The following is a 121,896-nucleotide window of genomic DNA, read 5'->3' as shown; positions in this document are numbered from 1 at the left end:
CTATTTGAACTAACCGTGTCGCCATTCCTATCCCTGCCTCATTTTACCAGGAGCGCTAGGCGGCCCCTCCCTCCCCAGGCCCCAGGTCGCCCGGGGGTTGCGGCCGGCCCGTTTACCAACCAGAATCCGCCCAGCGTGGCGGGGAATTCAACATCCAGGGGCGGGAGCAAGGCTCGGCCAATCAGAAGCAAGGCTCAAGTCGCTCGCCCATCCGAGCACCGTGATTGGTGGTTCCTCGCCGGCGGAAGAGACCCTCGCGGGCACCGTGCAGAGCCCTTCAGTGCCAGCCAATCGTCGCTCGGCGCCAGGAGGGGCGGGCCCGCGCGAGCCACCAAACATGGCGGAAAGTGCTCCCTCCGCGGCTCCGAGCCCGCGGGGCTGTGCGGACGGGGAGGACGCGGCGCCCCCGGAAGAGGCGACGGCAGAAAAGCCGAGAGATGACCAGGAGCAGTTTGAGTGCCAGGAACTGCTCGAATACCAGGTGCAGGTGGGGGACCCTGAGGAAGAAGAGGACGCGGGCGCGGTGGCCGAGGCCGAGGCGGTAGCTGCCGGCTGGATGCTCGACTTCCTCTGCCTGTCGCTCTGCCGGGCCTTCCGCGACGGCCGCTCCGAGGACTTCCACCGGGCCCGCGACAGCGCCGAGGGTGAGTGCTGGGCGCGCCGGGCCTGGGGGCGACACACGCCGCGCGCGCGGGCACCTCGGCTGGCCGGGCTTGCGGCGCTGCGGCCCCGGCGGGGGCGGCGGCGGGGGCGGGGGCGAGGGCAGACCCCGGGGACCGAGGCTCCGAGCCGCCGAGGCTCCGAGTGAAATGAACGTTGTTGGTTCCAATCACGCATCCGCCTGTTTTCAGCCTCTCAGGTTTTCTCATTCTAATTGTTTTCTCTTCAGTAAAAAGAGTGAGACTCCCGTTTGGAATTGATAACAGGATTTGGTGACTGAAAATGTGTGAAATCGGGCAGCCCGGGTGGCTCAGCGGTTCAGCGCCGCCTTCGGCCCAGGGCGTGATCCTGGAGCCCCGGGATCGAGTCCCACGTCGGGCTCCCGGTCAATGGAGCCTGCTTCTCCCTCTGCCTGTGTCTCTGCCTCCCTCTCTGTGTCTCTCTGTCTCTCATGAATAAATAAAATCTTTTTTAAAAAATGTGTGAAATTGCCACGTCTTTTTTCTTCTCTGGCGCTTGTATTTTTTTCAACTCCGGTATTTCTGGGATGGCATGCATGCATGCATGTATTGTTTTTTTAAGATTTTATTCATTTATTCATGAGAGACACAGAGAGAGAGGCAGAGACACAGGCAGAGGGAGAGTCAGGCTCCATGCGGGGAGCCCGACGTGGGACTGGATCCAGGGACTCCAGGATCACACCCTGGGCTGAAGGCAGGCACCAAACCGCCGAGCCACCCAGGGATCCCCTGGGATGGCATTTATGAAGCACAGTGGCCTCCAAGGGACCCAAGAATCGGGGGTCCGATTGTGACGTTTTTACATCTCCTTTTGCATGCCTGCACAGTCTAGGCTGCGGGATAAAAATAACTGTCAGTGACATTTCCTACCTAAGACACCACAGTCTGTAACTGAGACAAAGATACAGACCCCTAGAGAAAGAGTGACTTGGCCTGGCTTTTTCAATGATGACAGAAAAATGCTCTATTTAATATAAAATTAAATACTTCAGAAAACTATATTGACACATTTCATCTTCATAGTAAGCCCATTCCTTAGGTAAGTGATCTTAGTTTATAGAGTGGACTAATCTAGCGGCCTCAAGTATTGGTAGATGAAAAGGATTGTGACCACGTCTGTGCCTTATCTTCCAGCTCAAGAACCGGCCCTCCACCTGTATCAGATATCACAGATGCCGTGGTTAATTAACATTTATGAAAACGTTAAATCCCGATAATGAGTTCATTATGTAGATTACCTCATCTTCCTTTGGGGGATGGAGAGGGGACATTTGGCTGGCTCTTTGGCTCCATTCACAAAATTCCTCACCAACAGGTTAAGACTGTATTTCTGGGGGAGGTTGAAAGGACAGTTAGATTTGGTGTTAGGCCCCGGATTGGGGACTCAGCCTGAATGACCATTTTGGGCCAGTGGTTTTTACAGTCGTTGCATATGTATTTCTGTACATATCTAGGCACAGGTTAGTATATGCTCATATATTTCTTTGTTCTGTTAGATGAAAGGGCACAGAAGCAATGGAACCCTACGTAGCAACCTAGCACTCCAGTCTTGGTCTCTAATACCATTCCTTAATAAAGGGAACAATAGCTCTTTGGAAAAATGGCTTGATTCTTGGACAGGAAATATGCAAGATGAACCTGGAGCATCTTGTGCCAGAAAGTAAGGGAGTACTTAAAAACCAGACCCCCAAACAGAAAAACCCACAATGGTGGCAACACAAAGGGACACAGAAGCAACTGCAGAGCTTGCAATGGCCAGAGCAACTCAAGCAAGAAAATAGTTTGGATTAGAATCCAAAGGTAAAATAATTATGAGTCCATACATATTGATGTAACTAAAGATGGAAAAAATAAATGGCAGGAAAAAACAATCTCATGCAGAAGAATCCCCAGTAATTTATGTAGCTGCTATATCCTCAAGGAGGTGAAGTATAACACTCCACTCCTTCACAAGGAGGTGAAGTATAACACCCCACTCCTTAAGTGTACTGTGCATGGTGACTATTCTGAAAACTACAGTATGGAATTGGAGGGAGGAAAACTTCACATTCAAGAAATCTAGCAAGCACTACTTCACGCCTACGTAATCAAGGTCAACAAGAAGAGTGACATTTGGTAGTATCTATACTTGATATGATGTGTTGAAATGGAACTCTGATATTCTCAAAACCCATTAACCCCAGTCAAATTGTAAGAAAAACAGCAGACAAATCCCAGTACAAACTGCCAAGGTCATCAAAACCAAGGAAAGTCAGAAACTTTCATAGCCAAGAGACACCTAAAGAAACACGATAAGTAAATGTAATGTGCCCTGCGTGGGATTTGCAAGCAGAAAAAGGAAGTTAAGTAAAAACTAAGGAAAACTAGGAACTTTAAACGTTATGAATGTTGGCTCATTAATGTAATATATACCAGACTAATAGGGGGAACTGGGTGGAGGGTATATAGGACTAATATCTTCATAGTAATTCTGTTAATTTACAGAATTACCTTTCTGAAAAATAAAGACTTCTTTTGAGGTTCTAGATCAAGCCCCAAAGAATAATCTAGGTTACCTCTATTATTTTAAGGTTAAGGGCAGAGAAACCCAGAGAAGAGGAAACTGTTGTTTTTGTTTTGTTTTGTTTTGTTTTTTAAGATTTTATTTATTAATTCATCAGAGACACAGGCAGAGGGAGAAGCAGGCTCCATGCAGGGAGCCCAACATGGGATGATCCCGGGTCTCCAGGATCTCACCCTGGGCTGAAGGCGGCACTAAACTGCTGAGCCACCCGGGCTGCCCTAGCTCTTTCATTCTGACTCAGAATTGTTCTCACGCATCTCCCTTACCTCAGATAATGCCTTTTCTAGACTGTATTCCTAACCTCTCTTTCTCCATGGGAAGCAGTGTAAAGATAGTGATTAAGAGTGTGGGCCCCAGAATAAATGGTCTGAGTCTGATTCCTGGCTTTGCAATTTTCTAGCTGTAAGGCCTGAAGCAAGTTACTAACCTCTTGGTACCTCGATTTCCTCATCTGTAAAATGGTGATAATAGTATCTATATCACAGAGCTGTTTCTCAGGTATAGAGCAAAGTTTCTCAGCCTCAGCACTACTGACATTTGAACCATGTAATTCTATGAATGCATGGTGGGGGCAGGGGTTGTGTAGGCATGAAGGTGGAGGTTCTCCTGTACATTGTAGAATGTTTGGCAGCCTCCCTGACCTCAATTACTAAATGCTAGGGGCACACCCCTTCTACTCATGATGATCAGAATTGTCTTCAGCACTGCCATATGTCCCTAGGGGACAAATTCATCCCTAGTTGAAAACCACTGGTGTAAAGTGCTTAGAATAGTGCCTGGTATTATCAGTGCTTAAATACAGTTGCTGTTAAAGCTAGTCATTTGATGTCCCTAATGTGTTTTTCTGTCAGCAGTGTTTTGTTACAGGTGAGGAAAAAGGGCAGTGCTATGTGGGATATTTGTAGTTATTGCATAGTGGACTAAATTGAACATAGAGTGAAGTGAAGATGGAGGTCTGACTTTCTTCTCTAGGATGGCGCAGGTCCTTTTGTTTTCCTTCTATACCATACTTAACCTTGGTGGCATTAAAATTTTAAATCATAACTGACATAAATTTTGAGTTATGTCTTCTCAAACTAAAACCTTCCTGAGGGGCAGGGGCTGGCTGTCTTATTAGTCCCTGACATTGGGTAGCAGTAGATGTTTAGTAAGTATTGAATGAATTGTTTAAATTTTATATAACTTTTCTGTTCTCTCTGAATCCTGTTTAAATTGTGGCTATATTTCGTCTGGATAATCTCTAGAATAACATAAGATTATGCTAGTTTAGAATTGAGGAAATACATACAAAAAATATTTATTTCTTTGGTAGCTGCAGGACGACTGCTTTTGGTCGCCCTGGGTGAAGTGTAACAGTCTTCAGGTCTTTAAACATGATTTCCTCAGAGAAGCTTTCCAACTTCTCCAGCTAGCTACTAAAACACACTCTAAAGGTTTGTTACATGCATCACAGCATTCTGTAGTTTTTCAGTTTTCTCCATGTTTTTTAATCATTTAATCATTTGTCTTTTGTTAACTACATAGTAATAATAAACACACTGAGGCCTACGATTATGGCTTATGCCCCATTATACTCATAATATCTGGGCGGGCATTCAAATATTTGGGAAATTAATATTAATAAATTTGTTTTTATACATCTACAGTTTTTCTTCTTTGAAGTTAGTGTTGAGGAGAAACAGGTTCTGAGAAATAAACTTTTTTGCTGAAATTGTATCCTGAAAGTTTTAAATCAGTAGCAGAAGGGGAAGATATAGGTAGTTGGTAAACTGGGGCCTAAGGTTGCCACCCCTTTTCCATGTCTGGTTCCGTGACTTCCTGTCCCAAATCAAGTTACAATAGGAAAGGGAACCATTCTCTTTTGTTTTGCTTGGTAATGATCTAGACAGGAGACAAAGAAGGGGATGACCACAAGTCCCAAGAATGAGGAACATGAGCCCATTCATTGTACTGTCTACTTCTGAGGTACTGTCCCTAAGACCTTTATCAAAGTGTAAAAGACCTCTACAGGGACTTGATTTGCTTCCAGGACTTTTCCAGAGCTTTTCTGTCCAACTGTCACAAATGAACAAAACCATGCTCTCAGTAGCCTCTTCAAATTTCCAGAACAAGTGTTGTTACATTAGAGCTGAGCAGCAGCTTTTGAACATTCCTCTTAGATGAACTGCACATGATTTTCTCCACATACTCTGAGGAACTCCACCTGAGGTGGTTTTAGCCTGGGAATTAGAACATGGAGCACCTTCTTCAGCCACCACAAACTCTTCCACCAGCCAGCATGGCAGATCTGACATGCCCACTGACAACTGCTCCCCCTGCACCAGAGCCTCTGCTTGGCAGAGCAACCAGCAGAGATGGCTGCCCTGAGGGAGGCCTTGCCTCCCTGGGCCCATAGGGTGCTCAGCGTCACACCTGTCAGGGACAGCAGGACCAGCTTGACTGGCCTCATACCTCCATCTGGTGCTTACACTGCAGCCCTCCGGGAGCTTCCAGGTCAGGCCTGTGGAATGCTGGAGTTGCCTGTTGGGGCAGAGGCTTTATTTCAGTGTGCCCACATTGAGAAAAGCCAACGTGTTTGTCAGATTGGGCTGTGAGCCCACTTGATCCGCAGAGCTCACAGGAAAGGCACGGGGCCTAGTATCTAGCCCCCCCTCCCCCCACACCACCGGGCCATCCCTGTTGCGGCCATCTTGCCCCAATAAATATATTTTTAAGATCTTTGTCAACTTAACAGACTCCCTTTTAACTGGAACCTTGACCAAAATATAAAATATTCCTATAGTATTAGAGGTTTTAAGACATAAGCTTCCAGCTAATGATTTGACACGTTTTGCAGTTTGAATCTCTATACTAACAAATCGCCCCTTTTGTTAGTATAGAGTGCTACCTGTGGAAGTACTATTAAATGTTATCTGCATATGAAAATCTGTTTTTATTTTGCAAGACGTGTCCATTGCTATTTTTCTCATTTAAAAAAAATTGCCCGTAAATAAAAGCATACAGCTCTCGGTTTGTGACAGTTTTTTCTTGTTTTGTAACCTATTAACCAACCACACAGGCACTGCTGGGTCAAGTTTGGCTTTTTAAAAAAAAAATGTTTTAATAAAATTCATGTTTTTCTTCTTCAGCTATTATTCATGGACTGTCCAGTCTAACAGCTTATCAACTGAGAACTATACACATATGTCAATTTTTGACAAGAATCGCAGCAGGAAAATCCCTCGGTAAATATGTTTTTATCTTACTTTGGAAATATTTCAATCTATGCCTAAAGGTAAAATGATGAGAAGAAACAGATGGGAGTTATTACTTGTTTTTGAGAGTTGGCACAATGTATTTGGCATGTACATCTACAGAAGCGTATCTAAAGCAAAGTAAAAGAAATATAGTTCTAATCCTTTTGGAGCACTGGTTGTCAAATTTAGTTTTTTTCAGAATTATTAGAGAACTTGTTCAAAACACCCACACACACAGAATTCCCCATCATGAATTCCTGATGTAATAGGTTGGATGAGAAGGGCTCTGGAATTTATATTTCTAGTAACTTCCCCAGTGATTCTAACACTGTTACTGAGGAGCCACACTTCATGAACAGTCTTGGAGAGTTCATTTCAAATTTGACTATATGGTAACTTTGTGGTGACTCTTTTACTATCATATATATATTTTTTTACTAGCAACTATGATACTTGACACCTCTTATTTGAACTGGATTTCAGCACTTCTTTAGATAGGCAAATATGATTTGTAGGTATAATATCCCTCCTTTATCGCCACAGGTTGTTTTAGATTGTAACAGGCAAGACTGCTTCAGTTTATTTATTTAGTTAGTTAGTTAGTTAGTTTTATTTATTTATGACAGACACAGAGAGAGAGAGAGGCAGAGACACAGGCAGAGGGAGAAGCAGGCTCCATGCAGGTAGCCCGACGTGGGACTCGATCCCAGGCCTCCAGGATCACACCCCAGGCTGCAGGTGGCACTAAACCGCTGCACCACCAGGGCTGCCCAAGACTGCTTCAGTTTATTAGAAATGGCTGATACTTACAACATGGTCATTTTTTTTTTAAGATTTTATTTATTTATTCATGAGAGAGAGAGACAGACAGACATAGGCAGAGGGAGAAGCAGGCTCCACGCAGGGAGCCTGACATGATGTGACGCTAAACCGCTGAACCACCCGGGCTGCCCCACAACATGGTTATTTCAAGCACCTTTTGTTGCAAATAATTACATATTTATGTTGGCTTTTACAATTTATGAAATGCTTTCCCAACAGTACCAGGTGGTAGGTGGTACTTAACATGAGCTGCTTACTTATAATCCTGTTGTGTTACATAAAATCCCAATATAAAATCCCAATACCACTCTCATGGCCCTCACTATCTAGTTCTGGCTTACATAGTATGCTCCATTTTGGTAGTGAAGCTGGCCTGTAAGTGAATAGGATTAGAAGCAGAGTAAATGTTAGGGAGACAGAATTATAGGTAGTCTGGGCCTGTAGCTAAAGAAGAAAACCGTCTGAATGTAGACATAATTGTAGAATTCTTGACCATGTAGACAATAAGCTAGTGTGGTTGTTAACAGTTGTTTTGTAAATTAAATATGACAGCATATTCTGAAATGCCAACTTTGTTTCGTATATTAGCAATTGTTCAGTGAATCTTACTTTTTTTCCCCTACAACTTGTCCCCCAACCTGTCCTTTCTTTCTGTAAAGAAATGCAGATTTTTGTGTGTGACCCCATTGATCTTGAAATTCACCAGGATCCCCTTTTAGGTATATCTTAGACATAATAGACCCATGTCAATTATCAAGAATCAATATATCTCAGCATAATGGACTCAAGTGAGGCAGCTAAATTTTATTTTAATTTGCATGTTGGATTTTCAGTTATGCGTAACTCTTGCTTTTTTTTTTTAATAAAGTGGTTGCTCAATAGTGGCACTGCCTAGTAGAAATATGTGAGCTATATATATAATTTAAAAGAAATAGGTAGAATTAATTTTAGCAGTATCTTATCCCAATATTTCTGAACTATATATCAACATAAAATCAGTATAAAACGTGTTAATGAGATATTTTACCCCTTTTTTTGCAGTCTTAGAAATCTCGGATATATTTTATACTTTTTTTTTTTTTTTTAAGATTTTCTTTATTTGCCAGAGAGAGAGAGAGTACAAGCAGGGGGAGTGGCAGGCAAAGGGAGAAGCAGACTCTGCTGAGCAAGGAGCCCGATGTAGGACTCGATCTGAGGACTCTGGGAGACTTCCTTCCTTTCCACTTCAGCTTTCTGCAGTGCTCCAGAATTCAGCAAGTGTCCTGAGGCAAAAACCAACCATGTGTTTTCAGTTCTCCTAATTTCTAGTCCACCAAGCTAGCCCCAAGGAAACCACTAAAAGCCTTCATTTACCTTACCCCAGTAAAATCTCCCTGCCTGGAATACACTGAATTCTCATCCTTATAAGCAAACAAAGCCAGGGAAGAAAAGCTATAAATCATCCACTCACCTCACCCCTGGAAATGTAGTTCATCTAGTTCTCTTGCTTCTACCACTATTCCATGTCTTTAGCAATATGATTTTGCAACTTACCCTACTTTGTTCTACATGTAATGAGAGTGTTGGCCTACTGCAGTGTCCTACATTCTACCTGAAAGTGAAAGTCTACTAAAAACATTCTAAAGATTTAACATAGACACATTTTTTTTCTATATCTCACATTTATAAGAGGCCAACAGATTCATGAGATGGGTTAGATAATGTCAGTCCAAAAAGAATAGGAAATACAAATATTGAAATGAGGTTTTAAAAGAAAAACCAATGTGAAATGAAGAAGGATTAGGCAATCTGCCTTTGCATTTTCATATTTCATGCTTTCCAGCATGTACTCTAGACTTAGCAGGCATCCTGTTATTCCTGAAACACAGGGAGAACTTGTTTCTGAGACACAGTACTGGTTTTTAAGGGTTCTGATGTCCACTTCTGCTACTTGCTAGCTGTGTCTCAGGTCCTACTTTATAAGACAAGGTTGATAATGTTATATATTATATACTCTTTTAAAGAAATTGTGTGGATAATGGAGCTACTGCACCTTAGGCACTTAGTATAGCGCCTAACATATAGTAGGACCTTAATATGTGTTGACTATGAGTGTGAATATCTTTTGTCCTCCTGTACTTTATGTTCTGTTGCTGCCTTCCTAAAATGTTCTCCTTCCCCTCCTTATCCTCTTCACTTAGTTATCTCCTATTTATCTTAAATGTCCCAATTTGGATGGTTTCTCTTTCATAAAGGATTCTTTTCTGGTATCCTTTCATAGAGCTAATCTTCTATTTCTCAGATACACTAAACCCTCCTAGAGAGTTTTTGGAATATACAGATACACGGGGCTCTACCTTGTACTAATTAAATCAATCTCTAAAGGACGGGTCTAGGCATCTGTATTTTTCTTAAAGCTCCTCAGATGATTTCGAGGCATAGGTAGGGTTGAGAACACCGGCATAATAAATAATTTTGGTAAAGTACCAATCACATTGGTTTGTCTTTTTTCATAGCTGGCATATAAATTTCATAAGGGCAGGAACTGTCTTTTTCTTCCTAGTCGTATCCTAAATATCTGACACAGGGCCTGAAATATAGAGAGACTTTGTATATGAATTAATATATTTTTATGTTTAAAATATTGGAGAAACAATTAGGAGAAGACAATAGGAAATAAAGTAGAAATTGTTGAAGCTGCTAACATTTAAATTGCATGCTCCTTCTAATTTTTCAAAGAAGGAAAAGGAAATTAACTTGAAAAATCACTTGGCTAACCTGTTGGATACAGTAATAGTGCCTGGTACATAGTATATACTCAGAAAATATTTAAAGAAATTAATTCATAAAAAACTGACAAAGTAAGGTTCTACTTAGCTTCCTAAGTTACTTATCTTTGTTCTGGTTTTAAAAGATGCACAATTTGAAACTGATGAACAAATTACACCCTTGGAATCAGCCCTAATGATTTGGGCTTCAATGGAAACAGAACATGACAAGCTTCATGAAGAAATACAGAATTTAATTAAAATTCAGGTATGTATGTGTATTGCATTATTATTATTTTGCTAGAAAATAAACACATCTAAAGAAACTAAGGGCCACTTAATAGAAGTTGGGTGGTAAACTCAAAGTAAAACTTAATATAATCATTCTCTTTAGTAAATTGACCTTTGGTTTATAGTCTTGATGCATGCTGTAATAACTCGGACTTAATGTTTGCTACTTAAGTATGTATTGCCCCCACGTAAGAAAATATACTGCATTGATTTAAAAATCACAAAGCAACTTTCAAAAACCAGTGCTTTGTGCTCTCCCAATTTCTATTCAAGATTACAAATATGAAAAAAAAAGTATTCAGTAAGGAATCAGTGGATTTTTATAAATAAGATAATGTAAAATTTTAACCTTGTAGAGGAAATTTAAGGAGTAACCTATTGAAGAGTGAGAAGCTAAAAAAGTCATCCAAAGATAAAATAGCAGGGAAAGTATATTTTGCTAATGGGCAGAGCAAATACTAAGGATTGTTCTAGTTAAATAAATTTGTCTTCATTTTTAGAAAATTATTTTATGGTTGGGTAGGAGAGAAAATCCAGGTGATGTCCCACCTTCCCAAAAATTAATTATTGTTAGTATGGTGACTGTCCAGTAGAATTAAACTGGAAGAGAATGGGCAGAAATATGACTGCTACTTTTAAGAATTTCAGCCTGGGACAGAGAGTTTTGTTATGTCTGTTTTGGGGCTTTCTAGAGAAGGAGACCATCATTAATATACTAAAATAAAGTTGAGTAGGTTACTGTAAATACATAGCAAACATGTAATACATTACTATTTGTCAGGTACTATTCTAAGCACTTTTCATGTAGAACTTCAATTCTTATAGCAGCCCTACAAGTAGGTGCTTATATCTCCACCATTTGACATACAAAAAACAGGCACAGAAGGTTAAATAGCTTGTCAAAGTTTACAGACCTACCCAGATGGTAATGATGGGTCCCTATTTTACTACAGTATCAGAAAGGCCAATTTATCAAATGATCATTCAGAATCATCTGGCTTCCTAGCTTTCTATTAGAGATTTTTCAGGGATCCTAACTAGCTAATTTTATATATCCTCCTGTCATGAACACCATCTACCTCCTCCCTCATTTTCCTTTTGCTAAAATTAATATTTAGGTGGGTCTTAAATGTACATAATGTAGTTCCTAATTTGTTTATTAATGTCTGCTTTTAATTGGCCTAAATTCAAAAGATCTAGAAAGCTGGGCATTAACTAGCAAATAAAATATGCAAGGGGCCAATGAAAAATTTTTACATCTTTTTCAAACCACAGTTTTCATCTTTGAAAAGATAGTGAAGTAGTTTAGACGTAACAAGACTTACTTCAATGTTAAACAGCAACTTTACATTTTTAAAAAATAATCTAAGATGTGTATTTGTCATCCTGTCCTTTAGGCTATAGCTGTTTGTATGGAAAACGGCAATTTTAAAGAAGCAGAAGAAGTCTTTGAAAGAATATTTGATGACCCGAATTCTTATGAGGTAGTTGTTTAAATTAGAATCAGAATTTTTAGAACTGCTTCTATGGAAGTAAATGAAAGAACACTAGAGGAAGAAAGGGATGCTTTATCTTTTAAACAGTATAGAGCAGTGCTGTCCAATAGAAATATAATTGCAAGTCATATGTGTTTTAGTAGGCATAGTAAGTCAAAAAACCTAGTGAAATGGATTTTAATATTTCATTTAGCCCAAAATATATCCAAAAACATTACTTTTAATGTTTAAGCAACATAAAAAAGTATTAGTGGAATATTTTACACTTTGTTTTTTGTGCTGAGTCTTTGAAATCTGGTGTGTATTTATACTTCTATCTAAATTCAGGTCTCGCATTTCAAGGGGTCAGTAACTACTTATGGCTAATGGCTACTATATTGGGCAGCACAAGTAGAGAAAAAAAGCATTTTTTAAAAGATTTTGTTCATATATTTATTTGAGATGGAGGGAGAAAGAGAGAGTGCCAGCATGTGCATGAGCAGGGGAGAGGGGCAGAAGCAGACTTCTCGGTGAGCAGGGAGTCTGATGGACCCTGGGATCATGGCCTTAGCTGAAGGCAGCTGCTTAACCTATTGAACTACCCAAGTACCGCCAGAAAAAAAGCATTATAATTAGCTTATTTCTAGAGGTTTCTTACGTGATCATTAGTAGTTTTTGTGTATATGTGTAATGTTAAGGTCAATTGAACTTAGTTTTTAAATATTAAAAACAAAGCATTGTTGGAATAAAACTTAAAGAAATGATAATTTTATACATTTTTTAAAAAGATTTTATTTATTTATTTATTCATGAGAGACACAGAGAGAGAGAGGAAAAAAAAAGAGAGAGGGGGCAGAGACACAGGCAGAAGGAGAAGCAGGCTCCATGCAGGGAGCCTGACGTGGGACTCAGTCCCGGGTCTCCAGGATCAGGCCCCCACCGAAGGCAGGCACCAAACCGCTGAGCCACCCAGGGATCCCCAGTTTTATACATTTTTTTGTGAACTTTTTATTGAACAGCAGCATACCTTTAGTAGCATACATGTAATATAGTGTATAAAGAGATGTGTTTTCACAAAAGAAACATGCTTTTGTGATGACCCCCTAGATCAAGAAAAAGAACATTGCCAGCACCCTCCGGTCACTATCCCTCCCACCTTCCTAAGGATAACCACTATCCTGACTTATAACATCCAAGATTAGTTTTACTTGTTTCCAAAGTTTATGTAATGCAATCATATAGCAAGTTTATGTAAGATTGATCCATGGAGTTGCTTGTAACAATAGTTCATTTATTCTCAATGTTCCATTGTTGGAATATGCAACTTCTCCATTCTACTGTTGAGCAACATTTATTTCCGGGTTTTGGCTATTAACATTCTTTTACATATCCTTTGTAGACTACATATGTGTTTCTATTGGTTATATACTTAGGAATAGAATTGATGGGTTATCAGATATGTACATAATCGGTTTCAGTAGATATTGCCAAACAGTGTTCTAAAGTGGTTCTGTCCATTCCTTCAGTAGTGTGGAAGAGTTGTACTTGCTTCACAGACCTTCTCTGTAGTTTTCCTTTTAGTGATTCTGGCAAATATGTAGTAGTATCACATTGGGTTTTAGTTTCTCTTTCTTTGACTAGTGAAATTGAGCACCTTTTTCTGTGCTTGTAGAGAGTTGGGGGGTGGTCACCTTAATCTGTTGAGGGACTGTGCTGAGTCTAGAGTTGGTTGAAGTTTTATTAAGGCTCGGTCTGTCTCTAATTTGCCCCTGTTCCTAGGGTATAACCCTCCAGAGATTTCAGCTGAGAGCCTGATCTGTTTATTGGGTTCCTTGCCTCTACTTTTTTGCCTTAGCACTGTTAGGCTACTGCAAACCCCACTCTGTACTTCACAGAAGAGGAAACCTTACAGCCAGTAAGCATAAGAGGAAATGTTTAACCTCACTAGCGTGAGTAATCAGGGCAATACCATGTGATATATTGAAATAGTATTCCTATACCTCAGACTGACAATGATTAAAATATCTTAGAATACTAACAGTTGACTCAAAGAGTGGGGAAATGTTAAGGCTGCCATACCTTCTTAGTGCTATAAATTAGTACTTAAACTTTGGAGAGCATTTTAGCAAAATCTGTAAGTATGCATTCCAGCAATTCTACTTCTAGGTAAATACCCTAAAGTAATTGTTTTTATTCTTGCTGCCCATTTTAAAAGCCATGAACGGGTTTTTCAGTTTGTTTTTTCAAGATTGATTTATTTATTTTAGAGCCCAAATGAGGGGAAAGACAGAGGGAGAGAATCTTAAGCAGACTCCCACTGAGTGTAGAGCCCAACTCAGGGCTTGATCCCAGAACCCTGAGATCATGACCTAAGCCAAAATCAGGAGTTAGCCATTCAACCATCCAGGCTCCCCTAAAAGCCATAAAGTTTTATTTATAAAAAACAAAGAGGGCAGCCTGGGTGGCTCAGTAGTTTAGTGCCACCTTTGGTCCAGGGCATGATCCTGGGGACCCAGGATCGAGTCCCACATCAGGCTCCCTGCATGGAGCCTGCTTCTCCCTCTGCCTGTGTCTCTGCTTCTGTCTCTCATGAATAAATAAATAAAATCTTAAAAAAAAAAAAAAGACAGTTTGCCCTGCTAAGACAATTTGATCTGAATAGAGCCTAAGTAGAATTTTTTTAAGGATCTGTAGCTTTTATTGTATAACCAGCCTTGAAAGAACTATGTCCAAGAGAAATTTGTACTGTCCACAAGAAGACCTGTAGAAAAATGTTCAACAGTATTGCAGTAATAGAAAATAGCTTTTAAAATCTTTCAAAAGGCTGGAAGAATGGATGAATAAATGGTATTTTTGATCAGTGGAATATTGTTTAATAGTGAGTAATTCTATAAAAATCAAATCAACATGGATAAATGTCACAGAGTTGAGCAAACATAGCAAGTTTCAGAAAATATGCATATGCTAAATAGTACCATATATTTAAAGGTACATTCATACTTAGTGCAAGTTACTAAATTCAAGATAATGGCCACCTTGTGGAGAGGAGAAGCTGGAGGTGCAATCATTATGGTAGTAAACAATGTCTTCAGTTGTACAGATGAGATTTTCTTTCTTTTTTTTTTTTTAAGATTTATTTATTCATTCAGAGAGAGCGAAGAGAGAGGCAGAGACACAGGCAGAGAGAGAAGCAGGCTCCATGCAGGAAGCCCGATGTGGGACTCGATCCTGGGTCTCCAGGATCACACCCCAGGCTGCAGGCGGCGCTAAACTGCTGCGCCACTGGGGCTGCCCCAGATGAGATTTTCTTAAACTTGGCAGTGGACTTTCAGGTTCATCATTTTTTAATCCTTTTGTGTGTGTGTGAAATGCAAAGTAGGTTTTTTTTTTTTTTAACTTTTTTTTAATTTTTTTTTAATTTATTTTTTTATTTTTTTTTTTATTTTTTATTTATGATAGTCATACAGAGAGAGAGAGGCAGAGACATAGGCAGAGGGAGAAGCAGGCTCCATGCACCAGGAGCCTGATGTGGGATTCGATCCCGGGTCTCCAGGATCGTGCCCTGGGCCAAAGGCAGGCGCCAAACCGCTGCGCCACCAAGGGATCCCAGGTTTTTTTTTTAAAGTAAGAAAAAATATATTGCTGAGCCGTTTAAAATAGAATTTATTTAAAAAAATCTTTTTGTGTCTCTGAGTTTGATTTTTTAATTAAATAAGATAAAATTTCTATCTTATTTGTGATTTATGTGTTAATACATTTTTCCTGTTGTCTTTAGCCTTTAAAAAGGAAATTGCATGTGATAATCTCTCAGAAAGACACGTTTCACTCCATTTTTCAACACTTCACCTACAACCACATGATGGAGAAAATTAAGAGTTATGTGGATTATGTGATAAACGAAAAATCATCAACCTTTCTTATGAAGGTATGCATGTTTCAGACTCAGAGTAAGGAGAAATTGTTATTATAAAGGGGAATACTTGAAATAGAAATCCTTAAAAAATAATCAGAATTTTATTTAGTGATTTTGTAGAAGAATGGCAAAATGTTACAATTAGTGAATCTAAAGGGTTTATTAGTGATATTTGCAGTGTTTTTAAACTTTATGAAATAAGAGTTGGGGAAATTTTTCAGAATTAAAGTTGAGGGGAGAACAGATTAAAGAAATTTTTAACATGTTTTTGGAAAAAGTAAAATTGGGCTGAAGAAGAACCTTTTAAAAAGATTTTTTTTTTTTTTAAGATTTATTTATTCATGAGAGACAGAGACACAGGCAGTGGGAGAAGCAGGCTCCCTGCGAGGAGCCCAATGTGGGACTCCATGAGTCCCGGATCCCGGGATCATGCCCTGAGCCAGAGGCAGACACTCAACAGCTGAGCCGCTCAGGTGTCCCTAAAAAGATTTAATTTTAACTTAATGTTATAATGGAGTACTGATTAAGGGAGTGTAGTAGATACCTAGAATTGTTTTTTAATTTTTATTTAATTTTTAAGATTTTGCTTGTTTATTTAAGGGGGTACAGGGGGAGTGACAGAATCCCAAGAAGACTCCACGCTCAGTGTGGGGCCCATTCTGGGGCTTGATCCCACAACCCTGAGATCATGACCTGAGCCGAAATCAAGAGGCAGATGCTTAACCAGCTGAGCCACAAAGGTGCCCCAATCTGGGATTTTTATTGATTTTTTTTTTTAAGTAACCTTTTATCTTAAAATTGCCTAGCAAGCACTGTATGTATCAAATACATATACAAGGAAAGATTTTCTCCATAAGGCTTATAGACCAAGCAGGTAACTAAAGCAGCTGCTGTTGATGTCATAGTTACTGGAGAGAACACAATGCAGTCTTTTTATTGACCTGTGAACAGATAAATTGGTTATGACTATCAAAATATTAGAAGGCTTTATTTTTAATACTATTTGTTCAAAATGACCTAATGGATTCCTTCCTCTTCCACAACCCCACTTTTTAAGGCAGCAACAAAAGTAGCGGAAAGTAAAAGGTCAAGAACAATTTCTCAAGATAAACCTAATGGTAACAATATTGAAATGGAAACTGAAGCTCATTTGGATGTAGGAAAAAGGTTTGTAAATTCATTATTTTTAATCTCATGGATGCATCTCTATGTGAACATGTTGCTGGTGAGACATTTTTAACAAACAATTATTATAGAGGGCATGTTTGATTATTACCATTTGGATATTTGGAATACTGTACAATTACTTCATGGTTTTTGTAAATTGTTGTATGTGCTAAGCAAAATAGTGGTTTAAATAGTGTACAGTCTCAGGCAGCATGTGCTCTGAAACTGTTAAGTTTGAAAACTTGAATCTCATCTGTGCCCCTTAGTTCTCAGATCTCACATCCCCCATCATGGGCCCCAGTATACTGAGAAATGTGTTTTAAACGTTGTTCTTACATCTTTTTTTTTTTTTTTAAGATTTTATTTATTTATTCATGAGAGACACAGAGAGATAGAGAAAGAGGAAGAGACACAGGCAGAGGGAGAAGCAGGCTCCATGCAGGGAACCTGACGTGGGACTCGATCCTGGGTCTCCATAGGCTGAAGGCGGCGCTAAACTGCTGAGCCACCCAGGCTGCCCTCTTCTTACATCTTTAACAGTAGCCTAACCACTTGGTCTGGTGCTCAGCTGAAGAAATTGTGATTGCGGATCCTTGGGTGGCGCAGCGGTTTGGTGCCTGCCTTTGGCCCAGGGCACGATCCTGGAGACCCGGGATCGATTCCCATGTCGGGCTCCCGGTGCATGGAGCCTGCTTCTCCCTCTGCCTGTGTCTCTGCCATTCTCTCTCTCTCCGTGACTATCATAAATAAATAAAAAAATTAATAAAAAAAAATAAAAAGAAAGAAAGAAATTGTGATTGCTTCAATGCTGAAGGGAAATGGGCTATGTCAGTCCTACACATAGACCCCTTATCCATGGGGGTATGTTCCAAGACCCCTAGTCTGGGCCCGAAACCTCTTAAAGTACCAGACCTTATATATTCTGTTTTTAACTATCTATACATACCTATGATAAAGTTTAATTTATAAATTAGATACACTAAGAGATTAACAACAACAGTAGAATTCTAACAGGATAATGTAATAAGAGCTATGTGAATGTGGTCTTTCAGAATATCTGAGTTCTGAGACAGTGTGACAATGTGAGCTGATAAAATACTTTGATAAGATGAAGTGAGAGTAATGATGTACGCATTATGACATAGTGTTAGGCTGATAAGATTCTTTGGAGGATGATCTTCCAGATGTAGTCAGCCATGGGTAACAGAAACTGTGGAAAGTAAAGCTGCAAATAAGTGGTGAACTACTGTAGTAAGAGACAAGTTCAGTCTCCAAAATTATTTCTTTAGGGATTTCCAAGGGTGATTTTTACCTTTCGTTTGGGCTTTAGAAGCTAACCTTATTGAAGAAGATAAACTCTACCATTTTAAAGTTCTTTTCTTGAACCTATGGTCCATTGCCTCTATTCTTCTACCCTTAACTCAAGGCCAGACCTCAGATCCTTATGATTTCTGGATGGATGGATTTGGCAGTGGATTTCTTGGTCCCATGACTTTATTGCTGCAGGTTGCTCATCTTAACTATTTACTTCGAGGTGGGGATTGGAGTTCAAATTGGATATATAGTCATTATATCTAAACAGAACTCTTGATGTTCTCATCTGTCTCTGTACCCTGACTCTCCTTACATGTCCAGTTAACTCCCTAAGTGTTATGAATCCCATCTCCATGCTTCTTTAATATATTCTTCTTATCACTTGTGTCCTAGGTTATTACTTAGCTTTGTACCATGCAAATCCATCTTTGACATGACTTCTAGAGTCAGCATCCCATAAGAATAAATCTGTTTAAGTCACTTTCCAGCTTAATAATCTCTTTTGGCTTTGTTTCCTGCTAGATGAGAGTTGGAAGTTTGTCGGCATGGCTTACAAAGCCATATTTAGCCCCCCCCCCCTTTTGTTTTTTCATATACAACCTAATCCCTAAGCATTAGCCTCTCTCTACATACCTAAATGGTACTTTCTAGCAACACAGAACTTCATCCCAATCCTCAGATACTATAAGCTCTTTCGTGCCTGTCTCGTGCTTCAATTTTGAATTCTCTTCTTTCTGTTGTCTCCAAAGCAGGCCCTTACTTGCCATTCAGGGTCAAGCTGAAAAAATTTGCAATGCACTAGACATAGGGAATAAAACTGAAACTAGAGACAAAATAAAGATCAAGAACCAAGCAGATATCAAGGCCATCCTGGAGGCAGATAGAATCAGGACAAGTTAAGCATCAAAATCACCAGTCTCAGGATAAAAATCAGGACAGAAATGAACAAGGATAAAATCAGAAGTGTGATTGCAAAATTAAATAATAGGAAAGATGAAACTGTCATGTTATCAGTGATAGATGAAATAAAAACTTTGCCCTGATAAAGTGTATAAGCTATTTTGTGACAAAATGAATTATAGACATGAAACAGGAACAGCAGAAGGCATTACATAACTTGTTAAAATATATAGACTTAAATGCTGAAGAAGTAGAGATGGATAGCTTCCAAGAGGAGTGAGCATTGGGCAGACACTTGAAAGATACTTTTGATTTTTACAGTTGGACGGAAGAGGCAATGTCTTTTTTTTTTTTTTTTTTTTATGATAGTCACACACACAGAGAGAGAGAGAGAGGCAGAGACACAGGCAGAGGGAGAAGCAGGCTCCACGCACCGGGAGCCCAACGTGGGATTCGATCCCGGGTCTCCAGGATCACGCCCTGGGCCAAAGGCAGGCGCCAAACTGCTGCACCACCCAGGGATCCCCGCAATGTCTTTTTAGGACAGTAGAATTGTTCCATTGAAGGCCCAAAGGTGTAAATGGTCATGCTGTGTTTGTGGAGGCGAAATTTAACTTCAGCAAAGGGGGAAGGGACTTGGTAAAAAAGTTCATTTGGAGCCTGGTGGGGAGGGCAAGAAATTAAACTTGAATCCATGGAAATAAAGTTCTATGGAAGAGTTTTTGAAAGAGCCATATGAATGCTTGATTATAACATTAACTCTGCTTAATTTATGCTTGTGAAGGCTTGATTTAATATATGGTAAGCACATCTGGGCAAAAATTATCCATGTTGTAATTCTCTGTATGTCCTAATATTATCAGTTTCTTTCCTTTTTTTTTTTTTTTAAGATTTTATTTTATTTAATCATGAGAGATACAGAGCAGGAGAGAGAGAGGCAGAGACACAGGCAGAGGGAGAAGCAGGCTCCATGCAGGGAGCCCGATATGTGGGATTCGATCCCGGATATCCAGGATCACGCCCTGGGCTGCAGGCGGCGCTAAACCGCTGCGCCACCCGGGCTGCCCTCAGAGTTTCTTTCCAAAGATATTTTCTATAAACTGAAATAGGACTTGATTATATAGTAGGTAATAACCTTGTGCAAAGTTTCTTTTGCTTACACTCTTACATATTTTTTTCTTCTTTTGAAATATTAGTGACAAACAGCCTGCAGGAACTGAATTCTCAGAGGATACACTATCCTTATTAAGGTGAAGTCAATTGACATATTTCTTATCTATCTTTTAAAATCTTTGAAACACTTCATACAGACTTAGATGTTATAATAACTGTCATATAAATACTATGATTTAGAGAATATCGTAGGTACCTGCTTATCTCAACAGGTATTCAAGACCTTGACATGTCTTGAAATTCCAAACCATAGAGACCTGCCTCTGGGATCCTGGGTTGTTACGCATTGTTTCCACAAGGCCATTACTAGCATACACATATAGGGAGTCCTTGAACTTAAAGCCAATATTTAATAAATTCTAATTCTGCCCTAGAAACAAGGATATGTTGCTGGGAGTGGGGGACAGTTACATTTCTGATGAATATCCCAATTTCCTTTTTTTTTTTTTTAAAGATTTTATTTATTTATTCATGAGAGACACAGAGAGAGAGAGGCAGAGACTCAGGCAGAGCGAGAAGCAGGCTCTGTGCAGGGAGCCTGATGTGGGACTCCATCCAGGGTCTCCAGGATCATGCCGTGGGCTAAAGGCAACACTAAATCGCTGAGCCACCGGATTTGCCCAATATCCCAAGTTCTATTTTATGAAACTAATTGAAAAACTATGTTTAATCTACATTTTAGTTACAGACATGTAACATGTTCAGAGAACAGAAAGTCTGCATGAATGATTTCAGAGATAGAGCAGCTGAGATGCTGAACAGGAACAGTGATGCGAGGTTTTGATTTGGTGTGGGGGAGGTCAGTGGAACTGAGGAATTGAGAGGTCAGGATTGTATATGGGTTATCCATGAGTGAAGTAACATGATAAAACCATCCTTAGGGGGTAGAGAAAGATCTGTGAATGATGGGAAGTGCTTGCAAGGTTAGTGAATGATTCTGAAGAGTGGTAGATGGAGATTCACATCAGTGGCATGAATCATCAAGGGCTAAAATTTCTGTGGAATCAGGACCCTAAAAGTGGTATTCATTAGGAAATGGGAAGTATAGACCCACCTCTGGGACTCGGTTCATAAGAAGGTAGAAGATTAAGCCTGTCTTTACTTGAGCAGGCCACAAAGAAAAGAAATATTCTCCCTAAGGGAGAGCTAGATTTTAGGGCAAAAGAAGTAGGGGAGCTGGTGAAGAGGTTGAGAATGACATTAGAGCACAGGGAGAAAGGGAACAGATTAGCAGGTTGCATGTGTACTTAGGTAAAAATAGAGATTTTAGGTGGTGGTAAAATCATTTCCTAAGCTTAGGTAAACTACTTTTTTCATCTAAACTAGCTCCTTTATAAAAATTGAAATAATACCAACTTTGCAGTGTTGTCAAAATTTTGCTATACCCTGTATTTCCAAACAGCCTTCATTTCAAAAAAGCTCTTTTTTGGAAGCTATAAAAATAATCATTATGTGTAAAGGAATTTTGGAATTCCTATTTTGGTAATTAAAAGCCACAAGAGAGATGAAAGTTAATAGCTGATAGTCTGAGGATTTTTTTTTTCCTTCACCTGTATAATTAGGAGGTCAAAAGAATCTTGATTTCTAAGTAGATGAGATAGAGAAATTAAGTGATGGGAGGAGAGGAAGTCGGACAACAAAAATCTTAAGAGGCCAGAGGTTAAGATGGGACACTCAGCAAGGAAACAACCTGAAGTGGGAGAAGGTCTATAACGGATTAAGACAAATCATCTTTTTTTCATAGCCATTCTACTTTTTATGGAACCAATACCATGCTTTTATGTTTAATTTAGGTCTCACAAGAATCTCTTTCTATATAAGTCAAAACATGGAAGCCAACGACAGGATTTTAATAGGAAAGAAGAAAGAGTGGAAACTCTTCAAAGTGAGTACTCTTACTTCAATTTTAGAAGTGGAGAATTAATGCGTCCTTGAAATTGATCCAGCCCCTTACCTCCCCATCATAACACACAGACACTTCAGAAAACTGATGCACAAAGGATTAAATGTCATACCTCCATAGAGTTAACTTAGAAAGTTAGTACTTAATTTAGAAAATTAGCTATTCTGATTGCCTAGCTTGGAGTACTTTTGCTATGTTGGCACACTGCTTCTAGAAGTAGAAAAGAAGTAGAAAAGCTAGAAGTAGAAAAGCTTCTACTTTAACTTTTATTCAGCAACTTGAAATAGTTACTTATCTGAAACATGGAAGTTGTTACTATGGTAGTTATGTTCTATAAAGTCACCGCAACTAGTAAATACTAAGGGGAATTACAGGGTTAGATTCCTTTGAGCCTCTTGTCACCAGCTTTGTCAACTGATAAATATAAATATATAGTCTTGCTCAGAATGTTTACATGTTTCGGTTTAAAGACACTTTTTAATATATAATGTTGATTTGACAGCCGGTAGCACTGTGACGTGTGCCTGGGTAAAGCTTAGCTAACACATTTTTTCTGTTAGGAACATCCTAGTCTTCTTGCACTTAGGAACACTAGACAACACTTCCACAATACATTTGGGGGCCATTCTAAACAGCAAAATTACGCCCAAACACAAAATGTAGCATTAAATAGACACTAAAAAAGACATTTATAATAGAGCTAAAACAGAAAGGCAGAGAATTATCTTATTTATTAACCTTTGCTGGGAACACACACATCAGGTGAGATGAATTTTTTGGTCTATGAATGTCCACCAGTGACCACAAAAACACTGTGTATTGACTTTTGAGTTACAAATTATTAGCAGGGATGTAAATTCACAAATACAGGATACATGAATAATGAGGATTGACTGTGGAATCTAGCTACTCTCTTCCTTGCATTTAGAATTTATTCTTATAAAAGGGATCACTGGATTTAAAAAACAACATTAACCCCCCCAAAAAATCTTAAAAGCAGTCCATAATTATTTTAAATTAAAATTTGATTATAAGTTTCTCATTTATATTTATTCATTCAGCAAATGTTTATTGAACCTCACTACATTCTAGGTAATGAATGAAAATGAATACAAGGATTTTTAAACTATTGATCCACACTTAGCAACTTATTGGTCAGTATGAAAATAATAGATGTACCAACTTAATGCCAGGGACATAGTAGAGCTACAGTAAGTATTAATTGACTAAATTAGTTCATAGCTGATGGCTGATGACAGAGCTAGTCTTAACTAATATTTGTAAATTATCGCTCTAAAACATTTACATCCATAGATCTTATCATCCTCCTCATTTTAAAGATGGTAAAGTTAAACTCAAATAATTCATGTTGTTACTCCAAAATTGTTCTGCATCTCTTGCTGCAAAATGGCTAAGAATCATAATTCTAAACTAAAATAATTTGGGGATTCAGGGCTTTTAATTTCATAATGCAAAATTCAAAGAAATGGAAACTTATACTACTTTTTTAGATTCTAAGTAGTTGATTAGTAGTTAAACTCAACTGTAACCCCAATACAGAGTGGTTTGACACTGGCTATGGATATTGAGCCTAGAAGATTTTGAGTTGTAGTACATTTCTTGACTTTTTGTTAGATGTTAGTAATATATACATACATATTTTTTTTAATTCCACTTTGCTTAAAAGGTATGCAGTACCCTTTCTTCATAATTAATGGATTTAGTTTTATTTATGCTAAACAGTTTTTTTCAAATTTTTTTAAAACACCCTTTACAAAAATTTTTTTTTCAGATTTGTAAAATTGTCATGTACTTTTAAAAAATTGAGTGAGTCGGGGATCCCTGGGTGGCGCAGGGGTTTGGCGCCTGCCTTTGGCCCAGGGCGCGATCCTGGAGACCCGGGATCGAATCCCACATCGGGCTCCCGGTGCATGGAGCCTGCTTCTCCCTCTGCCTGTGTCTCTGCCTCTCTCTCTCTCTCTCTCTCTCTCTCTGACTGTCATAAATAAATAAAAATTAAAAAAAAAAATTGAGTGAGTCAGAAAACTTGAAAGAAAATTACCTAAATTCTTTCTGTGCAGAAAAAACTTACCATGCAGCGAAACAGTATGTAAACTCATTTAATCCTCAAAAATCTTAAAAGTGCCCTTTTTTTTTTTTTTTTTTAAATGATCCCATTCTATACATGGGGAAGCCGCTACAAAAAGAGATTAAGTAAAATCTACTTGATCTCAGAAATAGTGAACAGAACTAGAATCACAGGCAGGGAGCTCCCATGCAGGGAGCCTGATGGTGGGACTCGATCCTAGAACTCCAGGATCATACCCTAAACCAAAGGCAGACACTCATGCTGAGCCACCCAGTTGTCCTTAGTGAGTTCTTTGCCCAACGTGGGGCTTGAACTCACAACCCCAAGATTGAGAGGTTCATGCTCTGCCGACTGAGTCTGCCAGGCAAAATTAGACCTTCTGCCTGCAGAGCCCATGCTTTTAATTGCTGGGCTAGACTACATCTGTAGAAATTTAAATTTTAGACTTGATTATCTAAAAAGGGTGATATTAGCAAAAAAAACAAAACCGCCCTCTCCTACCAATTCCCAATTTTTCTTAGTTTTATTTTATATGATAAAAATTTGTTGAATTCTCTTTACTAGTCATAATTCCCAAAATACTTTAATCTGTATTTAAATTGATTTCATGCTAATTACTAACCTTTGATCATCATGTCCCCATTCCTTACCTCTTGTTTGGCTAGATTTTGTTTTTAAAGATAGATAGATAGATAGATAGATAGATAGATAGATAGATAGATAGATATCTATTTATTTAATGATAGACATAGGCAGAGACACAGGAGGAGGGAGAAGCAGGCTCCATGCTGGGAGCCCAATGCAGGACTCGATCCCGGGACTCTAGGATCGCGCCCTGGGCCAAGGCAGGCGCTAAACCGCTGAGCCACCCAGGGATCCCCTGGCTAGGTTTTTTAAAAAGATGGGATTATTGGTTCTATAATTTCTAAATTCTTATATTGCTGAGAAGATCTATTATTTGGAGGGAGTCGAGAAAGAGAATTTATCGGCTCCTATTTATAAGTTCAGAGGTACATTACCTTCAAGTGTGGCTGGATCCAGCAATTCAGTCATTCACCTCAGACCAGCTTCCTCTATCTCTCTCAGTTCTACTTTCCTCTGTGATGGCTTCCCCTCTAAGCAGACTCTCTTCAGGTGGCAACCCCTGACAGATCCATGCTCTTATCATCACTAAGGTGGAAGATGCTCCTTTCTTTTTTTTATTGAAGTATAGTTGACATACAATGTTACATTAGTTTTGTGTGTACAGCATAGTGATTGGACAACTATATATTATGCTGTGTTTACCTAAGGGTAGCTAACCATCTGTCCCCATACAACATTATTACAGTGCCATTGACATATGGAACTATGCTGTACCTTAAGTGTATACTGTTTTTTGCTAAAGAAATTTGGCTAAATATAATATTCTTTGGAAATATTTTTCTTACAACTTTGCAGATACTAATCCATTATATTTTGACTTTGAGTGCTGCTGTGGACAAGTCTGATGTCAGCCTTTCTTCCCCTTTATATATGGGTTGCCTTTTATTCATAGATTCCCAGGTCTTTTTTAATATGTGCATTTAATGCTGTAAGCTCCCCTTTAATTACTGCTTTAGTTCCATCCCAAAGATTTTGAGATGTTTTTTTTTTTCATTTAGCTCAAAATATTTTTTCATTTCCCTTAAGAGTTTTTTTTCTTTGATTTACAGGGTACTTAGAAGCTGTTTGTTTAATTTTGAAATATTTAAGGGTATTCAGATATCTTTCTATTATTGCTTTCCAATTTAATTCTGTTTGGAAGGGAATAACTTTGTAGGATTTTTTTTTCTTTCTTTTTTTAAAGATTTTTATTTACTTGAGAGAGAGAAATAGAGACAGCACGAATGGGGGGCAAATGGAGGAGAGGGAGAAGCAAAGCCCTCTGCTGAGCCAGGAGCCCAACATGGGGCTCAATCCCAGGACCCTGGGATCATGACCTAGGTCGAAGGCAAACACTTAACTGACTGAGCCATCAGGTGCCCTGGATTTCTTTCTTTTTTTAAATTTAAGATTTGTTTTATAGTATATGATATGGTCTATCTTAGTGAGTGTTGATATGCACTTGAGAAAAATGTGAATTCTGTTGTAAATATGAGGTCAGGTTGATTCATAGTGCTGTTCAGATTTTGTGTATGCTTGCTTATTTTTGCCTACTTGTTTCAGCAATTACTGAGAGACAGTATTGAAGCCTCCAACTGTAATTATGAATTTCATTGGTAATTATTAATCTCTGCTAATTTATTAATTTCCTTTTTTGCTATTTTAGTCTTCTAGCACCTGCTTAAACAGTTTGCAGTATGAAAATCTCTGTCCATAATTAGTGTGATTTCCATTTTCCTGACTAGAGTCTGACTAGCATGTATGGTCTGTTCCTGCGACAATACCATATTGTCTTAATTACTGTAGTTTCATAATAACTCAGTATGCGATAGGGAAATTCCCTTCATCTTACTGTTCTTCAGGAATATCGTGAGTATTCTTGGTATTTTAATCTTCCGTGTCATCAGGAAAAAACCGAACTTCGTAGAAGATCGCAAGCAGAAAAACCGCTACCACTCTGTAGGTGCCAAAAGTAGGCAATAATACGACTTAATGAGTCAGAGCAAAACAGTAGCATGGCATCAGAATAGTTGTGCTGGTTTCTTTATCCTGAGTCCCATAGGCAATACAGTGGCCCCAGATAGATGCTGTGCAGGCAGATAGGTTGTACTATATCTGAGAAATTTGGTGTTACGGGCCTACCACTTTTTGAGTAAGCAGCAAAACAGGATAGCAAACCAGCCAGTCTGCTCCCTGAGAGAGTAGTTACATGGTGGTCAGGCTATGGTTCCTTTGACCTACTTAGGTGCCTATTTGACTATAAAACTGCTTAGTATCAGGAAACAAATAAGCCTTGTACATTCAGCAAAAACTGCAGGGATGCTCAGGGCCAGTGGTGGACTACTCATAACACATATAATTTTAGAATAATGTTAAGTTCTACCAAAAAACTCTGTTGAAATTTTGATTTGAAACTGTGTTGTAATAATATACTTTTCAGAAAGAATGGACACAGTTATTATATATTAGTGTTAATTATAGGCTTCAATTAAGTCTTCTATGCATGAACAGAAGTATATTACTCTATTTAGATTGTCTTATATGTATTTTCTTATAACATGTATAATGTGTCTTATATGTATTTTCTTATAACGTGTATACACATACACATAGTAAAGCTTTAAAATTTACTAGATATACACATCTTAACCACTTTTACATGATTTATCTCTAAGAATATATTTTTTGTTAGTATTGTAAATACTTTTATTGTCAATATTTAACTACTGCTAATGAACAGAAATATTATTGAGCTTTGTTTACTGATCTTATATCCATCTTGCTAAATTCTTTTTAATTCTGTTTGTAGATTAAGGTTTTTTATATAAACAATTTTTTTTTAAGTTTTATTTATTTATTCATGAGAGAGAAAGGCAGAGGGAGAAGTAGGCTCCATGCAGGGAACCCGATGCAGGATTTGATCCCTGGTCTCCAGGATCAGGCCCTGGGCTGAAGGCGGCGCTAAACTGCTGAGCCACCTGGGCTGCCCAACAATTTTTTTTCAATACTTAACAGTTTTCTTTTCAGTTACAAATACATTCTTATCTTACTAAACTGACTATGAATAAGAAAGAAGGAATGAAAGAAGGGCTGTTTTCTTATACTAGGTCAAATACTCCTTAAACATTATCTTAAGAAAATTTCAGCAATCCTATGTGATAAATATTATTCCTTTTTTTTTTTTTTTTTTTAAGATTTTATTTATTTGAGATCCCTGGGTGGCGCAGCGGTTTGGCGCCTGCCTTTGGCCCAGGGCGCGATCCTGGAGACCCAGGATCGAATCCCACATCGGGCTCCCGGTGCATGGAGCTTGCTTCTCCCTCTGCCTGTGTCTCTGCCTCTCTCTCTCTCTCTCTCTGTGTGTGTGTGTGTGTGTGTGTATAACTATCATAAATAAATAAAAATTTAAAAAAAGATTTTATTTATTTATTAATCAGAGAGAGAGGCAGAGACACAGGCAGGGGGAGAAGCAGGCTCCATGCAGGGAGCCTGACCTGAGACTCAATCCCAGGTCTCCAGGATCACACCCTGGGCTGAAGGCAGCGCTAAACCGCTGAGCCTCCCTGGGCTGTACTATTCCTTTTTTAACAGATGATGAAAAAAGGTAGGTTCTTCTGAAGGTGAGCTAACTTGTTTGAAGACCTATAAAAGAATCAACAACATTCAGTACCACCTGTGATTTTCAGAAACTGATCTTTGCATTGTACTATGCTGCTCCCAGACTCAAAGGGGAAAGAAATTAAGCAGATAGAGTTCTTTTTATTTATTATTTATTTATTTATTCATGAGAGACACAGATACAGAGGGAGAAGTAGGCTCCTCGCAGGGAGCCAATGTCGGACTCTATCCCCAGACCAGGATCACTCTCTGAGCCAAAGGCAGACGCTCAAATGCTGAGCCACCCAGGCATCCCAGTTGTTTTTTTTTGTTTTTTGTTTTTGTTTTTGTTTTTGTTTTTTTTAGATAGCTAAATACTAGATAGGAATTTCATGGTAACCTTTAAAAACATCCCCTTTTTATTATAATTTGAAACAGTTTTTGATAACTATTTCTACTTTTAGGGGGAAGAAAGAAAATATTCAGACAAACCACTGACAACAAGAGAAGACCTGTTTTGAACAGTCATCCAGTAACTTCTAAAAAATCTCAATCTAGGAAGAAACAGGTATTTATTATATTTAAATAATAGTGGACATTAACGATGATTATTTTATATTATTTCTGCTCAACTCTAAAAGATCTTAAATGTAAAATGTTTCCACTTCACCGTCTTTGATTTTGCCATGTTAGATTAATTGACCAATCTACCTGTTAAAATTTCCAAAAAGAATATTTTCACCTGTATTTTTAATTTTTTTTTATTTTTATTTATTTATGATAGTCACAGAGAGAGAGAGAGGCAGAGACACAGGCAGAGGGAGAAGCAGGCTCCATGCACCGGAAGCCCAACGTGGGATTCGATCCCAGGTCTCCAGGATCGCGCCCTGGGCCAAAGGCAGGCGCCAAACCTCTGTGCCACCCAGGGATCCCTCACCTGTATTTTTAAAATAGCCTTAAGTTGCATATTGATAATGACATTTATTTAGAATTACTACAGTACTATCATAGGTCTATTTATCAATGTAAAGTGGGACTTAAATCCACCTTTTTTTTTTTTTTTTTTTTATGATAGTCACAGAGAGAGAGAGAGAGGCAGAGACAGAAGCAGGCTCCATGCATCGGGAGTCCGACGTGGGATTCAATCCCGGGTCACCAGGATCACGCCCTGGGCCACAGGCAGGCGCTAAACCGCTGCGCCTTTTTAAGCTTTAATTTAAGCTTAAATCCACCTTATAAGCTTTTATATTCATATCTTCTGAATAAGAATCCAATTTAAATAAGGTCCTTCTGTGCCTTAAAAAAAGAAACCATTTGGTAGGGGATTTTTCTTTTCTTTTTTTTTTTTTTTTAAGATTTTATTTATCTATTCATGAGAGACACACACAGAGAGAGAGGCAGAGACACAGGCAGAGGGAAAAGCAGGCTCCATGCAGGGAGCCCAATGTGGGACTCGATCTAGGCATTCCGAGATCACGTCCTGAGCCGAAGGCAGATGCCCAACTGCTGAGCCACCCAGGCGTCCCAGGGAATTTTTCTGTTCAGAAAGTTCAGATGGGTTAATTTTAGGACTTAATTTCTGCACTCAGTGATTTTAGTCCTATGCCATTGGTCCCGTGTTTCAAACCATTGTTCCCTGTAGTTTATCTAGTTTTCTAGTTTATAGCAAGTGAACAAATCTAGTCCTTTTCTATCACAGCCAGAAGTTGAAGGTGACTCTACTTTTTTCTTATTCTCCTTTAAGGATTTTTATCCCCCTTAGATGGTTCATGTTCAGACACTGGGGCTAGGGTCAAATTTCAGGCTATTAGGAATAACTATTAATAACTATTGTGGCTCAAGTGAACATAGCAAGCAGTTCCTACTTCTGATTTGCTTCCTGTAAATATTGCTTATCCATATGATTCCTTATTTTGCACCACCACCTTTACTATTTAGAGCAACTGCATGATGAGGGAGTTTCCTGCTCTTGCACACCACGAATTCAGGGTGCGTACCTCAGGCTAGGTTTTCTTTACTCTGCAAAATTGCACATCCACAGGCTTTCTCAGATCTCTAGGCAGACTGGCTCTGTCCTGCTTCCTTGCATACCTTCTGTCAGTTCACCAATAGTGTACCCCTTCCACCTATATTATGAATCAGATCATAGGGGTCTTCTAATTTTTGTAAGAGTTTGGGATTTTATTTCTTTCCTTGTTGCTGTTGGGTGAATTCCCAAAGGAGAATGGAGAAATGCCGACCACATGCTACTATATATGCAGCCAAAAGTCTTACATATTTTTTTGTCTTTGAATTTTTACTTTGAATATGATGTGCCAAGGTGTAGATATTTTGGCATTTGTCCTACTTTGTTTCTTTGGAGTTTCTTGTGTCTGTTTTGGCATCTGTCATTAATTTTGGAAAATTCTCAGTTGTTATTACTTCAGTTCTTTCTTTTATTCTCTTTCTGATGTCCCATTATCTATAGGCCACATCTTTTGTAATTTTCTCAGAGTACTTGGCTGTTCTTTTTTCTCTCTTTTTCTTTTCATTCTTTTTATCTCATTGCTTTCCAATTTGGGAAGTTTCTATTTTTAGTTTCAAGCTCACTGATTCTTCATCCATGTTTACTCTGCTGATGCGCCCATCAAAGGCATTCTACATTTCTGTTACTGTGTGTTGATTTCTAGCATTTCCTTTTGATTCATAGGGTTTACATTTCTCTGCTTACATTTACCTATCTGTTTTTACATGTTGTCCATTTTTTCCATTACAGCCCTTAACATTAATCGTAGTTATTTAAATTCCCAGTCTGATAATTCCAAAATCTCTCTCATAGCTGAGCCTGATGATGCTTTTGTCCCTTCAGATTGTGTTGTTTTCCCTTTTAGTGTACCTTGCCATTTTTTTGTTGATAGCTGTACATGATGTATCAGGTAAAAGGAATGGCGGTAAGCTGATCTTGGGCATAAGGTTTTATGTTTGTGTAGCTCAGAGTTAGGCTTTATTTACTATTTGCTCTAGCCCATGTCAGAGGCTAAAATTTCCTTATTTTTGTCTCCCTTGCTGTCTTTGGTTTTCCCTGGTCTCCTTAGTAAGGACCTGAGATGGCTCTTTCAGCTAAGACAGTTGATTTACAGCAACTTAAATAATATGGTAAAATGAAGGAGGAAGAGAAGAAGTATTCTATAGTTTTGTGTGATTTTCTGATTCTTTTAGTGAGTTTGTGTCCTAGACTAAAGCCTTCATATATGCTTCTCAGCTTTTTCCCCCTTTTCAGTGAGAAAGGATGGCTAGAAGGGGCAAAAGTTGGGCATTTCCCTCCCATGATGGTAGGGTGGAGGGAGCTGGAGTTAAGTGGAGATGAGTTGGAGTTGTGGCCCTGCTAAGACTGGGCATCTGGAGTTTTTTTTTTTTTTTTTTTTAACTCAAGCTTGTCCACAGTGTGCCTCTATCAGTTCATCCATCATGGTTAAGTTTTCTGTCAGTACTGGTTCCAGCTGTGAGCTTCTGTTCCTGGTAAGCTGGGTTTCTCTGTATCCACCTTTATGTTTCTCTAGTTTTGTGGCAGCAGTTTACCTATTGATGTTAGTTCTCTGACAGATCTACAAAGAGTTGTTGACTTTCAGTTTGTTTAGTTTTTTTCTTGTCAGAACTGGAGTAATATTTGCAAGCTTTTTATATGTCAGTCCCCAAACTAGAAGTCTCTGCCTCATATTTTAATTGATCTTTCCCAGTGGTTATTCTGGCAACAATTCTCAGTGAGTTTGTAGGTGTTATTTAATAGACGTATATTAAAAAACAGTTTCTCTCTCTCTCTGTCTCTCTCTCTCTTTGCATTCAAAACAAAATGTGGGTAATCAACTATGTAATTTAGAATTAAAATATAGGTGATATTGTCTATCACTGCTTACTGTGCCAAAAAAGATTTCTGTGGCTATCACAAGTGCCTCATTTTATTTTCTACTTTACTCTGTTGGCTTTTTGAGTAGGACTTTTTTTTCAGACGAGTAACAGATTTTATCTTACTTTGTGTTATTAACATTTTGATTCTTTAAAAAATGTTTATTGCACTACTCTGTACCTGATTAGATAATTTCTCCTTGCTGTATTTGTCTGTTAAACAGATAGGTATTTCTACCAGCTTCATCACAGTTCACTGAGACTTCCTTTTGTAAGTTTATTCTATTAAAGAAGAAAAGTAAATGTTTTTCAAGAAGAAAGACTTTTTTTTCCCAGAGATAGTATATGATGGAAATTACTATATAACTTTTTTTTTTTTTTTTTACTATGGATAGTATCACTTTAGGCATTATATTGTTTTTTCCTCTGAACGGCATTAAAGATGATATATAATTTTCAAATATAAGTTATATAAAACCTTTTTAACCTTAGGAAAGAAAAAGATTGGTGTTTTAATTTGTTATATGTTCTTTGTATCTTTTTGGGTTGTGGGCTTGACCAGGGTTGTTATTTTTGTTGTTGTTGTTGATTCTATTTTTAATTTTTCAAGAAAAGGAAAAGACAGAATAGCACAAAAAGCACAGGTTTTTTTTTTAATATATCCTAAAATATATTATCTTAAATTCTTTAACTATGTGATATTATGGATGGAATCTAGAAGAGTCAGCAAGAGTAGACTCATGAAATTGTGCTACCCTGACATTTTCTTTCTGATCTGTCACTGATAAGCCAAATGTGTCATCCAACTCCTTTCTTGAAAGTAGGAGTTGGCCTTTTTAAACTTTAAATATTTTTATTTTTTTGTTTTTTATTGAGAAAGAATGCACCTGCAGGGGCAGGCAGGGAGGGGAGGGGTAGAGGGAGGAGAGAGAAAATCTTAAGCAGGCTTCATGCCCAGCACAGAACTCCATCTAGGGCTCGATCTCATGGCCCTGAGATTATGACATGAGCCCAAATCTAGAGTCAGGTGCTTAACCAGCTGAGCTACCCAGGCGCCCAGGCCTCTTTAAACTTTTAAAGATTATGTTATTATTTGGTTATATGATCTTGTTCCATATGATGTTTTTCAAGACACTTACCTTTAAAACATAGATGAAATTAAGATTCCAAACATTCATAACAAAAGAAGGCATAATCACAGAGTAACAATATATCAAATTAAAGTTGCTCTTTTTCAATAGAAGAAAACATTAAATACTTAAAAATGGTAGTTTTCAGTTAACCTTCACTTGACAAAATTATAACTAACTTCTAGGTCAGAGTTTGGCAAAGCTTTTTTATAAAGGGCCAGGTAGTGGGTATTTTAATAGGCTTCCTAGGCCGTAGATAGTTTCTATCACATTTTTTCTTTTTTTTTTTTTTTCTCCTTTAAAAGCAGCCTTTTAAAATGTAAAAACCATTGTTAGCTTCTGGACAGTACAAACAGCCTGAGGCTGGATTTTGGCAGTAGCTTGCTACCTTTGCTGTATGTGATCCACTGGAAAATACTGCTTAAACTTGTATCCAGGAACCTAAGTAAGATTCAGGTAGAGAATATTATCTATTTCTTGAGATAAATGAGTTTTTGTATTGTATCAGATATCATCTGTGCACTCTTTAATAGTAATTAGCTCATATTCAAACCAGAAAATTATGATGTATATATGAAATTTGCATAAACTAAGAACCAGTCTTTAAAACTGAACAAAACTGTAGCAACTTCCATAGTTGGAGACAGTAAAAGCAGTTATTTTTTTAAGGTTAGCCTAATCTGTAAGTCCATTTCTCTCTCTTAAACTGTTCACCCACACGTGGAAAAATTTACATCTCTTTTGCTTTAGCATCAGTGACAAGCAGTGGATTGAAGCTTGTAGGAGTGGTGACAGAGAATTGGGCAGGGTTGGTCAGTGTAGACCATCATAGGAGCATGTCTTCTTTCTTTTTGTCTAGAGATCAATTAGCCATGTACACTAGGCACTCAGGAGACAACACATTTGCCAAGACAAGCATCTCAAACAAGGTTTAATTATGGTCACTTCCAGTTTTATGGCATTGAGCCATTTACAAGTCTTCATCTCAGGTCTGTCTTCTGGAAGCCACCCTGAGTTCTTTTTTTTTAAATAGTGCATCAGATTAGCGGAGTAGGAATTTTTTTAATTGTACTAAATACGCGTAACAAAATTTATGATCTTAACCATATTAAAGTGTATATAGTTCAGTGGCATTAAACATTCATATTGTTGTGCTACCATTACCACTGTCCATCCACAGGACTCTTTTCAACTTGCAAAACAAAAGCTATATCCATTAAACAATAACTTCCCATTTTCCCCTCTCCCATGCTTCTGGCAAACACCGTTCTATCTCCCGAGTTTGACTGTTTTAGGTACCTCTCATACAAGTGGAATCCTATAGTATATGTCCTTTTGTGTTTGACTTCTTTTCACTTAGCATAATTGTCCTCCGGTTTCATCCATGTTATAGTTATGTGTCAGAATTTCCTTACTTTTTAAAGCTAAATGATATTTCACTGTATTTATATACCATATTTTGTTCATCCATTCATCCATCAGTGGATAACTTAGATGGCTTCCAAGTTTTGCCTACTAACACTGTTATCAACATGGGTGTTGATACCCATGGATTTCTCTTCAATTACCTGTTTTCAGTTCTTTTGGGTATATGCCATAAGTAGAATTACTGGATAGCATGGTAATTTTAATTTTTTTGAGGAACCACCATTCTGTTTTCCATTCTGGCCACGCAATTTTTATTCTTTCCTGCAATACATAAGAATTCCAATTTCCCTGCATCCTCACCAACGTTTAGTTTTTCTCTGGTGCTTATTTTGGTTTTTTGGGTTTGTTTGATGGTAGATGTGCTAATGAGTGAGGTAATATCTTGTAGTTTTGATTTGCATTTCCCTAATGATAGTGATGTTGAGTGTCTTATCATGCACTTACTGGCCATTTGTGTATGTTCTTTGAAGAAATGTCTTCTCAAGTCCCTTGATCATTTCTTAACTTTTTTATGTCTTTGTAGTAAAACATACATAACAAAATTTATCTTAATCATTTTTAACTGTATGGTTCAGTGGCATTAAGTGCATTCACGTTGTTGTGCAACCAATCTCTGTATAACTTTTTCATATTGCAAAACTAAAACTCTGTACCCATTAATTCCTCATTGTCCCTTCCCATCTCCTGGCAGCCACCATTTTACTTTGTTTCTGTGAGTTTGACTATTCTAGATACCTCATGTAAGTGAAATCATACAGTATTTATCTTTTTGTGACTTGATGATGAATGGGTTTTTAAAGAAAATAGGAAATTCAACTGGGGAAACTAATCACAGTTAGACACAATAAATAAACACATAATCATTTGCTCCTTCAGCATGTCAGCATAAGGAATAGGTTAGTTGGTCTCACCTGTAGCAAATGCCAACTATCAATAACTTTTTTCTGTGTATGGTACTAGCTTGATTTTTTAAAATCTTCAGCCATTTTTCTCCAAAATAAAATGTTTTGAATTCGTCTGATTAGTTATGTTTTAAAGAATCTGTTTTAAGGGGATGTCTCGGTGGCTCAGCGGTTGAGCGTCTGCCTTCAGCTCAGGGCATGATCCTCCATCCAGGATCGAGTCCCACATTGGGCTCCCTGCGTGGAGCCTGCTTCTCCCTCTACCTGTGTCTCTGTCTCTCTCTCTGTGTCTCTCATGAATAAATAAATAAAATCTTAAAAAAAAAAAAACTTTCAAAAAAAGAATCTGTTTTAAGGGAGAGTTGAGGTTTATGGCTATGTGTACTTTGCCTGACATAGAAGTGGGTTTTCTCTGGGTTCCTTAAAGAAGTATTAAATATTCATAAGTTCTGTTTAGAGATACATGGGATTAAGAAGTACCCATCTGGGGGCTTCTGTGTGGCTCATTCAGTTGATTTTCCAACTCTTGGTTTCAGCTCAGGTCATGATCTCAGGTTTGTGAGATTGAGATTGAGCCTCAAGTTGGGCTCCTCCCTCGCTTAGCAAGGAATCCGCTTTTCTCCCTCTACTCCTCCCCTCACATGTGTGCGAGCATTCTCTCTGTCTCTCTCTTTTTCTCTCTAAAATAAATAAATCTTTTTTTTAAAGGGGGAGGGACGTAGAATACCAGTCTCATGACAGTTGTAGAAAAGCATCTAAGAGACCATGTAGGCTTAAAGTTTGATGAATTGGGTTGGGTTAGCTCTACAGTTGTGTAGCTATCTGATCTTGGGCAGCTGAGCCATACTGTGCTTAGATAAAATGCACGGTAATAGTAAGGACCCTGAGAAATCTTATAAGCTCTTACAGAAATCTAATACATATATGCAAATTCTTCCATCCTCAAGAAACTAATATCACTTTGATTTTAAACAGTTGGATTTATAGTAAGTATGTTCTTTAAAGAATTGTTTCTGTGAATAACTGTTTTGCATTTTATCAAAAGGCATGGCTTTGGGAAGAAGACAAGAATCTGAGATCTGGTGTGAGGAAATACGGAGAGGGAAACTGGTCTAAAATACTGTTACATTATAAATTCAACAACCGAACAGGCGTCATGTTAAAAGACAGATGGAGGACTATGAAGAAGCTAAAACTGATTTCCTCAGACAGTGAAGACTGAATGTGTTTGTAAAAGCTTGATGAAAAGACAATTAAATATTTTGATCACTGCATTTTCTTTGAAACTTGGTGGTCATTGATGTATCTTAAAATTTTTGTCTAAAGCATTACAGTATCATTATGGTATCACTTTAATAAAATGGAGATTATGCTGTAAGAATAACATTAGATCCCGTCATTGCATTCTTTAAGAATCTTTTTCCTTTGGTAAAATGTAAATTTGTTGAACCCTGGTGCTTTCAGTAACCCCATCCCCAAATCCTATTCCAACTAAAAGGAAAAGAAAGCCTGGTAAAAGAAAAATTATATTTATTCCTATTAACCTATTCCATGTCTGTAGGCTAACCTCACCTTTGTAAGACACATTAAAGTTTCTCTAAGACTTGATGATGGCCTTAATAGATTAGTTACCAATGCATTTGTTTATAGAATGTTATATGTATGAGGTAATCCATACATAAGTAGTAACATACTTAAGTTTTTCATATAGAGGAGAAAACTAAAATAGTAATACCCATAGGAGGACAAAATTTGTTGTATCAAATAGCGTCATGTCTCATTTAGGTACATTTAACTTTCTAACAGTGTTAAAACTTTGACAAAGATGGTTTTATTTATTTTTTTTTTAATTTTTTTTTTAATTTTTATTTATTTATGATAGTCACAGAGAGAGAAAGAGAGAGAGGCAGAAGCAGGCTCCATGCACCGGGAGCCCGATGTGGGATTCGATCCCGGGTCTCCAGGATCGCGCCCTGGGCCAAAGGCAGGCGCCAAACCACTGCGCCACCCAGGGACCCCGACAAAGATGGTTTTAAATCTGCATTAACCTGGTGCCATAAATACCAGTTTCTTTGATTTTTTTTTTTTCTGTATTTTCATTTAATACATCAATATTGGGCTTAAGTAATATTCTATAAATGCTGCAGTTGGTATTAACCATGATCATTTTGATGTCTGTGGTGATTGTTAACTAAGGTTAAATAACCACCCATACCTTACTTAACAATGTTGAATATTCATCAATATTGTGTTCTTTAGAGAATTTAGTCACAAACTAAGAATTACTTAGCATTTTGAGTTACATGTGCTTTATTTAATGAGTGGAAATACTGAAGTATTGGCGTACAAAAGTTAATTGTAAATGGTAGTTTATAATTTATATTTCATTTCTTAATAAAGTTGCATATATTACTTTCCCATTGTTCCTGAACTTGTCTTATACACGTAGTTAACAGAATTGTGGATAATTATTATATGCTTCCTGACTCCATCTATCCTGTTAGTTACTGTCACTGTTTATTACAGACATTTTGGTGGTTAGTGCCAAAGCTAGCGATGTAAACCAAAATGGACCTGTAAGTAAACCTCATTCCAAACATACCATAAATCATCAAATCATAAGTTTCCACTAACTGCAAAATGCTCAATTATTTTATGTCCCACTAAAAAAGATCAGTATAATTCTATAGTTGATGCTTTCTTGAGAATTTTATTTTACTTATTAAAAGAGCTATTTTAGATTTATCTAAAGATAATTTCTATCATTTATGGATGCATAAAAATCAGTTGAATAATGTGCTTCTAAAACCTCCTCATCCTAAATCTGAATCTTCTGAATTACTTTGTTAAATTAAAATTTTTGAGATAGTTGTAGATTCACATGCAGTTGTTAAGAAATGATACAGAGAGATTCCTTGTACATTTGTTCCTCTGATTTTTTTCCCCTCAGTATTTATAAAACTATAGCATATCACCATTAGGATAGTGATACAATTCACTAATGTTATACACATTTCCCTCGTTTTACTTGTATTATATAGTACGTGTGAATTTATTTAGTTCTAAATTTATCACTTGTGTAGGTTCATGTATTCACCACCAGAGGCAAAATGCTGAGCAACTCCAACAACACAAAGATGCCTCCTGTTGCTGTTCCTCTCCCTCCACCCCGTGGCAGCCACTAATCTGTTCTCCATTTCTAAAACTTCATCTTTTTAAAATGTGACATAGTGACATGACCAAAAATGGTGGAGTAGTGAGCACCAAAGACTTTTTCCCTTTACTGAGACAACTATTAAGTTGGCAAAAGCTTTTAGAATCTAATCTTTGAAACTCTGGAATATAATAAGAACCTAAAACAACTGGAGCAGCACTTAATAAAGAGGCAGTAGCCTTTGTTCATATATGCAGTAACAGATGATCATGTCACATTTATTGTATTGCTGAACACTTGAGTTGTGGAAATAAAAACCACCCCACCCCACCCCCCAAAAAAAAAACACCCAGAAATGAGGACAGGCTCATTCAGATTCAGATCTTGCTATAGCAAAACATGACCACTTGTGTTTTGCAGAGTTGCAGGCAGAAGTCTGTAATGGGAAAGCTTTATAATGAGAAACAAAGCTGCAGGCATGTTCTGATTGGAGATCAATGACAGGAGAAAGCTGGAACCTGGCCAGCCAGCAGCAGGCATCGAACGTGATTGTTAGGGGGAACATATTTGGCTTTCTGATTGGTCCTGAGTCTGGACAAAAAGTCAGGATGTTAGCAGTCGCCAAACAAATCTTGACCATTCTGGGTAGTTGGCTGCAGGGGTTTCATTTGGCGACCTAAACTGGTTGCTGCAGAGGTCCTGAGTCCGTTTGTTGTCATGTGAGGTCTACCCATTGTCCATTTTTATATTCAGTCTCAGAGCTGTTTCAGTTTATTGCTGCAAGGCTTTTCCAATTTACATGAAGTCTAATATTAGGAATGATACTAAAAAAATAAAAATAAAAAATAAATAAAAAAAAGGAATGATACTAACCCTTAAATAGAAAACTTCTTAGGTATATTTGTAATCCCTAGAGCAACCGTTTTAAAGAACGCATATTTATAGCCAACAAATTAAAATAGAATATTAAAAATTATTCAAGTAATCCAAAAGAAAGTGAAAGGTGGGAGGAACAGGAAGCAAAAACAAACCACAGGGACAAACAAAAATTGGTATACCAGAATCCAACCACACCAATAATCATAATAAATGTCAGTGGCCTGAGCCAGGGGTTGGCAAGCTTCTAAAAAAGGGCCAGATAAAATAGTTTAGGCTTTGTGGGCAGAAGGGTGGGTCAAGTCTGCTTGGAATACTAAATGGGTGGGTGCGGCTGTGTTCCAATAAAACTAGATTTACAAAAACAGCAGGCAGCAAGATTTAGCTTGTAGGCTGTTGTTTGTTGACCCTTGCCTTTGAGTTCTAGATTTTGTTTTCTTTAAAATATGTAGGTATCTGTTCTGGTAAGCAGTTACTTCTGAAACTGGGAATGTCTTTTAGTTCTCATTTTTTTCTTCCAGGTTTGAAAATTCCCAAGTTTAGATCTACTTTTTTTTTTTTTTTTAAGATTCTATTTATTTATTTGACAGCACAAGCAAGGGGAGTGGCAGGGAAAGGGAGAAGCAGCCCCCTTCCGCCCAGCAGGGAGCCCAATGTGGCTCAATTCCAGGATCATGAATCAAGCCCAAGCCAAAGGCAGATGCTTAACACTAAAGCCAACCAGGGCGCCCCTAGATCCACTTTTACGTGTCATCTTTTCACAGGGGCCATGTTAATCTCCGTATCCTTCCAATTTTAGTATATATGCACTTTTAAAGTAAATTGGCCATGTGGGGTTTCTAAAGACCAGCCTGGTGATGAGAATTTGGGGTGCACATTCACAGGACAGCAGACTGTGGTGATAGCCTTGATTAGGCCAAAGTAATGTTCCCACAGTTCCCTAGGGAGAAGGGGACTGTTTTGTATTTACTTCCAGTTCCACCTTCCTCTGAGAATACAGTCTTTTGGCATTCTTGCTTAATTATACCCCACCTTGGCCTTGGGCTTTGCATTACACACACACACCCCTCCCCGTGCTGAGGAAGAGAAGACCAAAAAGGAACTACCAACCAAAGGGCACCCCTCTCCTGCTGAATGGTGGAGCACAGCCTGCTGGAGGTGAAGAAACTCGGTGAGTACAGGTTTGTAAAAGCAGTCCACCATTCCTGGGCGGTGTGGGGATGATGGAGAGGCGGCCTGACATGCAGCTGGAAGTCCTCCCATAGCTCCCTCACTCTTAATGGGGCCATAACGGAGGGGGGGGGGTGGATTTGCTGTCACTATCATTCTAGTGACTCCAGCACCCTCTGCTGATAAAGCTTAACCCCAACGTCAAGAAATGTGTGCAGAGTTCCAGCTGCAATACCACAAAGCAGGGCAAAGAAAGGGGTTTGCAGCTGAGAGCCAAAAAATTGTTTCTGGTTTGGTTTGGTTTGGTTTCTACTTTCCGCTCCCCACCACATATACCTTCATATGTCAGAACGCTTTAAGATATTAAAGCAAGCCCTCATTTGAACCTCTCCTGTATCGAAAGAACAAAAATAAAGGGACAGTTTAACCTAAGAAATGTGATGGTTTAATAATCCACGCCTCTCAAAGGAAAATACTCTCAGCGTTTCTGTTTTTTACAAGAAAATTGTTTAAAGAATGGTTTTCCTTGCCACTTGGGTCCTAGAAGAGCTCACATCTGTTTTTATCTTTATAAATGTGTGAGTGCTTTGCTTTGCGTGGATTCGAACTCTTGCAAAACCCTGATGAGGAGGCAGAGGAGTAATACTACTGATCAGCGTCACAGAGGAGGAATCAAGCTTCGGTTACTCTGATTGCATTGGCACAATCGCCCTGGTGACAGCACGTATATTGTACCTGCTCATGTCCCGCAATTAAAGCTTTATCAGGAAAAAAAAAAAAAGAAATCCTCTTCCCTCTTTAGTCCGTGAATGTTGATGTCCCTCATAAAGCCCGGCTCCATGTTCTCAGTACCAGTGGAACTTAGCAGCTGCAGCAGTAAATGAAATGTGCAAGAACTCCTCAAAATATGCCTGGGATTGGGGTGTGGTTTTCACTGTCAAGTATTTTCTCATTATTTCAGAGATGCTCTTTTAAGTTTCTCTAATTCCAAGGCTTCCTACCATTACCAAGTGGTTAAAAACAACAGTAACGAGTTTGATGAGTTGTCCTACAAATGAATCCTACGATGAGCCCCTTTGCTTCTGCTTTCATATCTTGATGACCTACACTTGGCTGTTGCTATGATGGTAACTGCCCGATATGATGCATGAGACATTTAACTCCCCTTCCCTCCCGTGCTCCTCCTGAACTTCACACAGTGAATGAAGCTGCTTCTTTGAGTTACTCTTATGCCATCGGCTTTATCCTTGACTCTCCAATGTAGGATGAGGAAATTAGGGACCCTGACCTCAGCACTTAGGCTCTCCCCAGCTTCCTATACTCTCCTAGCACTATTACATGGCCAAGGGTTCTGTTTCTTTGGTTTGTTTTTAGCATTCAGTCTGACAATTATAATGAAATATTTTGCACTTTAGATACAGAGTAAATTTTTTAAATTTTTTTCAAGATTTTATTTATTTATTCATGAGAGACACACACACACAGAGAGAGAGGCAGGCTCCATGCAGGGAGCCCAATGTGGGACTTGATCCCGGGACTCCAGGATCATGCCCCGGGCAAAGGCAGGCGCTAAACCACTTAGCCACCCACGGATTCCCCCAGATACAGAGTAATTCTTAAAAAAATCAGAAACCAATAAGCCTGTATCATGATTACTCAGTATATTATTCACATTGGATCCTAGAAGCATGAGTAACTCAAAAAAAGTTAACTTTGTATTATAAATTCTTGCAACTTAAAAAACTGAAGGTCAATTGTATTCTTTCTCTCTCTCTCCCCCATTCCTCCTCCTCCAATAGCTCAAATCATGGCATGTTTTAGTTCACTTCGCATTTTGACCATACTTATATTTTCAATTTTTTCTTGGAATTTTTATTTCCATTTTCACTAAAGTAATCCATGTTCATAATTTTAAAGGTAAAATCGTTGCACATGGCTTAAAATGGAAAACATTCTTCCCTTCCTCTGCCTTTCAATTCTCCCTAAAGAATGAGAGATCATTCTGAACTCTCATTTCTCAAGTATTGATTTTTTTATTTAATAAAAATATGCTCATACTGCTATTTGTTATTTTCTGGCTTGAGGTATTAGATTATTGACCCCCCAACCCCCACTGTGTAGGATGAGGTTTTAGGTCTCTTGCATGTTCTTCTCCCAACCCCCAGAAACACACACATTGCACCAAAGAACCTCCTCCCGATTCTTCTAGAGTATCGGTACCCATTTTTTGGTTGTATCAATAATCAGTGATTGTGTTATAGCTCTGTGTGTACCCATCAATTATCATCTCCAAATTCTCTGACCCAGCTGAAAATCTGAGTACACTAAAATATGTCAGATATCCTGTTGATTTCATTGTCTTCTTGGTGACCTCCTTCGTCCTGCTGTCATGTGTCTGGCTGTCCCCCAGGCCTGCTGCACAGCCGTCAAGCTCACATGTCCCTTCTTCTTTCTCCTGGGGATCCCAGTCATCTCTCCTGAATTGGATTTCCTATTTTCTGGGCACTCGTTTATGGTTTATACCCTCATTTAGGTAGAGCACCTCTCCCTGTACCTTCTCAAGAAAGGATGCATAGAATGGAAAATTATTTTATCTGGCATGTTTGACAATATTCTTATTCTATCCTTGTATTTGACTAATAATTTTATTGGATATAGAATTTTAATTTGGAAAATATTTTCTATGTCAGAGGCATACTTCTTTCTTTAGTGTCAAATGTTATTTCAAGTAGTCTGATAACCATTGTGGTTACTGATCCTTTGCATGTGACCTACATTTTTCTCTCTGGAAGCGTTTAGATTCTTTTACATGTCTAATAACTAGAATTTCATGGTAATTTGCTTTGATGTGAATCTTTTTTCTTTCTTTTCTAAACTAATGAGACACTGTGGCTTTGGCAATGCATATGCTAAGTTTTGAAAAATACTGTATTATTCTGGGTAATCTCCCTCCTAGTTTCTTTGTACTCTTTCTAGAACTCCCATTATCCAGATGTTGGATCTCTGACTGCTCTTCTGATTTTTCTTTTTTAATCTTTTGTCTCCCAATTTCTGTATTTAATTTTTTTGATTACTTTCTGGGAAAATGTTGCTTGACTTCCAAATGTTACATTTATGTATCTACTATCAATCATTTTAATATCCAAGAGGTTTTAAATTCTCCTTTTTAAAAGTTTTAATGTTTCCTTCTCTGGGCATCCTGTTCTTATTTCATGATTGATATTATTTCATCTCTTTTGATCCTGGCATTGTTTATTGCCTCTGAGTTTTGTTATATTGCTTTTTTTCTATTTAATTTTGTTTTCTCTGTTTGTTAGTGGTTTTCCACAAATGTCTGCTTCCCCTGGGCTGTTTATTTATTTTTATGAGTGAGAATGAAAAAGCTGACAGAAATCTCTATGAGCACTAATGGGTGCTCACATGTAGAGATCAAGGCATACCCAAATAGTGATTGGACAGGAACTTCTCTATTTCAGCTGTCATTACCTGTAGTCATTTCTCTTGGATGATCGATTTCCTCAAAGAGGAATCTAACAAACTGCTGTGAGCAGATGAGTGTGAGGGTGAAGAAGGGGAGTACATATTTCTGGTTACAGTACTCTCAGAGCACGTGGAGGAAAGACTTGGCGGTCACCATTCAGAATGGAGACTCATTCAGTTTCCATTCTCAGTTGCTGTTTCTGGCATTTCCAATCTGGAGTCTCTCTCAAGAGTAGACCTGTCAGGCTGTTGCCTGGCTGCAGAGACTCTAAGGCTCTGTTTCTTATACCAACTGTCAACCATTCCATTAAAGGAAGTATTGGGAACCTTTCTGAAGGTGTTGTAAATTACCTTGCTCGTCCAGATTAACTCTAGTAGGTATTTGGCTTTCCCCTCTCTTCTTAGACAGCCATCTGCTTTTTTGGTCCCAAAATTTGGTGGCCATCCCTTTCCTGCTATCTTTTTCTCTCTTGAGCTTATATTTTTAAATCTTTTTTAAAAATCCTTTAAGTTTATTGGAAATTGGGAGACAAATATATGTTTAACCTACCATGTTTAAATGAAAAAAAAATACTATTTAGGACCTTTATAAGGCTTCTGTATCCTTCTACCTCTTAAAGTCTCTTTTGCTTTCACACTTCATTAGTAATTTGGCTGACAGAGAATGCTAGTTTCAAATTTATTTTCCTTCAGTGCTTGAAGGCTTTATTCCATTAGACCTCAGGCATCCGTGGATACTGATGAGAACACTGCTATCTTCCCATGAAAATTCTTGTTCCTTTGTAGGTGATCTGGGTTTCCTCTCTCTGGAAAGTTTCATAGTCTTAGCCTTGATTTTAAATTTCACTGATTTGTTTCTAGTGGTAGGATGTTTAAAATTCATCTTGCTTGTTGCTCAGTGGGACTTCTCCACCCCGGGAAGAATGACTCTCACCTCTGATTACACCTTCTTTTCTACACTCTTAAAGGGTATACTCTTTCCATTATGGTTTGTACACCAAGGGAAGCCCATTTATTTGCAATCTTTAAAAAAATTCTTCAAAATCTCTGATTTGGGGCTGATACCTCACCCTCCTCATCTATGTTATGGAATTCTCTGCTGTGGATCCTATAATCTCAGCGGAATTTGGGGAAGGAGAGAGAGTAAATGTGTATCCATTTGTCACTGGCCTAAGTGGTTCATCTCTCTTTCAATATGCTCATCACCTGATTGCTAAGACCTCAGAATGTCCAGGTCTTTGTTTTCTAAGTCAGCTTGAGGTATTTATATGAATAGTCACTAGAATATTCTTAAAGAGTAGAACCAGTTTTTTTTTTTTTTTTTTTTAATTTATGATAGTCACACAGAGAGAGAGAGAGAGGCAGAGACACAGGCAGAGGGAGAAGCAGGCTCCATGCACCGGGAGCCCGATATGGGATTCGATCCCGGGTCTCCAGGATCGCGCCCTGAGCCAAAGGCAGGCACCAAACTGCTGCGCCACCCAGGGATCCCCCGAACCAGTTTTATTTTGCATCATTTTTGTGCATACCTGGAAAAGATGGCTAAACTATTGCTGTTGATATTTATGCTTAATTATAGCATTCGCAAATAAAAATGTCCCAAGAAAAATCTTAAAAAGAGAATAGTGTGATTATAGTTTACCTTGACCCTTTTTCTTTTTTTTCCCATCTCTTTTTCATTCTCCCCTTCTGAGTGATCACCATCCCTAATTCCTTCTTCATCTTTCCTGAGTGTGTGTGTGTGTGTATCTTTACATATGATATAATTTTTTTGGTATACTTATTTTCAAATTACTTTCCACAAATACATTTTAAAAATCAATCTACTAGGGATCCCTGGGTGGCGCAGCGGTTTAGCGCCTGCCTTTGGCCTAGGGCGCGATCCTGGAGACCCGGGATCGAATCCCACGTCGGGCTCCCGGTGCATGGAGCCTGCTTCTCCCTCTGCCTGTGTCTCTGCCTCTCTCTCTCTCTCTGTGACTATCATAAATAAATAAAAATTTAAAAAAAAAATCAATCTACTAAGTAATCCTAGGATCCGCACATCACCATAGAGTGCCTGTGGCAATGACCCTATGGTACTCATTGAGAAAAAATACTGAAGAGGTCTTAAATATTTTGATCTTTAGCCTTGAAAATAAAACTTTTGGTTCTTCCTTAATCACTCGGGCTACAATTTTCAGTTCTGAACTGTTTCCTTGTAATCTGTTAGAATTAATAAGCTTTTCAAAGCCATTCTAGCCTATGAAGTTGTTCTCAAAAATAGAAATAAAAATATACTTCACTGTGAAAGTAATAAGTGGCCGGCACTAAAAAACTACATAAGGTGAAAAACTATTTTATACAACTCAAATATGTTAAATAATATAACACACCCTGAAACCAGAAATACAGCATAGCTTTATGGCTGATAGTCTCCATATGTATCCCTATCAATTCTGAAGGATTTTTTAAATTTGGTTTTTGGGGAAATTTTGCTCATCCCCTGTCCAGTCCAGGAAATGTGGGTATTTTCTAGTCAAACAAGTAAAGATCTCTTAAAAATGTGAACAGAGAGTTTATTAACTGGTATAAAAATGTTAAGTAACATTAAAATTACCCAGGTATAATCTTCAAAAATCTTGCTTTACAAATGTTAGAAATAGTCCTGAAATGTTAATACTGAACTTGTAGCTTAAGATCCTTACCTTGATGAGACTCAAATTTTATTATTAATCTCTGAAGAATTTACCATAAAAACAACTCTGACAGTTAAGTGAATACATAGTCAGAAATATTGCTACTCTCAGCATTAAATACTAGGGACTTTCCTGGCCCTATTAAGTTTGCTAGTGTCATTCTTGCCATTACTTGATAAGTACCAAGAAATATGTATTTTAGTAAATCATTTGTGAGTGAATAATATTTCATACAAATGAGACTGAAAGGGTTTAGATTTTAAGATGCAGCTCTCCAGAGAAAACACCCTAAACTTATTATTTGTTTCAGAACGGAAAAGAGCTTAGCTTTCACAGCTGTCTTTGGCATAGTCAGGCTTTCTGTTGAAGCGGAGTCCTGGATGAGAAACTAAGATTGGTCTCTGTGGCTGACCAGCAAAATAACCCATCCGTAAGCCACTTTCTCTCTGGTTCACTGGTTTTCCAATCATAAAAGAAGAAGACTAATACTTCCTGTGTGTGAGATCACCACATACGTAATAAAATCCATGTCTTCCATAATTTATAACTCTACCTTGCACCCCAGTTAGAAGAAAATGTATGCTGTAGAAAAAAAGTAGTAGATTTACTTCAATTAACCTTGAAGTTAGTTTAAGCTTAAAGCTGAAAGATTATTTTAGTCAACTTCAAGTTTTAAGCCTACAAAACAATCTTAGATGCTAATGACGGTAAAATTTTCATAGTTAAAGCATCGTGTCCTTCACTGGTCCCAAAATTCCCTTCATGAAAATTATAGCGTTTAAGGAACTTGGATTGACCTAAAATGAACATTTGATTGGTCTTCTCAATTAACCAAAGAAAATTTCTTCTTCAAAAAAAGCATTTTTAACATAACCATTGGTTTTTTCATTACAAAACACCTACTAAATCTTAAATAACTCATCCTGTGGAAAATTATTTGTGACTTTTTTCTTGAAATCATTTCACAATTTATGGAATAATATATGGGAAATGTATGTGTGGGAGTATATATATATATATATATATATATATATATCTGTACACATTTTTTAAAGTGAGAAGTTTTTAAGAGATTACAGAATAGAAAGAAGGAATGCAAGATTCAAAGCATGGATACCCTTCAGTGACAACTTACCAATAAATGGACCATATTGTAGTGATTTTAGTGCGAACAGACATGTATTCTGTGTTGTGTGGGCCACCTTTGTATGAAGGGACACGAAGCCATAGGACATGGACATGAGACTACAGGAACCTTTAGAATGGGTCTTCAATGCAGTGAAAATAAAAACAAAGGTACTGTACATCTTGAGAACCGGCCCGCGAATTTTCTTTCTCTTCAGATTCTGGCAATGGCATGTGTTCAGGGACTTTGGCCAAATGGTTTTTGAAGTACTGAACATGACATGGTAATGTGTAGCATGTTTACGAACACATTCTAGACATATTGCATCTATATAAAAATAAAACTGTGAACAGCTGGACAAGAACACTGATCTACCCGCCGAACTTTTTTCCAAGTTCCTTGACACCGAGGATTGCCAATTGCTTGCCAATGGAGAGTTTGATTTCTGAAACGATATTTTGAAAAAGTTAATGCTGAAAGCAAACCAAAAAAAATTCTAATTTTACAGAATCATACGTTGAAGTGTTTTGGTGTTGCTTAAAGAATGATCATACCAGAAGTTTTGAAGTGCATTAAAAATTGAAATTAGGAAAGGATCACAAACTGAGTTTCCCTCCTTAGGGGTTCCATCAAAACAAGTTACAAATTAATCTCCTTTTTGAGGATACGCTCTTGTTGAGAGAACTGTTTGAGGTTACTGTATTCATCTCTCTCACTTGATCTGAATATATGAAGTGTTACATAAAGGAACATAGCTCCTGTTTCGTGTATATTTAAATTACAGAGGTCTACCCAAATGAGCTCTTGAATCCTCAACTCTTTGATTCCATAGTGAAAGAACGGGAGAAGCAGGAAGAGCAAAGCCAGATTGTTGAAGTTAATATTTTTAAAGTCATTGGAGCTTCAGCCAGGGCTTAAGGTACTTTCTGGGTACGAATTAAATTACAAATTCATTTAACGACAAAATATGGATGAGATATTCAGAAAAATATTAAGTCTAAAGATTTCGTTTTGATTTGATATGCATGTCTTACCTACTTTGCTGTTCATATGGTGTACTCCTTACAAAGGCTATTAGGCACAAGTGACTAACAAACATAAATTCAAGTTATTAAATATTAAAATATACTGTGGGGAATAATGACTAGCTGGAAAGGTTCATATTTTACATTCTAATTCGTATTTTTACCAGTTCCACCTGATATAGTTAATCGGGGATCCCTGGGTGGCTCAGCGGTTTGGCACCTGTCTTCAGCCCAGGGTGTGACCCTGGAGTCCCTGGATCGAGTCCTACATGAGGCTCCCTGCATGGAGCCTCCTTCTCCCTCTGCCTGTGTCTCTGCCTTTCTCTCTCTGTGTGTCTCTCATGAATAAATAAATAAAATCTTAAAAAAAAAAAAACAGAAAACAAAACCATAATCCATGTGTGAGTAAAACTGGTCTTTGTCCAATAGCTGACCAGCATGAAGTCTAGTCTTAGGAAGAGTGTTATCAGATATAACTGATAAATGTACAGACTGGGATAGATTTTCAGGGTGACAAAATGTTTTCAGGGTAACTTCTTTTGGACAATCTATAGATTTCTGTAGGTTTCTGATCCTGCAAAGATGAGCCCACCACCATCTCGGCTATGGTTTTATGACTGTCCCCATTGGGCAATGGTTCTGAAACACTGCTATGGGAGTGAATCATCTGGGCAGGGGTCAGCAAACCACAACCCTTGGGCCAAATCCAGCCCACCCTTTGTTTTTGTATGGTCTGTGAGTTAAGAATGGTTTTTTTGTTTTTAAAGAGCTGAAAGAAATTTTTTTTTTAAAAAGTCACAACACATGAAAATCACCTGAAATTCAAATCTTATTGTCCATAGATACAGTATTAGAATAAAGCCAAAACACTATGTCACCTGTTCACATAGTGTCTGTGGCTGTGTTCATGCTACAGGGGCAGACTTGAGTAGTTAGAGAGACCATATGGCCCACAAAGTTGAAAGTGTCTACTCTCCACCAACTCCTGACCTAGAAGATGGTTAAAAATCTACCCCCAAAGATACCGATTCAGTTTGTCTCATATGGGGCTCAGGAATCTGTATATTTTAAATCACCATCCCAAGAGGTTCTGAATTTCAAAACATGGCTTTGGAGTGATCAGGTTTCAATGGTCCTTTGGGAGAATGATATGAACCCCAATATCCAAATTTATTCCCTCATCTCTGCCATAGAGCCTCTGAGTCCCATAATGTAAACTGGGCCCTGGATTCAGGAATTGCTAGACAAGGTTCTCCTTGGTATGTTGACTCTCAAACTATACCCTGATATGTTACATAATAGTCTGCTGTTCAGGACACAGGATAGATCTCTCCAAATGAAAAGAAAAAAAAAGTCCTTCAACCAATGTTTCTTCCTTACCCATCAGAGTCCAGGCCATCTCCAGAACAGCGAAGGCTCACAGAATTCATAGCTGGGCGTTGACAGTCAACGCACACTGTGTACCCCTCTCGGAGATACTGCATCCATCGAGTCAGAGGGCGATTTTCCAGAGCACAGTGATGAGTCAATGACTCTGTCTTGAACTCCATACAATATCTAGAGCAAAAAATGCAACACTTTCATGGGGTGTCATTAGAGATAGGCTAACGCTGTAAAAAGCCTTAGGAAGCCTGCAACCCCCAAGGACATTTGACAGATTGGAGAAGGCAGTGGTGCGGTGCATCTTCACAAGCTACGCGCCAGTCACAGAATGCCTTGTAAAGTTTCTCATTTGCTGAACGTCCATACGATGATGGACGTTGTCTGACTGGCAACTAGAGTGAAACTTATGGCTCTTTTCCAATCCATAAGTTTGCAGAAATTTGGATATCCTGTTTCCTATCAAGTCTGACCACCAAATTGTGTATAAAAAGTACATTTCAGTAGGAAGATAGCCCCTAATAACTTTGCTAATAAAGAATAGAAATCAAGTAAGAACTTGCTTATTATTATCAGTGCCCTAGCTGGCACCAGAGCTTTTCTGCCCCATAGACGTTCCCGGGGGCGTTCCCTATGCTCCCCATCTGGCTCACCTGCATGATCTGGGCTAATGAGGAGGAGTTTGGACTTGAATCCAAGCATCAAAGTTATATAGGGCATCATAGATAAAAGGAAATGGGAAGCTGGAGACATTTTTCTGTGACAGAGGCTAGTGTCACCTTCCACTGAACTGTAAAACTCCCTAGCACTGTAAGTGACTAGACTGAAGGCCTGTGGGGGGAGCATCCAGACAGGGGTGAATATTTTAGAGTCTTGTACTAAAAAAGCAACACCATTTTACAATTCTTCAGGGAAGCAAAACATAGTAAAATTTCCACATGTGGTGTTTTCGGTTCTAATTAAGCTCCAGTGGGCTAGTTTCTTGTCCATAGAATTCTGAGCTGTCCTAGGTTAGATGGAAAGCGACTGGCGAGTCTGCTTCAAAGAGCTTTAAGAGCAATAGGCCATTTACTCGGTACCTTTGGTACTGAGGTAGGAAATTCTATGACGCAGCTTCAATCAGCTTCAGTCAGACAGCTTAACCCAGACGTCTCTTCATTATTTTCTCATTAAATTCTCCTAGCAACGCCATGTGGTAGGCATTAATATTCTCATTTTTCAAGAAGAACAACTGAGGTGGGACCCCGTATCCAAGGTCTCACGGCTAGTGCCTGGCAGTGTGGGGGCCTGAACTTGCAGCTGCCTGGTGTCCCTGTGCTGACCGCTGAAGTGCAGGCTTCAAGTAAGCGTGGAGGTCCCTCCCAGCCTGTGCCTTCTGTCTTGAAAGAACTCCTCAGAGCTGAGGTGTGGGCCACTTTCAAATTCACCAAACACAGGAGGTGCTAGAGTCTGAGCCTGAATTCTCCTAAATCCTGTAAGAGGAACATCCTTAGTACAACTGATAAAGTGATATCCTCATTTTATATAGCGTGTTTCTTGTTGATAGGACCTCAGAGACAAATCCTGGTGGCCCCACAAAAACAAAGGAGAGACAGGTAAGTCCCAGCTTTGTGGTAAGGAGTCACGTTTTCCCCAAAGTCAATGAACAAGTAAGAGAAGAAAACTTATCCCACCCAGATGAGCTTCGTGGGCCGACCAGGCCATACCACCGGAAAAGTATAAGCTGAAAAACCCAAACCAAACAATACAAAACAAAAACCCCAAATTACCCGGCATCCTCTGTGTCTGTAGACCACTGTGGAGAGGCGGCTTGTCTTGTTCTCTCCTTGTTGAATGCAGAGGTAGTTATAAAGGCAGGGACTAGGAAAGAGAGAAGGGCATTGGACACATGCAGCCAAAAAAAGTGCCCAGAACGACCTTTCCCAAACTTGGTGTCAATCCTGTCTCAAGCACCCCCATCCCTAAGTGCAAGGGGCCACGCACGGTACACCACCAGGAAAGAGACGGGGGCCAAGTTACCCACCCCCCCCCCCCCCCCCCGAGTCCCCAGAACCCAGCTGGAGGAAAATCTGTGTGCTCGCCAATGGGCAGGGAGGACTGCAGGACTGACAAGCAGGCTTGTCCTTGGTAATAAACTGACACTGTCTGAAAGGGAAGGAAGGGGAACCGGGAACAAAAACCAAGAGGAGGTAAGAAAAGATGCGAGTAAATCACGGGGAAAAAGCTCATGGGGAAAGGAGAGATTTTTAAAGATGAAAGGAAGAGAAAAGGGAAAAATAGGAAGAATAAAATTAGAGAATAGGAGGGAGAAAGGAGGAAGAAGACAAAAGAGAGGGAAGAGGGGATGTAAGGAGAACAAAAGACACCTAGAGAGAGGAAATGTGAAAAGGAGAAAACTGCAGTAAAAAAAGGGAGGAGAGAAAAAAGGGAGGAGGTGTGAGTGTACCCGGGCCCCAGATCTCTGCAACCCCAGCTTGGAAGCTTCCCCACCTGCACGTGGCCTCAGGAGGACTGCCTGGTTCCGGCCAGCACAGCATCCTCCCCACGCCAACTTTCAGCCTGTGAGCAGGAAAGTCAGATTGGTCCCCTCCCCCTCCCTGTCCCCAGCCCCAACCTAACTCCGCAGCTCTGGACCAGAGAGAAGAAAGGGAGCCAGGAATCCTTCCCTCCCTCCTCCGCTCTCTTCTTTCACTGATTTTGCTTGTGTGTCTCCTTCCTCTTCACCCCTAAGTGTGGGGAGGCGTCTGCTGCTAAGTACAGTGTAGCACCTCCAGATGGCCCCCCAATGCCGCCCTGCTGTCAACTCAAGGAAGGTCAAGGCTTTGCCCTGGTCATCACTGTGGCCCTCACACATTTACACGCTTAGTAAGCATGCTTGATGAGTGAGTGAATGATGTCTCAGAACTGCCACCAAGGCACACAGGTGCTACCTCCCTGTGGTCTTCTGTTCCGCCACTGAGCCTTGTGGCTGAGACGGCTCAACGGTCCTTCCTACCTTTCGTCTCAGAAACTGGACCGCCCCAGGAAGGGTGGCGACCAGCTGATGTTGGCTGGTGGGATGCCAAAGTCACCACCAACGTGAGCAAAATGGCACGAGGGAAATAGCTGCAAAACCGTGGCAAGCCCACACGTTCATTTGACCTGGCTCCTTACTAGCTCCTTATGGCCACAAGATGGCAGCCCTAATTCTTTTTTAGATTTTCTCAGGGAGGCCTTTTGGTATTCCTAGGGAATTTAGACCAGAGTGGCCTAATACCTGGTAGCCACCTGCTTCTAGGAGTTGCAGGTATCATTCCTGTCACAGATAGCTTGGTGCTTAATCTCCTTGGTATGAAAATTACTCACCTCTAGCACAGGCCCTCAGAGTCCCAGCTGTGAGACTCCTCCTTGCTGCACAAACACAATTAATTGTTTTCCAGAGAACATGCCACTTCTACCTGTGACCAGTTTAAGAGTAGTTTTAAGTACATTAAATGGATGATCTTTTACACCACATCACTGTGAACACATTGGGGAGAAGTGTTTTTTTGTTTGTTTTTAAACTCAAGGTGCTAGATCCCTGATTCAAAGAGGAACATTTCTCCTCTTTGTTCATTCTAATCTATTTTAAAAATCTTTTTAGATTAAGTTTAAGCTTTTAAAAAGATAGTTTTGGAAATTGAGACACATTATTAATACTGTAGGAATTGGTGAGGCCTTGACTTCAAACTTTCTTTGTACTGTGATTTCCTTTTGGGTGTATCTTGCTAAGTGAAACTTGTTAAATTTTTTTGTTAACTAAATTTTTTTCTTAAAGATTTTTTCACAATAAATAAATAAATAAATAAATAAATAAATAAATAAATAAAAACAACTCAGTTTTCGGAGGTGGACAGCTCCATTTGGAATTTCCCAAATCGGTAGACAGAGTCAGAAAGAACAAGTGAGCGCATGTATGTTAGGAACTTACTGTTTCTCTTAGCTCTAATTATCTGGAACACAAACATCGAAAGAATTTTAGCTTTCCCACGTATTGTTTCCATTTCTGTTCTTCTGACGCATTTAACGAGTCTATTCAGTAAGTGAAGAATACAATTGCTGCTCAGTCCACCTGGCATGGGACCAGTCAAACTATGAAATTTTCAGGATGTGTTTCTTTAGCTCAAAACATTTATGTGATCTCCTTATTTGTACCGCATATATTACTACAGAAGGTCAAAGGCGATGCATTTAATATATAGCTCGGGGGCGGGGCGAGAAAATGAGTTTAGGGGGTGGAGGGCATCTGATATAAAACCCTTAGCAAAATTCCTATAATAATAATGATGAAAGCTAACAAGGATGCACTTCTAAGTTTCCAGGCATAATGCTGAGCACTCTTCATGCGTGCATGCATTTACTCCTTACAGCAATCCTCTGGGATAGGTCCTACTGTTTCCCCATTCCACAGATGAGGAAATTGTGGCACAGAGAATTTAAGGAACATGTTCAAGGCTCCTGTCTAAACACGGCCGTGTCAGCCCGCATCTCTGAAACCATGCTCCTCGCTGCCTGGAGACTATCGTTAACGGGGATCACGATGTGTCACTGTTTTATGCAGCATATATCCTATGAATTGCCTAAATCCTGCTCCGTGTTCCCTTTCTGTCCCTAACCACTGTCCTTAATATGAAGCAACATTAAAAGAGAAGGAGGGGGGCTCTAGGGGGGCTCAGTTGGTTGAGCATCTGCTGCTCCCCCTACTTGTGCTCTCTCTCTCTCTCTAAAATAAATAAATAAAATCTTTAAAAAATGAAAGAGGAAAGGGGACATTGTGAGCCTCCATCCTGAGCCCCTGCAGGTGCCCTGATGAGGGGTTCTCATCAGAACACCGAGGCTCACAGCAGTGAAATGAAAGGAAGATCCACAGCGAATGATGCAGCAAGGACCCCCCACGGAAGATAGCTGCTCCTGGTTCTTCTTCTTCTTCTTTTTTTAATTTAAGGTTTTATTTATTTATTCATGAGAGACACAGAGAGAGAGAGGCAGAGGGAGAAGCAGGCTCCATGCAGGGAGCCCGACGTAGGACTCGACCCCGGGTCTCCAGGATCAGGCCCTGGGCTGAAGGCGGCGCTAAGCCGCCGAGCCACCCGGGCTGCCCCTGCCTCTGGTTCTCGAGGTCCGCTGTCCACATGCCGCGCCAGCCTCCGTGGGTACGACTGACCACAAAAGCAAGCCAGTAACCCCGGGGCTTGGGTCTTGTGTGTCCTGCCGCCTCGAGCCCCGGCCTGGTTCGGTGGCAAATTCTCCTGAGACAAGGGCCACGTCCTCCTTGAACAGGAGTGCTCAGAAAACAGACCGGCAGCCAGATTGCCTGGAGGTCTCTGAACCAGCACGACTTCTTAATGCCTCCCCTGAATTCAATTTGCATTACTTAAGAGTGGTAAGTGATGTAGAGGTTACTTTTGCCTTCAGCCCCATTGCTGCTTGGGTGTGGAGGAACACAGCCCGGGGACAAAGGCTCTCAATAAAAGCTACTCCCCCCACCGCCTTCTCCCTTCCTGGCAACAATATTCAGATGTAATAATTCTTTGTTAAGAGGCCACTTGCCAGCTTTTCTGGCGTCCTATCAGCCTCCCATTGTTCGGTTTTATAACAACTCCACTTCTAAAAGCATGGTGCGGCACATACTGACTTTGAACATGAAAGTACATTGAATTTGCTTAGAGAATTTCATCAAGCCCTCTGACACAGTGGGGTGTCCCCAAAGCAGGCTTAGAACCACTGGTCTGTAGATACAGTGTCCAAGGGAACGGAATGAAAAGGTGACAACTTCTTTTGGGAGAAGTCAGGATGTACAACTAATACAATAACATGGCCTCTTGGATTTACTTAATGAAAACCGTACAATCACGATATGCATTTAAGGAAATGGGGGAAATCTGGTGGCTACTTGATCGTTAATAAGACAGCCTCAGTGATCGTGTTTTATTCACGGGCCTCTCCGAGTCTTCCTCTTTCTACTTAGTTACCAGAACCTGTAATTGCCATGTTAGCTCTCATGATCACAGGAGCAGCAAAGCAATATCAAGAGGGGAAAAAGCCCACAGGATTCAGAGCCCTGAGACCCAGGTTTAGATTCTGGAAGTCCCTCACCAATGCTGTCACCTCTCTGAGCTCCAATGTCCTTTTGGTTTCAAGGATAACGAGGCTGTCCCCTTTCCAAGTAAGCAGGATAATGGCCCCTCGAAGATTTCCACATCCTCATCCCTCGGGCCTGCGAATATGTTATTTCATAAAGAAGAATTAAAGTTGCAGATGGAATGAAGGCCGCTACTCGGTTCACCTTAAAACGGGGAGATTACCCTGGATTTTCTCAGTGGGCTGTGTGTAAGCACAAGGGTCCTTCAAAGGGGAAGAGGAGGGTGTCACTACAGAAGAAAGCAGGGAGATGCGAGGTAGCTGGGTGTGAAGAAGGAGGGGCTGGGAGGAAAGAAATGTGACCGTCCCTGGGTGATGGAAAAGACAAGGAAATGGATTCTCCCCCAGAGCCTCCCGCAAAGCAACGCAGCCCTGCCAACACCTTGATTTTAGCCCAAGGAGGAGGCCTGGGTTGCACTTCTATCCCACGGAACCCTGAGACAATAAATTTGAGTCACTGTAAGCCACTGCGTTGGGGGTAACTTGTGACAGTAGCTGTGGGAGGCAAATATGCTCTCCTACAGGATGGCCATGAACACTGAATCAATGATGTCCATAAGAGCTCTCTGCCCTGCAGATGTGAGGGGCTGCTACCCCAGGCATCAGAGGCTACTGCCCTGTGAAGAGGAAGGCTGGTGGAGGGGGGGGCGGTAACCGGTGGCCCCGCAGCAGAACTGAGAGCCCCGGGTGGAGGAGGGTGCCCCTTCTCTGTGCTTCTGCACCAACCTGTGCATCCCTCCACCATGGCAGTCGCTCGTCACCCCGAGCTATAATTAGCAGGAATATGTTTGCTATTTGAGTCTGTATCTCCAGAACCTAGCACAGCACTGGCTGTAAGTAGATGCTCAGTGAATCTTCAATAAATGACACGGATAACTGAATGCATGGGCATTGCGGTGACACAGGGCTCAGGGCAATCCACCAAATGAGATTCTCACGCCACTGTTCGCATTTCCCTTTTCGTTGTCCATCTTTTTCCCAGGTGAATTCCACAGAACACTAGTGAGTCAATGAGATCCCCTTGGAAAAAGGGTCATTTAATCAAGTAAGGTGGGAAAACATCCCCTATCTTATCTCCCTCTTGTAGAATGAAAATGCTTATTAGCATAGTAAAGGCTCTGAGAAGTTCTTCGTTAGTGAAAATAATCTGATTTACCCCACATTTTCTTGACTAAACCCCTCTTTTGCATTTGGGAGCTTCTGCCTTCAGGAAAGTGCCATTTAGGTGATCCAGCTCTGAGTCAGAGGCTGAGGGAAGAACCGTGCCCCCATACTTGGGCTACAGCAGCGGTTCTGGAACTTCAGTGAGTAGCAGAGTCCCCTGGATGCCTTGTTACAAGCACAGTGCCGGGCCCAGCTCCAGCGACCCGGATCTCATGGGGCCGAGGAACTTGCCTAACAATTTCCCAAGTGAGGCTGATGCTGCTGGCTGGGGACCACACGTAAGGAACCACCAGACTGGAATATTTGAGGGGTCCTGTCTTCCCTGACCCGTTTGTGACCGCGGTCATCATTTCCAAGACATTACAGTAGGAAAGTGCATCTCAGGAACCGAAGGCTGGACTGTAAATGCCAGTGCCCCGTCCCCAAATACAGATTTCTCCTCTTCCCCAGCTGGATTTTATGAGGAAAGGCCACTGAGTACAGATACCTCCTGTTGGTCTTCTGAGGAGTCACATATGAAGGCTGCTACTTTATATATAAATCCTCTTACTGGAGTTTGGTGGGAGGGGTGGATGAGAGGGGTAATTTGGGAACATGAGGACCTGGGGAGGAGGACAGACCTGTGGAGGAAGACAGGGGGCTCTGCCCAGAGGACACAGGAGTGGGCAACTCCACGCAGAGATGAGAACCCCAGGGGGCAGGGTGTGGGCCCAGTGCTCCCTGGTGTCCTTGACCCATGTTCTATAGCATCATCCTCTTCATTGACCTTCCTGTCCCTTAGCCCGTGACCTATATTATGCTGTTATAAAGAGCTACTGCACTGCAAAGCAGTCTGCATAGCACGAAGGAGTCAAATGTACTTAAGAAATACTTTCTAGGGGCACCTGGGTAGCTCAGTGGTTGAGCATCTGCCTTTGGCTTAGGGCTTGATCCCAGGAGCCTGCTTCTCCCTCTGCCTATGTCTCTGGCTCTCTCTGTGTGTCTCTCATGAATAAATAAATAAAATAAAAGAAAGAAAGAAAAAATTTCTAGCAGCCAAACTCTATAGATGAGCAAAGTATCTTCTTCCCAGATAGATCAACCATAGGTTTAAGTGTCATCCAAAAAATCAATAATGTCCTACAGCGACTTCCTCCCCAGGCCTTTTCTACAGTGCTCTGCAGAGCGCATGAGCTGAATGTGGTTTGTGACCATTTCTGTGAGCACTAAATTATTTCCCAGGGAGCTTCATCTGACTGCTGTGTCCATGAGAGGCCTCCATCCCGGCCCTTCCGTTAGCTACTCCTCTGCCAGAGCCATCTTTTCTTTTCCTTTCATTTCTTTTTTCTTTTCCTTCAAGATGTTATTTATTTATTTATTTATTTATTTATTTATTTATTTATTTATTTGAGAGAGAGAGAGAGAACATAAGCAGGGGAGCAGCAGGCAGAAGGAGAGGGAGAAGCAGGCTCCCCACTCAGCAGGGAGCCCAAGGTAGGGCTGGATTCCAGGACTCTGGGATCATGACCTGAGCAGAAGGCAGATGCTTACCCGACTGAGCCACCCAGGTGCCCCCAGAGGCATCTATTCAAATCACATATCTGAGGACATCAGAAAATGCTATGGTGGCTCTCCAGGGCTTGTAAGGTAAAGACCAAAATCCTAAACCAAGAGCTCTGGGCAGACGCTTCCCCTCTCAATGCCAACCTCACTGTCTGTGCTCCCCAGACTCTGGCCTTCCTTCAACTTCTCAAACGGGCCTTGTGCTTTCCCTGTGTTACAGAAATGAGCCAAAGATGGTCTCTAGGTTGTTTACTTCCTCACAGCAGGCTGAGACCTGCTAGCTCCAAAGCCTACTGGCAGCAAACTCAAATTTTTATGCATCCAAATTGGTTTTTTTAAAGATTTATTTATTTATTTTGAGAGAGAGCTCTTGAGTGAGCATGGGGGAGGTGCAGAGGGAGGGAGAGTCCTAAGCAGACTCTGTGCTAAGCACAGAGCCCCACTCAATCCCACCACCCTGAGATCAGGACCTGAGTAGAAGCCATGAGTCGGCTGCTCAACTGACTGAGCCACCCAGGCACCCCCCAAATTGTTTTAAAATTCACCAAACAAGCAGATTTTTTAGCCATGTAGGCCCCTTCCGCTTTACATACCATGCAGAACTCTCCCTGGCATCTGCTGGCCACTGATGAGCTAAAAAGCCTTATAGTTGCAAGACCCCAAGCTGGTACCACATTTGCCCTTCAAAACTCTCTGACCCAGAGATCCCCAGCCATGTTGCTTAGTTGCCATTAAAGAGACACATAGCCCCTGGCAGATTCCTCTCCTCCCCCTCTGGATGGTGGTCCCCCCACATTGTAGCCTCTGGACTTTCCCTTCTCATGCAAGTCTCTCCAGGCACCACCCAAAATAGCTTATTGCATATTACCCCCTCTTGTGGTCATGTTTTTCCTACATCAGCCCCCAAATCCTTCAAACTGCTATACCTGACTACCTGGTTCACCATGCCAGTCTCTGTCTGGAAAATTCTATACTTCTCAGCCTTATCTACCCTTCCTTAGGGAAGTCTCCCTGCCCATTCCTGTGGTTCTGCTCCTCCCCCAAGACCAGGGAAAATCAGCTTATTACACGCACGCGTAGTTCCAAACAACTCACTCATTTAGTACCACTTCCACCAAAATGAAACTGTAATTTTCTGGGACTAATCCCCTAAGAGCATCATTTATCATCTCCCCTCTCCCCACTAGACTGTGATCTAAATGACAGCAGGCTCAGGTCAACTTATGTCACCAATGGAACCCTGGCACCCAGCCCAGTGCCTGGCATCAAGTAGACTCTCAATAAATATTTGTGGCTAGAGTGGAAAAAAAAAAAAGGAGCAAAATGGCTTGATGAGTATCATGTTGGCATAAAAATTTCCAGGTTCCTATGAAAAACACCTGATGTTTGTTACCCTGAGAAGTCAGTGTTTTGCTCTATCAGATTCCATCCAGATCAACACATTGGTGCCGGCCTTTTTGCTCATTTCTTTGTGAGCTTCTTATGGCTCCCGACTCCTTCAGGAGCCGAATTCTGGCCCCTCCGTGGGCCACTCCACAACCAGGACAATCTTTTCAGATCACAAATCTGATCCCATCAGCCCCAATCCAGGCAGCTGGAGAGGAGGAACAGGTGTTTTATGAGAATAATCTATCACTGCTTAGGAGTTAATCCTTTTTTAAAAAAACAGATTCTATTTATTTATTAGTGGGGGGGGGGCGGGGGGAAGAGAGAGAGAGGCATTAACAGGCTCCATGCAGGGAGCCTGACCTGGGACTCCATCCCAGGTCTCCAGGATCAGGCCCTGGGCTGAAGGCAGCACTAAGCTGCTGAGCCACCCGGGCTGCCCGGGCGTTAATCCTTTTTCTGTTGCTTTCACACGTGCGAGTGATAAGCGTACCTGACTGCATAGGAATTAAAAGTGCAAGATGAGAGCAGCCCGGGTGGCTCAGCAGTTTAGTGCTGCCTTCAGCTCAGGGTGTGATCCTGGTAGACCTGGGGTCGAGTCCCACATCAGGCTCCCTGCATGGAGCCTGCTTCTCTCTCATGAATGAAATATTTTTTAAAAAGTGCAAGATGAATAGTTAAAAAAAAAAAAAGTGCAAGATGAATAGTTAATCCTCATGGGCGCTTAGTGTCCGGTGAAGTACCGTCATCCTACCTGAAGGCCTCTGTCGCCAGCTTGAGTTTGCTAACAATCGCAAGGCACTTGTCCTCCTTCCCACCCAGGGCGCCCCCCCCCCCGGAGCAGGGCCCCCACCGGGTTAAGAGCACCCCCCAGGGCACCCCGCAGGACACGGAGGGCTGGGGGGCTGGGGCTGGGGCAGGGAGGCCCGGCCCCCCGCGCCCCCGCGCCCCGGCTCCCCGCGCCGCAGGCCCTGCAGCCACGCAGACCGCCCCGGCCGCCCCCGCCGAACCGCCAGTACCGAAGGCGCGTCCGCAGTCCTGGCCCCGCGGCGTCGAGTAGTCCAGGCAGCCGGCTCGCTCCTCCAGGGGCGGGCAGGGCGCGCCGCCGTTCCGGGGCTCCTGCTGCACCGGGCGCCTCCGCACGCGGGCCGCGGGCCTGCACTGGTCCCCGCAGCCGCTCCAGGGGCTCCACTCCCCCACGATGCACGGGCGAGCTGAAAAACAGCACGGCGGCGGGATGGGACGCTCACCTGGCCACACCTGCGCCCCTGCTCCCGCCGACGCCGGCGGTCGGGGCGCCCCCCCACCCCGGCAGCGCTGCGCATCGGGGGGCGGGGGTGGGCGCGGGGACAGCGGGGCCGCCGGCCTGCACTCCCCCCGCCCTGATGCTCAGCCGAGCCCCCGCACCTCATAGGGGCAGGCGGGCAGGCAGCTCTTGGGGTCGGGAGGGTGGGTCTGAGCCGGGACACACACACACACACACACACACACACACACACACACACACACACACACACACGCCCGAGTCAAGGGAGTGATGCTTTCCGGCCCTTCCTCACACTCTGTGCGCTTAGATACCATCATTGTTCCTGCATTTCCTTGACTTTAACGTCACCCTCCCCTGCCCAGAACGTTGTTTACTGCAACAGCAATACATATTCATTGTAGATAACGAAAAGGGGAATTTTTTTTTTAAGATTTTTATTTATGTATTCGGGAGAAGCACAGAGAGAGAGAGAGAGAGGCAGAGACGCAGGCAGAGGGAGAAGCAGGCTCCATGCAGGGAGTGTGACGTGGGACTGGATCCCAGGACCAGAGCCAAAGGCACAAGCTCAACCACTGAGCCCACCCTGGTGCCCAAGGGAAAAAAATGTAAGGGAAAGTGCCCAAGTCACTTCTTACCCCCAATGTGTCTCTCCATCAGACATAGCTTAGGGCCACACCTAGGGATCTCTAGATGTGAGACCTCTTAGGTGCTAGATTCTCATCCTCCAAGGCCCTTAGACCCCTAAACTAGGAGAGTTGGAATTTGCAGAAAAGCAACCAGACCCCACAGAGGTGAAGAGTGCTACTCATGGTCGCATGAAGGGGCAGAGTCGGGGGTAAGAATTTGGCTCTAGTGACAATTTTCTGGCCACGGCTGGAAAACCAATGTGGTTGCATACTTAATTTCCCCACTAAAAGTCCTAACAAATCTTTTAAAAGGACCATAATGCATTTTTAAGTGGAATTATCTTTGGACTTGAAACCGTTTATAAGAAAAAGAAGAAAACAAAAGATGTACCTCTGAACGAGAGGCTTTGCAAAACTCTTTCTTTCCCACAAAATGTGACCCACTTTCCCTACCATCCTCATACTTTCAAGCTTACAGAGTCTCCACCAAGAGAGCACTCTAACGTCTCTGAAATATTGACTTGGGCTTCTGACAGCTTGTACTTGAAAACTCATTTGGCCTCTCAGCACACTCCAGTTTAGGGTTCATGGGTTTTGGAAGACCAATCATTTGGCAGCACACAGCTCACCCTGACATGAAAAGGGTCACATACAACATAAACATCTGTCAGTAATTCAAAAACTTCAGACTGCTTTAAAACATGCTTTTATTAATCATCTAAAAACTCACAGGCATCACATGTCAGGTGGGTGAGGAAGCAAGGATGAGGCACATGAGACTTGCTGCCGGTACCTGCCAGGCACACATCCTTTGGAAAAGCAGTTAACAGGCCATTTCAAGCAGATCAGAGGGATCCTTTAATTTTAGTGATCCCATGATTTAAGGGAGCCATAGAGCCAGAGGCATAGAAAGAGATTGCCTGCAGAGCTAGGAGCTGAGAAGCTTAAGTCTCCCAACAAGTCTCTCTGTCACCCAAATATCTTCATCCCTGAGTCTAGTTAGTCTTGTCCTGATGTGTTGGCCTTGAGCAACACTTAATAATACACCTTAAAAAGCAAACGAGACACTTGTTTCTAAGATTAACATTGGACATCACTATAGAGTAAAATGTTGCCATGGCATTAACTCAGAATTTAGGAATAGGGCCTCAGTTTGAATACACACTATCCGTATGGTAAGAGATGATACTGGGGACAGTTTTCTGACGGAATTGAGTTTCCTGGTATTTCTTCAACATTTGTGTCTCAGGGGCAATGTTTACTTATTTCACTTGGTTTGACCCAGAATTAATGCCCTCAAATCACAGTATCACTGAATCAGTTGTTGTTCCTATCGGTTACCTTGGACATAGCTATGTCTCATATTTCCAATCCATGACTTCAACAGCTCCATAAAGAAAATTAGGAGTCCTGAACATCATCTTGACTGCTTCATTATAAGACAAAATGAAAAAAGTTCACACAGAATTATACAAGTAAAAAAATTTTGTATCCACAAAAGTTTTTTGAGTTGGACGATGAATCTGAGGTATTTATTCCTATTCTGTAGAAAAGATTATATTCATGATTAACTTGTGAACTTTTGATTGTTTGGATTGCAATTCGCCATAAATCACAAGAGATCTCTGGCCATGGAGGCCAGGGGAAGTACAGGAACTTCTAACAGATTTATCAGCCCAAGTCATACATTACAGCTGCATGACACAAATTTCCTTTGAATTATTCCATTAGTATTCATATCTACAGCCAGCATGTCAAAATATTCTTTGTTCAGATCTTTCTCAATCTTTGCATCTCACTGGTTATCACTGGAGGCCAATAGACCTAGTGAGCAACGTCATCATCCCTGACTCCAGGGAAGTCACAGCTTCCCAATGTCCTAATGGTTAGGATTTAATGACATCATCTCATCCCTTTTAGAAGAAAAAGCAGCCTGGGTTTAATGGATGCCAGAATGCTCGGCAAGCTGTTTTCTTTTTTCCTTTGTTTAGACTCGGTATAATATTCAGGTGGAGTTTCCCAACTCTGAGATGTGGATTCCAATGCAAGTAATTTATTTGGGAGGTGGTCCCAAAAAGTGTAGTAACACCAGAGATGGGGAAGTAGACACAGAAGAGAACAGAGGCATAGATCCCTAATTTCCTGACTTAGGCCCAGTGGGCACATCTGGCCCTCGGCTCACTCGGAAGTGAAATAATGGGTAGATCCAGAGTACAAGGAACTATCAAGTCCTCTCTGAAATTTTGGCTAGTTCCCCCTTCCTCAAGAGCTTTCTGGTGATCAGATGTCCAAACCACAACCACAAGGAGAATGACCAAGAACAGAGAAATAAGTTAAAGATTTCAATAGGGAATCTGCACACAAAACAAGAGTAGAGCATATTTTCACATGTCCTAACAGGGATATCCAGTCATATCCAAGTTCAATTACCTTAAAAGATTTTCTACTAATCTTCAAAAATATAATAATAACAATAATTTATAAATGGCTTTTTAAACTGTCTCAGTGGTTTGCTATTGAATTTGGAATAAAATCACATGCCGTGTAACCCAGTGTGTGTCCCTCCCCTCCCACCACCTTCTCTGCTCCAAGTTCCAGCCACGCTGGCCTCCTTATGCCAAACTCCCTCACGCTTCAGAACCTTGTATGTGTGTTCCCTCTGCCAAGAATGTTCTTCCTACGTGGGGCATGGCTGGGGTTAGCTCATCCATTAGGCCCCAGATGAATTATTGGTTTCTCAGGGATTATCTAAGGGTGGATTATCTAAGTGGTCTCCCAATGCCACCTCCAGCCTCCCACCTGCCACACCATAAAATTACTTCCTCTCAGAGTTCAGTGTTCCTTGCTGCCTAATATTTCCACAATTGACAATTACATATTTTACATATTTATTTGTGTTATTTATTGTCATTGAGTTTTTCATTTTGTGCCTTGTGCTTAGCACATGGTGCTCAATAAATATTTGCTGAATGAACGAATGAAAAAAAGAAATGGCATTGGACCCATTCCTCCTCCTTCCTAAACAAATTTGCTCATATCATTAGTTAGAAGCCAAAGAATTGCCTAAGGCTCTAGAGTGGGAAGGAAAGCCAGTGGAAGGACAGGAGCAAAATCCAAAATTCTCAAAGCCAAAAATACTGGAATTCTTAACCTGGGCAAGAGTTGTCTGGGTTCTCTCAGGAACACGGTGGCCCCAAACGGTGTCACTGGAAGGAGTGTGGCTTTCTGCGCCTTTGGCATATATAGATCCCAGCCTCTCCTGGCAGCCACAAATCCTCCCAATGCTTTTAAATCCATTTGTGTCTCCTGCGAGTACCAGCTTCTTTCATTTTATTATCAGTGGCAGGGAGTGGTATTTCCTCCTTTTTGATCCAAATTTCCCTCACTCAAGAATTTCAGAATATGGTGAGAAAAAAAAAAAATCTATGTTTATCTTATCCCTGCGGCTCAGGGATTTAATTTGTCAGGAAGTCCCCTTCCCTCCAGCAGGGACTTTTTAGGGTAATGACTCCAGCTGCTGGACCCATCTCTCTATACCCACTCCCCCTCTCAGAATTACCAGTGGGCCCCCTCCAGGTCCATTCACAGGCTCCATAAGTAGGAGCAACCAGAACCATACACACTAGTCTCAGTCTTAAGTACCAAAAGGTAACTAAAAAAAACATTTTCTACTATTCTTCTTGATGATGCTACACACACACATACACACACACAGCGACAAATTGAGCTGACAGCCAGTCCTTCATGTCGTACTTATAGTTTGGGATATTTCTTCTTAATATAAAACCTTGCTCCTTTTCATGCAGTGTCTCCTTGGTTAATCAGGGATCTGGCCCTGCCTGTTTGGCTCTTTCCCACCTAAAAGTTTAAGGCCACCCACGAGCAAGGGCTTTCTCCCTCACGTTGTTAAGTTCAAATAGTCCTAGTCATTCCTATGAAAATATTCTTCTTGCACTTTACCCACAACAGTCCCACGTATGCCTAGCTTTGGTTTCTTGACATTCTGTGGAATAAAAATAAAGCAGCCCCTTCACCACATGCACATACACATACACATCTCATGATAAGACGATTTTAAATGTCATAGGCCTTTTCTCTTTCCTTATGAATCCCCTTATCTAAGAAATCTTATCAAATCTTCTCTGAAGATCAAATGAGACTACATTGCCCACTGCCTATTTGCCACCTGCCCCCCCAAAGCACCAATAAAATGATTATTTCTTCTTCTTACAGAAACCATGTTATAAAAAAGAAAAAGAAAGAAAGAAGAAAGAAAGAAAGAAAGAAAGAAAGAAAGAAAGAAGAAAGAAAGAAAGAAAGAAAGAAAGAAAGAAAGAAAGAAAGAAAGAAAGAAAGAAACCATGTTATCAGGACGCCTGGGTGGCTCAGTGGTTGAGCGTCTGCCTTTGGCTCGGGGCATGATCCCAGGGTCCTGTGACTGATTTCAGCAGGCATCAGGCTCCCTGCAGGGAACCTACTTCTCCCTCTGCCTACATCTCTGCCTCTCTCTCTGTGTGTCTCTCATAGATAGATAGATAGATAGATAGATAGATAGATAGATAGATACATACATACATACATACATATATACATAGATAAAATCTTAAAAAAAAAAAAAGAAACTATGTTATCTGGCCCCTAGTGGGTTTTTTTTTCTTTTGATATTAACTAGACAAGTTCATGAAATCCTAGAGAGACAATAAAAAGGACTCCCTCATTAGGAAATAAAATTTTATACACCATATAAACCCAGAAAAAAGGGGCATACAAATCAAAAAGATAATTATGCTTTTAAGCATTTACTGGGTAGTAAGTTTCCAGGTGAATTGTTTTGTTCTTTTGTATATTTCTATATTTTCCAAATTGTCTGCCACAAACATATTTTTGTAGTTAAGGAAGGAAAATGTGATATATAAAAGGACAGGTGGCTACAGTCCAGCTGGTAGTGCCCTCTGACTGAAGCTATAACATCCTCTCGGTGGACTGACTGTTCAGGTTGTTTAGACAAACATAATTAAGTGACACCATGATGGCTGTTAGGGAATTGTAAAGAGGAGCACGACACACTTTTTGCCCTTGAAGAGTGTCAGTTGAAGGACAGAGAAGGCTCACTCACTCTCCCAAATATTTATCTGGGGCCTGCCCTGCAAAGTACATAGCTTCTCATAAAGTCTCGTTTCTCTGAGGGTGAAAACAAAATGTTTAAATGTGTGGGCTATGGACTCAAGACTTCCTGAGTTCAAATCTCACTCCATCACTTGTTAGCTATAGGGCTTTGGATAAATTTCCCAACCTTCTGGTGCTCTGATTACCAACCGGTAGGTTGTGAGACCTAAGTAAGACTAGAGCTGTGAGGTGCCTGGCACAGAGTAAATGTTGCATAAGGGTTGACAGCTCTACCCTCCTCCACTGAACACCAGGGCTGCGGCCCAAGCCTGCAAAGTCAAGTCATGTTGAATGTTGGCGCCAGGCCCTCCTCATTTTTCCTACAGAGACAAAGGCAGGGGAAGCCACATGCTGTCTCTTGGGCCACTGTTCCAGTAAAGCCTCCACTTTCTAAATCACTGTGGATGGTGACATCCTTCTGGGTGCGTTCTGGAGTCTGTATATATTTTTTTAAGATTCTAATTATTTATTCATGAGAGACACAGAGACAGGCAGAGACATAGGCAGAGGGAAAAGCAGGCTCCCGGTGGGGATCCTGACGTGGGACTCGAATCCAGGACCCTGGGATCATGACCTGACCCAAAGGCAAACACTTGACCACTGAGCCACCCAGGTACCCCTGCAGCCCATCTTTTTCAGTACATTTGCTCCTTCTCCTTCCAGGTGTGCAGTCAGCAAATTTGGGCCAGTTAGTTTCCTAGATTCCCCGGTAAATCTAGCAGAAAAGACTGGCTCACACAGGCTACTCAACTTTTGTCCTGCCCCACTTGGGCTAAGTATTTCTCTTTCCTGAATTCGCTTATCAAAAATCTAATGCAGCCTACTGTTTCTATGATCTTAGAATGCAGACTCTAGGAACCCAGATGATGAACTGGAGACTGGGGCCTTGTGAGCCTGATAAGTGAGCCTTCTAAGAAATTCTAACTTGGGTCTGTCCCCTCCTTTACTTACCTCTCCCCATCCCTGGTCAGACACAGCCAAGGGAGAATTTTCTATTCCTTTTCTTGGTGGGGGCCGGGGAGGGATATGGAGATACATAATCGGTGTTGAAGCCCATACACCAACATCCTAATGAGATTTGCCTGAGCCCATTCGTTTCAGAACAGATATTTTTGGCAGCTCGGTAATTCCACAGCTCTAATAACTTATTTTTATTTTTACTAGGTAAAAAAAGAAAAAAAAAAGTCCTATTTAGAAAAAGAAATTCCAGTATTTCTTCTCTTAGCTGCACCAGAAGAAAAAAAAAAAGCAAAACCAACAACCATGTCTTTACAAAGAAGAAAAAAAATCAGAAGGAAGAGAAATAAGGCATTCTTAGTTCTACTGACACAGCTCCATTCTTGGCTCACCTATAAAGTGATTTCAGCCAAAAAGGTTTCAGACAGCATCAGCAGGTAATACAACCCTGGGGGAGCAGACGAGATCCTAGGGGGCAGCCCGGGTTCTATGCCCAAGGAGTGGCTGGCAGGCCCCGAGCTGCCCAATCCTGATACAGTGGGGAAGAAGGGACAACGAGGCACAAGCCCCGCGGCAGGTGGCAGCCCGACATCCGGCAGCGCGGCCGTGGGTCCAGGTGTCGCCGAGCCCCCTTCGGGCCCACTCAGTCCGGGGCAGCCCCGCCAAGGCCCGGCTCCGGGTCTGGGAAGCCCCCGGCCTCCAGGCTCAGCTCTGCTCCGCTTCCCCGTGGCCACTTCCAACCGTCTCGGTTTTCTTCCTCTGCCCCCGAGAAACCGCAGGCGCCGAGGATTCACCAACGAGGGGCCTCTTAGGCCCAGCGCCGCTCCTGCTCAGGCCTCGGCCAGCTCCCCAGGGGAGGCCCCTTTCGGCCGCAGGTGCCCCTTCTTCGATTCCTGTGGGCGCCCTCCTCCTCCTGGTTTCCAGTCCCAGGCCCGCCGCTCGCAGCTCCTCCCCGGGCACCAGCTGCGGGGGGGCTCTCCCCGAGCCCTTCCCAGGGCCGTCAGGGCAGCTCTCCTCTGGGCCTGCTAACCCCACACATCCCCGCTCCGAGTGATCGGCTCTCTGGTTTTTTAAAAAGATTTATTTATTTATTTATGATAGACACACACACACAGAGAGAGAGAGAGAGAGAGAGAGAGAGAGAGAGAGGCAGAGGGAGGAGCAGGCTCCACGCCGGGAGCCCGATGCCTGACCCGATCCCGGGACTTCAGGATCCCGCCCTGGGCCAAAGGCAGGTGCCAAACTGCTGCGCCACCCAGGGATCCCCCGGCTCTCTGTTTTAAGATTTCTACCGCCTGCACTGAAAATAAGGGATTGTATCTGTGACCAAATAATGACTGAGGACCCTGCAAGCCCTCACAGCGCCGGAGGCCTCACTGGAAAGCCGGTTCTTCTCTTACGTCCATCCTACCTGGGCCTCTTCTGTGCCTGAATCTCTCCACAGCTGTGGTGGCCGTCTGTCCTTCCACCGGTGGAGCCTCTGAGGCGAGCCCAGTTCCGGGCACAGAAGGTGGACACCCACAGGGACTGCTGAAGGACCACAGGATGGTCCTTCCCCTTCTGGAGACTTCTTGCTCATTCTCCGGACCATGCTTGCACATTACTTCCTCTGGGAAGCCTTCCTTGAATCTCTTGGGGCTTCTGAGTTTTCCCTGTCTAGTCTCCTGGATCCCTTATTTGGGCACTGAGCATGTCGCAGGTGGTTGGCAGGTGTAGTCCCCTGCTTGCCATGAACTTGTAGGGAGCAGAGACCATGCCTTCGTCTCCTTTGTATCCCTGCACTTCCCACAGACTGGGGCACATTGCCTGGTCTACAGGAATTCTCTATTTACCTTTAAGATGTAAGCAAGTCACCTCTGAGAGAGTGATCCTGCCTTAGGGATCAGCCTTAGGGAGAGAGGCTTTGCTCCAGGGATCCAGGTAACTGAGGCAAACAGGTGTTTCGGTCTGATGCTCAGTGGAGGCGGAGGGGTTTGGGGACCCTGGGACCCAGGGCATCACATTTCCTAAATAACTGACTCTTCACCTTTCTTTAATAATAAAATACCCGGACCTTGAAGCAGGATTGGGAAAGAACTTATCAAAAAGAGGATCGATATTCACAGGTTAATCATTAGCTTTCAAACAGGATCAAAAAAAAAAAATCTTAATGTTTTTCAATTGTGTTCTTTCAGTAGCAGGTCTGGGTGATACCTTGCCAGGGGCAGGTGGCCTCTTCCAGCATCAGGGAGGCAGAGGAGTGCTCCTCTTTATGGGGCATCGGGTTCCCCCAAGTAATTACAGAGACCCAAGGGTTCCTCTCCCAAGAGGATGCCAAGGATACCACAACACAGGAATCCTTGAGGTCCAACCCTAACATTTGTGAGGCATTTGGGGTGATGAGATCAGCAGGGAGCAAGAAGAGAGCTGGCTTCTCTTAGGTAAACCTTGTTCTTTGGGACTGTACTCAGCATCTCTACATCTCTTAATTTAGTTAAAACAGCATCTATGGAGCCCTTACCAGGGGCTGTGATATTGTGGAAATAGAAAGATGAAAAAGACTGACCCTAAAGGAAAACCAGCAAGATGAAAACATAATAGGAAACCCGAGACAAAACCTCTTATCATACTCCAGAGATAAAACTGAATTCAAAGAGTGTATTGAACACCTCCGATGAGAAAGGGGCTGTGCTAGGTGCTGGAGTCCAGAAGGGAGGACCACTGCAGTCCTCCAAGAACTTGTTCTGCAGAAGTACCCACCGGGGCCAGCCCTTGGCACCAAGTGGGTAATGACACATCCCTTGCCTTATCACCCCTCCCAAGGCCCCTGAGATCCCCGAGCGTTAACAGACTGAAAGTGGGGGGCATGGACATGCGGAACCTGACAGGCCCCCTTTCCAGGTGGGAGGTGTCCCTATCAGGCTGCAGTTCCGGGACCCCGCAAACTTCCAGGAGAACAGACGGCTCCAGTCCCTTCCATCCAGGCTGTGGTGGGGAGAGGTGCTTCGCAGTGGTGTGTCTAGTTGGAGAGGCCTGGGAGATCCCTGGATGTGGGGAGCGTCCAGGGAGGGGGGGGGGGGGCTAGGATAGGGGAAGCTAGGTGTACCTGATGGAGGGAGGGGTCTGGAGGACTCTAGGATGGGGGAAGCCGAGTGCACCTGGATGAGGGAGGCTGGAGGGCCCCAGGCCGCAGGGAGGTGTGCTTGGATGGAGGGGCTAGCCGGAGGCCCGGAGGGGCCGTCGGGACGCGCCAGGATCCCCCGGGGCTGCGGTCCTTGGGGGGACCCTGCACCCCTTGGCTGCCGGCGCCCCACCCTCGGCCGCGCCACCCACCTGGGCACGCCCTGGCGTAGTCGAAGCAGCAGTCCCCCGTGCGGCGGCAGGCTTGGTCGCAGTAGCACGTCCCGTACACCCTGTCCAACCTCCAGCCGCGCGCGGAGCAGGCGGCGTCCCGGCCCGGGCAGCAGCGCCCCGCGTCGGCGCAGCCGGCCAGGCTCCCCGGCCACAGGCGCGCCAGCGCGCACAGCGCCATCCACAGGGTCCTCATGGCCAGCGCGCCCCCGCCCGCCGCCCGCCGCCCGCACACCTCGGCGCCCAGCGCGGAGCTGCTCCTCGGAGAGCGGCGGCCCCAGCGGCGCGGCCCGGCCCGGCCCGGCCCGGCCCTGCCCCGCGCGCGGCCCCCGCCCTCCGCGCCGCCCCTCCCCAGCCCTGGCGGCGCGCCTCGGAGCGCGCAGGGCGGGCGGGCGGGCGGGCGCGGCCCCCACGCGGCCGGGGAGGGCGCCTCTCCGCGGGGCGCCCCGCAGCCCGCGCCCGGCTCTCCGCGCGCCCCTCGGGGACTCGGCCCGGCGGCAGGTGCTCGCGGCGGGGGGGCCCCGGCGCCCGCGGCTCCCGTCGGCAGCGGGCGGTCGGCTCTGCGGCCCCAGCCCGCGGCGCCCGGCGCGACCCGCGAGTCCCCGCCGCGCCCGTGCGCCTTCGCCCGGAAAACCGCAAGTCGTATTGTTTCTTCCCCCGGGACCTCAGTCCCCCGCGGGCCACAGAGGCCCCTTAGACGCAGGGAGATAAGACCAAAGCGACATCCCTTCTTCCTGCTGCATTTTACGAGGAGATTTCCCTGGCCCAGGAAAATGCCACTTTGCTTCACGGGAGAGCCGGTTGATGAATGGTTAGGGAGAGGATTTCAAAAAATGAACTGTGCTCTGCTTTCTGTTAAAGCAGATTTCCGCAGAGGAGCCTGCTTAATGGTACTCAGCAATACCCCCCCCCCCAAAGTGCTCCACTAACTCCTCATCCATTTCCTTCCCTCTTTCTCTCCAAATGTGTTGCATTTTCTGCACCTCACTCTTTTTGTTAACCAAAAACTACCCTGAAAGTTTCCTTTTATTTTATGCTCTTAAATCATTTAAGCTATTATGGTTTTTGGCGAGAAACCAGGAATATGAAGTTTTCTGTATCTTGTGAACCTAAGATTTCTAATACATTTCAGAGATTAAGTTTATTTTTTTTTCCTTTCTCATACACAGACTTCTTCTTTTTTTTTTTTTTAAAGTAGTGCTGGCAGGTTTTTTTTTTTTTTTAAGATTTTATTTATTTATTCATGAGAATACACAGAGAGGAGATAGAGAGAGAGGCAGAGACACAGGCAGAGGGAGAAGCAAGCTCCATGCAGGGAGCCCGATGTGGGACTCGATCCCAGGTCTCCAGGATCATGCCCTGGGCTGAAGGCAGCACTAAACCGCTGAGCCACCGGGGCTGCCCACACAGACTTCTTATAGAGGACTTTCCTTTACTCTTTTGAGAGACAGGCAACAAAAAAAAGATCTAAAAAGTTCTTTACTATCACAGTAAGACAATAAAAAATAAAAAGTCATGAAGTCAAACCGATTTCATACATTACAAGAACTGTGTCTTTCAAACCTTCAGGGAAAACACGCTCTGAAGTCAAAAAGCAATTCTTTGTTGGCGATTATTGATAGACATAAATCTCAGGGCTGGAAACCGTTTTTGTTTTACTCTTTAGTTAAGCCTCACTTGGTTGAGCAACTTAAATAAATAATACATACTTTTAAAGTGTTTTCTATTTTAAGTTCTTGGTAGATGGTACTAAATAACTTTGTCTGCAAATTACACCCTCTGCTTTTTACCTGTGTTGTAGGTTTTATTAGCAGCTTTGTACTAACTCATTCATGTAATTTATCCCTCGCTTCTTCCCCAAGGCTGTCTCCTTGATGGAATGCCTTTAGCTGGAGACAGATTCTGTAATGCCATAAAAATCTGGAATTGTTCCAGAAAAATGTAAAGGAAAATGATCCACTAAGTTCATTTTCAGGAATAAAACATGAAATGAGGTGATACAGGGAGTGGAAGAAGATGATCTCCGGTTTCAAAGGATTAAACATATAATGTCAAATGTCTGCTCAAATACCCGCCCCCCACCCCATGCCCTTTTCTTTATTACTTAGACAACCAAAAAAAAAAAAAAAAAAAGAGTGTTGGGGGGCGGTCTGTGCTGGAGTGGTTTGGGTCCATTTTGATTCTATGATTTCTGACACATCCCGTCAGTGTCTTCACCTCCAACACAGAATGCTACACCTTTTCAGATCGCTGTGGGATATCTACAGAAATGGGGTGACATGTGTAATTTGAGTACAAAGTGGGCACCATCTCTACCAGCATTCTAATGCCCCCTCCACTCCCATTCCATAATTTAAGGCGAAAACCAAGTAAAAGATAAACTCGGTTTTAAAAGTGTCCAAAGTAGAGACAAGTACAATGTGAAAAAAGTGTCGGAGAAAACCACAAATAAATGATTGCCACTTTAACACCCAACATAAAAGGTTGCTGGTGTCTGATAAGTAACATTGGAAAAACAAAATTCAATAGTCTCAAGTTAAAGCTTGTACTGTCTTGCTAAGGCTCTCCTAGCAGGCCCAAGCAAAGGAAACAGTTCCTGCAGGATGGGGCAAAGTCGGGGGGTGAAGCGGGGACCCTGACATTTAAAGCAATGGAGTGTACATTCTTACTGGAAACCGGGCCCAGTCAAATGTAACAATCTGTCACTTTGTTTTCCGTGTCTTGTCGATGTTTGGAGAGCAGGAATCATCTCAGTGATCATGTGGGTGCATATAGGAAACCATCAAATGCACCTTAAAAGTCACCCTTTCTTCTGAAGTGTTGTCTTTGGAAGCTGTCCAAGATTGGCAAAATTACAGAGGGGGAACAGAGGCCGTTCTGTTCCTCAGATTCCAGCATGCAGTAATTTTAAAGGACATCCACATATATGATCTCATTCAACCTTGCATGACTGTGAGGAAAATATTGGCACCCGCATGTCGCCAATGACAGAGATTAGACATGTAGCTAATTAGTGACAAAAGGGGACTAGAACTAAAATTATTCTTTCCAAAACATTACAGAGTTCTTCCCATTACTTCAAGTTTGCTGCTGGTGGCGAGATGGTAATGGAAAGTCAAGACAAGATTAAGTGCTTATACTAAGTACTGTAACTAGTATATGGGGAAATGAAAATACAAATCATTTCCCAGAGCGTTTGGATACATTTAAAATGTAGGATGGATCGGGAGTTATTAAAAGCTTCCAGAAGGCTGTGAGGGATGTGGAGGGACCTTCTGGAGGTTGACAAACTGAACAGTTGATTCTGAGGCCAGCTTGGGGGAATATGTCAGAGGCACTACTGCAAGGCTATCAATAGTATCATTTAAAAAAAATTTATTTATTTCTTTATGAGAGAGACACACAGAGAGAGGCAGAGACATAGGCAGAGGGAGAAGCAGGCTCCCTGCGGGAAGCTCAATGTGGTGCTTGATCCCAGGACCCCAGGATCACGACCTGAGCCACAGGCAGATGCTCAACCACTGAGTCACCCAGGCATCTCAATAGCATCATATTTTGTTGAACACCAGACACCTTCGATTGTAGAAGTCATCATTTATCTTACACAACACTAAAATCTGGTATATGATACATAAGAAAAAAAATACCATCGAATAATCGAATAAGTTATGGTGCATATTTATGCATGGATTGCAGGATTGTCTTAGTCTGCTTGGGTTGCTATAACAAAAAACCATAAACTGCGTGGCTTATAAACAACAGAAATTTATTTCTCATGGTTAGGGAGGCTGGGGGGGCCCAAGATCAATGGGCCTGCAGATTTGATGTATGGTGAAGGCCTGCTTTCTGGTTCACAGACACTGCCTTCTACCTGTAACCTCACATCCAGAAGGGGGTGGGAGCTTTGTGGGGTCTATTTTATAAGAACACTGATCTCATTCATGAAGGCTCCACCCTCATGACCTAACCACCTTCCAAAGGCCTCACATCCTCCTACCATCACCTTGGGCATTAGATTTCAACACATGGATTTGAGGGAGAGATGAATGTTCAGTCCATTGCAAGAACAGATCTCAGTTTTAGAGACATTACAATATGAGAAAATGAGCCTCCTAGAATTAATGAGAAATTGAAAGAGATAGACTTTCATCATTTACATATTATAGCATACTTTTCAGTTGATCCCATAAGGCAGATGCTGTTAATTTTCTCATTTAGTGGAAGAGGAGGTTCCAAGGGGCTAAAGGACCTCACCAGTATTCCACAGGCGCAAGCCCAGCTCTCTCCTCAGAACCAGCACTGCTCATTTGGTTATGGTCATTCACTTCCTGTGCACCAGGATGCTCCTGCAGGCTGAGGACCAAAAATGGGTAAGAAATGGTCCTTTCCTAAGGAGACTGACATCTAACGGAGACGCTAGGCAAAGTTATCGCAGTGTTCTGTGATGAGGTTGGGAGGTTGATGGGGACACGGATGGTGGAGCTGGCCGGACAAGTGGGAGATAGGACTCTAATGAATTCTTAGTTATAAAGACGAAGAGTCATTGTAAAAATCCTAGTCACACAAGACTAGGATTGGGTCACTATTAGTCCCTTTATTCTTTTCTGGGGAAAGTGCAGATTTAGCCACCAGGAAAAGACGGAATACTTTTGGGGAAGGTTCTGCCTTCATAGGCTGATACATATACATTTTAACAATGCCAAAAATGCAGGCAAGTATCCAAAGAAACGTGTTTAAGATTGGTGTACACAATGTACCTTGAGCATTTAATTCTCCCCTTACCAGCTTCTACCAAGTGGTCAAGAACACCACTGCCAAGGTTGATGATGCCAGTTTTGCATCTTTGACGGTATCCATTAAATAAATGTGGAGTGGATATGGAGGTGGTAAAGAAATTCATTGGCTGCCCCCAAAACATTCATTCTTCCCTTCTTTTTCTAAACCACCCAGATTTTCATGTATGGAGGGAGTGTCCCTTCCCTCCATTATGTGATAGCAGATCTTTTGGGGTGGATTGCCCCACCCTAGCTCTAGGGATGGGCTCTGAGGGTTAATTCCACCCTCGGCCTGTGGCCTAGTCCAGGGATTGGTCCCATCAGAGTTCCAGCATCCGGACGTTCGTTCCATACGTGATCCGGTTTCACCTTTACCCTACTGGTTGGCAATGAGAATGCAAAGTGCCCCACATGAAGCCGTGAAGCCGGCTGAAGATCTTAGCCAGCAAGTCAGGGAAGGCAGAGCCAGGAGTCACGGGACTTGGACTGGTTGGCCCCTGAAGTCACACTTCCCTTTTGCAGTGCCCTGTGCCAAGTCCTTCTCCAATTTATGCCTTTTTTGGTTTGGATTTCTGTGGCTTAAAACAAAATCACCCAACAGAGGTGCCATGGAGAATGAAGAGCTCAGATTTTATTTTAAAGAGAAAAGTAGATTTTGTTGTTGTCAGTTCATGTCTTGTATTAGTAACCCACATACAATTACTTGTCTTCTGGTTTGTTGAAGCAATAGGTCAGACAACAATGTCTGTCGAAGTGGCTAGCCGCACAAACTCCAGCACCACGTTCATCTGAAGGGCATTCCCGACGAAGGCGACTGGTTTTGCCATTTGCATCCACCTTATAGTATTTCATGATGGCCAGTTTAACCTTCATTCTCTTACATTTATTCTTCTTGGGAGTGGGGTAAGACTTCTTCCTCTTCTTAGCACCACCACGAAGTCTCAACACAAGAGTAGATTACTTTTGAATGTTGTAGTAGACAAAGGACGCCCATCTTCCAGCAAAGATGAGTCTGCTGATTAAAGGAGGAATTCCTCCCTTATCCTGAATCTTGGCCTTTACATTCTCTATTGTATCGGAGAGTTCAGCCTCAAGAGTGGTGATCTTCCCTGAAAGGGTTTTCACAAAAATCTGAATCTTGGCGGCGATTCCACCGCAGATAGTGGATCGGAAAGGAGAAAAGTAGATTTGAGCTGTGGCTCTATCACGTGTTAGCTATGGAACATGAGTAAATTACTGGAAACTCTTCAAGCCTCAGCTTCCTGATCCAAAAAGTGGAGGTAAATTAGGAAAGGATTACATTCTGCAATGTACATGTGTGCCTGGTGTAGTGCCTAATATAGAACAATGAGATGGCAATCAGTGGTAATTATTATATTTGGTCTCTGGACTTTAACACAAAAGTCATGCTTTAATTATGAATGATAGCATGTTTTTACATAAACTATTGTGTCAGGCACTAGGGTGCTATCGAAACAGATCTGTCCTAGGAGTCCAAAGACCTGGCTTCTGGAAGTGAGTGGTCTTGGGTAGTACATTTAGGTTCTCTAGATCTTAATTTCCCCCATATAATGTTACGATGTGAGCCAAGAAAATCTCGAGGGACACTTTTAGCTCAAAAAGTCTACTATTTAACTTAAATGGCAGTTTGAGTCATGAGAGAGAGGTCTCACTTGTTGTCTTTGACCTGAATAGCAGGCCACAAGCAACAGCTGAAGAAGTCATCATACAGAGTCCAAGTCTCTCCCACTGAGGTCAGAATAGCTAATGTGGAGACAGACATTTATGCCCACAGCTTAATTACAAGTTCATCATAGAGGCTTGCATGGAAGTGTGTAAGTCATGGCAATTATTGGAGAACGCTGTGGTTTTTGAACAACCTGATTTTTTTTTTTTTGAATCAGGATATGGGGATAATAGTTTTGTCACTATAACTCACCAGCTATATGACTTTGGGGAAAGTATTTAATTTCTCTGTGCTCCAGAATCTCAGCTAGAAAGGAGGGGCCTTGAGAAGCTCTGTAAGGACTCTAGCAGGTCTCACACTGATTCTGACTATAATCTTCTAATGCAAAGATAGACAAATTGTGACTTTTTTTGTATAGTCTGTGAGCTAAGGAAAAAAAATCCTAAAATTATTTTGCGTCACGTGAAAAGGAAACAAATTTCAAATTTCAGTGTCCATAAATAAAGTTTTATTGGCACACAGCCATGCCCATCTGTTTGCATATTGTCTAGGGCTCCTTTCCTGCTATGAGGGCAGAGCTGAGTAGTTACAACATATAGAAACTGCACAGCCTGTAAAACCAAAAATATTTACTACCTGGGCCTTTACAGAATACGTCTGGCCAACCTCTAGTCAATACATCTGCTCGAAAATTCTGTGAACTAATGTCCATTAAACACTTTGTAAACCACATAGTATTCATCCATATGTAAGGGGTTCATATAAAATGGAATTCTGAAATTAAAATGCACAGCCAGAAAGCTCATGCCCCGCTAGCATTGTTTACGACGGGTGAAGCCATGGATAGTGCCAAGTTAAGCCCGAGCTGCTAAGAAATGTTGTGGAATTGTAAGCAAAGCTTCAAAAGTGAAAAGGAGAAAATCATCTGGATGACATTAAAGAAGTCATGTAATTTGCTCCTTTTACGGTAAAATAACCTCCTCCGATCCACAGCAGGGATATTTTTTTTTTTTTTTTTACAGCAGGGATCTTTATAGCAAACTGTTCTTGCTTCCTACATTCAAAACTCCCACTTAGTGCAGGGCATAAAGCCCCAAGAAATGCCTGCCACATGACAAGCTGGACAGAAATGTGCCCCTTCGAGGCAGAGGAATGTTCCTACTCCATTTAGTTCTAAGAAGTGGGAAGTGAGCATGCTCCCTGACTGCCCAGCAGCCCTGTGTGGGTGTGAAGTCAGTCCATGGCTGCATATTAGGACTTTGACCTTGATCCTCATCATTTGCTTGAGAGAAAACATGTTCTTCGCATGCTAGACCTCCAGTGACTCTCTTATTTGTAATGAATTATGGAGCTACCATTTATGAAGAACTATTTGGTTCCAGGAACTACATTAAATACTTAATGTGTCTTATTTTTTGAAAGCTTCTGAGGCCAAGTATTACAGTTTCTTTTTGACAGTTAGGGAAATGGTAGTTTGATGACTTTAAGTAACTTGCCCAAACTAGAGAGATTCAAACCTGTTCTGTGCACTCTCAACAGTCTCCTTTTTTTTTTCTACTCAGAGCTAATTATATAAGCAACAATTAGATTTCTATTAAAATTTCACAGGCTCTTTATGATAAATATCTTGACAAAAAGCACGTAGTTCGATCATTAAAACAAAACTGGAGGACATTAAACCCTGTGGTATAATTTTCTATTAACAGTTTCTCAAATTTTTTCTTCATTGTCACAAAATCTTTTCTTGTGATGAGGACTTTTGAGATCTACTCTCGTAGTGCCTTTCAAATATACAACACAATATAATTAATTGTAGTCACCATGCTTTACGTGATATCCCCATGACTTATTAACTTCCTAACTGGAAGTTTGTACCTTTGACCCCCTTCACCCATTTTGCCTTCCCTCTGCCCTCTACCTCTAGTAACCACCAGTCTGCTCTTTGTTACTGTGAATTCAGTTTTTATATTTGTTTTTAGATTTCACACATATGTGACATCATACGGTATTTGCCTTTCTGTGTCTTATTTCATTTAGTATAAGACTCCCAATGTCCTTCCATGTTACAAATGGCAGGATTTCCTCTTTTTTTTTATGGGCGAATAATATCCCATCGTAGATATGTGTGTGTACATATGCATACGTGTCACAATATCTTCATCCATCCATCCACTGATGGACACTCAGCTTGTTTCTATGTCTTGGCTGTTGTAATGCTGCAGTGAATGTGGGGGTGCAGATATATTTTCTAGTCAGTGTTTCCATTTCCTTCAGATAAATACTGCAAAGTAGAATTAATTGCTGGCTTATACAGTAGTTCTATTTTTAAATTCTTGAGGAGCTTCCATACTGTTTTCCATAGTGGCTGCACCAATTTACATTCCCACCCACAGCACACAGGATTCTTTTCTCTGCATCCTCATTACCACTTACTATTTCTTGTCTTTTTGATAATGGCCATTCTGACAGGCGCAGGGATATCTCACTGTGGTTTCGATTTGCAATTTTAACAATTCCTTAAATCCTCAAACATTTAATCAATGAGACAGCATGTTGAACCAGGGGTTGGACAGACTACGTTTGGGGTTTTCTTCTGCTACTTTCTACTTGTGCTTACACTCTAGGAGTCTCAGTTTTCTCATCTGTATAATAGGCTATAAGGTCTATGATGATGACACCACAGGGCTCTGTGCAAAAGTATTTTATAAACACTTATTATTTCTTGGTCACTGTTGGATTCTTTTTTTAATGTAGATATTGAAGTTTCTATGTTAAAATGGCAGTTAATAATATTCAAAGAAGTAAATAAAAGCATGTCTCAAAGACTTAAGTAGATGTAAATATAGTCTTTGCACATACTATTGGCTTAAAAATGTAATGTTTGGGATGCCCAGGTAGCTCAGCAGTTGAGCGTCTGCCTTCGGCTCAGGGCGTGATCCTGGGATCTGGGATGGAGTCCTACATCGGGCTCCCTGAGAGGAGCCTGCTTCTCCTGCCTGTCTCTCTGCCTCTTTCTCTCTGTGTCTCTCATGAATAAATAAATAAATCTTTTAAAAAATAAAAATGTAATGTTTAAGGAAAAAACGATGCCTCTTTTTAGTATGCTTAAAAGGAAAAAATTATTATCACAAAGAATGGCTATTTTCTAACTTTGTGTAAGATGCTATGCAAAGAGAATGGCAAAGCCACAGTGACAAATCCTCTAAAAGTCTGCACTGTAGTCCGATGTAGCAAAAGTTTTAATTCCATGCCCACATACCACACTGCTCACCCCTCTGGTTATAACCACCAGGAATATTTCCCACAAGTCCCCGTTTGCAGTCTTCCAGGAATCACAGAGGATGATGGATACAGCTTAGCAGTTGTCTGCATGTCCAGCAATTACCACTGCTGGCGACTCCACTTGCAAGCCCCTGGCAAATTGGAAAGGCCCACCGGTTGTCTCCCCTACCTGAGAGCTGTTCCAATCAACAACACCATCTGCTGGCTGGCACCAGGAACAGCTCAATGTCCTCTCCTTCCTCAGGACGTCTTCGACCAGCCATCCTTCCCCATACCTATTTCACATTTCACAGTTCACAATCCAGTTCATTCCATTTTAGGAGATTATTCTTTAACATGTATACACACATTCTCTTTCATTCCTAGATTAATTTGCTAGGATTGCTGTAACGAAGCACCACAAACTGGCTTCAACAACAGAAATTTGTTGTCCCACAGTTCTGGAGGCCAGAAGTCTGAAGTCAAGTTGTCAGCAAGTTGGTTCCTTCTGAAGGCAGTGAGGGAAGGATTTGTCCCAGGACTCTCCATTTGGCTTGCAGATGGCCATCTTCATGTCCACATGGTGTTCTTCTTGTATGAGTGTTCAAATTTCCCTTTTTAAAGATGAGACACAGTCATGTTGGATCAGAGGCCACGCTAAAGGCCTCATCTTTTTTTTCTTTTTTTTTTTTAAGATTTTATTTATTTATTTGAGAGACACAGAGAGAGTAAGAGTAGGGAGGGGCAAAGGGAGAGGGAGAAGTAGACTCTCCACTGAATAGAGAGCCTGACTCGAGGCTCCATCCAGGACTTCGGGTCATGACCTGAGCTGAAGAGATAATGCTTAACCGACTGAGCCCCCCCACCCCACCCCAGATGCCCGTAAAGACCTCATCTTAATTAATTACATCGATGGCATTATTTCCAGATAAAGGCATTCTTAGGACCTCAACTGATGAATTTGGGGGGGCACATTTCAACCCCTAACAACTTCCCTCCTCCCTCCTTCCAACTTGCTCAAGGCAATCTTCTATCTCATTCTCTCTTCTATGCCTCCTCCAACCTACGTCAGCCTCTAAATTATCCTTCATATAATGGGAACACATAAGATGGGCAAATCTAGGAAAAAGAAGGCCATGTGCTTTGAAATGTAACCTGATTTGGATAGAGGTGTGAACAACTCCTAGAATCTCTCAAGATCTCTTTTCAGAAGACCCTTCCTCACCCTCTATTTAAACCAGTTTGTTTTCTCTTCCTTAAGCACATTCAAAGTATGTCTTACATAACATTTTTCTGTTTCAATCACTAATATTCAAGCTGTATTACATTCTGCTATATTTTCATTGTCGATATGTAGTATTTTAACTGTTATAAAATAAATTAGAATAAAAGTCCTTATGAGATGGTAACTAACACTTGCCCTGCCAAGTCATCACTATAGTTCTTGTTCTCCAAGTATTTACAAGTAACATGTTGGGTATTGTGGCAGATGTGGGAGATACAAACATGTGAGTGATGATGTCTGCTCTAAAGAAATATCCAATCTAGGGGGGCAGACAGACAAAACTCATACTCTGTGTCTTATCATAGTGGTATTTATAGGATGATATGGCAGCAGGGAAGATGGAATGGTTAATTAAACACTAGGAATCAGAAGTCATCAGCCCCTACCCGTCTAATAAAGGACAGCATTCTTGGTGAAGGCAAAATGATTGAATGATGAGAGAGAAAGTCTGGCACGCAGAAGAGAAGGGCATTTTAGCACATTGAGGAAACTGGAAGGTAGATGGCCGATACAAGTGGGGTAGCAGATGAAAGAGTCTTTGAGCAATCTTCCATCCAACAACTGGCCTCCGTCTACTGCTGTGGATTAGTTTGAATTGGTTAAAGACCCAAGTATGTCAAAGTGATGGATGCCATCTTTGACCTCAGGGACAAACACATTGCCTACTGGAAGTGAATGAAGTATTTCTGAACTTGCTTTAAAAATTGCAATTCAAGTCTCTTCATCAATTTACAAAAGTCATTATAATCATCCAACCAATGAATTGTTGACACACTATTTCATCTACCCTGCAGATGACTATTAAGAGCTGCAATGTGACCAGTCATCCATAGAAACTTTTCATTTTCTCTTGGTAGTTAGTTTCACATCATTTCCATTTATACCAATTCTCACAGTTTGTTTGGGACTGAATTATTTCAGCACTTGCCATGTGCTCACTGAACTAAGACCTGGACATGCTCATAAGCAGGCTTTAGAATTATTTCTTGAAAAGGACAGTCTCAGAATCCTAGTTTTCATTAGAACCATTTGATTGTGTCATTATAAGCCAGAAGGAGCATGTTTGTTTTGTTTGTAGTCTATGACATCAAGATTTGGTCAAGATCTTGCACAGAGGGTCCTTTATTACCACTGATTGTTTCACTTTCACTTCTCATCAATTAATATGAGGTGAACATACTCATGAGCCAGGTTGTTCCAACCAAATCCTATCCCCTACTCTGGAATTACTTCCTGTCCTTCAAATAGTGGTGCAGATCCAAGAAATATCTTAAAGCTGAGAGAGTTAGAGATCATCTCATCCAACCATATAATTTTACAGTGAGGTAACTGAGGTCAGAAATGACAGGACTGATAAATTATGCAGGATCCAAACCAGAACCCAGGTCCCCAGGTACTCAGTTCTGCTATTAGTTTTTCCCATTTAAAAAAAAAAAATCTGTTCCAAGGGGCACCTGGGGGGCTTAGTCGGTTAAGCATCCAGCCCTTGATTTTGGCTCAGGTTATGATCTTGGGGTCCTGGGATCGAGCCCCACATTGGGTTGCATGCTCAGCAGGAAATCTTGAGATTCTCCCTCTCCCTGTGCCCCTCCACCCCCACCTCTTTCTCTAAAATAAGTAAATCTTTAAAAAAAAAAATCCTTTCCCTATCTCTCTCTTCATGTAAGCCACATTAAGGATTTTGATCCTTATCTAAAAAGTTAGATCAGCTAAAGGATTTGAAGCTGGAATGAGCATGACCTGATTAGGATATATTTTTAAAATTCCCTGGTGGTGAGAAGAGCATGGACTGGAGGGAGCACTATAACAAACATGCACTATGGAGTTTGCCACCGTCACAACTCTGAAGTGACCCCATGTGCCTCCCGAAGCCCACCCGCCCTGGCCACAGCTCCGTGTCCCTGCGTGGACCCCTGACCCCAGGGCAACCAGTCAGCAGCCATGACACAATCTGCCCAAACAGAGATGTGCTGGTTTATTATTCTCTCTCCAGAGATTCTGATTGTGTCATCTGGGATAGGACACCAAGAATCTCTATGTTTTACAAAACCCTAAACGACTTCAATGATAAATATGAAAACAAAAGAATGAAGAATTATTTTTCTAAGGAAGCAAGAAAAGAAGCAAGGAAGAAAGGAGGGGATGAAGGAGAATGTTAGGAATGGTACTATCGCTGTGTAGACGCCATGGCCAGTCCTGGTGGATGGTTTGTTGACTTGCTCGACAGAGTGCCGGGTTCCCAAACTTTGTGTGTGAAAAGTGGAGGCTACATGCACCACCCAGAAGAGAAGCAGAGAGACACCATCTGCACAGGGAGACTCTGCTCTTCCAACAGAGGATTTACTCAATAGTAAAAACACTTTGTTCCTGTTTCAAGTTGAAATTATAGCCACAGCGATACTGAGAACTTGATGAAAGGATCGTTCAGGTCAACTTCAAAGTGGAGCTGAGTCTAGGATCTGTCATCGGAGGGCAAGCCCCACCTCACCTCCACCTCCACCTCCCTGCAGACCCGCCCCGGGGCCGGACGACAAACACGCCCCCTCACTTTGTGTGTGCTCCTGGGGATTGAACTGATGGAATCAAGATGGGGAGACTTCAAACACGCTGCATTTTTGTACCTTTTTTTCCCCTTCTTCCCTTACTTGCTTATTTCCTTGTGTCTGTTTACTCTGTAGATCTCTCTCTCTTTTTTCCAAGAAGCTAGGATGAAAAGTCCTCAAAGCCAGAAGCTGTCTGACTGTATGCACACCGGGTGTGATTCTGTGACTCCCAAATTCATCCCTGGTTGTCTAGTGGTGATTTGCCTTCCTTCTGGAGCGCAGGCCCCAGCCTGGGGGCTGAGAACTAACTTCTCCTGAGATGAACATTTCATCATTTAGGCTTATAAGAATCCTTTTCATTGTATTTTAAGTTTTTAATTCAAGGATCCCTCAAGGACCCTTATTTTTCTTCAGAAAAATACATTTATTTTAATATCTCAGATGCCAACAAGCCTAAAGTGATACCAGACAGGTCAGATGAACCTGGCATTGTAATTATCAAACCACTATTTAAATTCTGAGCTTCCGAGGTCAACATTTGAGAAAGAGTATTTCCTCCCTTATGAATAAGAGTAATTAACACTTGTATTTTGTTTTTGCTGCATGCAAAGCATTTATACATTCCCTGAGATGAAACTTTCTATAGCTCTGCACCGGAAACAGGGCGTGTGTTATAATATCTCCAGGGTACAAAGACAGGAATTGGAGACTCAAAGAGGTTAAGTGATCCACGGAAGAAGGTGGCCTCTCAGACAGGACTGAGGCACAGCTGTTCTGGCCCAAGTTGGTTCCACACCGGCCACCACTCAGTTCCGTTCCCAAAGAGAAAGAAACTCCTCTCCTGGCATTTACTTTGCTGCCCACAGGCACCGGGGTTAGGATGGTGCTGGGGAAGATGTTGGAAGCTCTCTGAAATATAATTCCAAGGGCACCTGGGTGGCTTAGTGGTTTAGTATCTGCCTTTGGCTCAGGCCATGATCCTGGGGTCCTGGGATCGAGTCCCACATCAGGTTCACCTCAGGGAGCCTGCTTCTCCCTCTGCCTGTGTCTCTGTGTCTCTCATAAATAAATTAATAAGTTCTTAAAATCTCATAAATAAATTAATAAGTTCTTAAAATTAATAAGTTCTTAAAAGTTCTCCCTCTGCCTGTGTCTCTGTGTCTCTCATAAATAAATTAATAAGTTCTTAAAATATATATATATATCCAGTAAAATTGCATGCTTTACGTCTAATATTTATTAAAAATTTTAATATGTGTATCCTGTTTCAATCATGTGGATCCTAATATTTGATAACTCACTCTGGGATAAATTTTTAACCTTTGCAGTCTTAAAGACAGAGGAAATCTAAACATTTCAACTTATATGCATATTTTTATCATAGGAAATTATGATAGAGTGGTTAATAAAACTTCCAAGCGTAACAAGATAATAGGATAAAATTCTACTGGAGAAATGCAGTGGAAATACAAATTCAAGGAGGCAAAAGGACACTGCAAACTGTCCCACCACTAGAGAAGAGTTTTTCCATGTATTACAAATGGGTGACGGTGGTTGTAACATAATTATGGTATTTGTAGTTCGGTGAATATATTTATTTTTTTAAGATTTATTTATTTATTTATTTATTTATTTATTTATTTATTTATTGTTAAAACATTTTAGATGTCAGGTTTTTTTAAGCACGAGAGTTCCGAAGTTTGCAACATTTTGTGGGTGTGGGAGCATCGACAAATGTTTTGAAAACCACTGCATTAAGCACTTGTGGCCTCATCTGAGAGTGGAATGACCAGTGAAAGGTGCTTGTCTTAATGAACTATTTAGTGAGAGAGAGGAACGTTCAAAAGAATAATACAGGTCCATCAGTAACGTGTATGTGAGACTTCATTTTAAACTCCACTAGAGCTGACTTTTTAAAAGCCCGAAGTGACCCAAAAGTTGTAGGAGAGGGTATTGACAGAGTATCTTTAAAGGCAACGATTGGGGATGCCTGGGTGAGGCGGTTGAGCATCTGCCTTTGGCTCAGGTCATGATCCCAGGGTCTGGGGATCTAGTCCTGCATCAGGGGACGTGGGGAGCCTGCTTCTCCCTCTGCCTGTGACTCTGTGTCTCTCATGAATAAATAAATAAAATCTTTAAAGAAAATAAAAATAAAGGCAGGAATTGGATTAAAAAAAATTGAACTTTTGTGTTTGTAATTAACCAAGTTCTGAGGGTAGGGTTCAGTAATCCACTAATACCACATTTTCCAGGGATAAAATGGCCTTTTCCTTTCATTAATTCAGCTGGGCTGTATGAAATGGCAGAGGAGAACCACAGAGGGTTGCCTGTAAATCAAGCCAGCTTAGGAGCCAGTGTATGCATTCCCAGGAAAGGGGACAATACAGTAAGTAAGTGCTTCTCTTATATCCACAGAACCTGCCAGAAGGGATCTCAGTAGCGGAGGCCCTTAGGGTGTCCCAGGGGGAGGGGTCAGAGGTGCAGGAACAGTCCTGAAAGGTATCTCTTAATGAGTAGCTGAGATTAAAAAAACATACATTCATATAGCCCTGAGTAAGTAAATATACTTATTCCTATAATGAGATAGGGCTAGTATAAATTTTATTCCTTTTTTTATATGAGCCCTGAGAAAATTGTTCACATAAATAAGTATATGAAGTGGAAGATATTTGGTTACAGCAAAGTCCTTCAACTCTTTGAACTCCATTAGAGAATGCTGTCATCAAAAATGGTTTTTCATGAGCAGTTTACAGCTCAGAAAGGTCATCCTTCAATTTCTTTGAAAGCAAGTGCTTGGAAAAATACCTGAGTTGCAAACATACGGTGTGACCCGACCCTTCGAACCCCTGGCTTTCTCTGCACTGACACCAACACCAAAGCACCACCAGCTGTCAAACCGCCTCTTTGCCAGGCAGCCCGGAGTTTTGTGAGCCCCTGGACAACGCAGTGTAGTTAAGATTAGAGACGGAGGATATCTTTCTTCTGTAAAATGCAAGAGGGACAGTTAGGAACGGAGACGTGGAAAATCAGGATCTCCCAACCTGCGGGTGCCCCTGGGCAAAGACACATCAACAAGTAAACACACGGGTCCCCCCTGATCCAAGGTTTTGCTTTCTGTGACTTAAGTTACCTGCGGTCAACGGTGGTCCAGAAGCAGATGATCCTCCCTCTGCCGTGTGGTCAGAAGGTCCATAGTAGCCTAAAGCTCCCTCATGCCTGTGTCATTCTCCCTTCATCTCCTCGCATGGGCATTTCATCATCACACGTCATTGCAGGACGTCGGGGGGAGTGCAGTACAGGAAGATATTTCAAGAAAGAGAGAGACCACCTTCACCAAACTTTCATCATAGTATATTGTCCCACTGTCCTATTTTATTATCACTCTTGTTAATTTCTTACTATGCATTAGTTATAAGTTAAACTTTATCATAAGTATGTATGTATAGGAAAAAAAACGGTTTATCTACGGTTTGGTACTAACCGTTGTTTCAGACACCCATGGGGGTCTTGAAATGGATCCTCTGTGGATATGGGGGAGGCTACTGTACATGGATGTTGATGTTTAGGAATACGATTTTCCTAAAGCTCTCTGTGAGCTGCACACTTCTGGGAAAGTTTTTGTGCATTCGGGTGTGTTTGTGCGACCATGGAAAATATATATTGGGCTCTGCCTCTGGTTCCCGGCACAGGACTCTTGAAACTCTTGTAATTTCCTGGGTGACAGGAGCATCACATAATGTGTGACTCTGGGTGGGCCCTTGGATGGCTCCAGGATGGCTCCTGGGTGAGGGCTAGTCACAGGAAAGCCTGAGTCATCATTAGAAATGTGGAATGCTCAGGCCCAGTCTGCTTCTCTTGAGAAGGGAGAAGGCCTGAAAATAGAGTTAATGATTGATCACATCTACATGATGAAGCCCCCATAAAAATCAGCAAACGGTAGAGTTTGGAGAGCCTCTTTGTTGGCTATCATGGAGGTTGTGGGACAGATGCACACCTGGACAGGACAGGGAAGCTCTGTGCCCCTTGCCACATACCTCATCCTAGGCATCTCTTCCATCTGGATGTTCATCTGCATCCATTAGCATATCCTTTTGAATGAACTGGTAAAGGTAAGTAAACTCTTATCCTGAGTTCTGAGAGTTGCTCTAGCAAATTAATTGATCCCAAGGAGGAGGTTATAGGAGCTTTCAATCTATGGTTGGTTGGTCAGAAGCACAGGTGACAACTTCAGCTTGTGCCTGGCATCTGAGTGTTGTGTGTGTGTGTGTGTGTATGGGGGGCAGTCTTCCTGGATCAAGCCCTTACCCTGTGGAATCTGAGGCTATCTCTGGGTAGAATGTCAGAATTGAGTTACATCAAAGGACACCTAGCTGGCGTCCAAGAGACTTGCTTGCTGTGGTGCAAACTCTACACATTTGGTGACCAAAGTAGTAAAGGGGGCACACAGGGAAAAAACACATAGGTGAGAATCAGAGTTTTTCCATTAGTGTTCCAGCTTGGGGGCCACTGTCCTGGTCATCTTTTAGGCTCCACCCTGTCTCCCACCTCTCTGTCCTCTTTTGCCCTTCTTCTACCACTGTACTCTGTAAACTTCCCTGGCATCTGCCTGCTGCCCAATGTCCTGTGTGGTCTCTTGGCTCCACAGTGACTTTCCAAGGGTCAGTCCCATCCTTTTTCTCTTTTCCAGCCGTGCATCTCAGAACTCAGCTTGGGTCTAGTGCAAAACAAATAAAAAACAAACAAACAAAACATAGACATTTGTTTTGAGCGTCCTTGGTTAGCTCCATATTAATAGCTCAAAACTGAATAAGAAGGTTGTCTCAAGTACCTCAGCAAGGTTCCTTTTCTATAAAGTTATCCAAAAGGAGAAGAGATAAGGTGCTCTAGAAACAGCAGCTAACTGCAATGATTATGGGAACAGGTAACACTTGTTGCTGTGGTGAGAAGCTTGCATACATTAACTGGGAACATCCTTCAAAATAAAGACATTTTGTGGTCGATTTGATCCTCATTTTACAAATAAAGAAACTAGGGACCTGGCAGGTTAGCATGGCTACCTGTATACAACTAACTGGTCGGGCCCAAATTAAAACCCACACGGTTGTGATTCCCAAGTCCATGGTCTTTATTTCTTTTATTTTTACTTTTTTTAAAGATTTGATTTTTTATTCACAAGAGATACACAGAGAGAGGCAGAGATATAGGCAGAAGGAGAAGCAGGCTCCCTAAGAGGAGCCTGAGGCAGGACTCGATCCCAGGACCCCAGGATCACGACCTGTGCCAAAGGCAGATACTCAACCACTGAGCCACCTAGGCATCCCTGAGCCCATGGTCTTAACCATTATGCTTCCTGGCTGTGAAGTAACATGAAAAGTAACCATTAATACTAAGGACGGGGGATCCCTGGGTGGCGCAGCGGTTTGGCGCCTGCCTTTGGCCCAGGGCGCGATCCTGGAGACCCGGGATCGAATCCCACGTCGGGCTCCCGGGGCATGGAGCCTGCTTCTCCCTCTGCCTGTGTCTCTGCCTCTCTCTCTCTCTCTCTGTGACTATCATAAATAGATAAATAAAAAAGATTTAAAAAAAAATACTAAGGACGGTTAAGAGGTAATGCTCTAAGAGCCCGTTGTCCTTTTATTGACCTTACCTTCCCGTGTCCCTCACCCCCTTATTCTTCCTCTTTCTGCTCTTCTCATTTTTCTTTAGGTGTACCAATGTTTGAAGTCCCTTAAAGGCACCCAGGAGTATTGCCTCATTCCTCCCAGGGTTAAAAAGCTCAGGACACGCTGGTCTGGTGGGCAGGATATTCAGGGTTTGGAACCGTTTCTAATGTCACATTCCATTTCTGGACTATCTTTTCCTCTGAAGCCCACACAGAGTAATTAATATCAAATAGTAAGACAAGTTCTTCAATAATTAACACCTGGAAAGAAGCCAGTCAACTGGCACCAAAGCCAGACTCCATGCGATGTGGTTTCATTGAGCCGGACAAAGAATGAAGCAAAGAACATTTAGTCACCGCTGGAGTATTTGGGCTTTAGTAGACTAATAAAAGCTGGACAGCAACCAAAGATAGGAGATAGGAAATTGGAAGCCACATGGAGTAACAATGTGGGCAAGGGCAGCTAACCCGAAGTGACACATGAATCGGAGATGGGACATAGCAGAAAATATTATGTGGCCTGCGGACAGTAGAAGGCTTTATATGGTTAAAACCACAGATCTAACCGAGCTTTTAAAAGTTCTATGTTGGCAGTCAAAAGGGGCATTTGGATTAGCTAAACAATTGTTCCAAAACTGGTTCTATTCCCATAGTGCAGGCTTTCCCCCCAGGCTTGATGAGATGCATAGAGAAGGAATGGAAAGTCCCACTTTCATGAATGCCATCTGCTTTATTACTGCCCAGCCTTGGTGCTTCAAAATCCCCCACTAGTTACCCTTCCGTATTGAAGCCCTCAAGGTGCTATTATAACGTGTGCCTTAATAGTATGTTGTAAGATTCTAACAAGAGAGCCAATCGGTTCTCTTCCATTAAAATAAAAAGAAGAAGAAAAGAGAAAAGTCAGTAACCTAACTGTCCAGTTAGGGTTTCCTCTTCCACCAAGCAAGCTCCATGACCTATACAGGACCAAGGAGGAGGGCACACCCAGCCACCTGGTCCGGCACATCATCACCTCAGCCCATCAATGCCATAACCGCTCCACCAAGCAAGAGGGGCTGTATAGTCACATTATTGCTCTACCGTGGCAGGGAAAATGCAGTTTTACTCTGAAAAGCAATATAAAGCCCAGAGTTTACTACCAGTTTTGCTTTGGATTTTTGCTTTTCAAAGAAAGCATTTCTGCAAAATTTTCCTAGGTTTGCAGAAATAGGGTAAAAAAGAAAATCTACCTGCCATTTCAATTAAATATTAACACCCCCCCCCCCAAATCACCCTCACTGGCCAGTGACTAATTCACTGTGTTGTTGTTGTTGTTTTTTTAAATCGAGGTGAAATTGACATAACATAAAATTAACCATTTTAATACAAACAATTCAGCCATCAAAGCCAGACTTGGTGCAATTCAGTTTTGTGGAGCTGGACGGATAATGAAAAAAAGGACATTTAGTTACCACCAGGGTGTTTGAGGCGATAGTGGAATCATAAAAGCTAGACAACGGGTATTTGGTACATTTACAATATTGTGTAACCAGTAGCTTTACCTGGTTCCAAGACATTTTCGTAATCCCAGAAGGAGATCTGGTACTTAATAAGCAGTTGCTTCTAATTCGCCCTGCCCCTCAGCCCTCTGGCAACCACCAATCTGTGTTCTGTCTCTGTGGATTTACCTACTCTAGTTATTTCGTATAAGTAGAATCATAGAGTATGTGACTTTTTGTGTCTGGCTTCTCTCATTTAGCATAAGGTTTTCAAGGTTCATCCAGATTGTGGTATGTATTGGTAGTTCATTCCTTTTTACAGCTGAATAATATTCCATTGTGTGGTTATATCATATTTTGTTTATCCATTCGTCTGTTGATAGACATTTGGGTTGTTCTATCTTCTGGCTATTGTGAATAGCACTGCTTTGATCCTGGATTTACATGTGTTTGTTTGAATATCTATTTTCTATTCCTTTGGGTATATTCCTAGGAATGGAATTATTAGGTCATATGGTAAGTATATGTTTAATTTTTTTTAAAGATTTATTTTATTTTATAGCTAGCAAGAGACAGAAAGAAGGAAAGAGAGAGGTGGGAAAGGGCAGAGGGAGAGGGAGAGAGAGTCTTAAGCAGACTTCTGGCTGAGTTCAGAGTACTACACAGGGCTTGATCTCATGGCCCTGAGATCATGACCTGAGCCAAAACAAAGAGTGGAGGCTTAACCAACTGCATCACCCAGGTGTCCCTATGTTTAACTTTTTGAGGAACGGCTAATGTGTTTTCCATAGAGACTGTAACATTTATGTATCGCCATGACTCAGTTTCTCCACATCCTCACTAATACTTGTTATTTTCTTTCCTTCTTTTTTTTTTTAAGATTCCTTCACAATCTAGTGAGTGTGAAGTGATATCTCATTGTGGTGGTGATTTGCATTTCCCTAATGACTAGTGATTTTGAACATCTTTTCATGTGCATATTGGCCATTTGTATATCCTCCTATGAGAAATGTCTATTTAAGTTCACCCATATTTTAATTGGGTTCCTTGTAATTCACTTTAAAATGTGATGATTATGGCTTCATGGAACCATTCATAATTGGTACTTTCTAACTTCGGGGGATAATGACAGTCAGCAACCTGACTCATATCTTTACCTTTTAAAAAAAAATTAAAAATTTATTTGAGGGAGAGAGAATGAGTGAGGAGGAGGTGAGCAGAGGGAGAAGGAGAAGTAGACTCTCTGCTGAGCAAGGAGCCCAATGTCAGGCTTGATCCCAGGACCCTAAGATCAGGGCCTGAGCTTGAAGGCCTGAGCTCAACCAGCTGAGCCACCCAAGAGCCCCCATTATATCTTTACCTTGACACTATTCTAAGAGATGCTCTTCTGTGATCACAATCCCAGATAATAGCCACACTAATATTTTCTGAGTCTCTACTATGTGCTAGACATTGTTTTAAGTGCTTTTTTACAAGTATTAACTCATCAAATAATCATAACCCTATGAAATATATGTCCTAGAAGAAAAAAACAAGACATAAAGGCATTAAATAACTTACTCCAAATCACATAGCTAAAAAATGGTGGAACCAGGATTTAAACCCAATTCAAATAGACATTAGTAGACATAAAGTAAGATTAGATTGAGGTAGTCCTCAACTCAATTTTTTTCCCTGTTAATAGTTCCTAAAAGGTGGTTTTCAGGTTGGTTTATACTCCAGAATTCTATAAAGCTGTTATGACAGGAAGATGAACTGCCATGTGCAGAACTAAACTTTCTCAAGACAAGGACAACCATGTGAGTCTTAAATTTTTATCTGTGCGAATAAAAAATATGTTAACAAAAATAAGCAGGCGTAGGGGTACAATGCACAACCTTCAGTGAAAAACTGTACGAATGTCCACTAATGAATGGGATCGATGATGGAGGACACACAGAATAAGAATGTGGCTTTAGGAGTGCTAAGACTAAGGACTCAATAAAAAGAACCCATGGACTGTTCAGTCTTGTCATCAGGAAAATGGGTGAACAAGCTGGATGATTCATAGATACATCATCACATACTACCTTAATGAAAACCAGGTACCAAAATTTGCTCATGAGGGAATTAAAAAAAAAAAAAGCTCAGTGGCATGTTCTATATTTTAACACAGAAGAAAAGGCCAGGCTAATTATATTGAGTAAGGTCCCCCCCCCCTTTTTTTGTGACTGGATTCATTAAGCACAGGATGTGTCCAAACTTCTTCCTGAAAGTATGTTAAGTAGTCTTTGAAGATGTTGTTGGCTCAATGAAATGCATTAATAAACCTAAAAATGTTAATATGTTTTAATATAAGTGAGTCATGAACATGAGATACAGCTTATTCCCCCAAAGCCTTCATTTCCCCCACCCACTTCCATCCCTTTAGTTATTTCCTATTCCTTTAAGTCTTTTTCCCTCATTAAAAATGACTTATAACTTCATAGCAAGAATTGAGGTCTATAAGAAACTGTTATAAACTGGAGAGCTAAATGCCAGAAGAGAAGGGAGGAGTTTGGAAAACAAAATCAATTTGGACCAAAGCAGAGAGCAAAATTGGCAAAGAACAGGTTGACAGCAAACTGCCCGAGGGCACGGGTTTGACTGTGTGGTTCATGTCTCATAGTAAATGGACTTTATAAATAGCCAATCATCTAATGGATAGGCATTAATTTCTGAAATATCGGTAGACCTAGAACAAGCCAATGTTTGACCAAGATAAATATCAGACACAACTATAACACCACCATTATGCAAATGCAGCTCCACAAAGGGGCAGAAAGCAGCAACTGTTTCCTTGTGTTTAATGAAATTGCCTGTTACGCTAATAGGCATATTATCAAACGATGCTCTTTGCAGAATCTGTTTCATGGAGGGTTGAGAGGATGTGGTCATGGGAAAGTGGCTGGGGGAAGAGAGATTGCTAGACAGAGAGTTAGGAAAGATGTCCCTGTGGAGTAGGGCTTGGAAAAGGATCTATAAGGAAGAGATGGGGTGACCAGGCAGGAAGGATGTGGGAGGCTCTTTCAGCTGGGGTGGGGGTGGGGAGCAGAGACATCTGAGGAAGAAGGGAGAGTCACGAGTGTGTATTTTTGGGAAAAATGCTAAAAGGCACCCAGAGAGGTGAGCGGGATGAGAATGTCACAATGTCACTGTGCACAAATGCAGAAACAGGAGCGGACTGATGGCTGGGTCAAAAAGCCTAGAGAGTGAGCCTATTCCAGAAGAAGTATTTTGGTCTCAAGAAACCAAAAGCATTGAGCTGCTAAGAGTGTGAGGGAAAGCCTGCAGATCACATATGAGGGCAAGGTCTGTCCTTCAAAGCAGGTCGTTGTTTTGCTTCTACAGATGTTGGAAACCGTTAATGCGACATTGACCTAGGCAGGCTGAGTACCATTTCCATCACCATGATTTATGTGGTTGGCAACAAAAGGAGTAAAAGGCCAATGTATAGAGCTATGGTTCTCAACTGGAGGTAATGTTGCCCCCCCCCCCCGGGGGGGACATTTGGCAATGTCTGCAAACATGGTTGGTTGTCAAGACTGTGGTGGGGAGGTGGTGGTCCTGGCATCCAGTGGGTGGAGGGTAGGGCTGGCTACTGCTAACTACCCTATGGTGCTCAGGACAGTCTTCACAACAAAGAATTATCCAGTCCAAAATGCCAGTCGTGCCAATGTTGAGAAGCTCTGGTATAGACTGACTCATCGTTTTCCTTTTTTGTGCTTCATGCCCAGGGCACACGCACGCACATACGCATGCAGTGAATTCAGGAATCTGAATCTGAGTCCTAGGTGCCAAGGTTTTGGGCTGTCATCTGAAAACTAGCAAGGGACTGAGTGATGACAATAATAGCTACCGACCTTGAGTGTCATGTGCTGGGTGCAGTCTGTAATTAATCTCTCATTTAATCTCCACTGCGGCCCTGGAAGCTGGGTGTTCTCAGTTCAGTTCCACAGAGGGAGACCCTGAGACTCAATTGGAAAATTTTTCCAGGATCCTGCAGTCAGCCTCTCAGGGGGCTTAGCAGGATTTAAAAGCCAGTTCTGTAGATCTGAAAGCCACATTTTTTGATAAGACTGTTTCAACATCCCCTATGATGCCAGAGCCAGTTTGATTTGGAACATTTTGCAGTGGAGATAAAAAGGTCATTAAATTCTCAGCTGTTTGGTTTAACCAACCATACTTTGGTCCATCCCAGACCTTCACTTCTCTGATTGCCTGGGTGGGCGTGAAGCTGAGTGAGGCTCAGAAATATCTGTTGTTTTAGGTTTGGGGAGGCAATGGAAATAAGGTGGCTTTCAATTAGTCTGATTTTTGTCTCTCTCTGTTCTATATCACATTACATTTCATCTGTCATATATATATCACCCTTTTCTTCCTTCCTTTCCTTTTTTAAAAAAAGATTTTATTTATTCAAGAGAGACACAGAGAGAGAGGCAGAGACATAGGCAGAGGGAGAAGCAGGCTCCATGCAGAGAGTCCGATGTGGGACTCAATTCCAGGGCCCCGGGATCACGACGTGAGATGAAGGCAGACACTCAACCACTGAGCCACCCAGGTGTCCCGCTTTCTTTTTTCCTTTCCTTTTCTTTTCTTTTCTTTTCTTTTCTTTTCTTTTCTTTTCTTTTCTTTTCTTTTCTTTTCTTTCCTTTCCTTTCCTTTTCTTTCCTTTCCTTTCCTTTCTCTTTCTTTCCTTCTTTTTTCTTTCTTTCTTTCTTTCTTTCTTTCTTCTTTCTTTCTTTCGTTCATTCTTCTTTTGTGGACAGTGGACAGTTGCTTTCCTATGTAACAGATGTTCTATCTTCTTAATTACTCCTGCCCCTTCCCATGCTATTTCAGCCCAGGTACATTATTAGCCCACAGCCATGTCCTCAGTAAGCATTTCATAAATGTTAACAGTGATTACTATTATTTCCAGGATATGGAGCTATTCTGTCCTTTTGCCTGCCTCCTGTTCAGGACTGGGACCTCCTATGAGGCAGAGACTGTCCTTTTCTCATCTTTGTAATCCAGCTCCTGGTACATGTCTGGCACTCAATAAATATCTGTTGAATGACCTCTCTATTGGAAAGTAGGTGTCAAATGCAAGACTGATGATCCAGGTGTGATTTTGGTGCTTTCATTCATCACTTCTTAAATTTCAAGACAATAACTGAAAAGTTAAAAGCTTAAATTTTTTTAATGTGCATGTTATGTATGTAACTTTTAATAAAAGTTCACTTAAAATCCAATAAAGAAGAGACGAGAAAGAAGCAAGATGTGGTTCTAACTGTCCCATCACCTCCCTCATTTTTTCTAAAAGAAGTGTTTGGTTAGATCTTGGAATTAATAAACAAACAAATGTGTCCTTGAGTCAGTAAGTAGGGCTTTTCCTTTTTTTGCATTGGTTCATACAGTGCAAATTACAGAAAACGGTTTTTGTAGTTCTTGGCTTGACGATCACTCTGGAAAATAATTTTGGAATGCTAGTGATTGCAAGAGTTTGTTTATTCCATTACTTTCACTCTGACCAAGCCCACGTCTTTCTCTAAAGTATGTCTTATTTTTAGAGTTTATAAATCAAATGTATTGTAGAGATGGAATGCAGAATGAAATGTGCTCACAAAAATTCAGCCTGATTCTGCAGTCCTTACACAGCAGAAGCAAAGTGTAAGCCACTAAAACTTTTCCCTCTGAGGCTGTAACTTTGGGCCCTTTTTGGGTAGTTAACAAATGTTCTTATTTTTAAAAATTTAGGGATCTACCTTTAAAGAAAATTTGGTTATTTGAAGAAATATGTAGCAAGACTGACAAAAACTAACACTGATTTCAACATTTTGAGACCACAAATTTTAAATATTTAAAGTCCACTGAAGATATATAAATATTTAAAATGAGCGTAAAAAATGAGGACAAGCAAGAAAAATAATTTGTTAGCACGTGATCACTTCTGTATCTAAAACAAAGGCCCATGCCCTGTGAAATGTGTACCCTCTCTGCTCAGTCCATCACCTGAGAGATGAACAAGTTGAACCATGTTTTTTTCAGGTTCCTTCCTGGTCTCCCCACCATGATTCCCTGTTTCTCACTCTCAAGTCTATCAACCATCTCATACGTCACCCATATTTTATGTAATGCTGATCCCACAGCATTTGGGATAAAATAAAATTTGGAAGAGTTTTATTTTAGACACAAGTCCAGTGAGAATCTCTCAGTTGGCTTGATAATGGAACCAGCTTCTAGTGGGAAGTCAAGTTGCTTAGAGGCCTAGTCCTATGTACTTGACCACTGATGAGATGCCTCTAGATACATTATGGAAAACTTTCTTATGTCTTTCCTGATGGCATCCTGGTGCCTGCGATCCTCTGCTCCTTATCCTTTTACCCAGGGGCCCCAGCCACTGGCGACATTCAATTGCCCATGAGTGTCCCCACTTTCTCACTTTGAGCCTCAGGCTCATCACTGCAGGTTGGTTTCCTTACCGTGGTAAATCCCACTCAGATACATATCTTAAAACCTACTGTGCACATTTCCCATGAGCCCTCGTGAGTTTCCTCCTTAGAAAGTTTTTATTTCTATTAGCTCGCTGGCTGTTTGGAAATGGCAGTATTCAATAATAATCTCAGGACATCTGGTTTCTAAATATAGTCCTACTATTCTTAAAAAAAGAAACCTACATTTTTTACTTTACCTTACGTGACTCATCTGGAAAAAATGGGAAATAGTCACAGCCTTTGCTCCCTCACTCAGATACTGTAAGGATTAAAGGAGATATAGATGTAAAAGAGGTCCGAAAGTTTTTGATAGGGCTAATACCAATAGATAGTAATACTCCACATGAAATTTATGTTAGAACAATCTCCAAGAAATATTTTTAAATGTGTGTGTGATGCCTCTTTATGTCAGGTGCCTGATAAATTATAGCTTTTAGATCCAAGTTAATAGAGCGGTGGGAAAGAATCCTCCCTCTCCCCACGCCTCCCACCCCCTCTTTTCTCCTTGCCTGGAACATCTGGCGGCCCTTTGTAGTTCTGGATGATTTGATTTGGAATTCATTAGTAATAATTGATGTGCTTTCTGGAATTTGTTTAAACAGTTAATCGTGTGGTGAGTAGCTAAGCCAAAAAGGATTGTTCAAATGGAGCCTGCCAACCTGGTAGAACTGAGATGGGCAAGTATTGAATGCTTGGTGCCTGAGGCTTTAAAAAGCTCCAGACAGCCCTGCCCCTCACCCAACTTGGGTGTAAGGGAGCTTGTCCGTCAGGAGGGAAGCTTAGCTTCCTTGTAGTGTTTTTAAGAGCTCCCTTTTGGCAGAGCGATGAGGAGAACAACCAAAGACATTGAGACTTTAATGACTATAGATCATGGGGCCCCCCCGCACACATACGTAGAGCAAGGAATTTGCATTTGAAAAGTTTAAAATCTGAAAATCTAGAGGGAGAAGAAAGTGTCCACACAGGCAACCTTAAGCAGAGTGGGGAGGATGACTTGCAGGCAACTCTGGGGCAAGGGTTCGTCAACATTCTGTGGGTCGTGGACCTCTACCAGCATCTGGTGAAAGCTATTGATGGATGTTTGCACACATGTATGACGTGCATGGATGTGTTTGTGAGCAGGTATTTGTGTGCGATCCCATTTGGCCTACAACTGCAGCAGTTTCACAGACTTCCTGAGGCACATCCAAGGACCCAAGTCAAGAACCCCTGGAAAGAGTGGTGATAAAATAACAAATATCATGTCAGTTATGAATCTTTCTATTATAAGTAACAGAAATTCATCTGGTTTTTTTTTTGCTAAATTTTAAAATTATTAATGTGCACAAAACTACTCTGGCATATTGTGATAAAGGTTTCAAAAAGTGTACTCTCAACTTCTGTACTTATCTTGTCAAGGATCAGTAACAAATTCTGTAGGCTGGCATGGGTCCGTGAGCCACCCTGTGTAGCCAGGCTTGTACTAGACCACACTTGCTCATTCAGGGACATTACTCCAGAAATTCTCTCTTCGCTCTAATGAATTGTCAGTTTTTCCTCTCTTCTAGATAACTATCATAAGCATTCACGCATAGTTAAGAAAACTCAGTTCAAACTGACTTATCACAATGGGAATAAACCCACTGAAGCATTTCAAAGGTGATATTATCCCTAAATAGTTCAGCATACCTTTCTAAAAATTAAATTCAGTTTTTTATACAACAATTATGGCTAATACCACACTTGAGGGAATGAAACAATAATTCCTTAACACCTAATATATTAATTTTCCCTAACCATTCCCCCTATGTTTGTTTACAGCTGGCTGTTTTCAGGAGGATCCAAATTAGGTCCACATGTTGCATTTGTTTGCTCTGTTTCCCTACTATCTTGTAATCTTCAACAGCTTCTCCCCTATCAACACACACACACATGCTATTTTTCCTCCCATGCCACTGATGTGTTGAAAGACGGCTCAGGAGTATTTAGAAGTTTCCACATTCTGGATGCCTCTACTGGCTTCTTCATGGTATCATTTAACCAGCTCTTATATCCTTTTATTTCCTATAAACTGCTACGTTAGATCCAGAGTCTTGATTAAATTTGGGTTCAAACTTTTTGGTAAGATACTTGATAATGATGCAATGTATTCATAATGCAAGACATTGGGGGAATAATGTCTTTATCCTCTCACTTTCAGTGAGATGGAAATTGATCAGTAGGTTCAGGTGATGATAACTTTATCCATCCTTTGTAAAGACACACTTCTCCATTTGTGATCAACAAATCATGGATGAGTTGATACAAAGTGCTTTCAAGTATCAAAGAAGGTTACCTCTGCAATAACTGGATAAAGTTTGAATTTATGGAATTTTTGATGTGGAATGTTATTTCTTTTAACTTCCCTTCCAAAACACATGTAATATTTCTGCACAGGTTCTGGCCTCCAGCCTCCCAGGAAGTATGATCGATATGAAAATTTCTAGATGAAAGGGAGAAGAAATGTGTGGGAGATATCAGAAAGGGACACAGAACATAAAGACTTCTAACTCTGGGAAATGAACTAGGGGTGGTGGAAGGGGAGGAGGGCGGGGGGTGGGGGTGAATGGGTGACGGGCACGGAGGGGGACACTTGACGGGATGAGCACTGGGTGTTATTCTGTATGTTGGTAAATTGAACACCAATAAAAATTAATTTATAAAAAAAAAAAAGAAAAAAAGAAAATTTCTAGACGAGCCTGGATAGTTTTTGCTTTAGTGTTCATTAAGTTTCTGCAGTGTGCTACACTCTTCTTATCCAGCTCCTAGTTCTTTCTCCTCCTCAAGAGCATGGAACCTGGAAAATCTTGAAAAGATTGGCGACACTGAATATTTGGTATTATGCTTTCCACAAAGCTATGATAGTTGTTAGAAGTCAAATATTTCTCAAATTTTCTTTGTATTTCATACTTATAATATTTTCCCCCTTTCGTCTTTTTCTTTTTTCTTCACCTGTAAGACCTCAGGCTTTTTTCCTTTTTCTTATAACCAAATATTATCACCACAGGAAGCCATTTATTAATCTATATATGCTTCCCCAGAGCTTATGAATTGATAGATGATATTGTGGAAAGATCCACGTTTTAATCATTTCACCACATACATTGGGCAGAGGCAATTTATGTTTTACTGGTATTGGTTCCATTTGAAGTAGTCAACCTTGTTTTGGAATTCTAAGAATGTGCCTTTTCAATTTTGTGAAGTAAGGTATGACAATAGGAAGAGTCCTCACAGATTATGGTTTCCAGTTCTGTTATCAAAATAGAATATAAGCAAATAAAATAAAAATTTTGGAACTATGTTAAAGACAAACAATAGTACTGTTTATACACTTCTGACAAATTTACCATAAATCTTTAACAAATGGTCTTTTGGATACAGATATTAGTGTTCCTAAAATTTTCCAAATACATCAGCATTATAGAATTTTAGAGGTTTTTTTTTCAAGACTTATTTATTTATTTTAAGAGAGAGAAAGAGCACTCATAAGCAAGTACAAGCCGGAAGAGGGGCAGAGGGAGAGGGAGAGAATCCTAAGCAGACTCTTTGCTGATTGGGGAGCCTGATGCAGGGCTTGATTCCATGACTTTGAGATCATGGCCTCAGCTGAAATCAAGAGCCAGAGGCTTACCCAACTGAACCAACCAAGTGCCCCAGAATTTTAGGGTTTTGAGGCATCTGAAAGTCATGGAGTGTAATCACATGTCTTATCCATGACTCTCAGGTTCCACCAGTGAAGGGTCAAGTATCCTCTGCTCTGGCTTCTCCTGGGGGCAGATCCTCTCTGTCTTGTGCATTCCCTTACTTACTTACTTATTATGTGCCTACAATGTGTCAGCTGCTGTGCCACAGGCTAGATGACTGCAAGAGAGACTTTTGTGGGTAGAGAAAATAGGAAAAATGAAGATGAGGAATAAGAGATCCTTGAACAAAGAGAGATGGTTCTGGATGCTAAGAGTCAAAACAAATCACTACGCATCCAATAAAACCCAACAGGCATTTTACTTAGCCATTCCCTCCTCATTCCCCACCCCGATCATAGTGACAGCTGTTATAGCACACTTACATAATTGGTCTTATGCCTCCATTTACATTCTGAAAAATATTTCACCACTCAAGTAGTGTTACAGTGACCCACATTTCCCTGGAAAGGTTTCATGATCTAAATCCTATAATAGTCAAGACGACACTGAAAATGAATGGGAAGGGTTATTTTCCCAGTTTCTGTTCTCTTGTGTCTCCATCTGGTGTTATTGAAAATAACTCTGGGGACTTCGTGGGACTCCTGAGAGCCTAGAGAAGGTCTGCATGTCTGTGTCATTTCCTAGCCCATCCTGGCCCCACCATATCCCCGAGTATGGCTGGTGGATGGTGCAAAGTAAGCTGCAGATATGGCTGTCTCAGAGTCTGTCGGCCAGGGAGACAAGGGGGTGGAGGGGAGCAACTTTGAGCCAAGGTGCTGTCACAAGGGGACAGAAAGGAGATGACAACTGCAATCCATAATGCCAACCACTCTGGGACACTCTACGCTTCTCTCCGGCTTGGGATGATGTTTTCATTCCAAGAGAACAAGACTATTATTCTTGTTCACTGACATGGAAGGTTATGGCTCCCAATTGTCCTTTAAGACTTTAAGGGTCTCTTTCTTTTCTTCTTTTCCTTATCTTTCTCTGTTTTTCATTTCCTTCCACTCCTTTACTCCTCTTGTTCTTTCTTTCTCTGTCTCTGGTCTCTCTCTGTCTCTCTGTCTCCCCCTCTCTGTGCCACCGTCTCCTTCTTTCTCTGGCTATCTCTCCCTCTAGCTATGTCTCCTCTGCAGATGGGCAAGCATTCTGAGCATTGATCTAGAGACTTCTAGTGGAATGAGGAGGACAGAACATGGGGCTAGGGTTCAGGAAACCTGGATACTCTCCCTGGCTTTGTCATTAAAATTTGTGACAGGGTAAGATGAAAGATGTAAATGTGCTTTGAAAATTAATACAGAGTACAATTGTCTATTCTTCTCAAGCTACAGTGAAGCTGGGGAAGCCTAAGGACAATAAGAAAACTGTTTAATCACCTGCTGTTGTGCCTGGCATTGGGTCAGAGGCTCCACTCAGCATATAGAACTATTTTTGAGTTTTAAAAGGCCCACTTACAGCAAGAAAGCCTGAAGAATATGTGCAATACCAGACATGCAGTGAAACCTGAGAATACAGTAATTCCTGAGCTCAGTTTAAAATCAAGATCAATGTTGTCATTCTGAAGTCACTGTTCCATTTAGCTCCATGCCAAGGATTACTGCCATGCTGAGTGATGGGGCCACTGGACCCAGCTCTGCACTATGAAAAGCATAACACAGACAGATGTTGTTATCTCTAATTACACTCTTGAATGAGCCACTACTGATGTCTCTGTTACAGGCCTGTCCCCAAACACATGCTGCAGGGAATGCAAGTGACTCTTACACACTGCTGTGTGCATGCTTAGGGTGATAATTGCTTCATTATACCTATACTTTCAAGTCGTCTTTTCACTTCACTTCACTTTCTCAACTCAAAGGATACAAAGAATGGTCAAATAAATCAAATGGGACACTTTAGAAGCTGAACCACCTGGGGCAGTTTAAGGCTTCAATGAAAGAAAGCCGAGGTTGTAAGTATGGTTTCTAGTCCAGTGGCAGCAGCATCTCCTGGGAACTAGTTAGAATTCTCGGGGCCCGTTGAATCAGAAACTCTGAGGGATGAGGCCCAAGAATCATTTTTTTAAAATTATTTATTTGTTTGGGGGGGTGGGGGAACAGAGGGAGAGGGAGAGTGAGAATCCCAAGCAGACTCTGGGCTGAGCACAGAGCCCGACACACAGTTTGATTTCACAACCCTGAGATCATGACCTGAGCTAAAATCAAGAGTCAGATGCTCAACTGACTGAGCCACCCAGACGCCCCACTGAGAATCTGTATTTAAATAAGTCTTCCAGGTGTCCTGATCCATACTGAATGTATTCTTTTCCCACCACCGTAACAAATTACCACCAACTTGGTGGTTCAAAGCAACAACACTGATGGGGTATCTTGCCCTTCCATAGGTCAGAAGTCTGATGCAGGTCTTGCAGTCCTACATCAAAAGGTTGTCACGACTACATTTCTTTCTGGAGGTTCAGAGACAGGACTCTTCCCCTGCTTATTCCAGCATCTATGGGCTGCCTGCATCCCATGGCTCAGGGCCTTATCCACCATTCCAAAAGCCAGGAATGCAGATCTAGTTTTTTCCATTCTCATGTTCTCTAACCTTTCTTCCACTTTGTAAGACTCATGTGATTAGATTTCACCTATCCAGACAATCTCTTTCCTCATCTCAAAACCAGCTTTTACCAACCTTACGTACATCCATCTCTGTTGCCATGCCACATGACATTGTCACGGGTTCCAGGGATGTCCAAGGTGTGGTGGACAACGTGGGTGGAGGTGGGTAATTTGACCTACCGCAGTCTACCTTCCAGCTCCCAAAGTTCCATGTCTGCCCCACAGGCAGGATGCACTCACCCTGCCCAGGTTCCCCAATGCCTCAGTACACGACAGCCTCAATTCAAAGTCCAAAATCTCACTTAAATCTCATCAGCTCAAAGGTTCCCAATCTCCTTATCTAAATCATCTAACTAAGGGATGGGTGAACCTCTGGGTGTAATCCATCCTGAGGCACAATTTCTCTGCATCTGCAGACCTATGAAACTAAAGATACCATGGTAGGAGAGGTGTAGCATAACAATTACAGACAGTCTTACTCAAAAAAGGAGAAAAGGAGGGGAAAGGGAATGACTGATTTCAAGCAACTTCAAAATCCAGTTTGGTAAATTCCTCTTGGTTTCAGGACCTGGGAATAATCTGTGGCTCATTCCTTTGTTCTCTGGGTCAGCATGCATGCTTGGAGCCAAGTAGCTCTAGCAGCCTGTTTACTGAATTTTGGAGCGCCAATAGGCTTCTTTCATTTTATAATCTCTCTGAACCTTTCAGACAGAGCTAGAGGTGTTTCTGCTGGTATTAGATTCCCAGGAACCTTGTGGGTCTTCCGTGTAAGTCATGGTAATTCACTCTATCGGACAAAAGGATTGTTCCAAAATCATTCTCAGATAACCCATGTTTATTTTTGGCCTCTATTGAGTTGGCTGATGGGATCTATCAGCCCCACCTTCATCTACAATAATATTTTTTGTGACCCAATATTCCAAATGTTTGGTCTTTCTTTCTTTCTTTCTTTCTTTCTTTCTTTCTTTCTTTCTTTCTTCTTAAGATTTTATTTATTTATTCATGAGAGACACAAGGAGAGGCAGAGACATAGACAGACGGAGAAGCAGGCTCCCTGTGGGGGGCCTGATGCAGAGCTCGATGCCAGGACCCCGGGATCATGCCTTGAATGAAAGATAGACACTGAAACACTGAGCCACCCAGAAGCCCCAAATATTTGGTCTTTCTAAGGGGTTATTAACATGTTGTTCAGTCACACCTTCAGCTTTTCCTCTATGGCATGTTTTCCTGATGGCGAATCTCTGAATTTAAACATTGTTAGCAATCTGGATAAGCTGAGAATTTTCCAAATCATCAGGTCCTGGTTTTTGTTGATTTTTCTTCCTTCATTTATCTCATACCTCTTACATTTTGCTCTAAGCAGAGAAACCAAGTCACACCTTCAACACCTTCCTTGGAAATCTCACCATTGCCCAGTGTCATCACTTATCAGTTGTACTTTCCATGTAAATGCAAGACACAATTCCACTAAGCTTTCTGCCACTGTATAACATGGATTCTCTTTCCTCTAGTTTCCCATAACAAGTTCTTTATTCCTTATTTACGCTTTCTCTTCCATGTTCCTCACTCCCCTAAGTCCTCACTAGCAGAGCCATTAGCATCTAAATTTCTTTTTTTTTAAACTTTTTTTAAAAAGATTTTATTTATTTATTCATAGAGACACGCACATAGAGAGAGAGAGAGGCAGAGACACAGGCAGAGGGAGAAGCAGGCTCCATGCAGGGAGCCCGACGTGGGACTCGATCCCGGGTGTCCAGGATCACACCCCGGGCTGCAGACGGCACTAAACCGGGGCGCCACAGGGGTTACCAGCATCTAAATTTCTACTAAGGATCTGTGCAAGGCCATTCAGACTTTGCTGTCATGCTCCTCAAAATTCTCCAAGCCTCTGCTCATTGCCCAAATCCAAAGGCACTACCACATTTATAGGTATTTGCTGCAGCAGCACCCCACTGACGTGGAACTCGATCCTGGGGTCTCCAGGATCTGCCCTGGGCCGAAGGCAGTGCTAAACCACTGAGACACCTGGGCTGCCCCTGATTTTTTTCCTAAAAAAAAAAAAAAGTTAGTTTGATGGAATTGAGGTATCTGCAAGAAAAACCAAAATAAAGAACACAGAAATGGAGCAGCTGTAACAAAATCACCATTGTTGAACATTGTTTCATGCAAGTATAAAATTAAGACTAATATTTGGGTATTTTGGACTGCAAAATGGAATATAAATGTTATGAAATCTGCCTAACAAAAATAATATAAGTCACAAAATCTGAAGATGGGATGTGAGAATCTGGGTGACATTTTCATAGTAAAGCATTAATTGAGATTATCTAAAAATTCTTAATGTAAATGAAAATAAAATAGAGACCCAAACTTCTAAGTGTTGAGAAAGGCACACTAGACCTACCTCTAGAAGATTTGTAACATACTTGAGGTTTTAAAGGAACAGAGTAGCCACAGTAAACAAATGAATAACATGTCTCAAATTAACTACAGAATATTTTTTCACATGATGGATGTTTCAGTGTTTCAGGGGAACATATCTCCAAGAATGCAGCACCAGTCTTAATAGGTGGAAGATGAGAACCAGCAGAAATTATACAGAGAACTGGGGTTATCTGATAGAAAGAAAGAAAGAAAGAAAGAAAGAAAGAAAGAAAGAAAGAAAGAAAGAAAAGTAGAGCAACCTTAGTCCTCAAGCATATGAAGGATTGTTGTAAATAAAATAGTAGACAGATGGTCTCTATATACACAAAACCAGAAGAATCACCAACTAATCAAGTATTTCTTGAACCTTACAATCATGTACTCAGAACAATGTGAGCACCACAGGAGATGAAGATGTAGAAAAAAGATCCACACATAAAACAACGTCCTAGTAGATAACGTCCTAGGAGATAAAATAAGCCTGGTGAAGCATCAGTATAAAACTACGTGAAGCTGCATAATTAAGTATCATGATTTGTCATGAAAATGATGAAGAGATAAACACTGCGGGGGTAAGGAGTGGGGATGCCGTGGGAGCTGGTGATACTGTAAACTGGTTCTACGAAGTAGGCCAGTGTTTCCATAGAAGTTCTGAGCCACTGACAGAATGCATGTCAGTGTGGAATGCTCTTTTGGAAAAAGTACTATTTTTGCTTCTAGAAAAAAAAAAGAAAAAGGTTTTTCATCCAGCAATTGGTAAGATGTTCTCAGTACAAAAGGCTGAAAACCACAGCACTAATGGCCACCCAGAGAAAATTGTAATTGATCCAATTTTTTTTTATGTTTTGATTTTTTATTTAAATTATGCTTAGTTAAGATAGAGTGTAATATTAGTTTCAGGAGTAGAATTTTATGATTCATCACATACATTTACACCCAGGGCTCAACACCACAGGTGCCCTCCTTACTGCCCATCACCAGTTTAGCCCATCTCCCACCCACCACCCACCACCCCTCCAGCAGTCCTGCTTGTTCTCCATAGTTAAGAGGGCTCTTATGATTTGCTTCCCTCTCTCTTTTTTTTCCTTCCCTTATGTTCATCTGTTTTGTTTCTTAAATTCCACATGGGAGTAAAATCATATGGTATTTATCTTTCTCTGACTTATTTCGCTTAGCATAATGCCCACTAGTTCCATCAACATTGTTGCCAATGGCAAGATTTAATTCTTTCCTTTGGCTGAGTAGTATTCATATATATATATATATATATATATATATATATATATACCATATCAAATGACCAGTTCTTGAGAGCTTCCCCATTTTTGAAATAGGACGTAATATTGCAGCAAATGGCAGCTTAAGGCGGAGCAAATTCTGTCTGAAGTGACAAATTCCTTTGAAAATGTGAGTCCAAAACAGAAATACTCACTGTGAACCCTGAGATTACAGGAGACTCTAGGTGGAAAGGACTTTACAAAAGAAAGTAAAGGTTCTTCACCTTAATATTGATTTTTGTCTTGTTTTGTTTTGCTTTTGGATCCAAACAATACTCTTTACTGGAGAGCAGATGTTCGGTAGAAACTGGAAGTAGTAAGTTCAACCAAGGGTGTCACTTGCTTCATGTCCGACAGACATAGTCAAAACAAATAAACAGAAAAAGGCCTCCAGAGAGTCTTCCCTTTGTGACTGCTTTCTCCAGGTGACATGAAACAAACACAGCCTCCCACATCAACCGAGCCCTGTGCCCCTTGGGAGGCGGCTGTAGACTGCTCTACGGTGCGTGGGCTGGAGGCATCCAGTGTCTCCGATGGACTGGAACAATCCCAGAGAGAAGGATGGGAGTGATTGCACTGCATCCTCAGAAGCTGCTTTGTTTCACACGATGTGAGGGCCTCTTTATATGAAGTCTTTTATCGATAAACTCAATTCTACTGGGAATTTGTCAAGACTCAAACCTCTTTTTCAAAGGAATCCTATAACATATCTATTTAACTCGTTTTTCATAACTTGATTTAAAATGTCCCGACTTTCTGTGTCTTCCTTCCATTGGCCTGTTTCTCACATTTTGAGTATACAGATCTCCTTCGAAAGATTGGTGTGAGCAACCTGTGAGCAGGAACTATATTGTAACACACCTGGGGGGTTCAGAAGGAGCAGCCAGGGTGGTTTTGCCTGAGAAGCACCAAAAAAGTGCCTAAAAATCTTCTGGTGTTGGAAGTCCCGATGAGAGCCTTGTCTCCCTCACCTTGGGCAAGTGGTCTCAGCTCATTCGAACCTGTAGTCTCCTAATTATGCTATTTTCTTTCAGAAGCAAAGTGGATTAGATCATTGATAAGTCAAACTGGAGGGTCTGAGATTTTACCCTACTTGCAGGCTAACAAGTTAACCTGCCACAGGTTTCTGTACTTATACTGACAGGAGACATGAGAACTGTGGGTCAGAGACAAAGACCATCTATCTATTCCTCACAGTGAATGTAGAGCAGTATCTTGCTTTGGTCCCCAGTGTGATGAGGACCAAATGGCACCTGCACACGCAGTGGGGGTGTGTTAGAGCAGATGAACCCTGAAATTAGGAACATCCGATCTCATGTAGGGCTGCTGGTAACCTTCCCAGCCTCCCCTCTAAGGGCAGAGATTACTCATTACCTTGGAATGTAAGCAGATCTCCAGGGAGGGGAAGAAATGGGCTTTATCTTTATTACTGGGATGTCTCCAGAGAGAGGGAGAAACATCTCCAAGCTTTACTATCCTGGAATGTCTCTTTATACAAACATTGGCTTAAATTCCTTTGCTCAAAGAAACTAGACCATGCAGGAACACGAGGATTCCATAGATAAATGGAAGCACCCAGCAGTTGCTTACTTGCTTAAAATCCTCGGTGGTTCCCTTCTGTCACTAGAATAGCATCCAGGGCTATCTTGTTACGGGCCAGGAGGTCCTACTTGATCTAGTCCCTCCCTGTCTATCTTTCCAGTCTCATCTCATTCATTTCCGTTAGGCTCCAGGCACACTGGCCTTATTTGCATCCCTGAGACAAACTAAATTTATTTTTACCTCAGAATTCTTCAACTTGCTGCTTTTTCTGTCTGGACCACTATTCCATGGGACCTTCCCAGGACTGACTCCTGATCTTCATCTCCGTGCAGCTCAAGTGTTACCTCCTCAGAGAAACCTCTCATCTCCCCAACACTAGTCCCTCTGGACCACATCACCATCTCATTGTCTTCATGGCCTCAGGGCCATTACCATTATCTTCTTATAGTTCTCAGGTTTCTGGCTGTTTGCCCCTGAAAGAATGAAAGTCCTGTGAGAGTAGAGAACTTGACTGGCACTCGGTTTTTAATCCAATAGCTAGAATATTAGCTAGAAATACTGCCTTATTTCAGTAAGTAGTTGTTGAATGAGTGTGGGATGTGTAAAATGGGGATAATCATAGTTATTTCATAGAAGTCTAGATAATTTAACAAATGCAAACATGCTTTGTAAACTGTACATACATATAAAGTAAATGTATTCACATTGAATCCAATCATACAGGGATTGAGGTGAAGGTATCATGTTAAGGGTTAGCCCTACACTGTACTATAAATAGTCATTAGTCTACTCCAGAACATAGTATCCTCTGGCAGAGCACGTAAGCCAAATACAAAGAACTCAAAAATCTGTGGGGGCCTCATTTACATGTGCATCTTTTTGAACTATTTACAAAAAGCTATAGAAATGCATGAATGAATTTGATGTAGCCATGTGAGAATTTTTTTTCTCACTCTTTTTTTAAAGATTTATTTATTTATTTGAGGGAGGAGGAGAGCGAGCTCACATGCATGGGAGGGAGGAACAGAGGGAGAGAGAGTCTTAAGAAGGCATCACTCTGAGCACAGAGGCCTTTTTGGAGCTCAATCTCATGACCCTGAGATCACAGCCTGAACCTAAATCAAGAGTCAGATGCCTAACTGATTAGCCACCCAGGCGCCCCAAGAATTTTTTTTTTAATTTCTTTTATTTCTGAGAGTTTAGCTCAATATGGGACTAGACATTCATTAAATATATATTAAAATGAATTGAATTAATTATCCAATATGTAAATAAAACTGCTCCCAGGACATAAAGATCATTTTCTTTATTCAACAAATGCTTATTGAAAATCTTCAATATGGCATGGAGATTTTCCCATGATCTGCCACCAGGCAAGTTCCCTAAGATCATCTTTTCCTCTTCCTTGCCTCACAATACTCTAGATACAACTGATCTACTTTTATTCCCTGACCTTGGTCTACTGTTTCTGACTTCTGTTCCTTTGTTTATTTTTATTTATTTTTTATTAAAGATTATTTATTAGTTTATTCATTCATGAGAGAGGCAGAGACGTAGGCAGAGGGAGAAGCAAGCTCTCTACAGAGAGCCTGATGTGGGACTTGATCCCAGGATCCTGGGATCACGACCTGTGTCAAAGCAGACGTTCAACCTCTGAGCCACCCAGGTACCCCTATTCCTTTGTTTAAACAATGCTCACTGACTGGAAAGCCTTGAGCACATCCACCTTTCCCTGCTCAGGTGGGGCTTCACTAGGCTAGGAGGTGATTCCAGATCCTGCTTGATTTTCAAGCCCCGTGGTTACTGGAAATTTGCCTTTCATCCATGCTTCCTGCATTTGTCTCTGTCACTGAACTTACCCTGTTGTATGATTTTCTGTTTCCATATCTGTTTTCTCCACTCTACTTGCCTCTTCTGCGACAGATTGTGTTTGAATTATCTTTTAATCTCCAACATCTTTATGACAGAGTAGGTGTTCAAATTATACTTGTTGAAGGAAAGAAGGAAGGGGGGATGGGAATGAACAGATGGAAAAAGGAAGGAAGAAATGAAAGGAGGAAGAATCATTTTTGAAGTGGAAAAAATAGAACTTTCAAATATAGTAATCTGGTTAAATAAGGTGATAAGAAAGCAGAAATGTAAGCCTTTTGATTCTGTCTTGGTTAAAATTAAAAGAAATTGCAAGTAAAAATCAATTTGATACTTTGGGAATAAAGTTCTATTATGTCAAATATCAGTCACTAATAGAGACATGGGTTGAAAAATATTTCCATTCTAGTAATCTCCATAGTCCAAAGAACAAAGAAATCAGACAGGAGAGAAAGATGTCTTATTTACATTTGAAATATATGGACCATGACTGTTACTATGTTTCCTAAAAAAGATATGAAGCTTCCCGAAATATTCACACGTTCTTTACGGACTTTTCTTTCCAGAATGGTCTTACAAGTTAAATACAAATTTCCTAGAATGTTAACTTTAATCACAAAGCATGTAGAACATTTGTTTTAGGGACTGCAATTTATTCACTTAAAATGCAGATTAACTAGTTTCTCTCTCTCTCTCTCTCTTTTTTTTGTTGAGGTAAAACTGATGTCCAACATTATGTAAATTTCAAGTGTACAACGTTACAATTCGATGCTTGTATACACTACAAAGTGATCACCATCACTAGTTACCACCCATCACCATATGATTGAGCCCCTTCATCCTTTTAGCCCATCCCTAACTGCCATCCCCTCTGGTAACTACCAATCTATTCTCTGTATTTATTAGTTTGCTTTTGTTTTGTTGGTTGGTTTGTTTTGTTTGTAAATGAATTGTTAAGCTGACTCATCGTTATATGAATTGTGTGAAATCCACTAAAGAAAATCATTCAAGGCCCCTGGGTCTAGTTTTTCTCTATGCCACTTTTGTAATACATAATAAAAAAAGGAAAGTTCTGTGGCCAACTCAAACCCAAATACAATAAGTCCAGTATCATTGAAAATATATTATCCCTTATTCAACCACACACTATTATCATGGGTTCAGTTTTCCAGACAACACTGCTGGAGGTCCAGTCTTATATTGTCTCTGGTGTTAAAAGATAAACCAAGGCATCTAGAGATTTTTCAGTTTATTTGGTCATTTATTGACTCAAACCAGGCAGTACCAAACCAGAAGTGGTGAGGAGCTCTGGGTGGGCAGGAGCCATGGGAAAGTCATACAGAGAACCTTTGGGAGCAAGGAAAGTATTTGATTGGTCACAGCAAAAGCCTAATCGACTTTTTGTGATTGGTTGTCCTCAGGGCTCTGCTTTTCTAACCTGGAGATATTAACAGGCTTAGGTTTTGGTTTGCTTACGTGGACCAGCTGCCAGGGCATCAGAATCACCTCAGTCAAATGGCCTCCTTGTTTAATTATTTTAATACTGGATAGAAATTTCTCTCAAATTCTTAACAGTCTGCATTTATTTTTTAACTTTTTAAATGTAAAAAATAATACAAATATCCTCTACCCCAATCTGAATTTCCCAGATGTTGGGAACAATTTGATGCTGCTCTTTGATCCTTTTTCCTATTTCAGTAATATTTTCCCCTTTCCACTTAAGGAAGAGATGAAGGTTATTTTCCATGTATGACTTGGCTGCTAATAACAGGGCATTTAAGAGAAATGTTACAGGGCCAAAGTGGGATAGGAGACCCCAAGAGGTCCACATTCACTGTCTAATTGCATCATGGTATCCTAAATGAAATCCCTTCTCTCCAAGAAGCATGACCAGGTGACAGCCCAGTTATTCTGGGCATAGGTAAAAGGAGACATCTCAGTGCTCATCTCAGAAATCTGCATGAAGCAAGACTGATTCTGTGTGGCATGGCTCATCTGGGCTGCAGTGACCACCTGAGACGCCAGCAGGCCCAGGCTGGGGGGCAAGCTTCTTGCAGTGTTTATATCCATGAGATGAATAGTCACAGCTATGTCAATGGTAGGCTCTTCCGTTGGAAGTGGCATTAGGAAAAATAAACAAAGCCCAGCTGCATTTCTAACATCTCAGCTCTTCAGTAGAAGGGAAGGGCTCCACCTCACCATTCTGTCCTGGAATTAGTAGATTTTTACGAAGTCTGATATATTTCCGAAGTTTAGGAGTAGGAATAATAATACTATTAGCTACAGCTTATTGGACCCTTAACCATACTTTGCATTTATTTTCTCAATGAATCCCCTCAGTCACCGAATGTGTGTTACTATTCCCATTTTCCCAGGAGGTAAAGTTATACAGCTAATAAATGGCAAATCCAGGATCTGAACCCCTGAGTCTGTCTGATTCCAAAGTCCTAGCTCTGACCATGACCAGTGGCAGTTGCCAGATTTCAAGCCAACTAGAAGACAGGAACATCTGCCGAGGGAGGAAGTGCATCTGCTGGCCAGCCTTGGAAATAAGCAGTCATCAGTCCCCTAGAGCACAAGAAGGCACTCCCAAAGGCTAACTGCTTGAGCTGAGTAATTCAGGAGTGAGAAGAAAAAGGTGGAAAGTAATCTGTAACAGAGTGAAGCAATGGTGGTTAAGGGAGCTGAGGCTTCTCAGGGTGGTGGGCAGGAAACAAGTGATTAAGAGCCTTTTCTGCAATGCTGGTAGTTAGGACTTACTGTGTGCCAGTGAGCAACCCTTGGACTCACTTAACAGTGGAGTAATACAAACAGATCTGTGTTTTGGAAGATTCCGTTAGCCACAATATGGAGGGTCAATTGAAGATGAGCCATGATGGTGGCAAAATGGAGGCCGAATTGGTGGGATTTGGAGACTGAGGATGTGAGGGAGATGGAAGAGCCAAGGATGGTGCCTAGGTTTCTAATCTGATGGGAATAGGTGACTGGTGGTACCACTCACTGAAATAGGAAACGGGAAGAGAAGAAGGTTCCTGTTGATGCCTCAGATTTGGACATGTTGGATTTGAGATGTCTGTAGGATATCCAAGTGAGTGATAGACAAATAAATCTGGGGCTAAGGATAGAGGTCCAGCTGGAAAATGGGAATGAGGAAGTCACTGACTTATTGTGTCACATTAAGTTAGAAATATGGATGAGTCTATGAAATAAGAACAGAAATCTTGATCTAGACCCTTGAGGATTACCAATAGGCAAGGGATGAATAGAGGAAATGGAGCCATGAAAAATGATCGAGAGGGAATGACCAGAGAAAGGAAAACCAATATGTATTATTCTAAAAACCAAAAGAAGAAGTGTAAAGAGAACTTGCCTACTAAACTCAGACATGACAAATAGATCAGTAGATCAGTAAATGCCTTCTGTACTCCCCCAAACAGCTGCCAAGGTCTTTACCATGTCATGTTACTGTTTGTCTGTTCACCCAGGAATGGACAAGATCTTCAAGGTCTGGGGCTGGTTATTTGTCTCTGGATCTCTAAGATCTGAAACATGGCCATTGGCTTAGGCAACCTAGAACAGCTTCCGTAGTAAAGTCGTGGGGGTGGAATTCTGGTTGGAATAGATTGAGGAATGAATGGATGAGGAGGATTTTAAAATGTTATATCTCAATTACCCAAGCTGAGGGAACAGAACAGAAATGTGGGTGATACAAAAAGAGATAAGCCCAAAAGTCATATTTGACTTTGAACATCGACTCCATAGAAAATCTGTGTTCTTTCATAGATCCAGACAGCCCTTCCTCAGCCCCAGCCCTCCTCTGATGTGACCCTAATGCCTGCAGCTGGAACTTGCCCAGGAAAGGAAAGGAGACAGTAGACACTGCAAAGGGGATGAGCCCTTGCTCTGTGATTGAGAACTAATATGAAAGGGGCCTAAAAAAATGAAGCTTCGTGTAAGGAAACTCTGCTGCTGCAGATAACAGGTAATCATAAGGTGTTTCATTTCTATTTTTGTGACAAACAGAAGGCCTGAATGTTTGCAAGCCAATAAAACATCCTCAAGCATTTGAAGATTAACGTACTTTAAGATTTTGGATGAATGCCATTCAGAAAATGTTTCCTTCATGAAGGTGTCATCATAATAATGAATGTTTTGCATTTGGGGAAGTGGTGTAATATTTGGAATGTTCAGCCAAAGGGAAAAAGATTAGTAGCTAGCTCTAATGACTTCTGGAGAACATGAGAATTTTAGTTTCTTGAGTCTTCTTTTTATTTTTTTCGCCCCAAAGTCAAATGAAGGGTGGAGTAAGGAAAACTTGAAAACAGAAACAAAGGATTGACTTGACTTGATCATAATAATAACAAAAGTACTTCATGTACATATCAATTTGTTTTTTTTAAAGTGCTTTGACGTGCCTTAAGCTGACTTGATGTATATTTATAAATAAGCCATAATGAAGGCATGTTAGCCGTGATAATCCTATGATAGAGATGAGGAAATTGATGATCAGATATAGCTTCATCCTTAGCAGCACTATCCTTTTGACAAAATGCCCAAACCACCCTCCCACCTTCCCACCCTACCTTCCTCCCTTTCTTCTCCTTTTCCTTCCTTCCTTCCTTCCTTCCTTCCTTCCTTCCTTCCTTCCTTCCGTGGAGCACTGAGTACTCTGCCATTGTGATACTGTGATGTAATAAGAAATGTAAAAAAAAAAAAAGAAAGAAAGAAAGAAAAAAGAAATGTATATTTTGATCTTCATTCCTGGCTCCTAAAACAGTCCCAGAACAACAAAGATGAAAGGAGCACCTTTTGTTTTAAGATTTGGTTTCTGTCCCCAGTTCCTAAAATTGTTCTGGTTTAATAAAGATAAAAAGATCGTCTTTTGGGATGCCTGGCTCAGTGGTTAAGCACATCTGCCTTTGGTCCAGGGCATGATCCTGGAGTACCAGGATTGAATCCCATATCAGGCTCCCTGCATGGAGCCTGCTTCTCCCTCTGCCTGTGTCTCTGCTCTTTCAGTGTCTTTCATGAATAAATAAATAAAATCTTAAAAAAAAAACGATAATCTTTTCTTATTCATTACCAGCCCCTTTCAATCCACCTGAGTTTACATTAAGAAGGTAACTTTAAGAAAGTTCCTAAGGATGGGAACTGGTTCTCAAGGGAGTCAACCTTATAATTAGAGAGTTGGAACTTTCAGTGGCCCCCTCCCCATTCTACCTTCAGGTGGTGGGGAGGCTGGAGTCGAAGTTAACCACTAATGGTCAATGGCTTAATTAATTGTGCCTATGTCATGAAGTTTCCATTAAAAAAAATCCTAACTGAAGGGGTTCAGGAAGCCTCAGAGTTGATGAACACATGGAAGTGGCCCAAGACTCGTGCATCTAGAAAGGCCATGGAAGCTCTTTGCTTCCCCCATACCTTGCCCTATGGGTCATAAGAGGAAAACCCCACGTTTGTGTTACACGTGGTAATAGTAGTAGCAGTAGTAGTAGCAGCAGTAGTAGTAGTAGTAGTAGTGAGAGAAATGGAGTTTTTAGTCATGTACTATCCAAGGCATTAATCTGATAAATATCTTATTATAACCTGTGTTCCCAAGTTATCTTATTGCCAAATAGATATTCTTGGATTTCTGTATACAGGGAGATGAGAGCTGCATGTGGTCCAGAGCATGAGTTCTGCGTCCATTTCCAAGGTCTTTGACCTGGGGCCAATTAATTAAAATTTGTGTGCCTCAGTTTCCTCACTGGTAAAAGAATCCCTCCCTTAGAAGATTGTTAGGAGTAGTAAGTGAGTTAGTATTTGTAAAGTCCTTACTTGGCACTCAATAAACATTATTTAAGTGTGTGTTTAATAAATAAATGAGCTGGGTAGGCTCAACATTCCTTTGTGAGGGAAGAATAGTTCTTTATTCCTTATTGCTCAGCAACTTGTTCACACAATTATAACTAATCTCCAAATATGCGGGAGCAAGACATTCACTTTATTGCTTCTTTCCACCATCTAGAAGAAATTCCATAAATGAAAGAGTTTATGAGAACCAAATATATATCACCAAACATCTCCTGTAAAGGTTCAGATCCAATGCCTACTTAAGGAAGAAAAGCGGCTTCTTTCCTAGGGTGCACCCTTTATTCAAATCCTGGGGGACATTCCACATCTGAAATGTAGAAGCTAATGATTCCCAGAGACCACTTTTTGAGGTTGTTGAACTGATTTCATCAGTTTATGCCATTTGTGGGTGGGTGGGAAGATTTTACAGTCCGCTACCAATTCTTTCTAACTGCTAGCGAAGAAGAACATTCACTCATGGTTGCTTCTATTAAGGTCATGAGGTCACAGCATATTTTTTTTCTCTTGTCCTTACAAGGAAATCTTCAAGTTTCTTCAGACAGGGAACCAAAAATAGTGACAAGGAGAAAGAGTTGCCAAAGATATGTCCTTTTCCCCCCCCTCTATTTCATTTATAGTAAAATCTTAAATCTTTGAGAGCAGTTTTGCATGTTCCTCTCGCTAGACACTGTTTATTTCAAGTTGTAATTCATGCTGCATTTACACCACCACTCTCAGGTTATCTTATGTTTAAATATCCACAGCGACCACTAGTCCTTTCTGGTCGTTTCTTAGTGCCAATAATTTTCCACAAAGTTATACTCACCTTTTTCTGTCTCTGCCAAATTTTGCAAGATTCTATAGTCTGTGAGAGGCAGCAGTGGGTAAGACACCACGGGCTCTGAGGGCAGAAGACACGAGTTCAAGTTCTGGACCTACCATTGGTTCTGAATCTTGGGAAAGATCTCTGCTCTATTTCCTCACTTCTGAAATGCAAGTGATGGTACTGAAAGCTCCCCTTTCTTCCTCACAGAGTTACTGGGAAGATCAAGTGAAACGCTGATGGAGAAGCACTGGAAAGCTCTATTTAAAAGTAAGTTACATTTGTGCTTTAAGCATTTTCTCTGTATGTATATTTCACAATAAGTAAAGCTAAAATAATTGAGGCTGAAAAATATAACTGATATTTATAAGTTATTGTTGAATTCGCAACACACAAGGTGTCTATTCAAATATTAGTGTGCATACACACACTACACACACACTAGGGTGCTAGACATGTCAGTGCTCTAACCAGGACCACAAACTTCTGATTTACTATCTCTGAAATATTAGAACCTAGGATTCGGAAAACAGATTGTATTTTCTCTGCCCATAAAACATGCATCTTCTCCTTCTCTTTCTAACAAACGGAGGCTGGATTTTTAGCAGATCACACTGATGCCCAGCTAGAGGACAACACGTCTCACTTCCCCTTACAGTTTGGTGTGACCAGGGAAGTTCTGGCCAATGAAGTGTAAGCAGGAGTGTTGTGTGGGATTTCCAGAAAGTTCTGTAAGTTCTGTAATAAGGAGGAGTTGCACCATCTCTCTCTCCTCTCTTCCCTTGTCCCTCTGTTTGGAAAGTGGCTAAGATGGCTGGTAATGCAGCCATCACCTCAGGTGTGAGGAAGCAGGCTGCATCCTAGGAAAGGTGAGAATAAGACAGGAAAGGTTTTGTGTATCTGTTAACAATGGAGTCAACAAACAAATCCTGGACTACCTGGCTCTAAAATTCTCATGTATGAGTAAGAATTAAGCTACTACCTTGTTTTGCCTTTTTGGGAGGGGAGAGAGGGATCTGTTACTCAGAGCTGAACCTAATGTTAACTGAAAAATATCTCTCTGTGACCCATCCATTTTTTTTTAAAGATGTTTTTATTTATTTTAGAGAAAGAGAGAGCACGAGCAGGAGGGGCAGAGGCAGAGGGAGAGATCATCTCAAGCAGGCTCCTCATTGAGTTTGAGCCGGAGTCAGGGCTCAATCTCATGACCCTGAAATCATGACCTGAGCTGAAAACAAGAGTCAGACACACCAAACCTGAGTCACCCAGGCACCCCTGTAACCCATTATTTTCAAAGACAAGTTTGAATCCCTTTTCTAAAGATGCTGGGAGGCAAAATATGTGGTCTCACGTGATTATTTGGCAATTTATTGATGACTTTGTGATAAATCCCTGCCACTCCCAATTGTTGCTCTTTGGCGATCAATATGACTTGCATAAATGAAAGGTTGGGCCCTGTCAGCCAAAACAGAGCAGAGTGTCTTTAAAAAAAAAAAATCTGTTTAGGAAAAAAAAAAACCAGTGAATTAAACAGGTCACCATTGAGTTGTCTGTCACTTGCTCATGGAAGCTGATTTGATGGAACAACACCCTTGACACGGGTGCTGATGAAGATTCAGGGTGGCACATGGAGGGGGTGGATGAGCACGTGTAAGTACATGGGCCAATAGTTTTGTGCACAACATTGAGAAAATCTACCTAAACAGCATTTATAGCTGTATTTGAAAACTGATGAAGTGATTCGACGATCTGTTAATATTTATTGGGCAACATGATATTTTTGTACTGACAAAATAAACAGCCTGTTTGGGAAGGCACACCTGGCCATCTGTTCTCAGACCGTGTGGTGCTGCACTGTCTTCTTCATTCACTTACTCAGCATGTTTGCATAGAGTGCCTATTGCATACCAGACTACATACTGACACCGGACCACCTTGCTGACACAATTCCCCCTTCTGGGATGATATCTTTTGTTCTCCCCTTGTCTATGGCCAATGTCCCTCAGAGGCCCGAGTCTGGTCCGATAAGGCTCCTTGGATCACCACAGCTCTCTTAGCAGTGGTTCCCTGCTCTGCTCCAAGATCCTACAGCACTTTGTATCTGCACAACCAGTTGGGCACTTAGAAAATGCTACCTTAACTGTTTTTACATTTACTGTAATGCAAGTGCCTTGAGTTCAGGGACACATCTTTGGTGCTTAATAAATGCTTGTGGATGATATCATGTTTGTTTAGTACTTGACAATTTCTTTGGTCAACATTAATTGAGCATCTCCTGCATGCCTTGTGCTATCCTAAGCACTGGTGGTGAGAAAAGATGA

General features: G+C 41.4%; 2 protein-coding genes and 1 pseudogene across 5 annotated transcripts; 1 reads left to right on the top strand and 2 right to left on the bottom strand.

Moving 5' to 3' along the window:
* The first annotated feature begins 298 nt into the window (after nt 1-298).
* TERF1 (telomeric repeat binding factor 1) lies at nt 299-38,253 on the top strand. Of its 4 annotated transcripts, XM_055318322.1 has the most exons (10): nt 299-644; nt 6,372-6,467; nt 10,195-10,316; nt 11,737-11,823; nt 15,590-15,739; nt 16,785-16,894; nt 20,305-20,358; nt 22,075-22,166; nt 28,959-29,062; nt 36,882-38,253. In XM_055318322.1, the coding sequence occupies exons 1-10, from the start codon at nt 338-340 to the stop codon at nt 37,056-37,058; spliced, it is 1,299 nt and encodes a 432-aa protein (XP_055174297.1). In that variant the 5' UTR covers nt 299-337; the 3' UTR covers nt 37,059-38,253. The 4 variants fall into 4 exon arrangements, with proteins under 4 accessions (XP_055174297.1, XP_055174299.1, XP_055174298.1 ...); XM_055318324.1 differs by lacking the exon at nt 11,737-11,823; XM_055318323.1 differs by lacking the exon at nt 20,305-20,358.
* An 8,800-nt stretch (nt 38,254-47,053) lies between these two features.
* On the bottom strand, nt 47,054-72,604 carry SBSPON (somatomedin B and thrombospondin type 1 domain containing). Its single transcript, XM_055318354.1, has 5 exons — nt 72,305-72,604; nt 61,996-62,190; nt 52,495-52,585; nt 50,726-50,902; nt 47,054-48,765 (listed from the first exon to the last, which is right to left on the bottom strand). The coding sequence occupies exons 1-5, from the start codon at nt 72,516-72,518 to the stop codon at nt 48,648-48,650; spliced, it is 795 nt and encodes a 264-aa protein (XP_055174329.1). The 5' UTR covers nt 72,519-72,604; the 3' UTR covers nt 47,054-48,647.
* Nucleotides 72,605-77,796: 5,192 nt separating this feature from the next.
* On the bottom strand, nt 77,797-82,329 carry LOC129505225 (ubiquitin-40S ribosomal protein S27a-like; annotated as a pseudogene).
* Between the last annotated feature and the right edge of the window lie 39,567 nt (nt 82,330-121,896).

Source organism: Nyctereutes procyonoides, unplaced genomic scaffold (genome assembly GCF_905146905.1).
Source record: "Nyctereutes procyonoides isolate TBG_1078 unplaced genomic scaffold, NYPRO_anot_genome, whole genome shotgun sequence".
Lineage (NCBI taxonomy): Eukaryota > Metazoa > Chordata > Mammalia > Carnivora > Canidae > Nyctereutes > Nyctereutes procyonoides.
The sequence above is the reverse complement of the archived record's forward strand: the minus strand, read 5'-3'. Positions and strand labels throughout refer to the sequence as shown.

Bases quoted from the DNA above. Each gene is read 5' to 3' on its own strand.
- TERF1 (XM_055318322.1), top strand. From the start codon at position 338: ATGGCGGAAAGTGCTCCCTCCGCGGCTCCGAGCCCGCGGGGCTGTGCG. The intron at 15,740-16,784 runs GTATGCATGTTT...CCACTTTTTAAG, and splicing joins CATCAACCTTTCTTATGAAG to GCAGCAACAAAAGTAGCGGA. The intron at 22,167-28,958 runs GTGAGTACTCTT...TTCTACTTTTAG, and splicing joins AAGAGTGGAAACTCTTCAAA to GGGGAAGAAAGAAAATATTC.
- SBSPON (XM_055318354.1), bottom strand. From the start codon at position 72,518: ATGAGGACCCTGTGGATGGCGCTGTGCGCGCTGGCGCGCCTGTGGCCG. The intron at 50,903-52,494 runs GTAATTTGGGGT...TTTTTGCTCTAG, and splicing joins ACAGACACAGAGGATGCCGG to ATATTGTATGGAGTTCAAGA. The intron at 48,766-50,725 runs GTAAGGAAGAAA...ATATCGTTTCAG, and splicing joins GATGGCCTGGACTCTGATGG to AAATCAAACTCTCCATTGGC.